Raw genomic sequence first — 137,035 nt, forward strand, 5'->3', positions numbered from 1 at the left:
CTGTAACAGTATGTAAAACTGAATGTTACAAAATCCTGTATAAATAAAGCACATACGTGTTGTAATGATCTTCCAAAATGGATGTTAAATGAACCTTAAATGAATGAAATTGGTTTTTTAATATCTATACTTCCTGATCGCCACTTTTAGGCTTCAACAAGGATTTTAACCTGGATTAACTCAAAGTTCTATTAATCCCAGTGTTTATCAGGATTATCTTTAGTCCATGACTTCAAATAGTGCCTTCATAGTGAAATTCAATCCTGTTGCTCCTTTACTTTCAACTCAGATTTTAACTGTGGTTAGGGATTCATTTTAATCTTGAATCTGGGGTGGTAGAAATATCCAAAATGGTAGTATTTATTCAATGGATGTTTAAAATATTCCTCAAAAGGAAGTTCTTATGCTTGGTTTTATTTAAACGGGAAAAGTGTTCATAAGGATTGATCTCAAAGGAAACATTATTGACTACACCCTAACAAGTGTTATTATGGTTGCTCTACATCTCCTAGATTCTCTACAGTCCATTCCAATGAAAGAGAACATGCCCATGCCAGTCATTTATAGGGTTCCTAACTGAAGTGATGAACAGGACTGAGTTCAAAGGGTCCCGGTGAATGAGCTGTTACGATAACGCTAACGTATTAGTATAAACCTCTGATTTGTAGCTGCGCTATTATCAGAACTGTTCTTTATTGTGGTTTAAGCAACAATAAAACAACGACTTTATAAACGCACATTTGGTACAGTGCATTTCAGATGGCTTTATTTTCGAACCTTGAGAGTCAATGTGAAAGCTGGAGCCTTTATAGGGTGTAATACCTAGTCATGACCACTTTAGAATGAATTGAAGATATTGCCTTCAACTCAGTGCAGTGCATTGTGTAAAGAATGCAAGTAGTGGAAGGATTACAAAATGCAATGACTCGAGTAAAAGTACTGCTACTACAGTAGGGTTGTCATGATACCGTTAACATATCTTCCGATACTATACCAGCTGAAGAATGTTGCCAAGTAGTATCACGATACCACACAATACTGTGTTAATTCATAATTCAGATCGACAAAATGAACCAAATTGACAGAAGCACATAGATATAAATGAAAACAGACAAACCGAACTTTCCTCTGAATATGTTATTAATGAGATTGAATAACTGGCTATGTGAAAAACTCAAGCACAATCATACAATTGGCAAGCAACTAATTCAATGTGCCACATATTTGATCTATTGTTACCAAGAGCAATGAAATCATGCAAATGGAAATTGTCCTCAGAGTACTAAGAATGAACACATCATTAGGAATAAATAACGCTCACTTGCTAGCAAACAAAAACGTTAGTGTTTACACATAGCAGTTAGCATAACCTTAGCTCGCTTCGGCTCATTTTAGTATTTACACACAGCGGTTAGCATAACGTTAGCTCACGTTGGCTAATTTTAGTATTTACCCACAGTGGTTAGCATAACGTTAGCTCACGTTGGCTAATTTTAGTATTTACCCACAGTGGTTAGTATAATATTAGCTAACGTTGGCTAATTTTAGTATTTACACACAGCGGTCATTAGCTTGCTACAGTAGCTAGCTTGCTCATGTTAATTCATACAAGTTTCTAGCAGCATGGTTAGCTATTTTGCGAAGATGCTCATTAAACATTATCCTGAGCATTACGTACAGGCTGTAGCAGCATTTAGATATATTAACTAGGTGCTTATAAAATATCAGAAAATCATTTTCTGACCAGTGGCTTTGTGTTAATTAAAGTTAATTAAAGAATTATTATCTGTGTCTGTAATGGTGATCAAAAATGAATGTATAAGTTACAGTGAGCCATGTACTCAAGTATTGTAACAAGAGTATGTGTAGTTGGTTACTTTCCACCCCTGATTATATTAGAGACAGACTATGGGTGCATTATTTGGATACAAACCCTGAGCAGTGCATTATGGGATTTTAGATGCACACTGGATATTCCTACAGATCCCTAAAAATACTCCCAAATTAAGAAATCAAGATTGTAATCACTATTTTGTTTCAAATTAAAATTAAACTTTAAACTCTGTGGAATCTGAAGTGTTGTCGGTTGAGTCCACACTTAAAAGTTAAACAATCTATGTAGAACTTTCAGGCGATGCTTTATCATGATATCTATGTTGTTCTCTGAGTGGACAATCAGTGTCTGTGACCCTAGCCTTCACAAATCTCCTGCACCTCTCTTTCACCCTGAATAAGTGAAGCAAAATCAATAGGGACTCTCAGGAGCCTCAACCAGCCCAAATATCTGTGGAGCACTGCTCCAGCTCGATAATGATTCAGTCTGTTTCGGAAAGTGGGCCAGCAGACAGTGCACAATGTCAGAGATAAATAACTCTCAGTTTGCAGCGTGGTATGAGGATCTGAGCAGCTGCTGCACTTCAGATCTTGGGTTAAAGGTCTTATTGCAGAGGAAGTGAGTATAATGGAAAAGATGAGTGATGTCTCTCCCTGTCTTCTTTTCTACTTGGCAGTGATGGATGGCCGACTGTTGCTGGAGGGTCTGCCAAGATTTGGCGCCGTGCCTACATACCTGCCGGTGCAGTACCAGGTGCTGAACGCGGAGCTTGCCTTCTTCCTCAAGGAGGCCAACCAAGACATCATGAGGAACTCCAGTCTACAGGGACGCACAGAGCTCTTCTTCATCCAGCAGGCCAGGAGGAACCCTGTGGTCAATGCTAGTTATGGACCCTTCTCTGTGCAGCAGCCCGTACCCATGGAACTCCTTGATCCTGGGATCTTCAACAACCCAACAACATCTTCTTTGTCTTCATCTTCTTCATCTTCCTCTCCACTTTTCACTTTTAACTGGAAGATTCAGACCTTCATCATAAGCGAGCGCATCCACCTCAGCTGGCCCAAGGTTCAGGTCTTGTTCTACATCGTAGGCCGAGACTGGGACGACTACAGCACCATGGACCGTCTCCCTTGCATCCGGATGTTTGCTTTTCATGAGACGCAGGAGGTTCGAGGCATGTGTCATTTGAAAGGGGAACTGGGGCTTTGCGTGGCCGAACTGGAGCCGCTGCCCAGCTGGTTCAGCCCACCTAGCGTGGTGCCTGGGAGACAAAGAGCACCTCAAACTGAAGGCACCCCTGTGGAGCTCTACTACAAGGTACAGTCCACTGAAACTGGTGAATGCGACCCGGAAAGTTCCCGTAAGGCACGTGCCATCCACTCTGAGTCACAGGGGCCGGCTGGGTACTTTTCAGGGCCTACGCCCATGCGGAGGATTGGCAGTGTACGTCTGTTTCAGCCACTCTCCGAGCTTCGCCTGGACAGGAACTTTGTGTTGATGGTGCCTTCCAGGCCTATCAGCCAAAGGGAGACAGTGTCGGTCTTCCTGGCTACTTCTGCTCTTTCATCGGTGGAGATCTTCACCCTCAGGTGAGAGACCTGTTCTGTTGCTTTGCATTAGTTTTTGAGTAGGGCAGGGGTATTCAAATAAAAATTGTAATGGTCCATTTGCATAAAATTACAAGGCCCGGATAAGCAACAGCATGACAGAACCGCAGTTATCTTTTAACGCTTAATATTAACGATTAGTTCATCGCTATAAATAAAACAATTGAAAGTTGTTTTGTGTTGTTTTGCTGTGGTGCGAATTGTGTTGACCTTTTATCTGATGTGACTTAAAAGTAAGGGACTTTTTTTAAGCCCTAATAAGATTTATAAGAGTTTTGTGGAACGACAGCAGACAGCCAACCTTCGTGTAAATAAGTGTATGAGGAATTAATATTCATATCTTGTTGTTCTTCCTCACACCTCCCAATCTAAATCATTACCGGCACTGTTCCCTGAATTCAGCCAATTTGTTGGGCAGTATGAGCATTAGCTTATAGCTTAACTGCTTTTGTCTCAGATGAATGATGATGAACTTCAAGTGATTTTACTCTCAGTAGGTACCCTGATGTTCTCCTTTTAAACATATATCAGCTCTGTGAGTATATGGGGGTTGTTAATGTATCCATTAACTTTTGAATATACAGTGGTGCTTGAAAGTTTGTGAACCCTTTAGAATTTCCTACATTTCTGCTTAAATATGACCTAAAATATCATCAGATTTTCACACAAGTCCTAAAAGTAGGTAAAGAGAACCAAATTAAACAAATGATACAAACATATTATATTTGGTAATTTATTTATTGAGGAAAAAGATCCAATATTACATATCTGTGAGTGACAAAAGTATGTGCACCTTCGCTTTCAGTATCTGGTGTGACCCCCTTTGTGCAGCAGTAAATGCAACTAAACATTTTCGGTAACTGTTGTTCAGTCCTGCACATCAGTTTTGAGGAATACTAGCCCATTCCTCAGTACAGAACAGTTTCAACACTGGGATGTTGGTGGGTTCTATTCAATTCAGGGCATTGACTTGGCTATTCCAAAACATTAACTTTATTCTCCTTTAGCCATTCTTTGGTAGAACGACTTGTGTGCTTAGGTCTTGCTGCATGACCCAGTTTCTTTTGAGATTCAGTTCTCAGACAGATGTCCTGACCTTTTCCTTTAGAATTTGCAGGTATAATTTAGAATTCATTGTTCCATCAATGATGGCAAGATGTCCTGGCCTAGATGCAGCAAAACAGGCCCAAAACCATTCTCCTAACATAACGCTTCTCATTTAAACTGAAAATATCTATTTTGTTCTCATCCATCAACAAAACATTTTCCCAATAGCTTTCTGGCTTGTCCACTTGCTCTTCAGCAAATACATATGGGCAGAAATGTTCCTTTTTGGAGAGCAGTGGCTTTCTCCTTGCAACACTGCCATGCACACCATTATTCAGTGTTCGCCTGATGGTGGACTCATAAACCTTAACATTATCCAATGTGAGAGAGGCCTTTAGTTGCTTAGAAGTTACCCTGAGTTCCTTTGTGACCTCGTGGATTATTACATATCTTGCTCTTAGAGTGATCTTTGTTTGTCGACCACTTCGAGGTAGGGTTAACAATGATCTTGAATTTCATCCATTTGTGCACAGTCTATCTGAATGTGGCGTCCAAACTCAGAGATGGTTTTGTAGCGTTTTCCAGCCTGATGAGCATCAACAACTCTTTTTCTGAGGTCCTCAGAAATCTCCTTTGTTCATGCCATGATACACTTCTACAAAAATGTGTTGTATAGATCACACTTTCATAGATCCCTGTTCTTTAAATAAAACAGGGCGCTCAGTCACACTTGACTGTCATCCCATTGACTGAAAACACGACTCAAATTAATTTCACCTTCAAATGAACGGCTTATTCTGGAGGTTCACATACTTCTGTCAATCACATTTATGTAATATTGGATCATTTTCCTCCCTCAATAAATAAATGACCAAGTATAATACTTTTGTCTCATTTGTTTAACTAGGTTCCCTTTATCTATTTTTATGACTTGTATGAAAATCTGATTCTAAAGGGTTCACAAACTTTCAAGCACCACTGTATATCTCGCTTCAAAGAAACAGAGAAATAAGGGAAATCAGAAAATCTGTAGCAATAAAATTTCAAGACTTAAAAGAAATTGAATTTGATATTTTATTTAAACTAATGATGTTGTTGAGGATTAGTGTATGATTTAAAGAAGCACACATTAAACACCGAACATGTCTTTTCTGATATCCAAATTTTTTTAGCAAAATGTCAAATTGTGTACTTTTCCTGTTTTGTTTTTGCTTAACTTTTACTGTAACATTGAACGTAGCTGCTGTTAGGATTTGGAATCAGATTGAGAATCAGAAATAATGAAGCACAAATTCAGCTTTTTTGTTTTTACCCTATGTTGAATCCACTCAGAGAGAGTTTTAACATGGGTTTGTAATATGGTTAAGTGCAGGCTTTTTAAAAAATTTTTTTTTAGAAATCTGCACCGATGTTGGTCTTCTCTGTAGTTTTTTTCTCCCCTTAGCCGAGCACATGTGTTCACCTTTTCTGATGATTAGATCTTCCAAAAGGGTTCGGTCTCATCTCTGCATTCGTGCAACAGTGACTAAATGTCTTTTGTGAAGTCCTCACAGGAGACAGGAGATAGGAGGTCTTGCTCTGTTCTCATCTCAGGCTGGACTCCAGCTTGTGTATTATTATTTTTTTCAACTAGACAGCTGGGTGCTGATGATATGGAAGTTGTTTTTAAAGTGGTTTTTTTTTTTAATTTAAAATTTTTTTTTTTTTTTTTACATTTTTAATTTATTTTATCCGGCTGTAGATATGTGGAGAAAATGTGCGTGTGTGCGTGTGTATGCGCTCCTACAGCTAGATCTCATCATCAGCCGAGCAGTGATAATCTGGGGCGATCCTCACCATAAGCTTCCCTGAATTGGATCTGCTTCAAGAAAAACCAACATGCATGTCTCCTCTTATAAATCACATTAACACTGTAGGTGTTTTTATTTTAGACTGTAAAGACCCTAACACATGAGCATATTACATTTAGACTAATGTAAGTATGTCATAACTTACAGTAACATGGATATTGTCAGTACTTTTATAACCATGACCATGTCATTACGCACAGTAACACAGAGAGACTGAAAATGAACATATATCATAAGTTTTGGAGGTGGAATTTTAGCAAGAAGCTGCAAGTAATGATAATAAAATTGTTATATAAATTTAAAAATACATACTGAGCAAAAAAAGTAACATCCTTTCACATTCAGCTGCTTTTATTTCCAGCAAATTTCGTAACATGTGTAAATATATGTATTAACATAAAAACACTCAACAACTGAGACATAAACTGAAGAGGTTTCACAGATATTTGACAAACAGAAATGGAATAATGAATCCCTGAAAAGGGGGGGGGGGGGGGTCATCAATATTACAAGTAACAGTCAGTATCTGGTGGTCACCAGCTGCTTTAAGTACTACAGTGCATCTCCTCCTCATGGACTGCAGCAGATTGGTCAGTTCTTGCTGTGAGATATTACTCCACTCTTCCACCAAGGCATCTGCAAATTCTCGATCACGTCTGGGGGGACACACGGTTACATGTAATTTTCCACTGCAAGGACGATCAGCTGTCCTTCCTCTCTCCCTGTAGCACCGTCTTAGGCGTCTTACATTACAGACATTGCAGTTTATTGCTCTGGCCACATCTGCAGTCCTCATGCCTCCTGCAGCAGGTCTATGGCATGTTCACGCAGGTGAGCAGGAACCCTAGGCATGTTTCATCTGGTGTTTTCAGTCAGTAGAAAGGTCTCTTTAGTGTCCTAAGTTATTGTAACTGTGACCTTAATCGCCTAGCGCCTGTAAACTGTTAGTGTTTTAATGACTGTTCCACAGGTGCATGTGCAATAATTGTTTATGGGTCACTGAACAAGCATGAAAAACATCGTTTAAACCCTTTTCCAATAAAAATCTGAAAAGCTTATTTGGATTTTACAAAATTATCTTTGAAATACAGTCTCCTGAAAAAGGGACGTTTCTTTTTTTTTTTTTTTTGCTGAATATATAATAAAAATCCACTCGGCCATGTGAGGCCAATATTTTTGGTCACAGATTTCCATTACTTGCTAGCGACATTAGCCTCTGGGATAAATTAAATAACAGAGTAAACAGAAGACACAAAAAAGATTTTAAATCATTTATAATTATAAACACTGTGTTAAAAAATGTGATTCATTCAATTTTCATTCATTATTCATACATTATACATACAATATTTATGTTGCACTTAATATTACTGCTTTTATACAATGTTTACAAAATGCTGGTTATGTTGCGGGTGAAGGGTTTAAACTGAAACATCTCATCCTGAGACCCGACAGCTCAGGGGGTCTGACCAAGTGTAGAGCCCTAGACGTCTGAGAGGGAGGGGGCAGGTGTATGGGTTTAGAAACCTGAGTGAGTGGATCCAGGAAGATGGCTCTAGAGTGCTAAGGGGTCAGGGTCAGAGAAATGGGTTTAAAACATTGAAGGTGTAGGGTGAAATAAATGGATTTAGAACCTTGAGAAACCTTGAGAAACAAACTGTGGGTGGAATACATCTGGTACATTCATAGAGTTATTCAAACTGTGGGTGGAATACAGCTGGTACATTAAATACATCTGGTCTAGGGGGCAGGGTCAGAGAGATGGGTTTAAAACACTGAAAGCCTGGGGCCATATAGATGTATTTGGATCAGTGAGAGAGCTGGGCGAGGTAGATCTAGGAGGCAGTGTACAGGGATAGGTGGGTGGCTCCAGAGAGCTGAGGGGGTGGGGCCAGTTATATGGCTCTAAAGTTGACAAAACATGGCCAGGTGTGTCTCCAGAGGGCAAAGGCAACGGGCCAGGTATATGATTCTAAAGAATTAACAAACAGGGGCAGGTGGGTGGCTCCAGAGATCTGAGGAGGTGTGGCAGGTAGTATAGCTCCAGAAAACTGAGGGGGTGGAGCCAGGTTAATGGCCTTAGAGATGGGGCCAGGTGGCAGTCTCCAAAGAGCTTAGGGGAGCTCAAGATACTGACTAGGTGTTCAGCTACAGAACTCATATTAGATTCTTATGAATATTTTAGAAATGTTTTGTCAGATTCAGTCATCTAAATCAGTCTTTCCCTCACAGCAGAACATTCTCTGTCCCTAAGCAGCTAAAATTAGATTAATCTAAAATTAATTTTATGCTAAAGGTTTTCCTATATGAAGGCTCAATGTCAAACATTAAAAATATTAAAATCTGGCTTTATGTATATCTGGGTTTGAATATTCATCAAACGCAATTACACCAGTGCCCAGGGCTTTTTAATCAACATAGCCCCAAAAAAGATAGAAAACTCATTTTAATCACGTTGGACATTTCTGGAAAAAGAAGATAATCGGCCGTGAGCTATGTTTAAAGACATGTCCTCATTGTGGCTATCAGTGGAGTCGTGGATGGTTGAAGTTCAGGCCTTGATGCAGAAGGGAATTAAACCATCATCTGCTCTTTCGGATTTTTACAATTATTTAATCTCTTATCACATCCAGTAATCCCAGAACCATCCGATAACACCATACATATAGAACTGTCTGGTCCATCTCCGTCTGAAAAAAAAAGGGAGGGGGGATATTTTTAAGGACTGAAAATTTGTACACTCAGAGCACTTTAGTAGGAACACCTGTATACCTATTCATTCATGCAATTTTCTAATCAGCCAATCATGTGGCAGCAGTGCAATGCATAAAATCATGCTGACACAGGCCAACAGCTTCGAGTAAATGTTCATATCACCCCAAAGAATGGGGGAAAAATGTGATCTCGACAATGGCATGATTGCTGGTACAAGACAGGTTGTTTTGAGTATTTGAATAACTGCTGATCTCCTGGAATTTTCATACACATACACACACACCCACACACACACACACACTCAACAGCCTCTAGAATTTACTCGGAATGTAGCACTATAGAAAAAACACCCAGTGAGTGGCAGTTCTGCAGATGGAATGCCTTGTTGATGAGAGAGGTCAACAGAGAATAACCAGATTGGTTTGAGATGACAGAAAGGCTACGGTAACTCAGATGACCACTCTGTAGAATTGCAGTGATCAGAAAAGCTTCTCAGAATGCACAACACATTGAACCTTGAGGCAGATGGGATACAACAGCAGAAGACCACGTCGGGTTCCACTTCTGTCAGCCAAGAACAGAAAGCTGTGTCACAGGGGAGAGTCCAGGGAGACGAATGCACATGCAGAACTTCTTTATTGAAGACAGACACAGGGAAACAGGCTGAGGAAAACAAACACGAGGAAAGACACTCTAGGAACCAGCATATCTGAAACTCAGGGACTAGAAAATAAACCCTAAGAAAAAGTACTAATTAATCAAAACACATTAAATGAACAAAAGCAAAAAGAGAACCAAACACAAAAGTAACCTGACTTGCATTAATGCTCCAGCAAACAAAGATAGAACACAAGGAACTTAAATAGAGCACTAATCAAGCAGGGAAAATAACAAACAACAGATGAAGATGTTCTACAAGGACAGTCAGGGTGCCCTCTAGTGGCCAAAGGTGGAATTGTCACTGGGGGCCATGACAAGCTGAGGCTACAGTGGGCACAGGCTCACCAAAACTGGACAGCTGAAGACTGGAAAAACATAACCTGGTCAGATCAATCTTGATTTCTGTTGACGCACACAGATGATAGGGTCAGAATTTGGTGCTAACAGCATGAATCCATGTTCCCAACCTGCCTTGTGTCAACAATCCAGGCAGGTGGAGGTTGTGTAATGGTGTGGGGAATGTTTTCTTGGCACACTTTGGGCCTGTTAATACCAATCAATCATCGGTTGATTGTCACAGCCTATTTGAGTATTCTTGCTGACCATGTGCATTCCTTCACTACCACAATTTACTCATCTTCTAATGGCTTCTTCCAGCATGATAACGCACCAAAGTCGTCTCAAACTGGTTCCATGAACATGACAATGAGATCAGTGTTCTTCAGTGGCCTTCTCAGTCACTGGGTCTGAATCCAACAGAACACCTTTGGGATGTGGTAGAAAGGGAGATTCACAGCATGAAAGTGCAGGAATTGCATGATGCAATCATATCTACATGGACCAGAATCTCAAAGATATGTTTCCACCATCTTGTGGAATCCATGCCACAAAGAATTGAGTCTGTTTCGAGAGCAAAAACAGGCCCCACCCAGTATTAGTACAGTGTTCCTAATAAAGTGTTTGGTGAGGGTATTTGTGTATGCACTGTATATATTTTCCTTATTCATCTGGTTTAATGGTTTTCCTGTTATTATTTATTTATAATACACTATGCTGTTATTGTGGATTCTGATTGATCAGAAGGTGTTGAAATTTTTTTTATGACAGCAGCTTTGACAGTAGTGCAGCTGCAAATCACAGGCTTACAGTATATTAATAGACTTATTGTAGTATGTTATGGTTTCTATAATATGGATGACATTCCAAGTAAACAGATAATATATATGATGGTTTGTATGGAGAAGTTTTCTATAAGGAGACATTTATTTAGCATTTAAGGAAGGAGTCTCCAGTGTCAGTGTTTTGTAACAGTCAGTAAAGCTGTAACTTTTAGTTTCATGACAGCTTTTGCTTTGTGGTTTATTGGTAACATGAACGACAGACTGTGTGCTTTTTTTGTCTTAACCTCAAGGGAGAGAGAAAAAAGAGACTGGTGATGAAACAACTCTTTATAGCTGTTATGACATAGGTACAATTTGTTTTACGGACATTCACGACATTAAATGTAACCATAAACAGATAAAAATGTACAACGTGTTGTTCGTTATAAATATGAAAGTTGTGGTATAAGATGAAGAAAACAAGTCATAGGTGGAGAGTAAAGTTCATATCAGACCATGCTACTCTTCATACATGCCTGCGTTATATTTTGAGAAAGCACCACTTCATTCTGAGGCTTTGGCAAAATATTGCAACTGTGATGCAACATGTGTGTTTGTCTCAGTCTGTTGTCTTCTGCACTCGTCCGTGTGATAATCCTGTGGCTCAGTCCCACAGCGGAAACAAAAAGTCCCCACACAATGCTGCACTGAAACACACACTTCCAACCAGGGACATATAGAGCTCTGCTTTAACACACACGCATGCACGCACGGACACACGCGCGCACACACACACACACACACACACGGTGTGCAGGTGCACACTGAAGATTCCTTGTATACTCCATTACTTTGTCCTCATTCTTTCTCTTTTTTCTTTCTGTTTCCCTATTTTTTCTTTATTCCATCTGCTTATATCACAGAAAAAGTGAAAGGAAAATAATAAATAGAATTAAAGACACAGAAATAGAGTTGTAGGGAGAAAGACGGGGACAATTTGAGAAATAGAAGGAGGAAACAAGAGAGAGAAAACGCAAATATAACACAATGTAACCTGGACTGGAGTCTCTAGATATGTTTGTTACTACTATTACTACTACTACTAATAATAATCACAATAATAATCACTCAAAGGGAAATCCGTAAGTTTCAGTAAGTCACAAACATATAGAAAGGTGTATAATGGACACTCAATTTCTAGGACTGTAATAGTACAAGTTATGGCACAGGGAGCTGTGTGACTTTCACAGCAGGGAGTGCCCATGCGTCAGACATGCCCCCCTATGAGTCACACTTGCAAGGATGCCAGGGTTGCATTTTGTCCCCTCCAAATTGGGCTAGTTTTGAAAAAATAAATCAGAAATGAGTTGCACCACAGTGAAGTGGTTTCCAACTCCATTTCCAAGTCCTGATTTATTGTGCTGATCTCAGGTCTTTTTACGCAGTTTCTGAGATGTAGCCGGAGTGGTAATTTTGCTCTGACCTGGCAACTCTGCACACCGGCAACACACACACTTTATTGGTACAGCAGTGTTAAATTCTCGAATGTCGTTAGTCAGAAAGCGTGCATTATGTTGAAGAGCTAAGATGAACCATTTATATGATCAATCCTCTCATTCGAACATGTTATTGTTACTATAGTAACAGCTCACACACGTGCCCGGCTCAGTCGGTAGAGCATGAGTCTCTTAATCTAAAGATCGTCGGATTGAGCCCCATGCTGGGCACCAAAACCCAGTCATTGGGGTTGCACAAGCTAGTGCACTCTGAGTGCCAGTCTCAAGCCCGGATTAAACAGGAGGATTACATCAGGAAGGGCATCCAGCCTAAAACCTGTGCCAACTCGAATATGCGGATCATAAAACCGGATTCCCATAATGAGGACGGATAATTCGCTGGCTGTAATGGGAGCAGCCGAAGGAAGAAGTAACAGCTCTTACACAGGGACTTCTAGGGCAGATACCCCACATAATCTAAGACGAATAATAAACAGATTTTGAAATGCATGTTGTCGTCTAACAAAGAAAAACTTATAATAGTCGACGTGGTCACACTTTGTTAGGGGTCAGTTATTTAAGATGTATGAAAGGAATCGTGTGCGTCAATGCTTTGTAACAGTCATAGTGATTTGCAAAGCTACCCAGCATAGGAAAGGTAAAAGGTCAAAAAGGTAAAATGATGAGCTGTGTTCTTTAAGAGAGAGAGAGGGGGGGGGGGGACAGGGACTATATTGTCTCTCAGACTTCCATAACATTATATCTATCTACAAAGCTTTAATAAATTAAACATATGTAATCATTGGAAATTGCTGTAGTATAAGCAGAATAACACACTCCAAACCTCCACTTCACGTCTATTTTTCTCATGCAACTGCATGATCTGTGTGATATTCAGTGTTATACATTTGTAATTTTGTTATTATTACTTTGATCATGTTGAATGTTTTCAACTCAAACATCAACTCAAAATGGACCTCTAAGATACATTTTCAGGCAATGCTTATTTTTACTGTATCAAAAAATTAAAATCATATCCAGACCACACCATATCGAAATCATATCGAATTTCATATCAACATTTGTGTATTATTACCCCTATCATTACACCGGGGTTCAAGCCCCAGCACTGCCAAGCTGCCACTGTTGGGCCCTTGAGCAAGGCCCTTAACCCTCTCTGCTCCAGGGGCGCTGTATCATGGCTGACCCTGTGCTCTGACCACAGCTTCCTGAGTGTCCCTAAAGCCTCCATGCATTGGGGAAAATTTTCATTCTTAGTTTATATTTTCAAATAGCCTTTAAGAACGCCTTTGACAAAAGAAGAACGTATTGAAATCAGTCTCATGGCTGGATCGGGAAGCTGTCACAAGGTTGCGATGGACTTTAACAGGAAACATGGCGACCATGTCACACACGACACTGTCGCCAAACTTATTAATAAATTAAAAAAGATGAAGTGGACGTCCACGAAGCGACGTGGTGCTGGGAAACACAGTCCCCGCTGTATGGAGACTTTTGGGACACTGTGTAGATTTTGTGACAATAATATTTTTTTCACTCGATGAATGTAAATCGCCATCTTTTCAACAGCAGAGGTGAGGATTTTCTCATGTCTGACATCTTTTGATGTCAATCTTTTAAAAAACTTCATTAAAAAGTTGAAGAAGTTCTAGGCCAGGAAAGCAAACTGTGGAAGTGGAAAAGTGTAAAAAATTTTTAAAAAAAAATTAAATCCTAAAATCTAATTTTCTGATAACAAAAAGGTCTGCAAGTAAATAATAAAAAAATATATCTCTAGATACTTTTTCAAAATCTTGGAAGAGTTGAAAGCAGGAAGAAAAGATGATGTGCTGAAAAAAAGTTTTTTCTCTCTCTCTCTTTTTTCTTCCTCCTTTAAAAAAAGATTATTAAGTAGTCTGAGATTTTTGTACAGTGATCTTGATTGTTAGAAAGGTGAATTATTATTATTACCATTATTATTATTATTATTATTATTATTATTATTATTATTATTAGTAGTAGTAGTAGTAGTAGTACTATTATTATTATTATTATCATCGTCATCATTATCATTATGTATTGTTATTATATTAATTATTACTATTATTATTACTATCATTGTTGTTGCTATTACTATTATTATTGTTATTATTATTATCAGCATCATCATCGTCATCATTATTATTGTTAATATTAATTATTTATTATAACAATAACCACAATAATGCTAATTATTATCCTTATTATTATTATTATTATTATTATTATTATTATTATTATTATCATTATCATCATTATTATTATTATTGTTGTTATTATTACCATTATTAATATTATTATTATTATTATTATCATCATCATCGTTGCTATTATTATTATTATTATTGTTGTTGTTGTTGTTGTTGTTATTATTTATAGTTCATTATCTATCTATCTATCTATCTATCTATCTATCTATCTATCTATCTATCTATCTATTTTTCTTATTTATTTAATTTTTGAGAGAAAAAATATAAAAAATTTGTTGTACATGGAAGGACATTACTCAAACATTTTCATCATCAATCATTGTTTAACACACACACACACACACACACACACACACACACACACACACACACACACACACACACAGAGCTGCCTGTGGCGATGGTGGTCCAGCAATCACCTGCCGAAGCAGTTGTTCAGTGCTGCACATAATGAAGTGCGAATCAGTATAATGTGCTCACTGATGCGCTGGCTTTAAAGATCAAACCCAAATTGATTTATTCCCAGCACCGCTGAGCCATTAGCAAATAATAAAATGGAATGCAGCAAAAATGGGCGCCGGGGGACCACAAAACCTCATTCCACATTGCCGAGAGCAGCCGGTGGAACCGCACCAGCTCCGTTCATCAGAGCTGGAGAACGGTACACCCCTGTGCTCTTCTGTGCAGTTGCTCCGAGGTGTCTCAGAGGTTAGCGCTGAGTTCTGAGGATGTTTACAATGAAGTCAAAACCTCCCACCTGCAGTAATTCAGTTATTCAGTTACTCCTCTGTCTGTCATCTCTGCAAGGACACACCTACAGTAGAGAGCGATTTCGCTCTGCCACTTGTTTCTACGAGGAGGGATGAATAATGCATCTGGGCAACTGGACAACTGTTGCTCGACAAACAATTATGGCTAAACTCCCACAGGAGGCAGAAAATTAATTCCACACAGTTCACACCAAAACACGACAAGAAACAAGACCTGTTTGGAGTCTGCAATTTCTTTCTTAAAGCCGCAGCCGTGCTGGAAAGTTGCAGTTGCGATTCTTTGACTCATTGTGAAATCTGGGCTGGAACGCTTTCTCTGATTACTCAATGAAATTTAGCATTATTAATTAAAATCCTACATATACCAAGGTACTGCTGAATTCTGCAGTCTGATTGGTCAGAAGGTGTTGATTAATATTCTATAACAGCAGCTCTGACAGTAGTGCAGCTGCAAATCATAGTTTGCAGCTCGTTCTAATACATTATTGTTTCCATGGTAACAGCTCAAGAAGAATGTCTACTCGTTAATATGACAAAGTTTTGTACACAGAGACATTTATTTAACACTTATGGAAGGAGTATCCAGGTTCACTGCTTTGCAACAGTAAAACTGTAACTTTAAGGGAAATTCTTTAAGACAGAGGAGTTTACACTGCGTGGTTTTTCGGTAACCGCTCGTCTTATTAACTTTAAGAGAAAGAAAAAAGCGAAGCAAGTGAGAGAATTCTTTAATGAATAAAAATTGTAATGGTAGGCAAATTGTTGTGTTGTGAGAGGAATAAATTACTTGGGAATGTGCTGTTATAGTAAAATAGTAAACTTCAGAATGGTGACAGCGACTTCATCACACCACTCTGTAACTCTGGTCTATTACTTACTTAAAACATTTAATAGTATTTGTGCAGTTTGTAAGAACTACTTGATGCTTTTCATATATTAAAGTTACTTTAATAACAAAAATATGTGGCCGGATTTTCACGTGTTAATCCCACTCATAGCCCTACCCATAACGGCTCCCTGACTCCGCCCCTAAATTTTCATCTTAATTGAGATGTGCAAATTTTCAGCTGTGAGACCGTATTGGAAAAATGTATTGACTTTTATTTTCAGTTTCAGTTGCACTTTGCTATAATTTTGACTTTCACTTTTAATTGAGATTTTGAAAAGATTTTGACTGTAAACCCCCCCGATTTAACCTTTTACTCTTGAGCCAGCCAGCGTGTTATGATTGGAGTTTAATCCAGATTTGTCCTGCATGCTATGTAGGTTTAATTAAAAATCTCTGATTAAATTGTTTACTCATCTCTTTAATCTCATGTGTATGAATGTTCTGTAATTTTTTTATTTATTTATTTATTTTTTAAATATGGGATGATTCACACACGGGGATGATGCACATTTAGTCCACCATGCTAAACTGGAGGCTCAACTGTAAGTTTCTATTATTTGTTGCATTAGCTTTGTAGCTTGAGTGCAATCTAATGAAGGAAAATTTGTTTCTGAACTTTATTTTTGCTTGAAATGTTCCTCTAATTAAGGAAACTTAGATTTCTCATATCCGTGATGTTTATGTTCTCTGGTGAAGGCAGAGGACACACGACGAGATGATGCAGGTTGGCTTCGTGCCCATTTGACAGTCCCAAATGTAATCTTTCTGCAACATGCTGTGATTCCTTCCATACGATAATAGAAAAATCAATTGTTACAAAAGCTGAAGAAAATTATTGCCATTTTTTTCCCCCCTCCGCAGTGACATTTGATTACCTTGCTAGACAGCAAATGCCATTTTGGTAATAGCTTGATTTCATATTTACTCGAACAGATGCTGCCTTGCGTCTCGTTACCATAGTGATGATGCCCCACATCACTGTTCGTATCTCTTGTGCATCTTTCCCATAGGTTCTAATTGTAAGTTTTACAAGAAGATGAAATCTGAGCCAGTGTGAGCCCCCTCAAACCCGGCGACTGGGGTCAAGCGCTCCTGTTTTGAGTAAAGAGCATTATGTGCACGTCACACCTCCCTCTGAGACCAAACCATTCTGCTCTTTTCACCGATTAGCTCATGAATGAGAAAAAACCCCACAGGCCTTTAAGCTGTTAAAGGCAGCTTCCTCGTCAGGAACTTAATTCTTTAACCCTGTGGTTCAGGTGATGGAGTTTGACTATGTTTTTATGCATCAGGAAGTCTTACATCACAACACGTCACAAATGACACTGAAAGGGAAACAAAAACAGAGACTCAGTGTGACTGAGGATAAGGATTAAAGACTAGAGGGATGTAAACCAATGCTAATAATATGAAGATAACCTGATCACTTTATCATAAAATAAAACCAGCAAGGAAATACAACATGCATTCAGAAACAGTGTCATTATCTGCATCTGTATCTGTAACTCTGTCTGTTTAGTGCTGCAAATATCCGTAGCTGTATTCGGATTTAAACCCGCATGCGTGGTCTAAAGTGTCTTTTTGTTGTTGTTCTTGCTGGTGGTGCTTGCTAACCCTAACCCTTCCGGGTCATGGTCCTACAGGCCAACCCGCAGGGGTCTGTGCCCCAGAGAAAAGGAGCAGAAAAAATCTGGATTAATAAATCAGGCACTATACATCCCCAAGGCCTGAATGAGAAGTGAATCCAATTGAGTGGGCGACATTGATGACCTGTGCACACAGGTTAGCGCCCACCCTCATAAAACCCTACCCTAATCCCTAAACCTAACCCCTAACCCTAATCCTTAACCATAACCCCCGATGCCCTAACCCTAAACCTAACCACAACCCTAACCCCTATACCCAACCCCTAATCCCTAACCATAACCCCTAATCCCCAACCCCTAACCCTAAACCTAATACCTAACCCCAATCTTAACCCCTAAACCTAACCCTAATCCCTAAACCTAACCCCAACCCTAATCCCTAACCCCTAATCCCTAACAGCTAACCCTAACCCCAACCCTAACCCTTGCTGGTGGTGTTTTTTAAATGACCCCTACTACTATAAAGCACTGGAAAAACCCTGAAGTAGAAATGGCAGCACTGTCAGCATAGTGAATTCTGGCTCTGACAGTTCCTCATCCTCAGCTACATCACTTCAATTCAACTTTGATTCACTAAGTCTAGAGAACTAGACGTGTGTGTAGGACTGTTTTTCGCACAATTATTATTTTTGCTATAATGCTATATTTTCTGGCAAATTTAGTTCCCATATAGCCATTAGCCTAATTTTAAGCACCCTTACCAGGCAGTTACTATGTATAGATGGATGAATGAATACTGTAAATGGGAGGCACAGTGGCTTAGTTTCTAGCATGGTTGCCTTACACCTCAAGGGTTAGGGGTTGCAATCCCGCCTCCGCCCTGTGTGCACGGCATTCGCATTTTCTTCCCGTGCTTTGGGGATTTCCTCAGGGTATTCCGGTTTCCTCCCCCAGTACAAAGACATGTTATGTATGCTGATTGGAATTTCTAACTAGTGTGTACGATTGTGCCCTGTGATGGGTTGGAACCCCGATCAGGATGTACCCTGCCTTGTGCCCCGAGTACCCTGGGATAGGCTCCAGGCTCCATGCAACCCTATATAGGATAAGCAGTACAGAACATGGATGGATAGATGGATAAATGATTTAAGTGCATCATACAGCCTATATTCATGTTTTTGTCTGTCTTGTGAGCTTCATACAGTATCTGACCACTCATTCACACCCGCATGAGTCCCATATCTGTCATTTTTTTTGTCACATCTCACTTTTTCTCAGTCTCAACACAGACCTGCACTTTCAACCTGTACTCGCATCAAATGTATACGTCCTAAACTTATCTGTATTTGTATCTGTTAGTACTGAGTCATGTAAATGCCACAATACAATTACCCAATTCAGATTAAGACAATATTCTGATTCCCACCCCTGGAATGTGCCTGTTTTAATCAGAAATGTGTTGCATGCAAACACCTTATTCAGAAAACCTACTGAAAGGAGATATATGCGCATGCTCAGTCCGCAAGGAATTGTGGGTGCTAACAGATGCTTAGCTGTAGGCTAGGTATTTAGGAATGGCAACTCAGGTATACTTACAACAACCATGTATACAGGAATATTTCAATGCCTATACGCATATAAACATCGTATACGGAATATGGCTTCAACCTGAATATAGACCTTAATTTGCATGTAAACATAATCAGTATTTGTTCATTCTGTAAAATACCTCTGTATTTGGTTACATCACTAGTACACATGTACAGAAGTATGGTGTTAATAGTTCTCAATAGCTGTGACAAGTGCATGTTGTAAAGAGACTCCCAGAGAAGTCAAACTGAAACTAAAGCTAAAGTATAACAGCAATTAAAGTGATGCATTAAAAAAATAAACAGAATGCAATATGAATGTAAAATAAAAGCATGAGTGTGCATTTTATTAATGAGGTAAATGAAATGAAAACTTTGAATGTAATGAATTTTGCATATGACACCAACTTTACTGCATTAAATGATTAAAGTCATAATTTTGAGAAACATTTCTATTGTTTTTTTACTAACAGGCTAACATTAGCATGCTAGCTAAACGTGAGGTCAAGGTTATTCTCATAACCACTTCTGTAACACTGACCAGACCTTGATAATGGTTTGAGATACGTATGTTTCACATGCTACTGTAGCGGTGTCTGGACCATTTAGGCGTTCTGTTTTACTGTCACAGCCTTTAAGAAGGTCCCAGCACAATACATGTTATGAGATGGTTTTCCACATGTAGCTCACGCTAGCATTTTTCTACGACATTACAAAATTATACATCCTGCAGCTTTAAAAAATTTTTTTCAATCGGAGCTTTAAACGTATCTTCAGAGCAAAGAAAGTAGTTCATTTCATTTCCGTGTCCTTGCTCCGTCCTCAGAACTTTTCATTGTAGAGTGATGAATCATTTTTATTCAGTGAAGCTCATCACTAAAGACTTCCAATCTGCTGTATGTCTACACAGGCGCTCACGAGCTCCACTTTTCTCAGGAAAGCTCTGCACTTTTGTTTGCATTGATTAGACGGAGCTGCGACTCGCTCCATCAGTCTCATTAATGTGCTCCATTAGACCGGCTCCCCAGACGACACAGTGTGAGTTAGTCAGGTGGTAAACACAGATGCGCTCAAAAAGTCAAGTGAGACTTTGTCCTTTCTCTGACAGCAGCCCAGATGCAGGCTCACTTTGTCACTCACTCACTCGCTCATTTGCTTACTGTATGTAAGTATTAAACCCCTGTGTGTTCTTGTTCTAGTAAAATACTTTGTGATGGTGTCGTATGATGAAGTAGAGTTACTATCGCCATTGATTATTTTCCAACAGCATGTCCCCAAGTGTTTTAATCATTTTATACAAGAGCAATTCGCCAACAATTACCATTTTTCTTATTCGCTCTGAAAGAACAACACTTCATACTTTTTACAAGTTTATAGTTACATTTATTGTTCTGGAACATCAATGAAATAACGTCAATGAAATAATGACAGCTATAAACCGTTGTTTTATAGCTTTGCCTCTGACAGTTACAAAACACTTACACTGGAAACTCCTGCTGAAAAGAGCTGAAAGAGACCACTGTCATTAGGGAATACTGTTGCCACGAAGGAGTGTACTTGGTCTGCAGCGATGTTTAGGTAGGTGGTACGTGTCAAAGTAACATCCACATGAATGCCAGGACACAAGGTTTTCCAGCAGAACATTACTCAGAGCATCACACTGCCTCCACTAGCTTGCCTTCTTCCCAGAGTGCATCCTGGTGCCATCTCTTCCCCAGGTAAGCGATACACACGCACCCGGCCATCCACATGGTGTAAAAGAAAATGTGATTCATCAGACCAGGGCACATTCTTTCATTGCTCAATGGCCCAGTTCTGATTCTCACACCAGTAGACGGGTCAGCTCCACATGCAGCAAGCGGTGATGCATTGTGTGTTCTGACACATTTCTATGACAGTCAGCATTAACCTTTTCAGCAATTTGTGCTACAGGAGCTCTTTTGTAGGATCAGACCAGACAGGCTAGCCTTCACTACCCACATGCATCAGTGAGCCTTGGGTGCCCATGACCCTCTCATCCGGTTGTCCTTCCTTGGACCACTTTTGGTAGGTACTAACCACTGCATACCAGGAACACCCCACAAGACCTGCCGTTTTGGAGATGCGCCGACCCAGACATCTAGCCGTCACAATTTGGCCCTTATAAAGTTGCTCAGATCCTTACGCTTGCCCATTTTCCTGCTTCCAACACATAAACTTTGAGAACTGACCATTCACTTTCCCTAGAAAGGTGCCATTGTAATGAGATGTTATTCACGTCACGTGTCAGAGTGGTTTTAATGTTATGGCTGATCAGTATAGAAAACCTGCCCATATCAGAATCAACATCAATATCAATTTTAGTCCGTTTAATCTGGACATGAAACATCTACCATTTAAATCAACGCGAATAAACTGTTACTCTTATTAACTACAAGAACGAGAAAGAGAGGCTGACAAGAGAACAATTGTACCGTATACATCTGCTATAACTTCTGGTCATCTGGTGAACACGTGCTTCCTCTAAGACGTGTAATCCAAACCCATCCTTTTCGAACTGTGTCACAGAGTAGCGTAACACACTTAGAGGAAAGTGCTATGTGCCTGTTTCTACCTACATGAACTCAAATATGCTCATGATTGGCTAGTGATTGACAGGGTAGAGTGAGTACTGTATGCTACCCCTCCCACCCAGAGAGCGTGAGTAGTTTTGCTTTCTAGACTCCAAGCCACGGATGGCTGTGGCATCGCTGGGAGTTTAGGTCATGATCTCCTGTTCTTTTCTCTCACACCACTTGGGAGCCCTGATGCAGTAATTTTTTTAAAATCATAAATCTTAATTGTGTTTTTTCTATTATTTTTGGATAAGGTGTGTGTGTGTGTGTGTGTGTGTGTGTGTGGGTGCGTGTGTGTGTGTGTGAATCAGTGTTTGGCCGGAACTCAGTGTGTCCTGCTATCAGTATCTCACAGAAGTACTGAATCTCATCTCCAGGGTTGGATATTACACTCACCTCCAACCTGACAGGAGCTCAAGCTAATCACCTGCACATTATTTTAGCAGTTAGAGAGACAAGCCAAGAGACGGCAAGAGAGAGAATGTGTGTGTGTGTGTGTGTGTGTCTTTGTTTTCAGTAAGACAGACAGAAACTAAACGCTTCATTAGAGATTAGCTTAGTCTGCCGAGGACTATGACTCCGACAGCGTTAATCTCATTTCCCATTTGCCGTGTTGCCACGGCCCAGTACATTTAACAAGGACGATAATGAAAAGTGAGGCATTGGCCTCATTAATTAAATTAGCTCCCTTATCCTCACATCTCGCCAAGTCCACTCCTTAGAGCTCTGATTGGTTTTACCTACCTGGATTGTGCTCAGGTGAATGCCACACATCAACAAATGGGCTGCTGTTGCGCTACTCTCACTTTCATCACTCTTAAACCCAGATGTCCAGCTTCAATCTGCACTTCAGTGGCATTGTCAAGGTGTGGCTCTTCCCATCATTCCAGATGGCATATTAGTATTGTGCCTCTCATTTGTGTCTCACCAGTGAGAACAATTTTAACATGAACATTATAATTACATGAACATGAATGATGAAAAATGTTCGTCGACAACTTTTTTTTTTTCCATGACTAAGATGGGATGATGAGGAGATAACACCACTGTAATTAAACACTAACTGTCACTATATGAATATGCATTGTTTTTGACGAATACATGACGAGACTAAAATATAGTTTTAAAAATTCAAACTTTACCAAAATCCCTTTATTTTCGTTGACAAAACTGGAAGCGAGTTCCACACGTAAGCGTAGCGGGGATATTCTGTTGTGCAATGTTGACTTTCGTGATTGGCCATTATACCTACAGGCTGCAGCCAATGGGAGCGCTTCTCTATCAGCGCGTGTCCTTACAAGACCGATCAGACCACCTCAGGGAGTCTTAATGGAGCTGAAAATCTTAACAGTAACAGTTGCTTTAACAGATGCGATAGTAGAAACTTTGATAAAGTGTGTGTACGTACCTGAAATGATCCAGGTTTAATCTATTTTTAATGCCCTTATTCATCTCAATTTATTTTTACTATCATAGCTTGCTAAATATTATATACACAGTTATGTGGATATAAGAAGGAGAAAGAGACAGTTGGGCAGGATGGAAAAACTATATTACATTACTTTGGACCAGCCGGTAAAAAAGCTAGGAGTGAGAGGGCAGATGGTCATGAAATGGAAGATAAGGTTTTGTGGCACACATAATTCATGAATGTTCCTCTCTTGAAACTCAAGAAAGCATACTGTTTGGAGGAGACATGAAATAAGTGTAATGTTAGTGTCCCCCCAGTGTGTCTCAGCCATTTCCACCACTGGCTATAGTAGACTTACTGAAATGTTAATCAATAATAATCTTATGGCTAAAAATGTGTACAGTTTTCCAAGACTAAAATGCCACCAGTTTTCACTGACTAAAACTAGAATAAAATACTTTAAAATAAAAAAATAGTTTTCTTTAAAAAAAAAAAAAAAAAAAACCCAAAATGCCCAGACTTTTAGTCAGCTAAAAGCTAAAAAAGTGTAAAGTTGACACAGGACTAAGACTAAAAATAACTGACAAAATTAACACTACATGAACATTAACATGAACTTCAACATAACCTTTAACAAGAACATAAACATGAACATTTACCCAAACATTAATGAAGAACATTAACACAAACATGAACACGAATATTAACATGAATTTTGACATTAGCTAGTGTTAAAGTTCATGCTAAAGTTCATGTTAAAGTTCATGCTAATGTTAATGTTGATGTGAATGTTATGCTACTGTAGTGCTAAAGTTCATGTTAATGTTAATGTTATGCTACTGAAGTGTTAAAGTTCATGTTAAAGTTCATGCTAATGTCAAGGATGATGTTAATGTTAGGCTACTGTAGTGCTAAAGTTCATGTTAATGTTAATGTTGATGTTAATGTTAGGCCACTGTAGTGCTAAAGTTCATGTTAATGTTTATGCAAATGTTAAAGTTTGTGTTAGAGTTCATGTTATTGTTCATGTGTAAATGTCACTAGCATAAACATGAACTTTAACATGAACTTTAATTAGGCTACTAGTTAAAAAAAAGTATATATATTTATTGAAATATAACCAACTAAATTTGACAGAAAATATCATGGTATGATCGGGCAGGATTAAAAAAAAAAGTCCCATGTGCGTCTCTCTCTAGTTGACGCTAATTATGAAAGAAAAATTTCAGTTTGGGCCACACCTCTTTGGGTTTAAATCTGAATATGCAGATATGGATTTGTTATAGATATAGATATACAGATAATCTGATATAAATATATGCTAAGCAGATTGCATTAAACCCCTACTATGGAGCGCCACAATTGTAACCTCCAAGCAGCCAGACATCAACATCCAAGCAGCCAGACATCAACATCCAAGCAGCCAGACAACTGTGATGCTTCAATCCAGAAAGCCGCATCTTTTGAACAGAGTTTTATTAGAGACTATACCTTTTAAAAGTGTAAGGGCCTAACCAGTTGTTTAGGTTTTCAGAGCTCTTTTACCTTTTTAAATTGAACTTTGGTGTTTAATTTCTTTTGGCATATACTTTTAGACATGCTCTTTGGTGCGGTGCTTTTTAGTCTAAAGCTAAGATTCATACTGTAATTTTCCATCTTTTACTTTCGCAGCGTAATAGATTGAGGTCTGTATATTTTAGCTCTACCAGGCTCTGATGCTTGATGTGGGTGTAAAGTTCAGCTTTTTACAGAAGCCGATTCTGCACTTTCTCTCTAAATTCATCGATCTTCACCTCGTCTCTTTCTCTCTCTGCGGCATTCCACTAAAAGAGGTCGGGATTGGAATATTTTATTTCTTTATTTCTTTTAGCCTCTTTATACCTATCATTTTTAAAGCCTTCTCTCGGCTCATCACAGAACCGAGCAAACCTTTCAGAGCACATTAAATGATCTCTGCCATGTATTGATATTTTGGACTAAAGCCCACACGCTTTTACGCAAGCATGAAGAGGGCACTTAACCATGTCAGCAAAGGCAGCATAGAGAAGAAGAATCACAAAAGGCTTGTGGTTTTAAATGCACTGCTCGAAACGTGATTAAACTGCTACTGTTCGCTCAACTATAGCTCATGGAGAATTAAGACTTGAATTTATATCCTGGGATGTCTCAAAACTCTCAAAACTCTGTAACCCTTCATGTAAAAAAGCACCTTTATCTTCTCACTTTTGCTCACAGTCAAATAGGAAAGTAATAGATTTTATCATAACATTATTTAAAAAATTTAAAGGATTCATTTGTTTTATGTGTCTATTTATTTCACCACACAAAGTCTAGAAATCTAATATTCATTAATGCAAATATGAAGGCAAATATGAAGAAAAGCCCACTGCAGCACATTTTGGCATGAACAAATTCGACCTAGATCTACACTATGTGGCCAAAAGTATGTGGACACAGGACCATCACATCCTTATGGGGTTCTTCCCCGAACGGTTGCCACACAGTTGGAAGTGCACAATTGTATAGAATGTCTTCGAATACTGTGGCTTTCCAATTTCCCTTCACTGGAACTAAGAGGAGCCATGACAGAGCCCAACAAAGCGAGCCCCGTAAAGACATTGTTTGCCAAGGCTGGTGTGGAAGAACTCGAGTGTCCTGCACAGAGCCCTAACCTCAACCCCACTGAGCATCTTTGGGATGAACAGGAAAGCTGACTTTGCCCCAGGCCTCATCACCCCAACATCACTGCCTGACCTCACTAATCCTCTTGTGACTGAATGAGCAAATCCTCACAGCCAAGTTCCAAAATATAGTGGAAAGGCATCCCAGAAGAGTGTAGGTTATTATAACAGTAAAGGGGACTAAATCTGGAAATGGTCGTTCAACAAGCACACAAGTGTGATGTTCAGGTGTCCACGTACATTTGGCCATATACTGTAGTGTACAAATACGATGTGTGCTCTAAAACCATATTCTGTTTTCATGACAGATATGAGAAAAGAATTAACGCTCAATGAAAACAGCATCGATGAGGATGCCTCTATTATAATTATAATACTCATAAAATTGACTTCAAACAGGAAGGAAGGTATTGAAGAAAAACTATTTCAGACATTTGACCTTGCTGTGTATCTGTGTTGATAAAAGCCAAATTACTAAGTGTGTTCATGGCACTTTTATTCACACTCACAAAACTTCATACTAAACAAAGCTCGAACAGTCCCTCCAGGATTTCGCAATTTTATGAATCCAGCACAATAAATGAGGTCCTTTATTAATATTAGAAAAAAAATGGGAAGATAAATGAATCATAATGTTCTACCCTTATATTTGCAAAAATGTGATGATAATAAAATTGAATGCCCAGCCGTGGTGTCTTTAAGTGGCTAATTTGATAAATTATCTCCTTCCGTCAGTGAGAACTTTGAAGCATGCTAATTGACTAATTCTGCCTGTTTTCTTCTTCTTCTTTTTCTTCTTCTTCCTTTTTTTAAAAATAGTAATTAACCATGGTTTGGGTGGAGCTGTGCTAATTGTAGCCTCAAGCCTGTGTTCAAAGTCTCCACATTTAGCGTGTGTTTTTGTGATGCATATGTGTGTTGTTCATAAGTTTTTTTTCTCCTGTGGTCTCTGGAAACGGCTGAAGAGCTGCAGGAAAAGTCTTCTGTGGTGTCTTTGCTTATTTTCCTTGATTGAGGTGCAGAAACACAGCAGAGAGCACCTGAACACAAGAACAACAGGAGAGGATGCTAACAGTGCTAACAATCTTCAGATTTTTCCTGCCGTGTGGTGTCCCAGCGTGCAGCTTATTGATTCACCCATCCTACAGAAATCAGCCGAGAAGTCAAACACTACAAAGAAAAGTCACAATAGCGTGTGTGTTCACAATCGCCGGATTTTTCCTCTCAACCTCCGCTGCCTATTTTTACATGTAATCCTGCGGGAAGCGGCTATAAGGTGTTCGGAATACAGACCATTTTTAAAAAGCACTGCCGCTGGCGTTTTATTCATCAGACCACAATGCTTTGAAAAGTACAAAAGTTTGCAAAAAGTTCAACTTATCACAAACGCACTCAGTCATGTTAAGTGCTTTTTTTTAATAACCTGACCAATCAGGTCACAGTTCAGGAGGACTAGAATATATGAAAATTACACTTTTTGAATTAAATTACGGAAAGAAAATGCATTTTTTGAGATGCACCTGTATATACACACGTTTATAATGTTGTCATCATCAATTATTTCTGTATCCATGAGTGACGCTAGTAATTGTGCCTATCCTGATTAACTCGAGTGGTTACCATAGAAACTGTCCAGAATTTGATATTCACGCCTGCTCCTGGCTAAGTGTGAATTTTACGTCTGGTCTTAGAGATAAAATTCACAAATAATCTGTTTAATCTGTAAATATATGCATAAAAATTGGCGCAAAAACTCACTTTACTGTGAGGATGTTAGGGTTTTCTTTACACAAGGATGGATGTTGGTGTTTATTACATGGCCAAGTTAATGGCATTAACTCAGAAGGATACACACACGCACACACACACACACACACACACATACACACACATGCCCCCTACTCTTCATTACAATTTCATAATGAATGAGAAATGAGAATCAGGGGATTTTGTACACATTATTTCACACGGCTGATGCAGGGCCTGTGACGGCCTGTCAACATCCTGACACGTTCTCTCTATCTGTTATTAAAATCCATTTCTCTCTGCCTTTTTCTTTTATCGCCCTCCCTGCCACTTTCCTCTCTTTCATCTCTCTTTTGTCTCTCGCTCCCTCCCTCTCTCTCTTTCTTTCCCTCAGGCTCTGCTGACCCTCTCATCACATTTGTAAATACTAATTTAATTGATACTCATGTTGCTTGGGAATTAATGAGCTGGCGTCCGCGTGCTGCTGCGAGGCGACAAAGCCGCTCGGCTTAAAATTGGTTTTCCGGACCTTATTGCGTTTCAACAGAAATCATATTAGCCAGACCAATTTCATTAAAATCGGCCACTTCCTAATTAACCCCCGATTGCTTGTTTTTGCACTTGGGTATGTGCTGTGTTCACACTTGGCTTTGACTTGGAGCGCTTGTGTTTGGGTTTTATCTCAGTCAGATCATCGCTGTAGATACTGTGTGTTATTCTTCCAGGATTTGTGACCAAGCATGAAGTAGTGGACTCAAGAGATTACTCCACTACTTAGGCCTATTTGTAGCAAAACTGATGTAGAGCTTCAGTTTCTTTCCTGATGTATAATGTATGTTATCCTGCTAGCATAGTAATACTGCAATAAAGGCTCTTTTTTTTATCATGTTCTCATGTATAAAGAATACAGAGCATTATGCAGCTCAGATTTGCTTTTCTGCATATATCGACGTGTGAGCAGGGAAAACTGCTTAAAACAGCTTTCACTGTGAGAAAGTATGCGTATGAGTATGCTATAGCAACCTCTTTGGCCTTCAGCTGTAATAATAGCAGTTAATCAAGCAGTTTCTATTTCAGAAGTACATGTCTATCACACAATCCTTATTATTTCCTTCCTATGCCAACGCTTTTGCATATCCGGCATATCTTACTGATCTCCTTAAACAGTATAACCCATCTCAAGCACTTTGTTCAGCTGAAGCAGGTTTATAAGTAATGACTAGGATCAGTCGCAGTTCAGGCAGTGGTAGATGTGTTTTTAATTGTAACCCCTAACCTCTGGAATGGTCTTCCAGAAGATATCAGGAACGGAGGTTCTGTAAAATACTTACTTGTTCCTGTCATTATACATACCATTTGTGACTAAATATTTCAATTGTTTTTAGTTGATGCCTGTAGACCGTTTTAATAATTAAATGGTAAATGGTCTGCTCTTATATAGTGCTTTTATCCAAAGCGCTTTTCACTGTGTTATTCACCCATTCACACACACACTCACACACCAGTGGTAGCCGAGCTGCCATGCAAGGTGCTAACTTGCCATCAGGAGCAACTTGGGGTTCAGTGTCTTGCCCAAGGACACTTTGGCATGTGGAGTCATGTGGGTGCAATCGAACCACCAACCCTACGATTAGTGGATAACTGCTCTACCACCTGAGCCACAGCTGTCCCATTATAATTAATAATAAATCAACCATAATTATGGGTTGATTTATTAATTGCTGTACTAATGTTTTTTTTTTTTTACTATATATTTTCACTGTGATCATCTGCTTTCCTTAAAAAATAATTAATTCTTTTATTTTTGAGATATGTACGTATATCCTTAGAGATTTTTGAATGATTATGATTTGAGATTCTCTTGAATTTGTTGACTGACTTGGAGATTTTGAATGATGACGACCATTGTATAATAACCGTAGTTCAGTCATGATGTGAATATGGTCATATTTATTCTTTTTTTTGTTTCCAATTACACTTTATTAGAACATTTGACAGTATAAAAGTACAACAATGGAAAGTTAATAATAGCAGAATTGCATAATCTATTCAGACTCATGTAAGCAAGCATGTAAGAAAACAAAAGCTGTGTAAACACTGGCCAAACATAGACTGGTATGCAGGGTGACCTGGTCTCAACAAATACTTCTCAAAAACTTGAAAATCTCCCCCATTTTCTCCTTTTTGTAAGTCTTTGTGCCTTAACCGATTTATGATATGATACGATGCACCATATCCTTTTACCACTACTACACATTCATTACTCTGTCAAAAAATGGAGCTGTGAAGGAAGAATGCATCTGACCCAAATGAATCCAGATGTCCCTGTCTATGGCTGTCAGAAAGCCCAAAGTCAGGATATTACCTCAGCTTAGCACTGTGATATGATCAAAGACATAGAGACATGAGAACGAAGAACCCTTTGAACCGAGCGCAGGATCAGCCAGCATCATCCTCTGTAGCTCTGAGACATTCTTAAGTGCTTCAGCTTCTTTCGTTGCTTTGGACATTTTCTCTTTTATACTTCTGTAGAGTTCTTGTACTCTCTGTTCTACAGGCACATAATCAGAGTGCTTCTCATTCGTGTTGGAATTTAAAGACACTTTGTATGATATAACGGGGACTTATTTGTATCTGAGACTTTTGCAGAAGAAAAAAAGCTCTTTGTTTGTATCTGGGGAATTTCGTGATACAATGATGTGGATAAGGGAGTAATGTGTGTGTGTGTGGGGGGTGGGGGGGGGGTGGGGGGGTGAATAGCCATCCATCTCTGCTCTACTGCAATCCAGGCTACAGAAACGGCACATAATGTTCAATGTGAATGAAAAGACCGTGACTGAAAAGATTAGTGAAATAACCACTCCAGAGCCTTTGAGCCTCTGCAGCCGTAAAATGCAGCACAGGCCCCTGTGGACATTGATTGTATGCACCTGGGGTGAAACAGTACATAAGATATTACACACAATCCAGATTCCATTTATTTGTCTTCACCCTAGCAGGTTTATTAGCTAGATCTACTTTGTGCCTACAGTTGAGGCCAAACGTTTCCATACACCTATGCTAAAAACATTCAAACTAAATTTTGAACTCACAATTATGTTAGCACACTTTTCCTGTGTTAAGTCAATTATCATATCTATTTCCATAAGAGGTCATTTTAAAATACTAGCTAAGAGACAGATTTATTTCAGATTTCCAGTGGTTCAAAAGTTTACATACACATACAAAGGTTACTATTTCTTGGCATTGGCTTTTAATTGCTTAAACTTGAATCTTGAAATACTTGGGATAGCTTTTTCCACACGCTTCTCATAATACTTTCCTGGAATTTTGGTTAATTGCTCCTGACAGAAACTGGTGTAAATCATTCATGTTTGTGCTCAGACACACTTTCTCATTGCACATTGTTTTTCGATGGGATTTAGGTCAGGGTTTGTGATGTCCCCGCCAATTCTTTCATTTTGTTGTCTTTAAGCCATTTTGTTACAACTTTGGAGGTATGCTTAGCATCAGTGTCCTGTTGGAAGACCCAGCTGTGACTAAAATGTAACATTCTGGCTGATCTCTTGAGGTAATGCTTCAGTATTTCTAGATAATCTTCCTCCCTTTTCCAGTAAAACACCCCCTTAACATGATGCTGCCACCACCATGCTTCACACTTCACACATGTTCTTCGGAAAAGCCTGACCCATTTTCCTCCATACATAGCACAGGTCATTATGGGCAAATAATTCAATTTGTCTTTCATGTGCCCAGAAAACAGTTCTTTAACAGACTGGTGATCACCTGCAAACTTCAGTCTGGCTTTTTTATGCTGGTCATGGGGTAGGGGCTACTTCCATGCATGACACCCTATCAGGCTATGTTGATGTAGGACTTTCTTATGGTGGAAGTACATACTTTGGTACTTGATGCCTCCGACTCCTAAACCAGTTCGTTTGTTGTTTTCTTGGGGTTCAGTTGTACCGTTTGCTCCAAAATTCGTTCATCCCTGGGAGTTCATTTGTACCTCTTTCCTGAACGATGCAGTGTCTGAGTGGGCCAAGATTTTTCTATTTAATATTTTTTTTATTATACAATCCAAAATGATGAGTTTGTATTCATCCTAAATTTGGGACTTGTTGAAAATGTCATGCTGTTATTGGAAAAATCCTGTTTAGAGTGATGGAGCAGAATTACAGTTACCATCACAAAGTTGATTATTTTCCTATAGCAGTGCACACCCATGTGTTTTATTCACTGATCGATATACTGTATATAACTGGATAGCTCTTAGAATTATAAACTGCCAGCTGTTGGTGAAGCTGCCGGAAGTGCTCTGGCGGCCATTTTATTTCCTAATTCCCTACCGACAGAGGGCGTCGACCGCCAACGGACGAAAACTGTTGAGACGATCCGATGTGCTGTTTTTAACTGCAAAACAATCAGCTGAGACAATAGTCCCACCAAAATTATGTGAAGATTTATTAATCATGTATTTTTATTATTTTTTTAATATCATAAGTGACTTTGTCATTTAAATGCTGGAAGACTGGTTTTAGTTACACCTTTTCATAATTTTTTCCCACAGCAACTGCACAGTTATACAATAATGAATGCTACTGTTTTACATCGTAATTTTAGCCAAAGTCTGTTTTTTTGCAGTTTTCTCAGTAACATGACAAGCTGTGTTTTTTTTAATCGTGTGAACTTCAAGAGATAAAAATAAAGAGAGGCTGGTAAGGGGAACGGCTGTTTATAGTTGCTATAACGTAAAAGATAAAAGGGGGGGGGAATAGTTTCCCTGACATTCTGCAACATTAATTGCAACTATAATTGAATAGAATTTATGACAGGTCATTTTTTAATAAATAAGAAAAAAACCATTGGAAGACGGTGGTATAAGAGGAATAAAACAGTTCAGTGTATGCAGTTACAGGAAAATATTCACCCCGTCATTCACTATTTTACTAAAACAGGACCACATATAATGGCGTATTCGTTAGTTAGGACCTGTTGGTGCAATAAAACCTCGAATAAAGAGTTCAGACTCTGTATGTGTAGCGTGGTGTGTTTCTTTGCTCGTATTGTGGACTTCGGTGGACTTCAGTCATCAGACTCACACTAGCAGGATGGTAATTGCTACCATATGTTTTGAGGACATTGTCTCAGTGCACATTTCTGTTCAATTATTTAGTTTCAGTCTTATTTGGACGGTTGTGTCAGTGTAGAGAATTATCTGTCATTCATGACTTATTCTTTCTGGATCCTTTGCATTTCTATTCTGTTTTATCTGCTTGTGATAAGCTGCAGGGACGACAGGACACAGCTGCACAAGACAAGACAATTTACAAGCATTCTGTTAGTCTTTGTGAACCTTTTACAGCATACTCATACATCATACAACATTCACCATTCATAAACATTATATTATATTTATAAGTAAATCAGTGTGTGCTGGAAGTGCTGTGTCCAAGAGCACCGCTGTGGCCTCGGATATTATATATGAACTGTAGGAGGGACAAAATGTTGCATAATCTATGCATAAAAATATAAATAAAGCTACACTCCATCGCCGTATGTTTAAGCTCAAAATGTCACTCTTGAGGAAAAAAAAAAAGAAAAATACAAACAGAAAAAAATCTGAGCTGAGGAAAATAAAAAAAATAGTTTCAAAGAAGAAAAATAAATAAAACAGAAGAAATAATTTAAAAATAGAATTTGAAAAAATGGAAAAAAAATCATTAAAAAAGTTTCAAAAATAAATAAATAAACAAGAAATGATAAAAAAAAACCATGAAAAGAGTTTGTTTCTTTATAGTTTTATGTTCTGTTCTTTCCTGTCTGATCTCAATTGGCAATAATAAATTTTTTTACAGTTGCTGGTGAAATTGTCATTATGAAGTCTTTACATTTAAGTGAAGTCCTCATGTTAACTGATTGATGTTGGTATCTTTTCTACTTATTTGAAGAAAATATACACAATGTAACCAGCAGTTTGAGTCTAGTTAGTTAAATGTAAAAGTAAAATGTATTTAGAGAAATAAAATATGACCGATCATTAAGCACTGAGAGCATCACTAATAAAACAGGTTCAATTATATTGAGGTTTCAGATCAGAACCTTTCGGGATCAGATTTATTTCATGCTCTGATTTTGACCATTACACGGATAGCACATGGGAGCAGAGTAAAGATAAACAATCAAACAAACAAACAAACAAACAAACAAACAAACCAACAAATAACATATTTCTCTATAACAGGGTGAAGCTGAAAGATGATGTGGCGTTTTTAGGAGCGAAGGCCACTAATCCAGTGCAGTGGACCGTCAGTCAGGACGTGAGGAGTGAAGGACACCGAGTCGTTACTCTGCACTGTCGGAGAAAAGACATCGGCTATGGCCAGAGGTCAGTAACACTTATATTTCAGCAGAATATTTACTGGGAAAAGCATTAATTACTATCACAGTTGCTGTGGTGGGATAGGGTTGGGAGGGTTATTTAAAAAATGTATTCCCTTATAGTTACAAATTACTTCATAAAAAATATCATCAGTAATGTAATCCAAGTATCACAAAATGAAATTAATATAATCTGATTATTTTTGGATTATTTCAGGGTCACATATGTAAATAAAGTCAAGAGTAAAGCAGTATGATCTAAAATACTTTAAAAAACATGCTTTTGGATTTGTTTTAATAAAATAAATAAATGAAAGATTACTGTCCCTGATGCAGGTAACATTACATCATAAAAGCCAGGGTGAGCATATTCTGTGGGAGGGGGGTGCAGCTAATTTAAGGAGTGCTCTTGTCTGATTAAGGTGCACACTTAATCACGGAAAGGGAAACACACTTTAGATGTTAAATGTTACTCCAGAGTGATGCACTAAAAGTCCGGTGAATATGAGTTAATTTAATTTATACCATGGTCTGTGTGTATACTCGATTCTGATTGGCTGGGAGGTGTGCATTCAAAGCATTGACTCCACAGGTAACTCCAATTTAATCACCATTCTAAATTAATGTGCTGCCTATAAACAGGTGTAACCATAGTAACATACAGTTACAGTTGCATGCAGTTGTTAAACTCAGCTTCATTATCTGAATAGACATGGCTCAGAGACAGATAATTCACATACGCACAATCTCTCTCTCTGTCTCTTTCTCTCTCTCTCTCTCTCTCTCTCTCTCTCTCTCTCTCTCTCTCTCAGAACTAATAATTATAATTCTTTCAAATAAATGTAATCTCATCGCACTACTTTATCTCTGTGTATGATTTAGATTGGTCAGAATTATAGATCTAGTGACACGTATATAAAATAACTAATCAAAATGAACTGTTATTGTTATCCTTTCAGTCAAATTTTACACTGCAAACATCAATGACAGCTTTAACTTGTCCATGCTGACAAGTGACCATGGTATTAGCGGACTAATCCACAGCTAGGTGTTCATTACACGAATTTAATGCACTCCATGGAGGCAATCTCATTCTTTGTCTCCATATTGTGCATTAAAATCATGTAATGCACACCTAGCTGTGGATTATCCCTTACACAGTTTATCCCCGAAGGTGTTGATATTTTCATTAACACACTCATTCTATTATCTTCATCACTATCGTTGCTATAGTAACAGTTCATCCTCTAGGACTTTGTATTGCTGAGGCTCCACATAAACAGATTTGTAATGTGCAAAAAAATGTGTATAATTGTTCATATGATGATGTTTTCTGTAAAGAGCATTTAGCATGTATGGAAGGAGTCTCCAGTGTCAGCCCTTTGTAACAGTTGCTACGTTTACATGCAGTATAAAGAGTAAAGAGTGGGAAAATATTGCTGCACTGATAGATGCTTTCCCAAAAAGATTGAGTGGTGTAATAAACTCAAAAAGTGCGTCAACAAAATATTAGTTTAGGGGTGTCTACACTTATGCAACTAGGTTATGATAAGCTTTTAATTTTTCCTATTTGTCCCTAAAATGGTTCTGATTGTTTTTCACTTAATTTGTAGATGTTGTAATTTCACATTGGGGTGGAAAAAGTTCTGACATCATGGTTAATTATTTTTTTTTACATAACAAAAACCATCCATTTTAACAGGGGTGCATAGATGTTTTATATCCATTGTACAGTATATGAAGATTGTACACAAAGTGACCAATTTAGGATACATATTTATTCAGAATCTGCACTGGGAATGAATTCATTTGGATTGGTGAAGATCTTTGCGTGTAAACATAACCACTCAGAAGTGAAGCTGTAACTTTAAGTTTTATGACACAGGAAAGTCTTCAGGATGGAGAAGTTTATGTGGTTTGGTTTCTCTGTAACAAGACAAGTTTTTTTTTTTAATTGTTTTTTTTATTTTTTTACTTCAAGAATGGGAAAAAAAGATATAAGAGGTCCTTGGCTATTCCAGGGGCAAAGTCCAGGCAGGAAATCGCAACAGAGATGTCAGGGCCAGCAAAAAGAGCTACCTTGTCAGGTCTTCTCTGAAGCTGACTCTTGAGGCTCTAATGGGGTGCCTGACAGAACTTCCAGGACCACAAAGAGGTCCCAGGAAGGTATGCATGGTCTGCAGATGGGCCTCAGCCGTCTGACACCATGCATAAACCTCGATGTTATAGGATGTTGCCCCACAGGCTCCATCAATAGGGGCATGGCTGGCCGAAATGATGGCCATGTAGGGTTATTGCTGACCAGAGAAAACTGAAAACTTGGGATGACAATGACTAGGGGAGCCTTACAGTGATAGTGGGGGCTAACTACCCTAACAACCTCTTGTCCCCGATACCTTCCTTCATGGCCCATCAAGACTGCTTCTTCTTGCCTTTTTGGCACTGATTATCATTTTTAAACCAGGCCTACAAACAGGCTGCACCTGTGGGCGCCCAGTCCCCCTGGCTTTCTGCAGGAGGTGGGCCGCTACACTCGCCTTCTGTGCTTCCCTCACTATTCAGCAGGTCTACCTTTTAGGCCTGCAACACTGTCATTGTATGCAGAGACCTACAGATTGTCAAGAGAGACCCGCTGCCACACAGTCTTTGTCAACCAATACCGACTTACACAGCTTAATACCGTCTTAACACCCCCCTAATATTGCTGCCGTTGATGGAGAGAGGTAGCTTTCAAGCGCCTCCTCCACCTTCAGCATAGCAAAATAACCGTACTGTTTATTCCCCACATTGGCCAAATAATCCGACGTTGTGAGGTTATGAACATGACTTTCCCCAGAAGCGTGATACTTCATGGCGGACTTCCGGGAAAAAGGGGAGTTTTCTGCAGTGTGAGGGAATGCTCTCCTTCTCATTGGCTCCCCCCTCTGGCTCCATGGACTCAGAGAGGGTGGGTTGACTCTCCAGGAAGAAGTCACTTTGCGAGCTCCAAAACTTGGTACCGGAGAGTCGAATCTGCAGGAAAGAGTGAGAGATAGAGCAGTGCACATTTCCGGTTCCTTCTCCAGATACATACGGGACCCCCAGGATCTGAGACGACCAGAGCCCTGACGTGATGTGAGAGAGGTGAGAGTGGAGCTGCTTCATTGTGACTTCTTCTCTTTTTTCACAGTGAATGCAGTCAGACCCTTTAAGGGCTGCGGCAGCATGCCCCACTCCCATAAAATGATGCACTGGCGCCCCCTCTGGCTCCTCGGAGTTAGAACTGGAGAGTCGGATCCAGTGGAAAGCGCAAGAGATAGATCAGAGTTTTCTATCACCATTTTATGGTCACGCGACGTGCGAAATGCCACTTCACCTGACCATGGCAAGCCAATAAATTGGCATGATTTTACACCGACTTCAGATACCGGTTATGCATGGAGTCTTTCCACAGCGTGAAGCTCATGCAATGTTGAATTTCCTTTGAAAGAGAACACTGGACAGTATGCTGTGCTTCAAGAGATAAACCTCAAATACTGAACCTCATTTATCTCTCCTGTAATAAAATTGTGTAAATGTCTTTATAAGCCAAGCTGCACTAAAATTGACAGATTTACAGATTACAATTCCTGATTTTATTGTACTCACATGCATTTATTGATAAATACCAATCAGCTATGTATCACCAAAGTATTTATGGCGCAGCTAATGGCACACAATTCCATCAATTTCAAAGCTTACAGAGAGGTGAAAATGGCAAAAATAAGACTAAACAGTGCTATTACTTTTGTCCTAATTGAACTGCCAGTCTTATTTGTCTTAATTTATGAATGTGTTTATGTTTTGGCTTTCTCATTAATATAGAGCAACTGAATTTCACAAAATATTAATGAAATTTGTGTGTGTAATTGAAATAAACTAGTGATTTAAAGTTAATTGCGGTAACTTATCACCGATTATATGATTTTAAGCCGAACAGTCAAGGTCCATATTAGTGAGTCTCCTTATATGTAAATTTACACAAACTTAGGAAGGAAACTAAGGATACGAACTAACTGGATTTTCATCAATAACAGATGTCTTGTCTAAATGCTCGTGCATGCAGTTTACAAATGAATTCATTCATATATATTGTGATAAATGAGGCCCAATGTTAAGTATAAAACTAGCATTTTAGAAATGAATGACAATGATGCATGATTATTTAAAGGGCAAAGTAATGAAAGTTCTGTATAATTTGATCAGTGATCTTATTACAGGCACTAATAACAGGCTTTCATACCTGTGTAGCCAGTTTTTAACTCTGAAATAAGCTTTGTGATGGAAAAACAACATTAATAAATCTGTGTCATACTTTAAAGCTATTCATTTCTGTACAGTTATTAAACTCTGAGTGCAGCTTCTTGGTACCAGTGATCAAAGGTCAAGATTTTGCTCCACAGTTTTTAAATTCATGAATTCATGTGTTCGGGAATTTTGAAAAAGATCATGGCTTTTCTGAATGTGAGCATTTCTGCTAAATGGATGCTCATCTAGTACACTTCCATCTAATTCCAGCACACTTCGCTCCTCATAAACAGACGTTCAGCTTCTGCCAGCTTGCCGATTCTCTGATTGTCTGATCCCTCACATCATCCTCAAATTCCAGCTTCCAAATTCCTATGCTTAATAGTCCGGAGTAGTTCCATTGCCTCGTTTGACTGACAGCTGTGTGCTGTTTGGTCTTGTGTCTATCTTCTCCAGCGCTTCTTTCCCGCTGGCATTTACATACACAAATGAATCTCATGAATACTCAGATTTCCCAATCTTCGGCTTGATTGAGAGAAAGCAGGAAGAAAAAAAAACATTTCTGATGTTAATTAAGTGCTTTAGGATTTACTTTCCCATCTCAAATAATATTGATTTCTTGACATGTGTCAGTTTATCAAATAGTGGAAGGGAGGATAGGGAGCAGGCAGGATGCACAGAGCTGGAAGTTATCACAAACTAAGTTTCAGCTAAAGGCAAGGGGTAAAAAATGATGAGCATTAACTAAAATGTGCTTCTTTGCCTCCAGCCATTGGTATAAATCATATTCTAATAAAGCACGCTTATTCGGTTACAATATCTCATTGTAATTCGTATTTCACGTCTGTGTACCTGAGCTCATATCACGTGTTTTCGACCCTTATTGAAATTCTTTGCTCCGCTGCAGAGCGGAATGATTACGTTCACATTTCACACGAGTTATTAAAGTTTTAGGATTTTTAAAGGGTTTTTAACAGCACCAGACATGTGAACATCAGTCCTTCCACACATTTCAAATGGCATACTGCACGCCACTTTTTCAGAGCCAAAAAACGTCATAAATATGTGCACCCCATACCTTACAGAAATCCGAAGTAACGAGCCCTAATTTGTATATACGAGAATTAATATGATATGGTAGGGAGATACCATACTAACAAATCAAAGAATAACATTAATATCATGAAAAACATATTGAAAAGCACAATAATCGACTACATAATATACAATCTCTCTGCCTTAATAAAAAAGTACAACTGCCAAAGTAAAGACTATTTGGACACCAATCATTATCTACATACACCGGGAACCAGTACAGTACTTACAGTACAGACAAACCATATAACCAAAGCCATACCACACAGCTCAAGCATAAAACTCACAAACACATGCAACTAAATTACACACACACACATACACAACATTCACAGAAACCAAAGTTGGTGTTAATTTTCTCAACCGACATTCTAAAAATTATTCCGATAAGTATCATGTCCATGTCGCGTCCACTGACTTCTCTTGTCTATTGTTTTGTCTCATCTGCTGTCCTGTCTGTTACATCCTACACCCACCACTCATCTATTCTAACCTTTAAATACAAAGAAGTACACATCTACATATATTGAATAAAGTAAAATAAATAGTCTCAAAAGACAGACTTAAGAAACAGGAAGAAAGACAGACTCAGTTGTGATGTTTCCTTTCTGTCTGTAGGCTACAACAGAACATTTGGTAAAGTGATGAACATTACCTACATTTCATCCTTAATTAATTCATTATTTGTTTATCCTTACTACTTACCTTAGTTCTGCTTCCTCTTGTCCTCTTCGTCTTGTTTTCACTTTCTGTTCTGGCTTGGTGCCCAGAAAGTTCTACTGAATTTTCTATTGATAAAAGTGCGACAATTCAAAATAAACTTTCGCAAGTCCCACATGCTACAGTAGCAAGATGGTGCTCCTGTAGAGGATGTTCCTGGCATAACGTAGTACCCATCTGAGGTGTTGGGGTTGTCCTGCGCGTTAAGATTTGACATTTTCATGGCCTTAGTATTGGCCTTTATGTGGTCCCCTGAAAACTCCAAGCAATTTTAGTTCCAATCAATTGCTTGGCTTCACTGTCCTGTAACTATGCCTACAAACATTACACATGAAGATCGAGGCCAGGGGAAATCTGCTGCTCAAACTTAGGCCTGGAGTGCTGTTACAACTGGCAACCAGCAGATAAATGACCAAAACCCTTAAAACTATACAAATGAAGACAGATGCAAGACATCAAACATCAAACATACAGACTCAAGAAAAAAAAATTACGAAATAAAAGAAAGAAAGAAAATCTCCAGTGAGAAGCAGCAAATATTCTCATAGCATGCTCTCAACCAGAAATGGAAACACGAAACTAATCACATCCTCTATAAAGGAATGTTCTAATGTTTTATTTATAATTATGTGAAAATTACAAGTTTAAAAAATCAATTTAAATATTTTGGCACCTTTAACCTTAGAATGTATAAAGCAGGTCAGATTGACCTGGCAGGATGTGATTTTTGAAATATTCGATCAATAACAACATTTTAAAAATTTTGTTTATTTATTCCATGTAAGCCTTAAGAAACTATTATTATTAAATGTGCTTTTCATATTTCCTGCTCATAGGTTGGGAAAAAGTTAAATTTTCATATCACTACCCCAATTCTTCATAAAGCGGGTCAAGAATGACCCATATACCCTTCCTATGGAATTTTTGTCTTAATGTAGCATTTTAAAAAAAGAATAAATGGTCAATAATAATATTTATATTATATTTCTTTCCCTAAAAGTCCATGGATTACTCAAAAATCTTTTGTGAATTTGCCTCACGCAACAGTTTGCAGAATTTTCAAATCACAACAAGCACAGGCCTGCACCGCACTGCACTTCTCAGGTAAATTTTGACTACATATTCTGTACTTTAACACAGAAATGATATGACAGGTCAGTTTTGAAGCACAGATATTCATATATTATGGATACATTACAGAATTATGGATACACTACAGGGGGAGTGGTGGCTTGGCGGTTAAGGCTCTGGGTTACTGATCAGAAGGTTGGGAGTTAAGCTGCCACTGTTGGGCCCTTGAGCAAGGCCCTTAACCCTCTCTGCTCCAGCGGTACTGCATTAGGGCTGACCCTGTGCTCTGACCCCAACTTCCTAACATGCTGGGGTATGCAAACAAAAGAATTTCACTGTGCTGTAATGTATATGTGATTAATAAAGACTCATTATCATTATCACTAGTTAGTAAATTAGATGGGTTAGATGGCATCTCTCATAATTACCAAGTTATATTAGTAAGTATTGCTGTCATGGCTCATGATGCCAATTATGCTTGCATATACATAGCAGAAATGGCTTTGGAAATGTCTGGAGAGACACCAGCGCTCAAGGCCTCCAAAACTCACCATCTTCACAGCACTGAATTTGGCTTCAGGGCTAACATTAACATGGTCAGCTATGTTCAGAAGAAGGGCAAGGCAGTACTTTCGTTGCGCACAAGTCAGTGGATGACAGCAGTGCAAAGAAGAAACCAGAAGCAGTTTTGTACTATAGCAAAACAAATGGAGGTGTTGATGTCATGGATCAGATGATTGGCAACTACACCTCAAAGAGGAAACAAAGAGATGGCCAGTGGCTCTATTTTACAACCTCCTTGATGTGGCAGCCCTCAATGCTTACAGTACACACTCTTAAAGTCCAATATCCTCAGTAGCAGGAAGGTCTACCCTACATACGAATCCTGAAAGAGCTGGCAAAAGATATTGTCACTCCATAGATCCAGTATCAGCTTCAGGAAAATCCCCACCTTCATTGCCATGTCATTGAGGCAATGAAATAGTGTGGGATGAATAGAGAAAGACCGCAGGAAATGACAGGTGAAGGCCCAATGAAAAAGAAGAGGCACAAACTATGTTTGCAAACCCAATGGAGTTCTGGACAGAAAGGTGCAAACCTTTTGTGTGAGATGTTTGCAAAGATCATTCTTACATTATCTGCAAGACGTGTGAGAAGTAAAATGTCCGACTGCAACAGCGTTACAGTAGCACTAAATTGGTCCAGAGTTAGCTCAGAAAAAGTTCAACTGCATTTGAATAAAATTAAATTGTATCTTCTGTACTGCATATTTATTAGGGAAGTGAACAAATAAGCATGTGTGATAAATGAAAACATTTGCGTATTATCCATTTTTTAAATAATTTAATTAACAGGACACCTATTTTTTTTTTTTTTTTTTCATAAAGAAAACCATTGAATCCAATACGGGTCATTTTGACCACTCTATACATTAGTGTAGGTTTTTTGGTTCATGCATTCTAGGGTTAAAGATGGTAATAAAATATGTGATATATCACAACACCTGTGTAAGGCTGGTTTTAAAAATGACATGGAATTTACTCAGTGATCCACAAAGCCAGGAGATTATTATCAAGTTTCAATTAGGTGTCAAAAGAATGCGTGGTTTACAAGACAGACATCTCAGTAATGAGTTCTGAGCTGCCATACCACTAATGAGATTCACATCAAATGTTTTTCCTCTCAGGTAACACAGTTCAGTTCCAGTAGATCGTGTCAGTGTAGCATTTGTCTTTTTGAAATGATTGGGAAATATGGTGACACCTTGTAAAAGATTCATATATTCATGTGTACTTCTAAAAAGTTTAATTAATGTGAAAAATACCTCATTCCCGTGTTAACACTTAATTCATATTTAATACACACAAAATGTTATGTTATTAAGGAAAACTTATTACAGCTTAAATGAATTTTAATTGTAAGCTATCTTTAAAAAATGCCTTACTTTTTTTTGTAACAACTTCATTGCTATTTGTACAGCAACTAATTTACAACTAAATAAATTAAAATGTAGTTTTTTGTGTTTTGAGGAGTGCACCATTTTAATGTAAAACATCATTTTTGTAAACTTAAACTGACATGACAGCTATTATTATTTTATAATACCTATATATTAAGCAAAGAAGGGTCTGAAAAAATTTGGGGTATAAATATGAGGTAACACACAGGCCAAATTCCCTTAGTCATTCATTACAATGGGTAAGACCAAGGAATATAACTGTGATGTGCGACAAAAGGTTGTTGAGCTTCACAAAATGGGAACTGGATATAAGAAAATAGCACAAGCATTGAAAATGCCCATTTCCACCATCAGGGCAATAATTAAGAAGTTCCAGTTAATTGGAAATGTTATGAATCAATCTGGCCAAAAATCTCCAAGGATTACAGCTGGAGAATTGCAGAAGTTAGTTGCATCTTGGGGTCAGACAGTCTCCGCAACTACAATCCGAAGTCACCACAAGTTGTTGGAAGGGTTTCAAGAAAAAAGCCTCTACTCTCATCCAAAAACAAACTCAAGCGTCTTCAGTTTGTCAGACACTACTGGAACTTCAAATGGGATCGGGTTCTATGGTCAGATGAAACCAAAATAGAGCTTTTTGGCAATAAACACCAGAGGAGGTTTTGGTACACAGAGAGGTAGCCATATGGAAAAGTACCTCATGCCCACGGTTAAATATGGTGGTGGTTCTTTAATGTTTTGGGGCTGTTTTTCTGCCAGAGAACCTGGACATTTTTGTTAGGATACATGGCATCATGGAATCTAACAAATATCAACAGATATTAAATGAAAACCTGACTGCCTCTTAAAAGCTTAAAATGGGCTGTGGTTGGATCTTCCAGCAGAACAATGATCCAAAACATACATCAAAATCGACACAAAAATGATTTACTGACCACAAAATCAAGGTCCTGCCGTGGCCATCCCAGTCCCCTGACTTGAAACCCATAGAAAACCTGTGGGGAGAACTGAAGAGCAGAGTCCACCAGCATGGACCTGATCCCAGAATGGTCTCAGATCCCTTGCCATGTATTCTCCAACCTCATCAGGCATTATAGGAGAAGACTCAGAGCTGTTATCTTAGCAAAGGGAGGTAGCACAAAGTATTGACTAAAATAATTGTTGCACACCTATATTTAACAAAGATTTTTTTTTTTGATAATTGATAATTTGCAATTGTTTGATAGCCATGAGAGCAAAGTATTTTTGTGAATTTTTTTAACAAAAGATCTTATACCAAGTTTGTCAGCATTAGTGGAGGGCACTGTATAATTTAATTATTTAAGTATACTATTTACTACCTTTGTTTTCATGTTGGATGTCAGGCTTCCAGACCTGACTCATTTTCCCTCTCCTTAATTTCCTCTCTGCCTCATTTGACACAGCTGTGGATTTTTTTCACACGGTGTGTGAAATGAGGATCAGTTTCTCCTGGAACAAACAAATGTGTTCTCAATGAAGCTGTCCTATGGCTTTCAGAATGATAATGTACCTGATTCCAAACTAAAATATCGGCAATATAGCCTATCAATAGTAATGGATATATCCTTATCTTACCCGTTCGGCTCACTTTGTATGGAATAAACTACTGATTGTGTGTATATCTGTTGTAATAAAATACCCAGTGAGGGGGTGGTGTAATAAGGCAGAGTTTCTTAATATGTATGGAACGAGTGTCAGTGCTTTATAACAGTCAGGGGCAAAGCTGTACCTTGAAGTTTTTTCTGACATGGGACAGAGAAGAAAGAGGGGCTGATGAGGGAACGACTATTTATAGCTGCGATAATCTAAGTGATAACAGGCAGACGTTGAACAACATTAAATGCAGTGTAAATGTAATGTATGTTATCGCTGGAAAATTGCTGTGTATAAGAGGAATAAAACACTAGGGGACATACTGTCATAGAAAAATAATTAACTTTGAGGTACATATATCTTCAGGGTCCACTTCATCCCACCACTACAGCTTTCTCAGTTTGAGTTCCGTGTGGTTTAGTAGGTGAGGCGTATGTTGTGTGTGTCAGTGTGATGAATTTTATTGATGGAGCTGTAGGGAAGCTGAGTTGCAGCGCTGCGTTAGTAATCCTCTCATGGGGCTCGGCTCAGCCGCTGTGGCTTTAATTCCCTCAACGCACAGGCTGGGGTGATTCCCACATTCAGAATGTATGTGATAGACTTTCATCATTTTATTTATTCTTCCCACTCGGGGATTAGAAGTCGTCTTGCCTTTTTCCTTTGCACTCGTCCGTCCTTCACTCAGGCGCTCTCTAGGTCAGGAACATGGAATCTCCTGTGAACCTTCTCTCTCTTTTGTTATTCTCTTTTTATTTACCACTCAGATTCTCTCTTTGATTGCTCTTCCGATGTTATTTATAGTTATTAAGAGCAGAAAAAAGTGGATGTAGATATAAATACACAGAAATGCCGCAAGGAATTTTCATGTAAAGACAACCTTTTTTTGCGCAATCCAAATGGTCACGTTCAAACTGATTCTGAAGCTGACCTCAGTGACTGATCACTCTCTGACATGTAAGCCTTTTTTTACTCTGCACTTTCTTTATATATATATATATATATATATATATATATATATATATATATATATATATATATATATATATATATTATTATAGCTTTCTTTTCTAGCTTTTACTGTTACAATTGGTTGCACCAACTTTCCATATTTTCTCAATTTCATCACAAATCACAAGACCCTCGATGCATGTTTGAGATACTGTAGGTGCCAAAACTTTTACCTTTGGTAAACACACATTCTAAATACTAATCCAACATTTAAAATGCTGGAAATTAGAGAATGTACCAATATAAATCAAGATTTGTGAAAGCAATATGGTTTGTACAGTATTAGGCCCTAAATTGTTCCCCTTTTTAATACACCCTAGTAAACAATTTACTTAATTGTATATTAAAATAGATCTGACTTTGTCCAAGTATGTTGTAACTATGCAAATTGATTAATAACAATTGTATGTGCTTAATTTAAACATGCTAAAATATATTAATCACAAGTTTAATTTAATAAAAGTAGCTTCATTTAATTAGAATTTTAGTTTAATTGAATGAAATGTGCACACTTTTAAATGCTTAATTTCATGTAATGTATTAAAATAATTATTATTAATATTATTAATATTATTAATACTGTTAATAATCCATTTACTATGCTGTGAAAGGAAATAGTGTGTAGATGTGGACAGCACATGTTTTGTTATGGTGCAATGATACAGGTTTTAAATTCGTGGAAACATAGGACACTTTTTTAATAAGGTTCTGGAGAGCCCACACCACTTCAGCAGAAAATCCAGACTTCCTCTCTGGTGAATTCTAACACGACTCGTTGTTGTTCAGCACCTTTCAGACGTCCGGTGTGGGTGTGTTTGAATACAAGCTGTCGGTGGTGGATCTGAATTCAGAACATGCCCGAGCAAGTCCGTGTCAGGGGCTTCAGCCTGGCTGTGTTTAGATAAGAAATCTCGACCTCAGGGAATACATGATTAGGGAAAGACAGAGAAAACTGCCAGCCACACACACACACACACACACACACACACACATACACACACATATGCAAACAACCATGACAAACATGCACATGAAAAAAATCTGCAAGCGTATTATCATTATATTTTCATTTCCTGCCCAATTCCTGAGGCATCCTCAGAGCATCATCATTGTCTTTCAGCACCAGCTGAATCAAAACACAGCATCATCAAACCACTGTCAATCACACTGAGCTGTGTTACATAAGGCCAGTTCACCCAGAAATTATTTCTGAAGCACTTTTCAATCATCTCTCTCATGATGGGTGTTTAAACAGATTCAGAGTAGCTTGAGAATGGTGGCTAGGGCAATTTGCTTGGCTGCACCCCAAAATATACTACCACACTAAATACTATGTCAAAAGAGTATGCTACAGGTTTTGGCTATGTTTGAAACAGTGCACTACTATTTCTACTAGATTATATTAAACCATACTAAAAAGCAGGATGTAGTACACAGCAGCCATGTTTCCATCCATGTATTTTTAGCCAAATTTTGGCATATTGCATGGATGGAAACACCAGATGCATAGAAAATCTCCAAAATGCCAAGGCGGGTAATTTGATTTATTCATTAAGAAGATATGTGCATTAACTATAATTGAACCACAGAATAAATTCCTCAATGCGCATCAGAAAAGTCATGTGACTTTGCCTCAACAAATCATGTGATTGGATTATTGGCTGATGTGACTGGATATTCAGCCCATGTGGCCAACTTATATGGCGCAACGGCAGTGCGTTTTACTGTGGGAACTGGGCCGCAGTGGGTCACATAACCGGACTAACCAGCGGGCCACTCTCATTGCACAGCATCTCAAATGTTGTTTTTGTCATTCTGAAATGCCTGAGCCAAAGTCTGTCATCGAAATGATTTGGTATACTTACCTTCCAGAAATGTCTCCCATAATTCCATTCCCAAATATCAGGCATCCGCGTCCGATCACAAGATAACATGAAGCTTGTGATAGCGTTTGTGAGCATATATAATCCAATATTATTCACATAGTTCTATATTATACAAAGTTGGTGACTTAAAGATCCATGGAGTGCGGAGGCTGTTGTTGACGCTGACCCTAACTCTGTAAGAACATAGAATCTCAATAACACATATTAATGGAGTCTATATATAGTACACACACACACACACAGTGTGTGTGTGTGTGTGTGTGTGTGTGTGTGTGGAGGTCTCCAAGGTTTCGCTGCTGTTAGTTGCTGCAGGAGGGCTGGGATTAAGTTTCCACCTTTGAATTCATACCCTCAGTCTTATCACATGAGGACAGCATGGTCTCACTGACAAACCCTGTGCACGAGCTTCAGCCTCAGAGCTGCCAGAGCAGGAAGTGAAGCCCAGGTTTGTCCCGCTGATAAACACGAGGGGGAGATACGAGAAAAAAAAAAAAAGACAGAGGTGAAGTCTGGTGAAGTGTATATGGATCATATTTATATGATCCTGTACTGTTAAATTCTGGATTCTGATGGGTCAGAAGGTGTCAGAATTAATTTTCTATAACAGAAGCTCGGATAGTAGTGCATCTGCCAATCACAGGTTTATATTAATGCACTCGGTTTAATACATTATTGATTTTATAATTACAAATCATTTACAGGGACTTGTAGAGCAGTCATACTGTAACTGTAGCCATACATGGATTAAAAATGTGCAATTGTTTATATGGTGAGGTTTTCTGTATGGAGATGTTTATTTAACATTTATGGAAGGAGTCTCCAGTGTCAGTGCTTTGTAATGTTTGGAGGTAAAGCTGTAACTTTAAGTTTACTGACATGAGAAATTCCTCAGGACAGAGGGGTTTATACATTGCAGTTTTTTTCCCCGGTAACATGACAAGCTTCATCTATCTTACTAACTTCATGAGAGAGAAAAAAGAGAGACTGGTGAGGGAAGGACCCATTTTATATCTTCCATAATGTAAGTGCCAACTGGAACTCACTTGTTTTGCAGACATCCCACATCATAAACTCTAAATGGATAAAAAAAAATAATGATGTGCCATTCTTTAATAAATATATAAGAAACACCTAAATTGTGTGTAAATTCATCACACCACCCCGTCACCTCATCACTACACACACAGGGTTTTATTACTTACATATACACCTACCTTGTATCTATACACACCTTTCCATTTCCAGTTCACCTTCCATACGGGTCAATATGCATCTATTATTAAGCTTAGGTTATTGTTGCGCATTCACCATACAAGTCCCTGTTACTATAGAAACAATAATGAATTAGAACGAATACATAAATATAAACCTATTGTCTGAGTTATAGAAAGTTATATATATAATACAGAATATAGAAAACAATTTCTGACAATTCAGGATTCAACAGCGCTGTGGTGTAGCCCAATGTAAATTACACATGCATGGATATATAAAGGGGCAAGTTATAGAATCAAGATTTTCAAAAGGAAACTTCAAAAGGAAGGATATAGTGTATTTTTCTTTGTAGGCAAATGTAATGTGATGTAATATAATAAAACTAGTATTAAATTAATTGTGTCATATTTGTCATATGACAATTTTAACACATAATATTGGCCTTGAATGGCATTCCATCGTTTTTGGAGTAAATTTACATACAAAGCATAAATTTCAGTGTGACATATTTTATTATGTTTACATCGAACTGTCAGAAAGTGGTGCTGGACTTAATACTTCTCCTCTCTCAAACTGATATTGTGGAACAAAAATGCGTTTAAATTCAAGATCATAATCACACGTAACTGAAACATGCCTCTGTTTTAATAAAACTCGACCTTTTGTACATAACTCTCATGTAACCGCTGAATAGTGCTTAAGCCTGTAGTTCTGAATAACATTGTACACAATTTCTGTACCGTATCCTCACTAGACACTCTTAACTCAACTCTGAATACGGCCCTCAGTTGTTAAGAATAAAGTTTCGGCTCAATTTGGGTTACATTCAAAGACTTTGAAGCTAGCGCATTCGTACTTAAATCCCCATCACTGATTGGATGTCGCTGGTGTTGGACTTGGTGTAAATTATTATGAGGCTCTTTTCTCAATTGCAGGAAACATAATCAGCCTCCAGCACTGCACTGCTCTGAATATGTTCATATTGTTCTTTAACAGTGACTCCAAAAGGAAGCTGTTGTGTCCTATTACAGTAATGATGTTTGTGCTGCACTGAAGAAGAACAGGATTTTTTTTTAGTGGCCCCTAAAGTACATACGGCGTTGCGAGTTCCAGCAGAGCCGGCGTGATTTTAGTCTGCACTAACACATGCACGATGTGATATATCAAAATCATGGCTCTGTGTTTTGTAGCTCAAAAAGGAAAACGCAGGATTGTATTCTGCACAAAAACAGTGGCGAAAGAAGCAAATAAATGCCTTGAGCATGTCCTAGTATTAGAATTAGCATAAACATTCAGGACCAAACAATCCATCACTCTGGGTTAAATCGCACATGTCACTCTGGTCCTATGTACACACGCATAATGAGCTTGCAAATGCTGCAGAGATCACCAAATGACATTGGACTGCATTAGTCAGAGTCTGAGTGTGTGAGTCTGAGATCAAAATACAAGGGATCAAAATACAAAATACCTTCCTTTTCTCAGAAAGAACAGAAGCATAAGTTACACTGAGAATTGATCATTTAACATTTGAAGCCTAGAAACATAAACATTGGTATTTTAACCACCCACAGCTCCAGACGTGGCAAGCAAGACGGCGTGAAAGAGATGATTGGTGTGGTTAAAGTGAAGTGAGAATAGATCTGCTGGACTGTCTCTAAAAACACTGTCTAAATGTGAGAGTGAGGAGAAAACAAAGGCCTAAATAACAGATCCAGCATAAAGTGTGAAACAACTGTAAATACCAGATTTACTTAGCACTAACACACCTATTACACTGCAACATATATATATATATATATATATATATATATATATATATATATATATATATATATATATATATATATATAATTCAATTACAAAGATATAGTCAAATTTGTTTAATATATTGTAAAAAATAAACCAAATACTTTTACAATAACAAAAAGTATTATAATTATTATATACTGTAATTGACCATGGGCACGGTGGCTTAGTGCTTAGCACGTTTGCCTTGCACTTCCGGCATTGGGGATTCAAATCCCGCCTGGGCCCTGTGTTTGAGAGCTTGCATGTACTCTCTGTGCTTTTGAGGTTTCCTCCTGGTACTCCAGTTTCCTCCCCCAGTCCAAAGACAAGTGCTGTAGGCTGACTGGCATTTCCAAATTGTCTTGAGTGTGTGAGATTGTATCCTTCAATGGGTTGCTTTGTGCCCTGAGTCCCCTTGGATAGACTCTAGTTTTCCTCACGACCCTATGTAGGAAAAGTAGTATGGATGGATTTAAATGCTAATTACCTCTTTTGATTGACCACCGATTTTTTTTTTTAAATGTTGCTATTTGACAGATATAAATCGATGTTCCAGTGATTTCGTCACCCTTCTAGATGTTGCATATTCATGGGCCTTATTTAGCTCCATACAGTTATTATTGCACATAGCACTCAAAGATGGCTGCCCCATGCACATCACACTGCCCCCTACACAATACAGGGTCGCTCTTTTTTTTACGCAAATTGAGCTAGTCTAGAAATACTCAGAGGCCATAAAGATCTTATGTTCTAACAAATAATAATCTAATACAATCTAATACATTTCTGCAAATAAAGGCAAAATGGAAGACCTAAAAAAGCAAGATAGCACAGTACTGGTACAAAAATGGTTTATAAACCTTTAATGACTTGTATGAAGTGGGTGCATTTAGGCCCTTCAAACAGTTACACTGAAAATAATTCCTCCCAGCTATGCTTTTATTAAATTTTGGGTGGCAGTGTGGCTGAGTACTGCCTCTCCTTTCTCTTCCTCTGGACAATATGAGACAACTTGTCTCATATATGTATGGCTACAATTGTTATTCACGTCAATGTTAAATTAAAGTGGGAAAACATCTCGGAGTGGGAAACAATTTGTGAAACAGTACAGACAATTTCTTTCAATAGTCATCATCAGGTAATACTCATCATACTCCTGTTTAGTACCATACATCAGGTATTACACTCCTGAAAGTCTCAATGTACTAGATGTTCTACATGTGAAGTGGGAATTGGAGCTCTGCTACACATGCTTTGGTCTTCCCCTGTGTTGGAAAGCTACAGAAAGGCAATTTTAGATGTCATTACGGAGGATACCAGGACCTCATTAGGTGATTAATCTGTTTTTCCAGATAAAAAATGGAAAAATTACAGATTTATACTTACAGCAAAGAAATTCATTACTGCTATATGGAAATCACCAGAACCTCCTAAACTGGCAATGGCATCCTTTATTACTCCAGAGAAAATGTTTAATTTAAAGAAGAAACAAAGAGAAAAAATACTGGGGATATTTCTCACAGTTTCTCACATACTTAAAATCCAGGACAGAAAACCCACGAGTCATTTGACATTCTAGACTACATATTTTGACTTTATTACCATACATATTTTGTTTGCCTGTTTGCCAAACTTTTTAACCAAACTGTTTGTTACTGTCCTATTACTGTGTATAAGCACTGTTTGGCCATGGTAGTAAGGGTGGGGAAAGTGGGTTGGTGGATTGTCATTCTGTAGCTACTTCCTTAATAAACATATTGATTAAAATGTGTGTACACCACAGTGAGAATGAGAAAAAGAAAATGTTTACATTTTTCCAGTGTCCAAATATTTTTGGGCTAGTTTAATGTCTTTTGTGAGGTTTTTGTGTCATGGTGTAGCTGGACATTTTGCTCAGACCAAGCAGACCTGGTGAATGATACAGTATTAGTTATGTTCCCTTCTCCCCTCTATGACTGTGATTGTTTATGATGGTTTATATGTATGGTGTTGTTGTGTTTATGTTTTACTATGCACCAATGGTGGAAACAAATTTCCTCTTTGAGGACAAATAAATTATCTATCTATCTATCTATCTATCTGTCTATCTGTCTGTCTGTCTGTCTGTCTAGCTAGTGTTTGCCTCACAATGCAACAGAAAATACACTTCCTGTATTGAACACACTTAAACAATGGTATGTCTAAAACCACAGAAAATAAGCTGCTAGACTTTATGCTGGATGACTGCATGTTGTTGACTGTCAACTGCCATAAGTTGCAGGGCTGCTCTAAAAATTCACTAAATAGCAGCCTATAGCATAAGTTAACTGTGATAGAATCTCGGCTTATCGTGCTTATCTCAATGCCGTTATTTATGTCGTCCCACCAAAATGTCTGGTTAAGAGTTGCTGCTGTTTAATAAAACCTTTATATGAATCTTTAATAATCTTTTGGGCTGGAAATACATAAAAAAAACTATGTAATGCTGTATAAGGCCAATATTAAATACATAAATAGAAATATGATACTTTATTCATTAATAGAATTGCCACTTTTATGTGAAAAAACCCAAAAAACAATCTCTCACTGCATCTTAATCAAATACGATGCTTATCCTGAGGACAAATTTCACATAGATTAATTTACATATAAACCCATATCAGATTATTTCAGTGTATTTGAATGCTAATCATCTTTTCAATCATATATCATTATAATAGTCTTTTTTTGTTTTTCATTTAAATTGGTCTGTGTTACATTGTATTACATTTGACAGCAATAATAAATAAATAAATAAATGCTCATTCTTTATTCAGTCCACATTTTCTATCCCTGATGTTTTTTCTAGCTAAAAGGAAGGTGCTTAATCCAAATCTGCATTTTTACAACTTTTCCTGCATAAGTATTGATGGAATATTTGGGCTTAATTCACCAACTCGGAATATAGCCTTATAGAAAAATTCTGGGTTTACAGGCACACATTTAGGTGACTGATGTCCTTTACTTGTTAGCCTCATAAATCTGAAAGCCAGCATGTGTTGGCTGAGTAAGGAGGAAATATGGTGGAAATGTGATTTTTTCCGCCCGCTGAGCTACTCCTGTAACGATGAAGGGTGGAAGACCAAGATGAGAAGCACAACATCAGCTTCAGAGTTCACTGAGCTTCTCAGTCAATAACAATCAGACCTCAGGTCACTGACCTCACGCTGCTAACGGTGATGGGAAGTTTGTCATCCAGAGAGTTTATCTACAAACTACAAAACATTATTTGTGTCAATGATAACATTTCTTTTGTTTGGATGTTGTTTTTTGGGCTGTGGGGGGTGGTTGGGGCGTACAGACATCCAATGCATTTTGATGCAATTTTATACATTATGTAAAATACAAAATTGTGCATTCTGTCTGTAATGTGATTAGCAGTGACGCGGTTAGCCTTCAGGAACCACACAGCACATGAAGGGTCAGTGAATTATATCGTCTCTTTGCTTTCTAAGCATTTCTAAGCATTCTAGCTCTTATAATTTTATCATCACTGTTCATGAACTGTTGATGATTAAGGTATAAAAATATGGATTGAAGTTTATGGTATGAAAATATGACACACAAACGACACTGAAACTAATCCCATTAAGACCAATGAGCACTACAGGAAGTAGGAGTGATTAGCATGGACTGCCGGCTGTCCCGTGAGGACGCACTCCCGTGTTTAATTACTGTGTCACTGTGGAAGATTTGGACAGCATGAAGACGAAGCACGAATCATAATGACTCTGATGCATGCTGTGATCGCTTCCTGCATGGGAACACTGCAGGGATGTGATATGTTTTTGGTAAAGCATCGATTGAGTGCCTTCTGCAGTTTATGGCAGTCACCTGATGTTCTGTGGTTTTTATCAGCTGTGAAATGTGGGAAAACAAGCAAACAAATAAATACAGACAAATAAAGAAATAAACTGACAAATAAAGAAATAAATAAAATTTGCCCATATGCCAAATAAATATATTTTAATATGAACGGTAAAGGAAGTAACAGTTGTCTCCAATTTTTGCCATGGCTGAAGCATAAATATAATCTAAACCTCATGGAAATACATAATTTTTCATGATGGATTAAAATATCATTTTAAAAGTAGCATGTATTTATTTTGAAAAAAAAAATAATAATAATCACATCATAGAAAAAATAAGATGCATAAAAAATAGATGGTATTGGACTGGTAGACTGGTATTGTTTCTTACTGTACTATAACCATGAAAGGTTTGATCATTAATTCATGCCCAGTGGTTTGCAGAACAATGTATTAATTGATTTTATCTTTAAATATGGGACACAGATTCCGTGGTGGGCTAGAGGCTAAGGAGCCTGTGTTTTTACTGCTGTGGCCCGGGTTTGATTGCTGGGCAGGGAACCCCAACCACTGGGGGTTGCACTCAGTACCCGGATAAAATGGGAGGATGTGTCAGGAAGGGCATCTGGCATAAAAACTGTGCCAAATCAAATATGTGGATCAGTGATCCGCTATGTCAACCCCTAACAGGCGCATCCGAAAGAAGAAGAACAATTAGTGACATCTAAAATTCTACCTCAGAATACTAAAGTATTAGTGACTTATTTACTTTTTTAAAGACAATGGGGAATTCAACGAGAATGGACTACTTGCATTTAGAGCTACTGTAAGACACATTTCTGTTTTAAAATACTCTTACACTTACAGTAGCACTGTTTAGTATAGTAAGCAACTTATCCTTCATAACCCACATCAAAATGAATGTCTGCTGTAAGGTATCTAAGAGTGAACATTTTCAAAAACTAATGAAGAAATATACTAAGCAAATAGTTTTTTTTGTGCACAGCATTTTCAAAATGTAATAGCTTCCACTGTTTCCCAGCTCACAGTGATCACAGGAGACAATGACCATTTTACTCCCTTACACAATACAAAGGTTCTGCAGCAGACATTTCATATCAGCTCAGTGACTGAGAAGATTAAAAAAAAAAACTCAGTGGCAATGCTCTTTGAATGGAACAGCTACAGTATTTATAACATAGCATACATTTTGAAGCATTCCTCCAATATGCTAGTATTCTTATATATGCAACGAGTGTAAATGAAATTAGCAAGAATTAAACAGGCAGCAGCAGTCTAAGCAGAGATGCCCAGACCTCCCTCTCCCTAGCCACCTCCTCCAGCTCCAACACAGGGTTACCCTGGTGCTGCCAGGCCAGACGAGAGGCATAATCTCTCCGTCTAGTCATTGGTATGCCAGGGTCTTCTCCCCATTGGACATGCTGAAACCTCCCCAGGGCAGCAAGTATTTTGAGCTCTTTGCAAATGACTGAGCTCCTCACCCTATCTCTAAGGCTGAGCCTAGCCATCCTGTGAAGGGAGCTAATTTCTGCCGCGTATATCTGCAACCTCATTCTTTCGGTCACTTCCCAAAGGTGACCATAGGTGAGGGTTGGGACATAGATTGACTAGTAAATCAGCAGCTTCACTTTTTGGATCAGCTCTCTCTTCACCATGATGGACCAGAACAACATCCGCATAACAGCGAATGCTGCACTGATCTGTCTATCAATCTCTTGCTCCACTTTACCCCCACTCGTGAACAAGACCCTGAAATACTTAAACTCTTCTGCTTGAAGCAGTATCTCATTTCCAATGGGAACAGCCCACACTTTTCCAGCTTAGAAACATGGCTTCACACTTAGCTACAATCTGCCCCAGAGCACGTGGGAGGTCACTGCTTGATGAAGCCAACAGGACGACGTTGTCTGCAAATAACAAAGATGTGATCCTGAGGTCATCAAACCGGCCCCCCTCCACCCCTTGAATGTGCCTAAAATTCTGTCCATGAAAACCATGATCAGAATCAGTGACAAAAGGCAGCCCTGGCGGAGCCCTACATGCAGTGGCAACAAGTCTGACTTGACATTGGTAATACGTCCAGACTCTTGCACCAGTTGTACAGAGACCTAGTGGCCTGTAATAACAGGTCCGGTACCACATACTCCCTAAGCACCTACCACAGGATTCCATGAGGGACACGGTCATGCCTTTTCCAATCCGTACAGACTGGATGGGCAACTCCCATGAACCCTCCATTATCCTTTTAAGGGTGAAGAGCTAGTCCATTGTTCCACGATCAGGACTGAATCCGCATTGATCCTCCAAGATTCAACTAATGTCCGAACTCTCTTCTCCAGTACCCTGGCATAAACTTTCCCAGGGAGGCTGATGATCCCCCTAAAGTTGGTTCCAACTTTAGGGGGATCACACTCATCAGTCTCCCTGAGAAACTCTCTCTGGTCATGCTTTTTAAAAATAGGGATTACCACCTCAGCCTGCCAATCCAGAGGTATTGTCCCCATCATCCATGCAATGCTGAAAATGTGTGTCAGCCAAGACATCCCAACAACATCAAGAGCCTTCAGAAACTCAGGCTGAATCCCATATACCCCAGAAGCCTTGCCACTAAGGAGTTGCTTAACTGCCTCAGCGACCTCAGCCCCAGTGATGGGCAAGTCCTCCTCTGAGTCTTTCAGCTCTACTCCCTCAATGAAAGGCATGTCAGTAGTATTCAGGAGGTCCTCAAAGTACTCCTTCTACCATCTGACTATTTCCCCAGTTGAGGTCAACAGTTCTCCATCCCTGCTGTAAATAGAATGGGCATGGCCCTGCTTCGCCCCCCTGAGTCGAACAACGTAATTTTCTATGGCCTCACCGAACTCGTCCCATACCCAAGTTTTTGCTTCCGCCACTGTTCTTGCTGCACTCCACTTGGCCCACTGGTATCTGTCAGCTGCTTCTGGAGTCCCACAAACTAACCAAGCTCGAAAGGCCTCCTTCAGCCTGACGGCTCCCTTTAACCCCCAGTGTCCACCAATGGGTTTGTGGATTACTGGGTAAAGGTTGCATTTTCAGTTGAATGGGGAAACCACTTGAAGCATTCGTTGTGTTGAACAATTGAATTGCTTTTGTTTGATTTGTTCATTGCAAACAGCTGAAAGTCTGCAAATTTTGACAATAAACCTGATTTCAATGGGGGTTGAATAATTTTGATTGCAACTGTAATTAATATGCATAGCAAGGACTATTGTGTTTTCCTTTATAATGTTGATCCCAGATGTATCTCCAAGTAGGCAAAGTGAAGGGGAAAGTGGGATGGTGCTATAGTATTAGAAAACAAGATATTTCCTCGGTAATTTGTTTCCAGAAGGGCTTAACTGGTGTGCAGTCCCATATGGCATGTATGTATTCATCTAGTTTGTTTTGTGCATGCAGATGTCTGATTCCCCCGAAGCCCATTCTAAACATCCTATGACCTGAGTAATGAGTTCTATGGATTATTTTGTATTGTATCAGGTGCAGACTAATGTTGTTAGCTATCACGGACATGTTCTGTAAAATCTGTCACCAAAAGTCTTCTTTAGGTGTGATTGCTAAGTTGTCTTCCAATTTTTTACAAGGTATGGTAATTGAGGAGTTGGATTTGGATATGATTTTATATATTTTGGATAAGACTTTAGTTGGTGGCGATATATTTAGTAGTTCTGATACTAATGGGGGGAGGTCTAATGTGTTGTCTTTTTAGGTTGATTTTAACGCATATATTGGATTTAAGTTGAAGAAATTCAAGGAAATGTTTATTTTCTAATTCATGCTTTTTGGCTAGATATGGAAATTATGAAAAATTGTTTTGTGTTTAAGGTGCGTAATGCATTTTTCTACCCATGTGGAGATGTTTGTTATCTTCACTGTATTTGTGAAGTGTGGGTTATGCCATATAGAGGTGTTCGGCTAGTAGGAGTGGTGAATTAATAATTGTATAAAATTTACACCAATTAACCAATAATGACCAACAGCGTTAATATTTTTTCCATTCTTTGTGATGCTTAGAAATAAGAGACAGTATACTATTATGGTCAAGTGTTTGGTTTAATAAATAATGGCAACTTTATAATAAATTTGCTACATTCCAATTGAGCCTCTGTTGTGCTATACCACAGCTGGCAAAACCTTCTGAAGTGGTTGATGTATGTGTTGCAAGCGGCTGTCGTCATGCGATCGCGCCAGAAAGTCACAATGGCCTGAAGATCTTGTCTTTATTGCTGGGCTTGGCTTCATGTCTGTTGAACTCCTTCAGTGCGTGCCAAACCAGCTCGTTTGGACAGAGCTCTGGTGATCTGCAGGCACACAGTGAACAAGCTAGATGAATTAGTCATATGCACACTTCATAAACGAATTGATCTAAAAGATTTACCCAGGATAGACAGATAAGAAACATACTGGGCTGGTGTTTTCACCCAGTTTATCCCCTCCTCAGCAATACACTGTCTCGCTGCTGTATGTTTTGGGTCATTGTCTATAAATGCATAGTTACGTTAGAAAATACTTAATCAATTTGACTAGAACTCAGAAAAGATCGCAAACTACTGCGATCAGCCATGTAGTTTGTTAACTTTTACCTTGGAAGAAGTGATGAGGTCCTTCAAAGTGTTATCTTATGTGGCACCAAATTAGATTTTTCCGATGTTCTCTTGGTAAACTGCTGGTCCATAATTCCTGAGAATTTTTATGTATCAAATGTGTTCTTTTCAGTCTAGCTCGGGGATGACTTCGACACATTTGTTAAACACACGTAATGGCACTGGAGAGGGAGGGGTCAGCTTATATGGGGAATAAGTGGAGGGGCTCCTCGTTTGGGGGTATTTCTAGGGATTCCAGTGTTACCCATGCACATTTACTTAACATTTTTATTATTTTATTTTATATTATTATTATTATTATTTGAAAAAACACTCATCCAAACTTTATTTCATGCACCAATTTGACAAACTGCTCACTCGACGATCCAAACAGCCTGTGACATGTAACTTGGGAGCTGTTTTTTGTGACGCAGCAGCGAGGGTGTTATGTCGGACAGACTTCAGGTATAGGGCGAGGGGAGCAGTGCTTCTAATGTTTGCCACAAAGCCATTAACCCAGCAGCTGGGAAAAACAAAAAACTGAACTTTTTGTAATCCAAATTAATAGCATCTGCTAAATAAAATGTTCTCATTTGTCGATGCTTCCCCAAATTGATATATATTATATAACAATTATCTAATATCCAAATCTCTTTGTAAACAATGTGTCCAAACAGCACAAACATGATGCACATCCCCTGACTTGATAACTGAATAGATCTTTAATAAAATGCACATAAGAATTACATGGTGTTAAAATTAAACACAATTCAAAGTCTACCCTTTATTGATTTGTGTTTATTTCATATTTATTCATTTATAGCTACACTGTGAAATCTTGTGCTTGCAGCTTGCTATCCTTATGGATAGCCAAGCGGTTAGAATAGGGGACATGAGCTCTTTGGTTCACACCCTGCTGCCAGCAGCATTATTTGAGCTTGTGTTTCAGCCAGTATGAGCTCCAGACCTGCAATTTGGTTCTTTTATTTTCCATCTATTATCCATTTACCTATTAGTGGGCCCAGCTTGGTACCTTTTCCACCTTTGTACCGAGAATTTGCCATAACAGTTGGATTAGCATGTTTTGTGTTCTTTGGCTTGAACTAACATGACTACATTTTGAAAGACATGGGGAAAAAAATAAAAATGAATAAGTGAAATGAACCTTTTAAATAACATAAATATGCATTGTTGGGGAGCAATGGAGTACAACCAAAAACGTAATTTTTTCAAGAACATTGTTCTAATAGGCTTTGAAAATAAAAACAACATGAAATCAGTCACGGCGATTTTTTTATTTGAGAAAGTAATAAAAATAATGTAATAATGTTAAATTTTTATTACTATTAACGCCCTTCATTCCTTTATTTGATCTCCACGTGACACTTCCAGTCGTTTTGTAAACCGTCCCTTTGCGCCACCTGGTGGTAATTTCACAAATGACTTTCACATGTGATTGGTTTGAATTTACCCCCCTAGCCTTGTGGCAGCGGTACAAGCGGCAGTAATAGACATTCTGGTTGACTACTTAAAGTAAGTTAATTTCCCTGTTTCTAACTTTATCCCATACAGTTCACTGCAGCAAAAATAATTGGCACATGAGGTCTCAGGAGTGCATTTGTGTAATTCTTGCTAATTTTCTGACCAATGGTTTGTTTTTTAAGACCATTAAAAGCTTAATATTTTGCCATTTTGGACCTGGCCCATTTACTTTTTTTTGCCCAGGAGTGTACATAGTCATAACTAAATTTAAAAATGTCTAATTTGAGCTTTATTTAACAAATAAGGCAGTCTCAATTAATCCCTTATATGAGTTTCTTAAAATAAACTGTTACTGATAACGGGATCAAACTAGTTTCAAGTTACTTTTTCATGTTACTTTAAACAGCTAAAAAGTCATTAAAGCCATTACAATTTGTAATCATTGAGAAACTGCTGTGGTATAAGAGGAATAAAACACTATTATGAGAAAATAACCAACATTGGTGTGTTAACAGTAACTCAATTGACACCATCATGCTTTTAAAATTAAAAAAATATTTTTTTGAATTGCACTCAAGACTCCAGAAAGGGGCCTGAAGTGGAAGCAAGGTGACTGTTAATCATTATTAGAGGTTCAGTAAGAACATCACGGCTCTGTAAATGGGAATTTTCCAGTTTCGATCAGATCACATGCACTCAGCTCTCAGCAAGGGTTTGTCATGCTCACTTCTGTCTGGCTCGTATATCAGAACTAATGTCCTCCCACAGTTCTCCTACACACTCGGCTTTGAGGTGTTGTGTTTGTGTGAAGTTGTTCGTCTCTTATGCTGCTTCATGAGGCGCCTTTATGTGCTCGTTCTCTGTCTCATACTGTGCGTTTGAAAGCTCAATCCTTGTAACTGTGATAACACTTCTAAACGGAACCAAAGAGATGATCATGACCGGATAATGGCCCTAAATTGCTGGTAATTTCAGGATCTACTTCTTGGTTGGGGTGTGAGGGTTGGAGGGGTGTGTGTTTGTGTGTGTGGGGGGCGGGGTTAACCTTGCACCATGCAGCTTCATATTCATCTTCAATCTATTAGGTATGAAGAGAGCTAAGCAAATCAGCCGCAAAACGCAGCATGAATATTGCATCAGCGCCTCAAGGTCCACTGGATGATGGGTTGCCGACAGTTTGAGGAGATGGTTTGCTATAGGTTTTTCACCCTGCTGTGGAATTTGCATCGAAGACTGCCTCTGTACCCATCCATAAATTCAGCAGTCCTTGGAGATGGGGGTACTGCTGCTTGTATAAATGATAGGTGGCACTTACAGGCCTAAGAGGGACAACGTAACTCAGTCTCAAGCTGTCCTGACACGACCTGAATATTCATCCGGCACATCATTTCTCAAATATCTATCGGGTCGGTTCAGACCCTTAGAAGATCTTATAAAATCCATCTACACTGATCATTTTACTAGTTTTACATGTCACTCTTTTCATGTAAAACTTTTTCTTAACAAAAAAACAGTATAATCATTAATGTGGTGACATTTTCTGTAAGGAGATTTATTAACCTTTATGGGAAGGAGTCTCCAGTGTAAGTGCTTTGTAACTTTAAGAGAGAGAGAAAAAACCAGAGGCTCTTGAGGGAATGGCTACTTATAGCTGCTATAACATAAGTGATAACAGTTTTATCAACATTTTTCATAACATGAAATGTTACTATAAATGGGTAACGAGAAGGACACGTCATTGTTTGATAAGTATAAAATTGTAATCTTTGGCAAAATTGCTGCTGTAAAGTGGAATATAACACTTGGGGATGTGTTATTATAGGAAATCAAATATGGGGTGGTACCATTTACTCTGCTTCATTCATCATGTCAATGCTCATAGTGATTTATTACTTGAAATGTACATAAACTATTATGTACATTTGACTGATAGTAACAATTTATTTTCATATAGCTTACTAATGATGATATCTGGCTGCTGATGATCCAGTTTGGAAATAATTTTAAAGTTCTGTTTTGGAATGAAATCTGCTGTAGATCATCTCAGAATCATACTGGATTTCTTTAGGTGGTGATAAAAAAAAATTTCCAGGCAGATTAGTCATTGATATCAGTGGGGAAATGACTGACACTAAACAAGCTATTGGTTTATTTCTCCACTGTGAATGCAGGTTTAATGTATACACATTGCAGAAATTGGAGAGAAATGCATGGGCTCTCTGCCCTGAGCAGATCTCTAGCTGAGGATTGCATAATGAGCATCTGAAGATGAATGATTGCCGCTTGATATTGCCAACTGTGCACTTTCAGAGTCGTCAAACAGCAGTGTAATTTACTCTGCAGGAAGAAAAAACAAGTCAACTCCATACTACTGCATGTTTACCATCAGCATATATACTCAGCAAAAAAAAAGAGCACCATCTCCTTTTCAGGAGACTGTATTTTAAAGATAATTTTGTAAAATCCAAATAAGCTTTACAGATCTTTATTGGAAAGGGTTTAAACGATGTTTTTCATGCTTGTTCAATGAACCATAAACAATTATTGCACATACACCTGTGGAACAGTCCTTAAAACACTAATAGATTACAGGTGCTAGGTGATTAAGGTCACAGTTACTATAAGTTAGGACACTGAAGAGACCTTTCTACTGACTCTGAAAAACACCAGAAGAAAGATGCCTAGGGTTCCTGCTCACCTGCGTGAACATGCCATAGACCTGCTGCAGGAGGCATGAGGACTGCAGATGTGTCCAGAGCAATAAACTGCAATGTCTGTAATGTAAGACGCCTAAGACGGTGCTACAGGGAGAGAGGAAGGACAGCTGATCGTTCTTGCAGTGGGAAATTACATGTAACCATGTGTTCCTCCAGACGTGATCAAGAACTTGCAGACACCTTGGTGGAAGAGTGGAGTAATATCTCACAGCAAGAACTGACCAATCTGGTGCAGTCCATGAGGATGAGGTGCACTGTAGTATTAAAGCAGATACTGTTCCTTTTAATATTGACACCCCCCCCCCCAAACCCCCCAAACACACACACACACACACTTGTTCAGGGACTCATTATTCCATTTCCGTTCGTCAAAAAAGCTCCTTCCATAAGTGTTAAATAAACATCTTACAGAAAGCGTCATCATATGGATGATTACACAGGTTTCTCTGTTAAATAACAGCACATTTGAATTAGTTTTATTATTTGACTAAGATTATGCTGATCATTTGCTATTACTGTAGAAACGATTATATATTAGAACAAGCGCATTAATATAAACCTGTAATTTGCAGCTACACCACTGTCAGAACTGCTGTTATAGAAAATTGTAGAGATTGAATATTGTTTTTGATCAGTTTTAAACAATATACTTTTATTCACTTTCATTGTAAAGTTTTATTATTTATTGAGTATCACTTATTCACTCACTCACCAATAATCCTTCATATTGCTCCTGAGTGGTGCAACAGAAAAGCGTGTGCCCTATCACCTTCAGATTGCAGGCTTGCATCCCAACAACGCCACAGCTACTGGTGACCTACAGAGCAAAACTGACCATGCTCTCTGGGTGGGAGAGACATTATACTCTCTCTTCCCTGTCAATCATTAGCCAATCGTAGGCTCTCTGGGTGGGAGAGACGTTATACTCTCTCTTCCCTGTCAATCACAGTGTCACTAGTCAATCGTAGGCATCTGTGAGCTTGTGTATGAGGAAGAAGGTAGATTACCTCAGAATGTCTTACACTGCCCCGTGATGCAGCATGACCAGCAGTTTGAAAAGATGCAGTTGGCTGGCCTCACATGTCTTGGATGAAGCATGTGTTAGCCTCCATCCACCCTGATTGATAGGTGTTGTGTGATAGGGGAGAGCTGGCTGGTGGTTAATGGGAATTGGCGGATGACCAAAATTGGGGAAAAAATCCTTCATATTTCAGAAACTGCATAAACTGGGTAAATTCCAAGACTTAACGTTAATTGACGCAATATGCAATCAAATATTTACCACATATATATGAAATGTCTTTATTAAAATCTAATTACATAATCACAAGAGCACAGAGAGTAGCATTGCTACCTCACAGCTCCAGGGTCTCCTGGTTCATACCAGTAGGCAGATTGCTATGCTAAATTGCCCCTCGGTATGAGTGATTGTGTGAATGTGTGTGCATTGTGTCCTGCAGTGAACTGGTGTCATATGTAGAGTGTATTCCCGCTTCACACCCACTGTTATCAGGATAGGCTGGATGTATTTGAATCGATCTTACTTTGACTATTCTTACCCTTTAACCTCCTTTCTGCAGCATGATACAAATATATACAGCGCTGTGAGAAAGTATCAGCCCCATTCAGATTTTTTCTGTTTTTGTGTACATGTCATACTAAATGGTTTTAGATCTTCAAATGAAATACAACATACATACGTAAAACACAGGCAAGCTGAGTAAACACACAATACAATTTTTATATATTTTATATATTATATATTTTGTTTTATTGATGCAAAAAACCCTGACCCAGACCCTGAAGCAATAAAGCATCCCCACACCATCACACTTCCACCACCATGCTTGACTATAGGTATGAAGTTCTTTTTGTGGAATTCTGTATTTGGTTTATATCAGATGTAACGGGACCCGTCTTCCATAAAGTTCCACTTTTGTCTCCGCAGTCCACAGAAAATTTTCTCAAAAGATTTGAGGATCATCAAGGTCATAGATAACATTATCATTTAAAAGCTGTATTTTGTGTTTACTCGGGTTGCCTTTGCCATTATAATTTTTTTTTTAACAATTTAGTATAAATTATACACAAAACCAGAAGAAATGAAATACTTTTTCACAGCACTGTATGCGAGTTTTGTCTTTGAGTCATCCATGAGCATGATCTGGGCTCATGCAAAAAACAAGCTCAGATAAATGCAAACAATTGATAAGTTTATGTTTATATTTTGTTTATGATTTGTCATTGCCACAAGGTGTTTGTAGCTGCCCTGTGAGTTTCACATGGCCCTATGCTGTCCTCCTATTGGTGGGTTTTAGATGAGTGTCATAGCCATGGTCACATACAACCAGTACTTTTTGTCAGCTGTCTTTGTCTCAGTACCACTAAATTGGCCATCAGTGAACACATGACATTATGAGTTCTAAGACCGCCGATCTCAACTCACAACCAATCATTTTTTACACAGTGTGAGATTTTGTTTACGACAGCAAAATCTAAGCTATTGTACAGTGTAAAGCTCTGTAAGTTTTAGAGAGCAGGTTGTGGGTCAGAACCCCATGCAGACTCAGTGATTGAGTTTCATGCTCTGCTGGTTGGAAGCCGTGAGTCCTCACCTCTGAGAGACAGAGAGAGAGAGATAGAGACAAAAAGAGAGAGAGATGCATAGAGATAGAGAGAGACACAGAGAGACAGAGAGATACGGACTCAAACATTAATCAAAGAGAAAAAACTGGGACAGCAACCCTTCTGTAAAATTCACCCAACAATGCCTATAAAACAGTTCAAATATAAAAGAGAGCAACACAATTCTGGTGTCATCTGAACCACTTCAACCCCAAACTCTGTAAAGTACAAAGCACTTCTTACAAACCAACTGTCCAAAGAACCCTCACCCACACATATACTCATCCACACGCCCACCCACATGCCCATGCACACACCCACCCACATGTTCAAACACATGCCCACCCACACACACACAATTACCCACATGTCCACCCACACGCCCCAGCACACTCCCATCCACACAGTCGACCATATGAATTTAATTTAATTGAAATCAGAGAGGAATGAGAGGCAGATAGAAAAATAGCGAAACAGAGAGAGAGAGAGAGAGAGAGAGGGTGAGAGAGGTAGAGTGAGAGAAGGAGACAGCTGTAGAGAGACACAGAGAGGCAAAGAGAGAAAAAGAGAGAGGCAGAGGGACAGAAAATCAGAGGGACACAGAGAGCGAGAGACAAAGAGAAAAATGGGGGACAGATGTGCAGCGGGACAGAGAGAGAGGGGGGGACAGAGAGAGAGAAGTGGCAGGACAGAGGGACAGAGAGGGACAGAGAATGAGGCGGGGAGATAAAGGGGGCAGAGAGAGAGAGGTGGCAACACAGAGAGTCAGAGGCCAGAGGGACAGAGAGAGAGGTGGCAAGACAGAGAGAGAGAGAGAGAGATGGCGAGTCAGAGGATGGACAGAGAGAGAGAGAGAGGTGGTGAGTTAGAGGGACAGAGAGGCAGAGACAGAGGTTGCAAGACAGAGAGTCAGAAGGACAGAGAGAGATGGCGAGTCAGAGGGACAGAGAGAGAGAGGTAGTGAGACAGAGAGTCAGAGGAACAAAGAGAGCGGTAGAGAGACAGAGAGTCAGAGAGACAGAGAGAGGTGGCGAGTCAGAGGGACAGAGAGAGAGGTAGCAAGACAGAGAGTCAGAGGGACAGAGACAGAGAGAGGTGGTGAGACAGAGAGTCAGCAGGACAGAGAGAGAGGTAGTGAGACGGAGAGTCAGAGGGACAGAGAGAGCGGTAGCAAGACAGAGAGTCAGAGGGACAAAGACAGAGAGAGGTGGTGAGTCAGATGTACAGAGAGAGAGGTAGTGGGACAGAGAGTCAGAGGGAAAGAGACAGAGAAGTGGCGAGTCAGAGGGACAGAGAGAGTGGTAGCGAGACAGAGAGTCAGAGGGACAGAGACAGAGAGAGGTGGCGAGTCAGAGGGACAGAGAGAGAGGTAGTGGGACGAGAGTCAGAGAAACAGAGACAGAGAGAGGTGGTGAGTCAGAGGGACAGAGAGAGGTAGCGAGGCAGAGAGTCAGAGGGACAGAGACAGAGAGAGGTGGTGAGACAGAGAGTCAGAGCGAGATGGTGAGTCAGAGGGACAGAGAGAGAGAGGTAGTGAGACAGAGAGTCATAGGGACAAAGAGAGAGGTAGAGAGACAGAGAGAGAGAGAGGTGGTGAGTCAGAGGGACAGAGAGAGAGGTAGCAAGACAGAGAGTCAGAGGGACAGAGACAGAGAGAGGTGGTGAGACAGAGAGTCAGCGGGACAGAGAGAGAGGTAGTGAGACAGAGAGTTAGAGGGACAGAGAGAGAGGTAGTGGGACAGAGCGTCAGAGGGACAAAGACAGAGAGAGGTAGCGAGGCAGAGAGTCAGAGGAACAGAGACAGAGGGAGGTGGCCAGTCAGGGGGACAGAAAGAGGTAGCGAGACAGAGAGTCAGAGGGACAGAGAGAGAGGTAGTGGGACAGAGAGTCAGAGGGACAGAGAGAGAGGTAGTGGGACAGAGAGTCAGAGGGAAAGAGACAGAGAAGTGGCGAGTCAGAGGGACAGAGAGAGAGGTAGCGAGACAGAGAGTCAGAGGGACAGAGACAGAGAGAGGTGGCGAGTCAGAGGGACAGAGAGAGAGGTAGTGGGACAGAGAGTCAGAGGAACAGAGACAGAGAGAGGTGGTGAGTCAGAGGGACAGAGAGAGGTAGCGAGGCAGAGAGTCAGAGGGACAGAGACAGAGAGAGGTGGTGAGTCAGAGGGATAGAGAGAGGTAGCGAGACAGAGAGTCAGAGGGACAGAGAAATGAGGACTTGACTTCCCCTCTGACAGTAAAATGAAATTCCTGCACAGCTCAGTGTTTTAGCTGAGACTCGGCGGTTGTTACTCGTTTTCGTGCTGCTCCGTGTTTGATCTCTCTGAGTGGAGCGTTCCAACCCGCAGCATCTTTATAATCAAATTGATGCCATTCTTTTCTTGCGTCATTGTTGTCACAGCTAAAGCAGCGCAAAATCAGAATATCCACCCCAGAGCGTCCACACATTCTACACCCTTTTGTTCCTTTCCCTCTCTTTTTCTTTCTCTTTCAATTTTCACACCATTTCTGATTGAATGAGGGGGAAAAAGTGTGGAAATAGCACAGCGTCTGTGTTTCTGATTCCTCAGTGAGCTACGTTTGTTAAAATATTGGAGCTTTGCTTTAAATATTAATGCCCCTCCCTCTTCCCTCCCATCGCTGGATTCCTTTATCGTCTGAGTTTTGTGTTTCAGCCCGGCAGTGCGCTCGGTGAATAAAGCTCTTTTAGTTTTTCTTCTCCACATATTTCAGTGTCACACAGACATATTCATCCCACAGATAAAGGCTTGAGTAGCAGCTTTGACTCAAGAACCGAATCATTTCATCGACGCGTTCTTGAAGAGAAAAAACCAAAAAATTTTCAGCATGCTGCAGTTTTCCATCACTGCCTCCTCTTGCACTTTTCAAAAGCTTTATGTCACTAATCTGATGCCTGGCATTGCATTACTGCAGAGAGGAAGCCTTCTCAGGAAAAGCCTGCAGTTTTTTCAGTTTATAGTCTTGTTGTATTTAAACTACAATTCATAAAGTTTTGATTAGAAATTTTCTAAAATCTTAAATTGCCAAAAGCAACGTAACTGCATCCATAATGAGGTTCAGCTGGACTAAACACAACCACGCCTGATTACTGCAAACCCTGTTCAATCAAATCAACACTTAATAGAGCTTTTTCAACAGTATGAAGTTGTTTAAAAGATCTTGCCCAGTAACACACTGTGCCACAATTAAAAGAAATTCCAGAAATGATGAGGAAGAAGGTGATTGAAATACATCAGTCTGGGAAGGGTTGCAAAACTATTTCTAAGGCTCTGGGACTCCAAAGAACCACAGTGAGAGCCATTATCTCCAACTGGAAAAACTCAGCACAGTATTGAACCTTCCCAGAAGTGGCCGCCCTTCCAAAATTCCTCCAAAAGCACAGAACTACTCATCCAGCAAGTCACAAAAGAACCAAGGACAACATCAAAAGACCTACAGGCCTCTCTTGCATCATTAAAGGTCACTGTTCATGACTCCACTATTAGAAAGACACTGGACAAAAACAGCATCCATGGAAGAGTGGCGAGGTGAAAACCCCTGCTAACCCAGAAGAACATTAAAGCTCGTCTGAATTTTGCCAAAACACACCGTGATGATCCTGAAACCTTTTGGGAGAATGCTCTGTGGACTGATGAGTTGAAAGTGGAATTGTTTGGAAGACAGGAGTCCTGTTATGTCTGGCGTAAACCAAACACAGAATTCCACAAAAAAAATATCAAGCATGGTGGTGGTAGTGTGATGGTGTGGGGATGCTTTGCTGCTTCAGGGCCTGGGCAACTTGTAGTAATTGAGGGAAACATGAATTGTCCTTGCCCTGTGATGGATTGGCACCCTGTCCAGGGCGTACCCCGCCTTGTGCCAGATGCTCCCAGGGATTGGCTAGAGGTTCCCCCGCGACCCTGAAGAAGGAGTAAGTGGTAGAAGACGGATGGATGGATGGATGAATTCTCCTCTCTACCACAAAATCCTAAAGGAGAATGTCCGGTCTTCAGTCAGTAAGATGAAAATCAAGAGCAACTGGATTATGCAGCAAGACAATGATCCAAAGCATAGGAGTAAGTCCTAGTCCTAGAAGTAAGTGAAAGACTGATCCAGTTATCAGAAAAGTTTGGTTGCAGTTATTGCTGACATAAGTGGCATAACCAGATTTTAAATTTAAGGGGGAAATTATTTTTTTTACATTGGTTATAGGTGTTGATAACTTTTTTTCTTCAATAAAAAACCCTGATAAAAACTGTACTGTGTGTTTACTCAGGTTGTCTTGGTTTTATGTTGTATTTCCTTTGAGGATCTAAAACTATTTAGTATGAGATATACACAAAAACAGAAAAAATCAGGAAATACTTTTTCACAGCACTGTAAAGATGCTATAACATACGTAATAACAGGAACTAACTTGTCTCATTCTAAAACGCCTGACATGGCGTTCATTAATTAATTAATAAAATGAAATGTAATCACTGGCAAATTGCTGTGGTATAAGAGGAACGATGAAGAGGAAAAATCGAATGTACGAGTTGAATGCACATGAATGCCACTACAAAATTGTAATTACGGGTGGGATTTTCTTTGAGTGAGTCGGGGGCGTGGATGCAACATGGTGGATGCAACATCAATGGATGCGTCATCTGTAGTTGACGGTATATTTGTTGAAACTGAATGTTTACTCGGCTCAGAAACTGATTTTGCTCAGTTATTGCTATATGCAGCAAGATAGTGAAATATAACTTGCACAAAATACGATAGCATTGTACAATTATAATTTAACATGAAATGATAAAGTTTACAGTGACTTCATGAATTGAAATAAAATAAAACACACCTGAAGCGCATTATTTGTTCTTCATTTTCTATAAGTAGGGTTAAAAAACCTTGCTGTATTTTTTCGGAGTTAATTAAGAGACGGTACACCGCCATCTTGCTCAGACCAAAGTGACTTGAACGTAACTGATGTCGTAATTACAGTGTGTGTGTGTGTGTGTGTGTGCCCTACAGACAGGATTGTAGAGGTCTGATTAAACCTCAGCGATGCATAAAAAGAACCCTTTTTGTGTGCTAGCAGGTGTGAATTGCAATTGAAATATTACACGTTTGCCCTTTGTTATTTCTGAATGCTCCAAATGTGGATTTGTTTTAACTGAGCTGTGGAAGATAAATAAATAAAATAAAAAGCACCGGGGCTGAGCAAACCTCAGTTCTAGCCAGTGGAATGAGTTTGCTTTTATTCATTGTCTTTGCTGCTTTGTTTGCATTGCAATCAGTGAAGAAAACGTTATGCTTGGCTTCGGAAATCTTTTTTGCGAGAAAAGCACGGAGGTGCTAGAACAAAAGTAATTTCCTTTTTCCTTTTTTCTTCCTTTTTTTTTTTTTACTGCTGCTACTTCAGTGTGTTTTTGTATGCAGCTAGAATAATGGTAGTGAATATTGGTTTTGACCTAAACAGAACACACACACACACTTCCTATAAAGCAATTTTCTTCAATGATGATGATCAGATTGCTTAAAATAAAAAGAAAAATTAGATGTATTTTTTTCATTATTTCAAGAGGTTTATTACTGTTTATTACTGTTTACACTCACTCTTTCAGTGTGTGTAATCAGTTTCTGAAAATCGCTTTATCTGCAAATAACGGGAGAGAATAAAATTGAAATTGGTTATATGTGTGTGGGGTTTATTGAGACCCATCAGGATTTATGTTTTTATTTACATTCATCGTGTGCTTACAGAAGAGAAATAGTTTTGTCCTGGAGCTGTGAAATACAGGACGCTTATGACTACCAGTTCAGCATTATGCACAATTGCACACCACTATGTGCACCATGCTCAACTGGAGCTGATACGCCGCCATTACTTGATAGCTGCATATGCTTCTGTGGAGATTCTTACGCCAAACATTTATGGAAAATCAACATTTTTTTTTGTCTATTGCTTTAAAATGAAACCACTTAACTCAGCCTACTTCCTGTTTGGTTCTGTGTCAGGATGGAGGCGGGGCTTCAGAAGGTTCTGCAGGTGGATTTGGAGGTGAACGGCTTGGTGGATCCTCTGGGCACTCGTTCAGTCACATGGCAGGTGGAATACCCCATGAGTCGTACCTTCTCCGAGGAGATCCCGACCCTCATCCGACTCGCACCTCACGACCTGGGGGGCATCGTCCCGCTTGCCATGGTGAGTTTGACTTCGTTCCTAGCCAAAGATTGCAGACTGGTGAGTCTAGTCTAGTCTAGTACAACATTAGATATCCTGTCAGCCGACACATACTTGGATTTAAGACATGCTCGCATTACTACTGTATATAAACACACGCCCTCTCAGACACTTTAACCTTGAAGATTGGAAATATTCACAAGTATGAATGTGAAAACAAATGGAAGTCAGTGGCCTCTTTTAAAACCCAGCTAGGTAGCTAATGATAATTCCTCACTGGACTAGTACATTCCCTCCAAAATAATATCTCATTGGGACCACTCTTAATTGCCTGCTCCATCCTGGTGAAGGAAATAGCAAGATTTAAAAAAGAAAAAATACAATCATTCTTTGTTTATTGGTGCACTTGTGCTGTGATGTCATCACATTGAGCAGACTTTAACTAAGATACCTGAAAACATGGATACTTGGAAAAGTGAAATGCCAGTAATTAAAATAATAAATACACAAAGCTCCAACATAAACTAACTAATTAATTACTTTGATTTTTAGAAACGGATGTATTAAATTTATTCTTATGCATAACTTATTAACCCAAATGTGAATAAATAATATCTACAATCAAATCAAATCTGTATATAAATGCTATTTACAATACTGTTTTACATTGAATATAAGGTGTCTATTTTAAATGAAAGAATATGTATATTAAAACAATGTCTATGTGCAAATCCATGAAAAAAATTAATTAAGAAGATGAATAAATGCTTAATAATTATAATTAAATAATAAAATTATTTAAAAATACAAAATAGTTATATTGGTTTCAGGTTTCATTTGAAATTCAGTTTATTTGAGTTTTAACAGTGTTGTGTTTTTTTGTATAATTTAATTTAATACATGAATTAATATTCGTCATGTTTATGATATCTTTTAGTTTTAATAATGTTTTAATTTGATGACATTTCATTTTGGTAATGTTTTGTTTCATTTATTCATTATTAATCTTAATTTAATGATGTTTTGTTCCGGTTAATGTGTTGTGTGGTTTTAGTAATGTGACTTCTGAGAATAAATTGAAAGTTGCGAGGGTTTTTATGTGTCTGATCCGTCTAAATGAAGGATGAATTTTCTTAGTTTTCTTCAGAGATTTCCTTTAATTGAGGGACTTCATATAGTTTTTAGTGCCTCCATTTCAGTGCATTAAAGGCTAAAACATGCGTATGAGGTGAAACCACAGCCGTGCTCTTCAGAGTACATTTTGATTAGCTCTAATTTGGCTAATTGAGCAGAACGTCCTCTTCATGATTGAGAAGCTAACTGACCTGACGCCAAGAGTAATTTTATTAAAATGGGCAGACTTTCGAAAGCTAAATGTAATGAGATAATGATTATCTCATTCATGGCTTCTCTTTATAAGATATACAGTGATCAGCCATGTCATTAAAACCACTGAAAGGGGAAGCAAATAACATTGATTATCTCATTACAATGGCACCTGTCAAGGGGTGGGATATGTGAACAGTCAATTCTTGAAGTTGATGTCTTGGAAGCAGGAAAAATGGGGAAGCGAACAGATTTGAGAGATGTTGACAAGGGCCAAATTGTGCTGGCTAGACAACTGGGTCAGAATTGTCTAGCCATCACAAAATGGCAGGTCTTGTGGGGTGTTCCCGTTATCTCCATGATGGTAGGTCTTGAGGGGTGTTCCCGGTATCTCCAAAATGGCAGGTCTTGAGGGTTGTTCCCAGTATCTCCAAAATGGCAGGTCTTGTGGGGTGTTCCTGATATCTCCAAAACGGCAGGTCTTCTGGGGGTGTTACCGGTATCTCAAAAATGGCAGGTCTTGTGGGGTGTTCACGGTATGCAGTGATTAGTATCTACAAAATGAGGTCCAAGGAAGGACAACTGGTGAACCAGTGTCAGGGTCATGGGCCCCATCACTGATGCATCTGGGGAGCGAAGGCTAGCCTGTCTGGTCTAATCCCACAGAAGAGCTACAAAAAATTACTGAGAACAACTTGAGTGAAAATTAAAATTGCTGAAATATTTGCAAGAATTTAAGAATTTATTCGTATTTAGTACGTCCCCCTTTTGCTTTAACCCTTTCTAGCAGTACACTGGCTGAGTTATCAGACATTTTCAATCAATAGAAACGAATGAATAATTTTCTCAGCACAACTCTGGTATAAGATTAGTCAGGACACTGTTGGGTTTCTGTGTGTAGAGTATCAGAGGGGTGTGAGCTCCTTGATGGGCAAACAATTCACTCCTCTCCACAATAACATTGGTACAGATATAAAACAAACAGCACAGTTGAAGTTCATTTGCTAGTAAAACCCCATATACAATTGCCACAATAAATTAATTATTATAATATTTAAACCTAGTATGCTAGGTACAAAAAAATAAATACTTATGAAAAACTGCAAATTCTTAAAGTTCTGAGTGTCCACTTCAATATGAGCCATTAACCACTAACTATGGGGCGTGACATTACAAATAAATTCAATGCTGAACACGGGCACCCCAAAACAAGCGTTGACTCAATTTTTTTGGCCTCTGGTAAAAAGAGCTAATAACAGTGTGCAGTCGAGTTGGAATGGACGCCACAGTGCCATCAGGCACGAAGAAAATCTGACCTTTAGTACAAAGCAATTAACATGGTAGAAGATATTGAACATTTACTTTCTTCGTTTCAAATATTTCAGCATTAAACCTTAAACCTTCTGTTTATTTCCAATTTTAATTGAAAAAAAAAAAATCCCATATTTTCAAAATGGTCTCAGACATTTGTTAGTGAAAATATATTTTAAAGAAGATTTGTACTTCACAAATAATACAAATCTGGCTAATGATATAATAGTTACTGTTTGAATGGTTGAAATTTAATTGCTGCTTATGGTGAGGTGAAACCTGGAGAAAAAGCTGAACGCCCTGCCTCTGTGTCTCATTTATTAATGAGTCCACTGACAGGCTCACCATGTCTCTCCGTGATGAACAGCATCTGTTTCAGAGAGCCAGACGAGCTGTGGGACAAGTGCAGACGGAGACAAACGGAATCACATCAGTCCTCCTAGTACCAATAAATGAGATGTGCTAATCGGATTTATAACACAGTATTGCTGGATTCTGATTGCTCAGAAAATTCTGAATTAGTTTTCTATAACAGCAGCTCTGACAGTAGTGCAGTTGCAAATCACAGGTTCTAATATGTAACAGTTTCTATAGTAACTCATTCACAGAGACTTGTATGGTGGTGTTGCACATTGATCGCGGATATGGGGTGCATCTCAATCAGCTCACTAGTTCAGTAGTCAGGGCACTGATCAGGGAGTCTGTCATTTTAATGGCTGTTTTAATCGGACACTGGAACAGTTGCTCCCTAAAAATCCCACAATGCACCTCAAAACCCAGGGAGCATCGATGCTCATTATATTTGATATTTGAAATGCCGTCATGTTTTCTGAAGCCTCGAAATAAAGTGGTAATATCAGAACAAGTGAAATAGAGCCATTGTTTCACAGGGATGCAGCGACAGAATTAGGTGTATATAGGTACGCAGTAATGAATGTGAAATTGTGTACAGGTGCAGACAGTCATGTGACGTGGTCAGGTGAAGTGCAGTGGCTGATGAGAAATGTGGTCTCTAGTCCCTTTTCCGGTATTTCCATTACAGAACCTCCCCCTCCCCCTTTAATGTGCAGCACCCAAAGCATGTAATAAGTTTAGGAGGTGGTTCTGGACACCCAACCCAGATGTTCCTAAGGATTTTCTAGTTCACTCGATTGTTTTCCCTCGCGGGGCCAGGAAGAGGACGCTTGACCTGTTCTCTGGGGTACAGATGTGGGGTGGTCTCTTCCATAGCACAGAGAAATGACACGATATCCCCGGTCTGGCTTGGGCATGGAGCAACGTCTACTGCGCAGTCAATGGGGGAAAGAAGCTCAAGGCGGAGCCCGAGGGGGGAGTTATGTTAATCCTGGAGCTAGAGGGGGAAGCGACGCTCTCCGCAAGGTCAGAGGGGGGAGCGAAGTTCACCGCGAGGACAGAGGGAGTAGCGTTGCTGTCCGCGAAGCATATTGGGGGAGTGATGTCCTCCATGGAGCGAGATGGGGTAGTGGCATGCGGTGCGAAACAGAGAAATGGGGTGACGTCTTCAGCAGAACCATGTCCTCAGCGGCACAAGATGGCAGAGCGATATCCTCAGCCAAGCAGGAAGGCAGAGCAACGTCCTCAGTGGAGTAGGAAAGCAGAGCGACGTCCGAAGAGAACCTGGCATAGGTACATCAAAGGTGGAGCAGGGTGACAAAGCAGAGCTCTTGGCCGCAACAGGAGGCAGAGAAATGTCCTCAGCTGAACAGGGAAACTGAGCGGCATCCTCAGCTGAACTGGGATGCTGAGCGGCATCCTCAGTCAAGCAGGGAGGCTGAGCGACGTTCTCCGTTGACTTGGCAGGCTGAAAGAGATCCACATTAGGGGACGGAGGGTGGGGAAAGATCTTACGCATGGCTTGGGAGGCTCATCTGCCTGTCCCATCTGCCTCAGACAGGAACTTGGCATGAGAGGGCATCTTGCTGACCTCTGGCTGGAGCTTGGCAGGGGAGACCACCTTATGGGTCTCAGGCTGGAGCTCCGGAGATGAGGTCTCCACGTTAACCTCTGGCTGGAGCTCTGCAGGTGAGACCACCTCTTGGGTCTCATGCTGAAGCTCTGGAGCTGAGGAGGCCTCCCTTTTGCCTTGGGACTGGAGCTGGGCTGTTGAAGCCACCCCATCAGCTTGCTCATAATAGGTGGGGAATGGCAGAACAGGCTCGCTCATCATACTGGTCCCCACCAAAAGCTCATCCACATTATAGGTGTACTCTAGACTCTCAAGCTCCTTTATAAATAGTCACAAACTGAGTTACTTTGTTCAGTCCACTGGATCCTGTACAGGACAGTACAGAACCAGGACAAAATGAACCCTAGCTACTGCTTCTTGTTGGGCTCGGGGTTCGCCAGGCTAGAAAAAATGTACTTGGCAGTCGAAAAGACAATATTTGGGCTAACCAAAAACCCCCATCATACGGGTGCGGGAGATCTACGACAGTCTACTGGGGAAACTGGATTGAGTCAAAAGTTGGCAGCGTTTACTTAGTTACCCTGGCATGACGTTACCTTCGCTTTCCTGCTGCATCCACAGTGTAGGCGAAGTAATCTGTCACGTTCTGTCACAACGGAGAGAAGGAGATGGATGTAAATGCAGTTGGAGCAGTTTTATTTAAGAAGGTCCAGCAAAAAAATCCAAGACGTAAGGCAGATTCAGGGTCAAGGCAGGCAAAAAGGGTCAAGCAATCAGCAAACAGGATATCGTAGCGAAACCAAAATAACCAGGGAAAAACAAAAGCAACCCCCCCCCCAAAAAAACAAAAAAACAAAAACAAAAACAGCAAGAACAGCAATACTGGAAAAAAGGCTTGGTAATGACAGAACACAAGTGAAACTGAGCAATTACTTTGCAGGGATGCAGTGACAGAATGAGGCTTACATAGGTGCACAGTAATGAATGTGATATTGTGAACAGGTACAGACAGTCATGTGACCGGTATTTCCATGACAACCAGTTATTGACTCTCTGGTCATTACTGCTACTTTATTTACTCAACTGGTATACGAGAGAAATAAATGGAGATGCAGAGCAGTGAATAAATTCTGTAGTGCTTTGTAATTTGCTAGCATGAACACAAGGTTGGTCTTGTTTTTAAATAGAATTGTATTAACTGCCTTATGAATTAATTTGAATGATTCATGTAGCTTTGCTTAAATATCATGCTACAGTAATTTTAGTCATCAGATTATTCAGAGTCCTGTTCATATTTAGAGTCAGCAACTTAAGTCTAAAAGATATTTCATTATTAACAATGGTTAACAAAGTTAAATATCTTTGGAATGGTGTTCAGTGTTGGGTAAGTTACTCAAAAAAAGTAACCCACTACAGATTACTAATTACTACTTTTTACTGATTACTGCATGTAAAAAGTAATCAGATTACTAATTACTTTACTTTCAAGTTACTTTCAAAACCTATCAAACCTACAAAAATACACTACAAAGTGAAATTCATAGTTCTTTCAGTAATTTTAGCGTGCAATATTTAATATTTTCGTGAATAAAGTCATTTTATCATGTATAATTTTCATGGCTAAAACCAATATTATCAAGTAATATTATGATAGGCAAATGTGGCACCTTCTGCGCTTCCCCTTGTAAATTCAGCGTCCGGCTCATATTTGGGATCTGGATCATTCGATACTTTATTCTCAATAGGCTACTATCGTGTTCATAATCATCAAAATCAATATTTCGCTGTCAGCTTAATCATCAGATCATACAATGCTAATATTTGATTAGAAACTTGTTTTGCAAGTTGCTGAGCCATGTCAGATTTTATGATGTTTCTTTTATCTCTGAGGTAATTAAAATTGACACTTTACGTCATCATTGTTTACCAAACATTCCCCCCTTGAGGAATAAAAGTGAATTGTATTTTTATTTGTTATATTATTGATAATAAATAGATTGAGGAATACTACGAAGGTGGACGTCGAATGTGAAAAAATTAACGAGGGGAAGGGTAGTGGATGACGTCCCGGGTCGCTAACGACCCGAGGTATGTGTTTAAGGGTTAAATAATGACTATAATTCAACATGTTTCTGAGTTATATTCTGCAGCATGGTTCCTCTCACCATCATTCATTGGATGGGAAAAAGCCCCGAATGTTATTGTGTAATTCTTATACTGATGGTGAGAGAGAAATATATATAGAGAGAGATTTCACTGCGGAGAAGAAGAAATATGTACTAGTGCAGATTCTGAGAGATTAAGATGCAGACAGGAGAAGGTTATTGTATGTTGTGGCCTAGCATTCTCCACTCTGCCATAGAGCTCCAGTGATCGATTGGCTTTTCCACATGCTCCCTCATTACCTCCAGCATCTCACATCTCCCTGTCTCACTCCTTATGCCCCCTCTGCCTGACTCTATCTCTTCCCCTGGGTGTTGGAGCTCCAGCATATCACTCTAACACTCATGTAAAATAGCGTGTGTATTCATTATCCCTCACCGGGAGGCGCCACTTCAACAGTGTGGCATTTCATCAGGGGAGTTCATGAGAGCCTCTCACACAATGTGGGAAATGTGTGTGGAAAATAGGAAAGTTCTAGACATGTGCCCAGCCTTCGGCAAATAACAATCGACTTTCACCTGCAAGAACTGCCATGGACTTGGTGTATTCCTGTCTCAAGTCCAGTGGAGTAGAATGGGATAGATACCAGATCCATCAGATCCACCAGGATGAAATTCTTAGTGAAGATGAATGAATGAATGACATGCGACAAATTCAGAATAATAAATCATTATGGTTTTCTAGAAATAGTTTTGGAACATACACCATATGCAGTAGACTTGCCATGGTATTTGGTCATACCGGTTATACCGGTTATGAGGGACAATTCCGGTATGAAATTTTACATCAGTTTAAAGGGGGAAACATGTTAATGAAACTTACTTAAAAATAACAGCTATATCAATATTCTAACGAATACAACAACCTTAAATAATGTATAGTTGCCTAATGAAGAGTTTGTGATAAATGAAATGAAATGAACGCACTGAAAGTTATTTACTGACGCATCAAAACTACGCTGGCAGCATAGCACATGCACTGACAGAAGACTTTAGACATGCTTAACTGACAGGAACAACTGGGTGAGGTCAGAGGGGCAGCACAAACATGTGTAAAATATTAAACAGAACTCCGGAGCTATCTATCTAGCCGGAGACCAGTATTGAAATGACCAAATACTTGATTCATAACTAGGTGTGTAAAGTTCCAAGTTACATAAACATGATACGAGCAGAGCATAAGGATATCTTTGGATGTACTTTGCATGGCAGTGTAGCAGCTAAAACAAAATAATTGTGTCTCCTCTTGTCTAGCGACACCAAACTAGCCTAGTCTCATGTAAGATTGGCAAAAAGTTTTATATTTTATCCGATTGGTAGTCCTGCAAATAGTGATAACACCCGAGGCAAGTTTTTTGATAAATCCAACTTTTTGTCCAATTTTTACATTATTTAAGCAATTAGCCCTCACATGCAAGAAAATAATGCATGGAAACAGTCTATTTAGAAGTACATTTCTAAATGTTTTTTGATGGAGGAGAATCTGAGCTCAGCCCCGGATGATTAACAGTGCAACTAACGCCCCTTCCCTTTAACATTGCTGAAAAGCCATCTTTCAAAAATAATGCTACACGCTCTTGACACATTTGATTACACTTTTTCAGTTTCATTTTCATATTTAGTTTTTTTTTTTTTTTAAATCAAAAAGTGAAATCAAGATGCACCAAAAATTAGCCCATAGCACCATTTAGCATCCAACCAGAGCTAATACCGGTATTACTGGTTTGAACTAGGGATACCGTACCGGTGTGAAAATTAGGAATTCGTGGCAAGTCGAATGTGCAGATGACTTCTTAACTGTCTGAAGAAGCACTAGGCTTGTTCTCTATGCCTAATAAAGTTCTCACGTGCAGTAATCACAAATCCTGCCTACCTGCCACATATCGGCAATTTTTTTGCTAACTCTGCCATGGTACCAGGCACTTTAGCCCTGTTCACACCTGGCATTACGAATGCATCTTCAGTGACCAGTTTGTGATCTGATTTCATACATAATTTCTGCTGCAGAAAGGCTGTCATGCACGTTTATAATGTCAGTCTTCCACCGCATTTATATAGCTTTTATACATTTATACTGTTTTGCGTTTTAATCTTGTGGTCTGCTAACGAAACTTATAAATGAATGAGAGAAGAGACGACAAATGAAGCTATGAAAAGCAGCTGCTTTTGTCTTTGCTGTTATAGCATTGTCTTTATCCATAAGCCTAGCAGCAGAGAGCTCTCCCTCTCAGCATGATTTTCAATGATTGCATTTTTTCCAACAAGGGCAATGACGCAGCGGATTAAGCAGGCCTAATTAGGTGGGATGCATATGACGAATGCATTTTGATGCATCCCAGACCACCACCGAATGTGGTTCGAATCATAGATCACGATGTCTCTTCGAGACACACTTGACCAAATTTATGCCTGTACTTAGCGCTGACCACTTGTGATCCGATTACCCAGGACGCATGTTAATGCCAGGTATGAATGGGGAATTTGACAGGTAAACGTAAATGGCTGTATATTTAATACATAATAAAGGTATAAAGTACTTTTATACTGAGGTATAAGGAAACTTTTGAGAAGTTTCTTTTCATGTAGTGCCTTAAACCAGCTGAAGTTTTATTGGGTATATTGGGTACAGTTACAGTGGCAGTTGTACACAACAATAATTTCATGCCCTGGTCACGCAAAGATAAATTCCAGTCAGAATGAATATGGCAATGAGAGAAGCGATAAAACCCATAAAAATCTGAAATTACACACGTTCAATAGGATGGCATTGAAAGAGCCTCATAAATGAGTTAACAGAATTATCCTTCCGGCACATATGTTCTTGAATGTTTATTAAAGACGTTATATTCGCTTCCCTCATCTGGAGAAATGCAGTTTGCTTTAAAGATGTCTTTAAGTATTTAGTGCACAATAAAAGGAAAGTGTGTAATTATTTTTCTCACTTCCTACAGTGTACAGTAATTGCTAGAAAGAAGTGCATGGGAAAGGGGGAGCGTAAATATTCTAAGGGCCATACATTTCCAGTATCTTATATTCACAGGCTCTATATTCCCAAAATCTGTATTTCATTCTTACATTCACATGCCCAATACTGTTCTGTCAATATTCTCAGGACCCTATATTTCAGGACCCTATATTCCCTGGGCCCTATATCTTCAGACTCCATATTCCCAGGGCATTTCTAATAATCTAAGAACCCTAATCATCTTCAGGGCCTAATATTTCCAGCAATGTATATTTCCAGGATCTATATTCCCAGGTTTTATATTACCAGGCCACTATATTTTCATGGACCCTATATTTTCATGCTCCATATACCCAGAGCCCTATATTTTTGGGTTCTGTATTCCCAGGAAGCTATATTTCTAGAACCCTACATCTTCAGGGCCTAATATTTCCAGAGGTGTGTTTCCAGAACCCGATGTACATGAAGCACCATAGTCCCCAAGGCACTATATTTCCTGGGTCCTATTCCCATGACTGTGTTTCCCCAGGACCCAGTGTCCTATATTTCCAGGACACTATATTGCTAAGGTTCTGTGTCCTAGCCCCCTACTTTCTGGGACCCGTATTGCCACAGCCTTGTTTCAAGTGGCATATATACACAGAGCTTATTTTTTCATGGTACTATAATCCCGCACCACATCCCAAGACCCTATGTTGATTGAGCCCTATTCACCCAGGGCCCAATATCCCAGAGATCACAGTTTCCCTATATTCTTAGGGACCTATATTCCCACAGCCTTATGTTCTAACGGCCTATGTTCCCAGAGTGTAATTTTACCAGGGCCCTATATCCCCAGGGTCCTATATTGACAGAACCCTATTTTCGCACAGCCTGATATTCCCTGAGGTTTGTTTCCAGAACCAAAGTTCACGAAGCACTATATGACCATATATATTCAATAGGTCCTGTTTACAGAACACTTTATTGTGAGAGGTTTTTTTCTCAGGCTCCCATATTCCCACAGCCTTTGCTTCATGGGCCATATATTTATTTACAGACCCGTATATTTACAGAGTCATTGTCTCAGGATTTGTGTTCCCAGTTTTGTTTTTTACTTGATTTGTAGAGAAATTTCCTGTGTCAATTAATGCCAACTATGGAGATAAATGTAAATAATAGTGCATTATAACTACACCCTTTAACCCCTCATGATTTAAGACCATTTTGGAGATTTAACCAAGACATAGGGAGGAAAAGTCTCAGATCACCACCCAATGCAGGAGATGTTGCACAGCACCATTATTATCCCCGTGGCCACTGAAAAGAATTCAGGTGAGCCACTGCTTGTGATGGGCTCAACCACAGTTAAACGTCCCTTTCGATTTCTCCGTGCTATTAGAGAAATAAGTGATCAAATTCTTCCCTGCTTGCCCATTGTTATCAGTTTCTCAGCGAGGCAAATGGCTGCAGTTGTTGCTGTGCGGGACCCAGCAAGAAAGAGATCAATGGTTCAGTAATAGTGCTGCTGAGGATGGACCACCATGATCCCTGCAGGGGGCCGGTGCATTTTGCTTGAACGGTAGACCCGGTGTGAGCCTGTATTCGCTTTCGTTGAAACGATCGCTTGTCTTTAGCTTAGCCTGAAGGTGGAATGGTCTTTTATTGATTCTTCGCTCTTGGGCTAAGCTCATGTGGAGCTATTTGAGGATACTGCAAAGCCAGTGCCCATGGCAAAACAGTGGCAAACCTCAACACTAAAGAAAACAGATATGAGACACGATAATCAGCTAGCTGCAGGGGTTCTCCTACCACCAAGCTACATTCACAATTAGAATGCAGGAATAACGCAGAAAATTCAGACCCAGCATCCTCCATTCACGTACAGAAGGAGACAGTGGTGGACAGATGGATAGACTGATGGATGGCTGTTTGGATGTGCTGATTGTTTTGTTTTGCTAGATCCCACTGATACAGGAAATCTCACTTAATTTCTGGTCCCGGAGACCAGACAGTCAGCGCCACTGCTGCTGTACACTGCATGCTAATTCACCCCTATAGCATTAGCATGCACATTCATGCCACTCTGAGATGCTTATCAGCTTTTGCCCCAGACTTACAGTGGGTTGATTAGTATAGAAAAGCGTTAGGAAATAATTGATGTTAGGAAGCTTAGAGATGCTCCCAAATAGTAGGAGATGGTGAGTTCAAATCCCAACAGTGCCACATCCGTGGTTGAGGTAATCCAAGAAAGCCTTATTGTACTCTCTGGGTGCTAATGATGACCTTGCTTCCCCTCTCTCTTTGGGCTGTGATCTTTCATGAGGACATGCAGGAATACATAATCTATGTAATCATTTGTATAGTAACAGCTTATTCACAGGTAATTTAATGGGGGACACGGCACATAAACAGATTATAAACAACAGAAATTTAATCATTGGCAAATCCATGTGGTATAAGAGGAATTATTATGGGATGCGCCATTGTATGGAAATAATCAACTTTGCATTGATAGTAACTACTCTTCAACACACCAGCTTGTCACTCAGTATTTCTCTATAACAGCACCACACATAGTGCTTTATTACTTACTTTAATTAAATCCCACCTTTGGGGAACAGAAGCACTGCGTTACCATTCTTTAAGTAACAGAGACCCAGATTATACCTGTTGAAATTAGAGATATCAACCTAACTATTAAAGCCAAGTTTGAGTGTAAACAGTTTTCTGATGTCATTAAACACCCGTGTCAAATCTTATCAAATCTTTTGGATCTTGTTTGTTTTATCGACTTTGATTGGAACAAATCAAAGCGTCTTTTTTATACTGATAAGAAGAATTCCATATGGGATATGTAAAAGCAGTTTTTTTAAAAAAAACATTGGATGCTAACAAAGATATTGGAAAGCTCATGATGGCTCAATAAAAGCTGACAGCTTTCTAAAGATAAACATAAATGATTTAATTTAATTACAGTAATTGACAGAAGCCAATAATCATGTTCACAATTAAAACAGAATTCTTGGGCATGAGCAGGCTAGAATTTCGAAGACTCTCCATGCAGCTTTTACTAGCTGCTCAGTGGTCACAGTTCAGTTATGAAAAGTGGTATGGAATTATTTGAGTTCATTTGAAGGGAAGAGAATCAGGGTTGGAGTGCTAAAGTAGAAGAAAAATTGGTTAAATAGCAGCATTTCTTTGATGGTGACATCCCAGTGTCATTTTCCAGGTCCCCATAAATTCGTGTTTTGACAGCAAATCAAGCGCAAAGCGATAACTCCTTGTCAAAATGCCTATGGCTGAACACAGAGCTCTGAGTGCTGAGAGGCGCCACCGCTGCTATTTCCATAAATTGGGATTCAAAGGAAATTATATATTCAAATTCCCCTTGGAAATTAAGACACATTATATAGATAGGATACAATGAAGAACTCAACCGCCTGTCACCAGAAGAAAGCAGCAGTCTCTTCTTTGTGGTGCACTGAAGTGAAAATGACTGAAATAAAAAATAAAAATCAGGTCATTGGAAGAACTCAAATCTATTAACAGGCTTGAAATGTCCACAATTTTAGGATTACATAATGGTGTCTCTTTGTCCAAAGAAGAACAGTATTGGTAAGCTATGTAAAGCAAAATATAAAATAAAAGAGGACTCTAAATACACTGGAATATGTAAGTAATAAATTACTGTGTGGAGTACTCTTCTAGTAAAGTACTGAGTAACAGGGTGGTGTGATGAAGCGGAGTTACTGTTATCATCCAAAACTTAATTATTTTCCTATAGCAGCACATCCCCAAGTGTTTTATTCCTTGAGGATGTGGTGTTATACGTAGGAAAATAATTAAGTTTTGATGTCCAAATGATTAAAAAAAATTTATTTACTAAAGAATGGCACCTCATACATTTTACGCATTTATAGTTATATTTAGTGGGCGCACAGTGGATTAGCTTAGTGGGTAGCACATTTGCCTCACACCTGCCTCTGCCCTGTGTGCCCAGAGCTTGCATGTTCTCCCCAGGCTTCGAGGGGTTTCCTCTGACTACTTTGGTTTCAGTGCAAAGACATGTGTTGTTGGCTGACTAGCATTTCCAAATTGTCTGTAGTGTGTAAATGGGTGTGTGATTGTGCCCTGTGATGGGTTGGCACTCCTTCCAGGGTGCTTCCCACCTTCTGCCGCGAGTTCCCTGGGATAGGCCCCAGGCTCCCCATGACCGTGTGTAGGATAAGTGGTAGGGAAAATGGATGGATGGATGGATAGTTATATTTTATATTGTGGAATATCAGCAAAAAAATGGTTCAGTTCTGTCATGTATTTCCTCTTTAGAGTGTGCTGTACCTTCTCGTGCGCAGCATGGATTCCAGCGCGAACACCCTTCCGTGACTTTTGCATTGATTTGATCACCATCCATGTGTATTTTGATTCTAGTCATGTTTCTGTCCCTGTCTTGTCATTGGTTTATTGCCCTAGTGTGTCATTATTGTTTTCACCTACTTCGTTTACTTTCTGATTAATTTGTTTGTTAAAATCTGTCTGTTACTTTTTCTCATTGTGAAGTCTTATCATGCAAGTCCAAGCCTTATTTTCTTGCTTCCAAGTCCCATGTTTGCAAGTTTTCATCCTCCACAGCATGCAGACAACCCATTAAACCAGATGACTAAATTAAAAAAAGTATGTGGTGTAAACAAACATCAGAGTCAATTAAGCTTAAGTAACGTAGCCAAAATCCTAATCACAATTACGTTTCAGAACCATCAAAAGCATCAACATTTTCTTCAGACATGTTTATAGTCATTGATAACATAACAATGGTTTATATATGTTAGCAAATTTACCAGTTCTAATTTAAATGTTTAACTAAAATAGTTCACTAAACATTGCCTAGCTTCCAAGCAAGCACAGCTACTGGTTTCAAGTACAACATAATATCTAGCAAAATATTCGGTCTAGCTAGCAAACTAGGTTACTAATGAAATTACACAATCTTATTAGCATTAGCATTAACTAGGCTGGAGAGGTAACTTGAATAACCTAGATTATTAAGCTAGTCAGTGCTAACATGGTGCTGCATTAAGATAATTGGCTAGTTTAGCTAATGTTGGTAAACTCCTGAAATAAAATCAATAGTTTATGCTAAGCCGAAGAAATTCTTGTGACATCGCATCAAGTTTGTAATTGGCTGATCAGAGTGAATTTCTGAGGTGTCCTTTGGTATTTAAGGTGAGAGTGGCTGTATTGATGTATAATGCTATTTTATTGTGTGGCTAATGCTATTTTAATGGGTGTCTAATGCAAATAGACACTATTATTTTTGAATAGGTTTAGAGGATGTAGTAATAATAAATGGCAGAACTGACATAAAGCTTCAGAAAGGCTCCGTGTGAGGCTCTGTGAGGAACTTATCATATCACTGTTACGCTTTATTTTCCTGTCAAATCTGTTTGAATGTCTTTATGACATTTATTATTTTTTTTTCTTTTACAGCTAAATAGTGATAAATCTGAAATAATCATTTTTGGTCCACCAGTCTCAAGTGCTGCTATTTTCAATCAGTTATGTTCTCTGTCTACCAATGTGCATGATTATGTCAAAAAAAAAAAAAACTTGGTGTAGATCCTACATTGTGTTTTGATAAGCAGATCAGTACTGTTTTTCTGATCAGCTTTTTTTCAGCTGAGATCTATTGCTAAAATCATGGAAATGGTCTCTAATTAATACCTGGAAACAGTTATTCATGCTTTTATAACATCAATGTTAGACTACTATAATTCCCTTTATTTTGGATAAACTGCTCTAGACTGCAAATGGTACAAAATGCGGCAGTTAGATTATTGACAGGCGCCAGAAAACGTGAGCATATTACTCCTGTCCTCGCCTCTTTTCACCAGTTGCCAGTCAATTTGCGCAATTGATTTTAAAATTTTGCTGTTGGTTTTAAATCTTTACATGGACTTGCTTCCCAGTACATATGTAATGTCCTTGCTCCTACTCCTTTCAGTCCCTCATGCATATTAGATCTTCTCCCTCTATTGCTATGTTCAAATCTTCTCTGAAGACCCACTTTTATTTGTTATCTTTTAATTTGGTCTGAGGGTGTAGAATTTTTATTTGTCCATTGGTATTTGATGTATTTTATGGCGTAGTATAAAACATGAACATATCTTGAGCTTGTGTTAAAAACAGACCTTAACCAAACAGCATTTAACCAAAAACCCATTCAAAAACCCCATTGACTTCGGGAGGATGAATGTCGAGTACCCAGAAAAATGAAGTCAAGATCATCGAGCGCTAGCGCTGGAGCTGGCAGAATGATGAATAGTCCTGAATAATGAAGAATGAGTTATCCTGTGATTGTTCTGATGTCTGTACACAGGAGACGGAGATCCTGAACACGGCCGTGCTCACCGGCAGGACTGTCGCCATGCCTATCAAAGTGGTCACCGTGGCAACGGATGGGGCTGTAACTGATGTGACCGAGTCCGTGGAGTGTCAATCGATGGATGATGACGTTGTTAAGGTGAGTGTAAATGCCATACTACATCATTAATGCTCTTGTGGCTGAATGAGCACAAATCCCCATGGCCACGCTCCAAAATCTAGTGGAAAGCCTTCCTAGAAGAGTGGCGGTTATTATAAAAGAAAAGGAGGATTAAATATGGAATGGGATGTTCAACAAGCACATATGAGTGTCAAGGTCAGGTGTCCACATACTTTTGGCCATATAATGAACTTCTGTGTGCTTTGACTTCTTGCAGGGAGTAAATCTAAAATACACAAAATGAAATCATAATATATGTTTGATATACATCTTACAAGAACAGTAGGCTTAAGATCAAGGTCGTTGTTTTAGACTCAATTTCTGCTCAAGTTCTGTATTAAATACGTAACTGTGAATATGGAAACTGTACAAGATTACAGTAAATGAAACACATTAATGAATTATATATCAATCTATATAAATATTATAAACCGTGTGTATAAACTATGACTGTGACTAGGCCATGTTAAACATTTGACATTTTAATCTGAATTTAATTTATTATTAAATCAGTGTTATTGCGTGCTGCTCATTTATAGTCGTCTGCAGTTTGCCTAAAACACACAGCAGATAAACAGAAGCAGGAAGATGCTCACAGTGGAGACAAATGGGGAGAAATAAACCTTCTCTTCTGTAAATGATTTGAATTTCGCGTTCCTCCTCTTGGCCCTGTGATTCTGTCAACTGAACAAAAGTCTGTCAGGTTCTACAGCCAGAGGCGAAAAGCTGAGAATATGAATTTTTTCCTGATACATTGTTCTTGCATTTGGGAAATAGAGTGTTACAGTAGTGTATGTGTGTGTGTGTGTGTGTGTGTGTGTGTGTGTGTGTGTGTGTGTGTGTCAGAGTGTGCGTTTGTTCCCTCTGGCTTTAATTAATATAGGGAACACCTGCAACTCTGACCTCTGACACACACACACACACACACACACACACACACACACACACACACACACACACACACACACACACACACACACACACACACACACACACACGCACGCATTCAGATGTCTTTTTCCCAGCTTACACTGGTTACAAACAGCCTATTTTACTCAGTCCTCCTCCTCCTCCTCCTCCTCCTCCTCTTCATCATCATCATCAGTCTGTGGTATAAGAGGAATAAAACACTTCAGGATGTACTGTTATGTAAAAATGATCAACTTCAAGGTGTTAACCGTAACCACGTTTGCACACATCACCCAATCACTCAGTATTGTACTATAACAGCAGCACACACTGTGGTTTATTATTTGCTTAAGAAGCTAGCAACAAGCTGGAGTACACAAAGATGTGTCAGTTGTTAACCGGGACTGACGTTTTGGGCTCAAACTTGCAGTGTTCTCTCCTTTATATTTAAAAAAATATATATTTTTTCAAATGGGGCAGTGGTGGCTCAGTGATTTAAGGCTTTGGGTTACTGATCAGAAGGTCAGGAGTTCAAGCCCCAGCATGGCCAATCCACCACTGTTGGGCCCTTGGGCAAGGCCCTTAACCCTTAACCCTCAGTTGCATAAATGAGATAAATGTAAGTCGCTCTGGATAAGGACGTCTGCCAAATGCCATAAATGTAATGTCCTGACATCATCCCTGATCTATCAATCACCAATGTTTAGCGAAATAGGGAGAGAGTACATTCACAGAAAGACCAATTACATCCATGGACATAATGCATAAACTTGAGATATCAGTCTAAAAGTGAAGTAATGATGTTAATAATTGTGCTTTATCGAAGTCTGGAAAATACAAAAAAGCAAAAAAGATATGAAACACCATTGGGTGCTTGGACTTAATTAAAAAAATGTCAACAAAACACAATGGAAATATAAAAGCTGTTTGTTTCTTTTTTATGATGGATGAAAGTGATATTATGTTCTAAAAGTACTGGAAAGAAATGAAAAATGATATCCTGGCACACTGAATTGAAATCGAACCAAATTAAATTGCAGGGTGTCGAGAGATTACATCTGAGAAATTGCTCTACACAAATCAGCACGCGCAAATGACAAGTTTTATTCCAGTTCCTTCCATATGGAGTGTAACTTTGCAGATGTTTGGAGGATAATGCAGAACAAGTTACATGCATGCGGATTGCATCTCATTCTTGTTAGTCAATACTGAGGGTTTGATTTTCTCTGTACAGGTGTCTGAGAGGTGCGACTATGTGTATGTGAACGGGAAAGAGACAAGAGGGAGGGTGAGGATGATGTTGAACTTCACTTACAATTACCTGAGCGCCCAGCTGGAGGTGAGTGTATGGATGCCCCGCCTCCCACTGCAGATTGACATGGCCGACCCCGAGCTCAACCAAATCAAGGGATGGAGGGTCCCCGTCTCTGGGAGCAACCAGAGGTGAGGCTTATCAGAAACACTGTTCCTATCGATTGGTTCCTGAATGATGCATCGTTAGTCATACGTCTGCATTTCTCCAAAAGTTCCTGTCTAATATATCTACATTCTTGACAAGCTCAAGGTCAGGATGATTATTTCAGTCCTGTCCAATTTAGTCCATCTCTGTGATTTTAGAAACAGATGTTGTGTCTTCTTTTTTTTTTTTTTTTTCTTTTTTCCAGCTTCTACATGCGACGTTTAGTCTTCAACGTGCACTCATTTAAACAATTTTTAAACATTTCCAGCAATGGTGAACAGTTTGAAAGAGTCCAGAACGTGAACGTCACATCACTGAGTAAGTCAGTTGGCTAAAAAAATGAAATAAAATCAATCTGAGAGATTGAATGGCAAGTTGCACACATTGGTATATAGACCTCAGACGTCATCACGGACTTAAGCACTATTCGGAAGTTACATGATAGAGGCATGTCTCAGTTATGTGCACTTCTGGCTTCAGACTTAAGTGCGTTGTTCTTGGGTGATATGGCTTGAGAGAGAAGCAGTATTAAGTCCAGTGCCAATGTGTGACAGTTTGACATAGCTACAATATTTAGCAAATAGAAATAGCAGATTAGTAGCATCCAAAAATCCCTTATATCCCATGTAAACCTTACAGTTTAATGATCTCAATTTAGTATCTCATGGCTTCTTTAAGTTGTGTGCACAATTAACTGTCGGAGCACGATATAAAAAATTTAAATGCAAAATAATAGGATTTGCTGGATCAAGCGCTATTTTATAAGCTGCTGAAAATGAGCCATAATGTTCAATTAAATTAGATTTGCAGTTATTAATGTGATAATTACAACTAGTACTGTTCATGCAGCAATGTACTAGAATACACTATTTCCAGCTTCAGTCCACACTAACCATACCGCTTTTTTTTTTTTTTTTTGGCAAGTCCTAGTGATTAAAGGTAGTGGTCTAGATACTATGGAAAAATGCAAGTAGGACATAATGTAGTGCCCAAATGGTCAGAAACTATCCTGGATTTATTTACATCTGTAAATGACGCCTACCGAGGAGAGCGTCAGTTTGGCTCTCGACGTTTGCTGAAACTTTTATGAAAATCTGGTGCTGTGAACCGATCAGAAAATAATCTCCAGTGAGAAGCACACACACAGTGCTGCTCCTCAGAAGTGAAGGGGCTCAGACAGGCAGCAGCACTCATTTAACATGAGACTTTATTCAAATATTATGCAAGTCATTAGAATCAGATGCCATGATGCATAAATGCTTAACAATCTAAGAGACTGAGGTAGATAAAAGGTCATTACTCACCCTGATGGCGAGGAGCACGGTTTATGGATGAGTATTGATTGAGAACAGCAAGGACTGACCCCAGGTCAGCACTTCCTACTCTGAGAATCTTCATGAAACATGGTCCTGAGGTCTCTGCTGGCTCTGTAACTGTCCTGATGTGTTTTGGAGTCGGCATGACGGAGGAGCGGACAGGATGTTGAAGCTGACTTTTACTGATCTGAGGTTGCCTCGGACAGGTCAATACCGACACATGCTCATCCATTGGATGTTTTTTAAATGGTGCTCATCTGGAAGTGTAATTTAAATGTAAAGGTATAAAGCATCACGTTATATTCTTATGAGCTACGATATCATATATCTTACACTGTTCTATAATTCTGAAATTGCATACATTAGTATCTAGACCTCAGATGTTAGTACAGACTTAAGCACTGTTCGGAAGTTACTGTTCGGACATAAGTGCATTTTTCTTGAACGATATCATCCTCATGCAAGGAGCAGTATTACATGCAGTGCCAATGTGGGACAGTTTGATACAGCTACAATATTCGCCCAATCATAATGGTGGATTAATAGCATCATACAATAGCCTATATTACTAATACACATTATGGCTTCTTTAAGTTGTGTGCACAATTAACTGTCGAAGCACAATATAAGAAATTAAAATGCAAAACTGCAGGGTGTGCTGGATCAAGTGCTATTTTATAAGCTGCTGGAAATGAGTCATATTATTAAATTGAACCAAATTTGTAGGTATTAATCTAATAATTACATCTAGTACTATTCATGAAGCAATATGCTGGCAATTCAATAGACTCGTACTAGATGTTTATGTCAATGTTTGTCACCTCATTCATCTATCATCGTCAGTGTTGGGTAAGTTACTCAAAAAAAAAAAAGTGATCCACTACACATTACTAATTACTACTTTAAAGTTGTAATCTGATTACATTACTGATTACTGCATGTAAAAAGTAATCAGATGACAAATTACTTTACTTTCACGTTACTTTTGATCAAACCTACAAAAATCGTATAACTTTTGTTAGCAAGAAAACATTTTGTGTTTCCTTCTTCAGTCTACATTTTCCATCCATAAATTTTCTGAGGCTTAAAGGCAAGTCCGAGTGTTTAAAGGCAGTGGTCTTGATACTACTGAAAAATGCAAGTAGGACGTCATACAGGGCTCAAAATTGTTCAGAAACTGTCCTGCGTCTCATATAGAGCGACAGTTTGGATGGCCATATTTGCTGCAACTGTCATGAAAATCTCGTGCTATGAACCGGATCATGAAATTATCTCTAGTGAGAAGGACACATACAATGCTGCTGCTCATAAATTAAGGAGCTCAGACAGGCGGCAGCACTCATCTAATATGAAACTTTATTAAAATATCATGCATTAGAATCAGATGCCATGATGCATAAATGCTTAACAATCTAAGAGACTGAGGTAGATTAAAAAAATCACTACCCACCATCACAGCAATGCTGTTTAGGGATGAGTATTGACTGAGAACTGTAGGGACCGACCCCAGGTCAGCACTTTCTCCTCTAAGAATCTTCATTAAAACTGGTCCTGAGGTCTCTGCTGGCTCTGTAACTGTCCTGATGCGTTGGAGTTGGCATGACAGAGGAGCAGACAGGATGCCAGCGATGGTTTTTAATGATCTGGAGTCACCTCTGACAGGTTTATACTGACACATGTCATGGTCATCTACGGGACGATTTTTAAATTACACTCGTCTGGAATTATAGTGGTCCTGAAGCTGGCCACATGCATGATATATAAATGAGTGAATTGGCATAAGGAGAGGTGAGAGGAGTGAGGGCAAACGTCAAAACACAGACATGAACATGCGAGATGACAGGCTCTGTTAAAAATATGCTGGTCAGGAGCTGGGCTGTGTTGTATAGGGGTTGCGGTTCAGCTTTAATGGAGGATGATGACGTGGTTGAGTAATCACAGAGCACCAATCATATTACACTCCTCCACTGACGGGCACTCTGTTGTTTCTTTTAATTTTGCCATTATAAGTAAAAGAAAAATCCCTGTATGCCGCTGTATGACTGAACCGCTCGTGTTTCTAAATGCATTAGCAGCAAATTAAGCTGTGGATTTCCTAATCCAGATTTATCAGTGTCCTCCCACTTCCTGAAACCCTGTAGGTGGAATTCCCTTGGCAGGCAACATTTTTGGAGATCATTTGCTAAAGATGAAGTCTGTCTGCTTCGGAAGGCAGCCACACAAGATGCTCACTATAATTTTGTTCAAATATGAGGGCAGGATTATTGTTTACACTCATTTATCTCATAATTCTCGACAATCAAGATCGTGTTGTGGCTAATAGTGGTGTTTGTGCTTGTGGATTTCCAGTAGTATGTGTTTAAAATGAACTTCTAACATAACACAGTCTCACTACTTAACGTTTCTGCTCGAGTTATATTAACCGTTATGTTTATAAAGAGAAATTTATTTTCCATTACACTGTCACAAAATCTAGAACCCAAAAAGGCTCTCTGTAGAATCCTACAACACAAAACCGTGATATTTTTAAAGATCTCTTCCAGAATTAAACACAACTAGTATGCTATTTTCGCATGTCTGCACCCTAAATTGGACAATAAGCAAGCAAACGAACAAACCAACACATGAATGAATGAATGAATGAATGAATGAGTAGATGGACATTTCCAGCGTTGCTTTCCTACTCTCTCTTTCTCTCTCTCTCTTTCTCTCACTCTTTCTCTCTCTCTCTGAATGGAGTCGATACACTCTTCAAATAACGTCCTCCATTAGTTTGATAGACTTTTAAAATGGTTCAGCAGTACAGATATGGTTTATGGTTTTATTTTATTAATCCATAAATTGAGCAATTCAATTTATTTTATTATATCTACAAAAAAGGTTGTTAATTAAATTGCATGTTGAGTAATTAATTAATGCCATATAACACTTGCACATGGTGCATACAATAAATTTAGTTAAGCATAGCCACCAGTACATCACACTCGACAAAATGTGTGTGTATATATATATATATATATATATATATATATATATATATATATATATATAAGAAATACTAATGTACTAAACATACAAATTTTCCACCCATATGTTTTCCTGACTAACTTTAATTTTGTTTTTTGTCTGTGTATCTCACACATGTAATGAGTCATTTGCTATTAAACTCTGTCCTCTCATTTCAAACCACTTGACTTTTTAAAACAGATTTGTCTTCATTATCCGTAAGCGTGCAATAGTTTGGTTCATGTCTGACACACCTTCTCATTTAGGAAGGTTCCATAGACTGTCATGTGGTTTATTTGATACATTTCACCAGTTCCAGCCGACTAAACTTTGAATTATCCAATTTGTTTTCTCCTAGGAAGTAGGCTGTTTTAAGAAGAGCTCAAATCTCCTCCTCACCCTGTAACTGCACAACTTCCAAAGTGTTAATCACATCATTCTGTGTCGTTTCTGTCTCTCGATCTTTCACTTTTAACTGCTGCTGTGTGTGAAGCGTGCAGCAGCAGTTAAAAGAGAGAGAGAGAGAGAGAGAGAGAGAGAGAGAGAGAGAGAGATTAGTATTTGTGGACACATTGCAGCCTGTTAACAAATTTTAACAAATGTGAACAAGCTAGCTAGAATTCCATAGATGGATTTCTTCTGTGTTAAAATTCCATGGGCTGAAATACGGAAATAAAAGACATTTCTAAAAGCCTGTCTCCTGTGTTCAGGTCTACAGATGATGATGAAGATGAATTGAGCAGGCGGGACCGAGGTTGTGGTCCACAGTACCAGAGCACCACTGTGCGCGTCCTCACACACTTTGAGGCAGAGCCAGGGGAGGGGCGGGGCCAGCCGGACTTCCTGCTAGGCAGTGATTGGCAGGTGGATGTGACAGAGTTGGTGAAGGATTTATTGAATGTGGAGGACTCACGAGTGGCCAAAATCACAGACGGAGCAACGCTGACAGGGCTGAACATTGGAACCACCAAAGTCCAGGTGAGTCTCCACAACTCACTGTTTACATGCATATAGGCAAAAAATAAAAGTGGAATATTTAAGCTCTGAGGTTCTAGTTTGAGTTTTAGTGCCAGACCCAACGCTATCAAACCTCATTTCCTAAACTTGTTCACGAAAGTGACTTGTGAAGCCTGATACAGGAAAAGGGCTCTGAATAAATGCATATCATTTAGTTATTTCTTACCATATTTATTTATTTTTTAAAATATGTATGATATGTAAGTAGTAAATGTCCAACAGGCTCTTATTGGACTCACTCTTTTTTCTTTTTTATGTGGTTGAATTGCCATTTTACAAGACATTCAGTGCACTACATATACATTGTTATACCCTACATTTTTTGTAGTGAGCATCTTGATTGAATAGGAATCCATTTGAAGAGGATTTTACCTCGCTGGTTTGTGTACATATGGCTTTTAAAAAAATATCCCTGCATGAAGATGACTTTACTCAGATTACAGGTCAGAATCATTGTGACTAAATACATCAAATCTGAAACAGAAAATATTGGATGATAAAACACCATGATATACATACTCTTACATTTCATTTAATAACTAACTCTCAGAACCTGTATGCTGTAAATTATGCAAAATTCAATTCAAAATCAACTGAAAATTTTCACGAACCTAAGACCTATAGATGAATCACAAGAATTGTTCATCCTTCTCTGACCAATCAAAAGTCTTATTATTATGTTATTTTATATTATAGACTTTTTATCTATTGTATACTGATATATGATTTGTAAACAGCAGATAAACTGATTAAATTTCGGAAGTGATCTAAACAGGGTCACAGCAAAGTCATATATCTGAAATAGTCTTTCTTCAGTTGCTTCCATCCTGTTTGAAGTATATTTTAAGGGTGTTTGAGGCATATTAACTAGTAACAAGAAGGACTAGACTTGTTGCTTGCAGAGGCTTCAACATTCTACATGTGTACTCAATTTGGTGATAAGCTTTCATTTGAATGTTTATTTATTATTATTATTTTTTCCCCAGATTTGAACCTTGGGGATCCCAACTTCCTTGGGGATCAAATTTAGAATCTAGTATAGGATGTTCAAAAAGCACAAAAAGGGTGTCAGGTGTCCACAAACATTTGACCATATGGTGTTTTCACTTTTATTTTCAAAACAGATTTTTTCAAAACTTTATCTTAGAAAGAAAACAGCTTTATGAACCCTGAAATGAGTCATGATGGTATTAAATTGCAAAAGTACATTTTGTGCTGAAAAACAAGATGGGGGAATGCATTAATTATAAATTCACAACAAATAAAAATGTGTCTGAATGCAATGACATTGAAAAATGTTTGACACCATGCATTCGAATGCTAAATCTTTGAAGTAATTACGTTTCGGACGTGAGCATGACATGCCATCATTTCTTCAAACTCAGTTCTTCAGATGAAACAGCAAGCAGAAATAAAACCTGGCTTTTAGGTACCTCTCCTATCAATAGAGAGCGTTTGTCTCCAGTGTGGACAGATAAATATGGCCTCCTGGCTTCGAAAACAAACTCCATTTGTCATTTTCCTGGCACAGCAGCTGCAGGATGCGCCGTGGTGTGCAGACGGCAGACGGATGAGTTGCAGTTATCCTAGCACTTACTCTCGTTCAAAACGAAAGCATGTCAGTGACGTCTCAGTAACACTTAGCTGTGACAAGTGTGTATGTGTGTGTGTGTGTGTGTGTGTGTGTGTGTGTGTGTGTGTGTGTGTGTGTGCTGTCACACTGGAACAAGGAGGCGGAGCATCATTGAGCCACCTTCCAATTACTTCCTGAATGGTGTATGTCTGCAGAATATAGCACTCTTTTTTACTTTGGCTCTGAATTGCCAGGGCAAAGGAGTCCTTTGTTCCTTCAAGAGCAACATCAGCAAAAAGATGGTGACAGAAGTGCTGTTTCTGTCACTGATTTAGAATCAGAGCTGAAAATCTTCGTCAACATCAACTGAAAGTAATTCAACATCAGCTAGCTCAGGCCTTGTGAGTAGGAATGAATAAACTGTGGAACCAAAAAACACAGCTAATGTAAAGATAAACACAGAATCTTAGTCCATTTCTCATGAGCAATGGCCTCCAGTTCAGTAATATTCTTGGGTTTGTGTGCTGCAACCGCCTTCTTCAAATCCCACCAGAGATTTTCTATGGGGTTCAAGTCAGGTGACTGTGATGGCCCTGTAGAATCTTCCAGGATGACTTCTGCAACCAAGTCTTAGTGGAATTTGAGGTATGCTTGGGATCATTGTACTGTTGGAAGGTCCAATGACGCCCAAGCTTCAGCTTCCTCATAGACGGCATGACATTTTCTCCTAGGATTTCCTGATACTTCAATGAATCCATCTTGCCTTCCACATGCTGCAGGTTTCCAGTGCCAGAGGATGCAAAGCAGCCCCAGAGCATCACCGAGCCACCACCATGCTTGACTGTGGACCGAGAGTTCTTTCTTCATTCTTCTTTCTCCAGACATACCGCAGATCCATCTTGCCGAAAAGTTCCAAAACTTTCCAAAAAAAAGTTTGTTTCATCACTCCACAGAACAGAATCCCCAAACTTCTGTGGCTTATTTATATGATTTTTAGCCGACTTTTCTTGTGCTTTTGGGTCAATGGTGGTGTACGTGTTGGAGTTCTGGCATGGAAACCTTCTGCATTTAGAAGAACCTTCTGCATATGTGCATTACTGTGCTCACTGAAACCTCAGTGCCTGTTGCCATCAAGTCTTGCTGCAGGTCTTTTGCAGTCACTCAAGGGTTTTTCACAACCTGCCTTCTCAGAAATCTGCTTGCAGCCGTTGATAGCTTCCTTTTTCTGCCCCGTCCGGATAGTGTACACTAAGCAAACCCCTAGACAGTTCAGCTATTTCATGTATTCCAGCTCAAGCACACCTATTGCATCTAATGAAGCCCTTGATTAGTTGCATCAGGTGTGCTTGAGACAACACTTGTTTTGCATAATTGTGCTGTTGTGAGGGATTCTATTCAGGGTGTTGAATGATTTTGAGACTGGAGAAGTCATTATAAGTTGCATTTTCATTTGAATTTGGGGAAACCACTTGAATCATTCATTATGTTTAATTATTTCAATTGCTTTTGTTATTTGTTTGATTTGTTCGTCGCAAACAGCTGAAAGTCTGTAAATTTTACAATAAACTTGATTTGCAATGGGGGTCGAATAATTTTGATTGCAACTGAATATATAGATCTCATTGTCTCCCCCCCTCCACTAATTATATTACACATTCTCCAAATCATACATGTACTGCAGCCTGAAAGGAATATTGACAATACTGTTAGTTCATTCTCATGCTTTATTTGATAGCAAAATTGCCTCTCTCGCTCCCTCACACTCTGTCTCGCTTGGTCTGAGGCTCTGTCTTCAAACTGCAATGGGTGAAAATTAAAATCAGATAAAAAGCCCAGATGCAGGAGCTGGAGCTGGAGGTCTGTGTGGACGTAAATCACAAGCATCATTGATGCTTCCTAATAGCTGAGTCCTCGAGCTGAGCACTTAGCCATGCCCAGTGCCTCTGACCAGCCGCACTATTAACCTTCACAAATGTCCACTGCTGCCTTCACTTCATTACAGACAGTGACTAATTACATTAAACAATGCAGAGTGAATTGCAATGAGCAGTGAGGAAATTGTGCATAAAATGATCTTCTTTTGTAGCTAGCACATTTTTAAAATCTTGGTTTCAGGGTTATATATAGTATTGCCAAAAGAGTGTAACATCCATCAAAGTTTGAATGATAAGACAGAAATGTGATAAAACACTCACACAGCAGCAGGAATCACTGACCTGAGAGCGTTCTATTGGGCATGGCCTAATATTCTAATGAGCATGATTGATTAACAATTAAAATAGGTTGAAATATCACAACAAAATGCTGGTAAATTTGTGTATTGTTATTAGGGGGCCAAGCACAAAGTTTCGTAGGCACCCTATTATTATTCTACCCTTTCTTCTTCTTCTTCTTCTTCTTCTTCTTCTTCTTCTTCTTCTTCTTCTTCTGGCTGTGGTGTCAATCGCAGCCCATTTTACCATCTGGTAAAAAGTTGTGAAATTTAACGCACTCTGATCAAATTTGGGCCAAATGCTGCCCATGTTCTAGTGCCACCATTGGGTCAAATTTGGGCCTCATTTGGAAGCACATTATGGTCATAATTTTTGAACCATGTGTCCAAAGACTGTTTTGTTTTTTGCTACTCCTCCTATCATCACCAAATTTGGCTCCCATCATCTTTAGAGTAAGCTGCACAAACGTTATCAAAAGAGTTTTGAATACTCCAAATGTTTTGCCCATAATGGGCCAACAAATCTGACAACATAGCTGCCAAAGACGATATCTCAGCAACAACTTTGCACACTGACACAAAACTTGGTAGGCACCTTCAGGACCATGACCTGAGGTTGTGCGACAAAATTTGTCAAAAGTTACAATAACATGCTAAAATGCTTAAATATAGCTGACATTTTTGCTACTCCTCCTCCAAATTTTGTCCAATCTTCACCAAATTTGGCTCACATCATCTGGAGACCTGTCTAAACAACTGTCTACTGCCATTCTAGCCATTCAGTGTGCATTCACTGTACAACACATGGCTGGCAGGTTGTAATATCAAATAGCATTTTTATTGAGCAATTTTCAATTTAAAAAATGAACACAATATAAGACAGCTATAAGTTTGGTGCAGATACTTGCATAAAGTGGGGAAAAAGGACTGATGAGAAAAATCAAATACCTTAGATTTTTTAAATTGCAACAAGAAAAAAAAAATTCAGGTCAGAGCAATAGAAATCACGACCACAGGTCAGAGTAGCAACAGACAACATCATAGGTCACAGCAGTAGCTGCAATAATTCATTTATTTATTTGTTTACAGTGACACTTCATTTATTTCACGCATAGTGGTAACTACAGTGGACAGCTATTCAAAAGCCATTTTCTGGCTATTGCAAGGATTTCAATAGAATAACTGCATAAGAGCCACTAAGGAGGACACTAATTCTTCAGTTGAACGCATGCAGTCCACTAAAGTGGAAACTTCAATAACTTTTAGAAAAATATATGTACTGTAAAGGTGAAATGAAAGTAAAATGATTTTTTTTTATGCCTAAAGAAGAGTAAAAACACACGGAGAAAAAAAAATCCTTGATCAGGAATTCATAATTCATGTATGAAAAGGTCAACATTTCTGTATTATAAATTCTTTATTCTAATATTTTGAGATGCTGGATTTTTGATCTCCATGAGCTGTAAGCAGTAATCATAAAAACAAAAAAAAGTCTTGAAATATTTCACTTTATGTGTAATGTATGTATGTATATCAACATGTCTGTTTGTCTGCTGTCCATCGGTCCATATAATGTGTATTTTATCTGTATTTTCGGTTTAAATTTCTTTCATTGTAAGAATTGATTGATTTATTTGTTCTGTCATTGTATACATGGAAACTTTATGTTAAGGCTTTTGTCAGCGTGCTTGATAAGTTGGTTCTGTTTCTATGACTGAATACATTCTGGGGGACAGTATGCCGAAGCAGTATGGTAAAGAAGTTGCACGTCAAGTTGTGTTTTTTTTTTTTTATTTACAGTCATGCTGCTGGAGTTAAATGTAGATTTGCCGAGTAGTGGAGCTGAAGCTTGCAGACGTTGGAGTGTTGGGGGAAGTGGGAGGCAGTGTGAGCTGTGCTTGGCTCTGACAGAGATGAGGGACACTCATTATGACAGAGGAACATGTGAAAGTATGGAGGCAGCTGGTGTTGCCTTAACTGATGTGGATGGAAAGGCTGCACATCACTTTGCATATCACAGCTGGTTCTGTGCTTCAAAATAGGGTGTTGGTTTGGGGGCACGAAGGAACTGTCATTCGCTCGCAGAACCCCAAGCTGCCTCCATACTTTCACAATGTTATTTTTATCACAGTGTTCCTGCCCCATGTCTTATGTCAAAATGTGAAGCCATATTCAGACTGTATTCGTTTTACATAGGGAGGTGATTAATGTAATTATGACAGGAGTGTCTCTGGGATTTTAGTCCCATCTGAATCCATTGTGTAAGTACTACATACACAATGTTTATATGTTTAAATAGATTTTTGATGGAGTGCACATGCACAGAACTGGAGAGATGTTGACGCTGTATTTTCTGTGCTTTAAATGAGCAGTAGATATAACTCTTGATAATATGCATCTGTCTGAACTGACACGTTGGAAAAGATTCCATTATATCCTGTGGGAAAAGAGGTTTTGCGTTTCAGGATAAACACACTCTATCAACATGTATAGGAAACGCTCGCTTGGTCTTTTCTGTCATGTACCATCAAAACCAATCAAATCTGAGTGCTGTGGCCAATTTTCAAAATCATAACAATTCAATACAGAAAGCATTTCAAAAGGACGTGTCAGAGTAGTGATGCTTTCTGATGTTTTGGATACTGTATTGAGCTCCCAGCATAGATACATACTCATACACAACTTGCAATGGCCATTCCCACTACAACAAATGCTTATACCTGTAACAGAGCTCAGACTCCCATCCTGTGATTTATACAAAGATCAGTTAGTTATTAAATGGGAATCAATCACAATTACTACAGATGTCCTCTGACAATACTTAATCGACATATGTCTGGAAATCTAATCCCATCTCAATAGTACGTAAGAGAAACACCTGGGCCTGTGTGGTTTAGGCTGTCTGCTCTCTCGCTTCTCCCAGGTGATGTCCCCCTTATCGGATTCAGTCCTGGCAGAGAGGACGGTGAGAATTCTGGATGATAAAGTGAGCATTACGGACCTCGGTGTGCAGCTGGTGTCAGGCCTCTCGCTGTCCCTGCAGCTCAGTCCAGGCAGCAACAGGGCCATTGCAGCCACAGCCACCACCCAGGACACCATGCATAACCCCAAACAGGTACACATCATTTGTTGTTCAGTAAACAAGCAGAAATTCTGAGAATTTTTAAATCTCTTGAAACACACAGATAACTACACTGAATCGCTTTGAATCGTTTGATCGTTTTTCGGCTCAAAATAATTGACTTGCTGTGTTCTTTTGGCCATCATTGTTAGAATCACAGTCGCATCAGGTACAAGTCATTGCACAGAGGATACACTGATGAGCAACTGTGGTTTTGTTATCACCTCAGCCATGGAACTGCAATTCATACCTCTTGCTCGTTACTGTTAGTCGTGTTGAAATGACCCTGATTAGCCTGACTCAGCCAGTCCCTTGTATCAGCAGGAGCTTTCTTTCTCCTCCAGTTTGATAGATATTACATAAGCCAGGAGACATGAGTTCTTGCTGATCAGAGTGTTATGCAGCCAAAACACTCAACATTACCAAAGGCTAGTTTGAAGCGTTGCCATCTACTAAATTGTCGGTGAATTTGAAAGATGCAGTTTGGATTGTTTGTGTTTCTAGATCTGAAATAAGCACTAAAGAAAAACATGATTGGCTTTATTTGTATTTGCAGTGGATCATGCTGGGGTTTTTTTTCTTGTCATATTTTTTTTTTTTTTTAAATCAAGCATTTTGTTTACATCTTGTACTCTGGCTGGGAAATTAGCTCCATCCGTAGCTGCAAGAGCTGTGGAGACCTTTCAAAATGCATAGTTTTAACAGGGGTCGATTTTCAGGGAAGTAGTGGCCTGTTGAGGTTTGCCTTCCAGTCTCAATTCACCTCACAAACAACTGAGTGCACTAGTGAAACTGCTTCTTTACAAAAGATTTTAATCTTGTCTCTTTTTGCAGGAGTCCCTTGTCAGCGCTTGGCTGCACTTCAGTGATGGCTCTGTGACGCCTCTTGAACTTTATGACCCTGCACATTACATGCTGACAGCCATGTCCTTGGATGAGCGGGTGGTCTCTGTTCAGAGGGCCATGTGGTGGAGGTCGCCAGTGGTGGTGGTGAAAGGTGAAGGTCAGGGCACACTGCTGCGCGTTGAGATGTCTGGAGCCGATTCGTGCCAGAAAAGCAAGCGCCGTAACGTTCTGGCTTCAGTTAGCGCCAATGTTCGCGTCAAATTTAGCCGTAATGATGATGGTGACAGCAGGAGGCACAGACCCAATTCCCCGAACAATGGTGACTCCATTTCAGAGGCAGGGATGGTCAACAGAGGAGCCACGACAATTAAAACAGGTGCTCCTTTTGGAGATAAGCGCCCAATCGAAGACATTCCTGCAGATTTCTCAAACTTTCCAGCACAGGCAGAACTTCCGCATGGACGCACCACAGAGGAGGAGTTGTTACAAGCCCGGCGTGGCCTGACAGACCTTGAGATTGGCATGTATGCCCTACTGGGAGTCTTCTGCCTGGCCATCTTGGTGTTTCTCATCAATTGTGTCTCCTATGCCCTTCAGTATCAAAACAAACAGCTCCCCCTGGAGGGCCAGGAGAGCATGGCGCATGCTCATGACTGGGTGTGGTTAGGGCATGAAGGTGAGCTAATGGAGAACCATGCCGGCTTGTGCCTACAGCAGGATGAGCTCAGTGCCACCATGGACTCCAGCCTGGGTTTAGAGGAGGCCAGCCAGCTCCTCAACGGTCTCCTGGGTCAGAAAAGTACTCAAGGTCAGGGAGGACGGGATCACAAGAGCGAGACGGGAAACTCGCCCACCACCAAGAGGAAACGGGTCAAATTCACCACTTTCAGCCACTCCAAGCCGAGCAATGACTGCCTGGGTAACAGCCCACTAGGTCTTGGGAAAAACGATATTCAGTGGGTTTGCCCAGACATCGAGCTTGGGGACTCCATAGAGCTCCGGAACTACATGGAAAGGCTGAACGAGAATGCCACGAAGAATGTCGCATAGCACTTCATGATTCTGGCACTCAATTATGTGTTTTGGAGCAGAGTGTAGCTTCACCCATATGCCTTCAGGGTAAAGGAGTGGGGCGCCGACCGGCTCACATCTCACCATAAAAAGACAGGTCATTCATCAGGTCTTGTTTCCATGGCAACTGTCACAAGGTGTTCATCATTAGGATTGAAGGCCAACAGGGATGGTTGTGAAACTGCAGAGAACTATATATGTATACATACATACACACATACATGCATTCATTTGTACAAACTCGCTATAAGAAATGCATTTTTTCCTGTATTAAAGATACATTTTTTGTCATTCTATATTTCTTTGACATATTGTTTTTTCATATTCTGTGAATATTGGAAAGAATTAATGTGCACACATTTCAAGGACTGACTCTGAGACGAATCCATAAATCAACAGACTTGTATATAAAGTGAACATTTGCCGGTTGGATGAGGTAAGAACTTTTTTAAGTAAGGTTTTACATATTTTTATACATCCCTGTTCCTGTACATGTTGTAGCCTGTCAATGTTTTGTCCAAAGACTCTCATACATTGGTTTAAAGCTGCTCTAAGCAACTTTTTTCTTTTAAAGATAGCTGTCAATAATAGATGCTCTAAGAAAAAAAAAAAAGTTCTAAAAATGAGACAACCCAGTGCAGTCATTCTGAAAGCTTCCCTGAGGAGGCAGTCTTCACTGCTTTTTTTTTCTTCTTTCTTTTCTCTTTTGCACATGGCACATGGTCTGAGTGGCCCATATGAAGGTTGGTGATTAAGAAGGAAACTCTATGAAGTGCTAGCTTGATGAGGTAAGAGAACAGAAAGGGAAATACGATTGCAGTGAAGTTGATGTAATCCATGGAAACGATGGTACAATCAGTTTCGACGTTCCACTCTCACTATTGTTTTACACTTCAAAAAGAAAAAGGAAACAACACAGGCACTTAGTTTTGTGCTGATATGGTGGGTGTGGCAAATGTTCTGACATCATCTATACAAAATAACATTTATGGAACAATGTCTAAGCTATGGCATGGAGCTAACTAGCTAGGTATCCATGCCTCTTGGTGTAACTATGATTTAATTAAAACTTTATTTTTATTTAGCACTTTATTCTAATACACAGCTAGCTGGCCTGTTTATGTTTAGACAATCCAATTTAATGCTAGGTATATTTAACACCTTATCTTATTGACCTGGTAGACCACCACCCATACAGTATCACACTGGTGTTTACCTTGAATTTTTGTTCCAACCAGAAAGTATAGCTGTTGCGAAAACTTTCAAACTTCTGGCATGGATTAAATGCGTTGCTGCTCTTCTTATTCATATTTTCTTACCGTCACACAGTCCATATATACTATAGAGGGTAGGATTTCGGAAAAAGGACATGTAAGTGGACTCAGTGGCTGAATTTGATTAGCACGATTTGGAAGCATCTCTTACCATGGCTTTAATGTCTTTAATTTGGGTCCTTTGTTACCAACAAGAAGAATATGTACATAAACCAGGGGACTGCTGAGAGATTGGGACTGTTGGCAATCTGTAACAACAGCAATGACGATACAGGTTGACCAGGAGGCAAATGCTCAAATAGTAACTGTCGTTGATTGTGTTCTCTTTATTTTAATCTTTTTTTTTCCATGCTGAAAAAAGCAAAAAGTGCATAATGAGGATGATTACAGGTCTCTAAACACACAAGAAATCTCAAACAAATCCATTATTATTGTAGTTCTAATTATCTGCAGGTAACTGGGTCTTAAAGAGTGTTTTGGAATGTAATCCTCAGGTAACGCTGGCCCCGAGAGGTGCAAACACAGACGCAAAAATGATCAAAATGCTTATAAATAATTGAACATTCGAATAGTTTTGAATCAGAGTAGAATCAGAATTGATTCTGAATGACACTATGTTTGGCCTGGTTTTATTTTTGGCTCTTGTCTCTCTAATGAATGTGCAGATTAAACATCGTTCTGTCACATAAACTCCTGTTTGATTTCATTCTTGTTTCTCTTCTATTCTTAGAGCATTTTCACATGTGAAAATATCTGATATCTGATATATCGTCCCGTCAGTGTGATTCGAATCAACCTGAGTGCAGGAAGTGAACCTAACGTGCCATGTGTTTTGGGTTGCAGCCATTTTTTATAGGTCTGAGACAGAGTTGTAGTGCTGCACAAATGCCATGAGTTCTGGAGATTTGGACTGACAAACAAAAAGAGGAAAGAATTGCTGGATGTCATACGCAATTGTTTTACTAGTTATTTATGTAATTCTCTAATCAATTAGTTAGAACTGACTCCATGTGATTTCTACATGCACTCGGTAAAGGTTTTTGTGCCTTTTACTGTCCTCGTGTTTCTGACCAATGAAAGCAATAGTTTTCAGCCAAACTGTGAAACCACACGAAATAGCAAACAAATGAAAAGAATCAATTACACTCTGATTCAGACTCTGCGAACCGTGTCTTCTGTAATCTGAGTCATGAGCATAAAACAAAATGGAAGTACAATGAATCAGAAGAATTGACTCAGTAAGATTGGAATTTTTCAGCTCTTGCCATTTTTTCATAGCCAGTCTATTGATTATGTACGACTATGTAAATAAAAGCAATGTAAAGCAATTTTGCTTTAAGATCACCATTTCACTATATTGTGTGTGTGTGTGTGTATGTATATATATATATTATATATATGTATATATATATATATATATATATATATATATATATATATATATATATATATGTGTGTGTGTGTGTGTGTGTGTGTGTGTGTGTGTGTGTGTGTGTGTGTGTGTATGTCTATATATGTATGTGATTTGTAGGTGTTTTTAAAGGATTTTGATTAAAGAATTATGATTAATATCAGAAAGAACATCTCAGAATTTATTTGTCAACTTGTAAAAATTACTTTAAAAGTTTTAAAACCAATGTTCACTGAGAGAAATGGTTCATGGACTCATTACTGAACAGTGAAAGAATGACTTACAGATGTTCCCTAAAAGTTCTGCTGTAATCCCATAATATTGAATTTGGTTAATATTAGTTAGGTAGCCAATATCGTCTCATTCACCTAAGCCAATTGACAAAATGAATTATGATCTCATGAGACCAAGGTAGAACTTTTGGGTTATAAAAGGATACTGTGTTTTGGCACATAAACAAGACTGCTTATCATTCAAAGTACACTATACCCACAGTCAAGCATGGTGGTGGTAGCATCATGCTATAGAATTGCTTCTCTTCCGCTGGATCTCTAGTAAAGTTAGAGGGTATCATGGATAAATTCGAATACCAATCTGTTTTGTCACAAAACTTGCAGGCCTCTGTTAGACATATGAAGATGAAGAAAATTTCACCTTCCACACGGTAACAACCCAAAGCACAAATCCAACTTAACAAAGCAATGGCTTCAGAAATAGCTCAACAATTTGGAATGGCCCAGTCAGAGCCCAGATTTAAATCATATTGAAAAACTGTGGAATGTCTTGAGGAGGGCTGTGCAAAGGAGATCCACTTGCAATTTGATAGATCTGGACCATTTTTGAACAGAAGAGTGGATTAAAATTGCCAAAACTATACGTGCTAAGTTGGTAGACTCGTACCCAAAAAGGCGGAGTATTGTATAATAATAATAATAATAATAATAATAATAATAATAATAATAATAATAATTCATTAGATTTATTTAGTACTTATCTAGGCACTCAAAGCACTGGGAGAAATCTCTTCAACCACAACCAGTGTGTACCATCCACCTGGATGTTGTGACGGTAACCATAGTGCACCAGAATGCCCACCACACCAGCTATTGGTCGAGAGGAGAGGAGATTGATGTAGCCAAAACAGGAATGGAGATTATTAGGGGCCATGATAGGAAGGGCCAAGGTTTTTTTTTAAATGACTACAGAGTGTCAGTACCTCGGTTTAATGTCTCATCCTAAATACAGTGTCCCCATCACTATACTGAGACATTAGGACCAACACAGCACCCCCTGCTGGCCTCACTAATACCACTTCTAATAGCAACATTAATGTTCCTGAGGAGTACCTCCCATCCAGGTACTGGCCAGACTCAACCCTGCTTAACTTGTGAGAACCCAGGCAAGAGCTGCAGGGTGATATGACTCTGGAATAAAAAGCAAACGATGTTTTAACAACATATAAGTTAAAAGGTGTTCTGATTATTGTAATTTTTAAAATTTTTAAATGTTTTTTGTTTTCATTTAAGTTTTTCACTTGAATTCTGTTCAAGTTAAAGGTGACAAAAGCTGTGATTTAGCTTAGTTAAAAAATTTTTAACATCATGAAAAAAACCCTCTAATTTAACATGGATGTTCAGACATTTTAAATTCACTGTATATATATCTAATATACATTGATAGATTTTATCTGCATATTTCAAGCAGGAAAATCAATTTCAGACAAGATCACTGGGAAAAAAAAAGCATTATTAATGTGAGCTGGGAAGAAGGGGGCGGAGATTCTAGGGGTCAGTTAATATCGGAAGGTTCAAAAACACATACATAACTGTCAATTATTCATACATTGACAAACCTGGAAGAACACAAGAAGGCAGAACTGCCCTTTTAAAAAAAAAACAAAAAACAAAAAAAAAAAAACAAGGCTGCTCTTTTGGTATATATCTGAGTGATAACTCGTATTAGCGTATTCTGATGTTAAAAATATAGAATGTCTACACGACATGCTTGAAAGTTGGCAGGTCTAATATGCAGTCATGTCCTTTTCTTTTTTTTTTAAGCTGTATTTTGTGAGTAGCAAGAGATATAAAATATAAAGCAAGTACACATGAAAAGTGTTCTTCATGAATCATGATCTCTTCCCAGAAGCTGTAGTACTAAATCACAGCCTGAGAAAGTGCCCCATGCTGTGAACCATGCAGAAAAAAATGGTTCAGATCATTAGTCCAGAGCTGGAGATAATTCATAATGCAGGTGGATTAGGCTGGGCGAAGAGCGATGGGCCTTGTCTCAGTGCTGAACATTAAAGCCTTGTTAATATCGGTCGGTTCCTGTGCTTGGACGCCATGCATGTTCTCCTCAGAGAGACAGAGAGAGAGTGAGAGCTAATTAACTATAACTGCCGTGGACTCTTTACTTCATGTTAATGTGACATTTCCGAGGAACCTTTCAAGATAAACGGCGGCATCCATTTTACCGCACAGACACCAATGTTGTACTAATTAACACAACCACCATCACTTGCTCGGCCGATCACCAAAAATGTTTGCGCATTTTTTAAACATCCTGCAATTGAATTTTTTTAATGGGTTTTTTTAATGCTGCATTCAGTGTTTATGAGATGACTCGAGTCAAAATCTTTACAACGGCTCACAAGTCATGGTGCCGAGTTTTTTCCTTATTAATGAACCAACACATCTGAGGGAAATGTTGATGTTCCTGATGATTACATCTTTTTTCAGATGTCACTGTTCAAACACTAAACAGCTACCAGGTAGCTAGCTAAACCGTTAGCCTCACTTATTATTGCTATTGATACTGTTGCAGTTTCAATGAAAGAAGGTCATGTTTTCAATAAAAAAGTAAGACAGATAGTTATACTGGTTTAAGGAGATCACACTAACATGAGTTTTTTTTTTTTTGTCTTGTCGTAACTTAAAGATTAAAATTAGAATTAAAGGTGACGTTTTATAACCCATTTTGCAGATGTTTCACAATAAATGTAACTATAAACAGGTAAAAGGTATGCTATGTCACTCTTTATTAAATAAAATATTTTAATTGTTGGCAAATTGCTGTGGTATAAGAGGGAAAAAGCACTTTGGGATATGTTGTTTTTATTTTAATTGTATTTTACTTTTATTTTTTCTTTTTATTACATATTTTTAAAAAAATTTACAATATGTTATGATTTTCTTCTTTCTGTCACTGTTATTATTTTTTCATTATTATAATTTGCCTCTTTATTTGACTATTTTATTTTGATTTAATGTTGTTTTTTGGTTTATTTCTGCTTCCTACTTCACCTTTTAAAGCACTTTACATTTTAAATGTTTAAAAGGGGCTATATACATGTTTTATTATTATTATTATTATTATTATTATTATTATTATTATTATAGTTGTTGTTGTTGTTGTTGTTAGCATCATAAATTCAGGGCATTATCATCATATGAATGCATTATAACAGAGGTTCTCAACTTTTTGTAACTAAAGCCCCCCCAAGCCTCCCCTATCATGTGGCACCCCGAAACACCTAACCTAATCTATTCTATATAAAAATCTATCTATATATAACCTAACATATTATGAATGTATTCATAGGTAATTAGGTATTGAATTAGTTATTGATAGGTCAAGGTCATTATACTTACATAAGTGTTGCTGCAATGTTATATAACCTTAAGTGTAAAATGCACTAAAATATTCTACCATTTGATAAAGAAAAATGAACTCAGTTTTGGGTGTTGGACTGTAAAGATCAGGGCGAGAGAGAGAGAGAGAGAGAGAGAGAGAGAGAGAGAGAGAGAGAGAGAGAGAGATGGAGTGCATTTATCTAAATTTGCATTTATCCATTAATAATGCAAACTGATAGACAGTCAAGTTTTTTCCCCACGCACTCGCATCACAAAGCAAGACCGAGACAATATAAGTTCATTAACGAAAATAAAACATGACTCTTTTACTCAGTTCCCAGGGGGCTCAGCCTTTTTCACATCCAAATACTGAGACTGCTAACTTTCACCCTCACAGGGGCTCCTCTAAAAGTGGCTTAGTTTTCTCCTTTTATCTCACTTGGTATTTTTTTATCTGGTTTCCTGTCTGGGGTGGGGGTGAGGGGGGGTCTTGGGGTGTCCAAGGGGAATCACACAAGCCCTCTCACTATGTCGGATTGTGTGGATGACATTTACACTTGTCTGTCAGTATGGATGGGTTTTTTTTTTCAGTATTCCAGGTCTCTGAGGAGTCAGCATTTCCCTCTCCAGGACATTTTTACCATTTCAGAGTGCAGACACGAAAGTCCTCACTCTGTGCTTGCAGGAAAATAATAGGAAAACGTTCATGAGGAATCCCTCATGACAAACTCGAAAAGACACAAGAATGTAGAATGCTCCTGTAAATTGTTTTTAGCTGTAGCACTAGCAGTTTCTGGTTAATTAGCTAAGAAGTTTGGCTACCTGGTGTGGTAAATAAATCAAAATTTAGAACCCTTAAGGGTTGTTTGGTTGTTCCTCTGAGGGAACCCTTAAACAGTCTATGTAGAGTCTTACATCAAAGTGTTGAAATCCTTTTTGGAAGCTAAGAACCCTTAATTTTCAAATGAATCCTTAAGGAACCCTTTCTTCTAAGAGTGTACACTGCATTTTTTTAAATAGGAAAAAATGACTTTTATTACAGCAGAAAACAGCAGAGACCTCAGACGAAAGTAGGGACTTCAGCTATTCAGACATTATGCAACAATTATGCATGCAGGGTGGAGTTTGTGTAAAACAAAGGCGTGTCTTAATTGCATGCCGGTCTGTCCGGTAAGCACATTTTGCACACTTGCACAATATTGGCTCAAGCGAGAAGCAGCACTGTCTGACAGTTTCATGGAACTCCAATATGTCATGCAGAAATGTATGTTTTAGTCTGTAAATACGCACAAAAAGCTATGGAGTGGCATTTGAGACCATTAGTAACTACATCATGGGATATCAGATGTGTCAAAGACGCATTTAACTCTTTTTAAACAGGAGGGAATTAAAAGGAATTTTTCTGTCTGTTTTGGAGGTGCCTGTGTTCAGCATTGAATTTATTTTTGATGTTATGAATCTCTGGAGGGGACTATGGACTCCATTTCCGAGCAGCCACTGTACCTCTGCATCACCATTGCATGACCACCCGCACCTGACTCTTATTCTGGTTAACGAGCACCCTTGTGTATATAGTCCCTATTTGCACCTCACTCTTGGTCTGGCTTTGTTTTGTCTAATGTTGTTACATGATGCTCTCTCTTCTCCTTGGTCATGGTTTATGTTTGTTTCCCTTTTCATGTATGCTTAGTGTCTTTTGTGTTTTGTTTGTACTCTTATTAAACCATGAATCTGCACATGCATCTGCCTCCATCTCCTCATTTGTGACAGAAAGCCAGACCACTAAATGGATGCAGCAGAATTTTTTGTGACCAAAGAGGCAATCCTGAAGTCCCTGAGGATGAATCCACAGGGGAAGGAGGATTGGATCAGGGCCACAGAGAAATACATGGAGGTCACCCTACTGAGGATCTCGCTCAGCCTCCCGAGTCAACGGAGAACATCGCTTAGCCTCCCTGCTCGACTGAGGACGTCGCTCAGCCTCCACATTCAGCTGAGGATGTCGCCTGGCCTCCCTGTTCAGCTGAGGACATTGCTCCACCCCCCGGTTTGGCCGAGAGCTCCGCTTTACCTTCCTGCTCCGGCTCGGACGTCATTACACCAGGCTCCTCTTCAGACATCGGACTGCTTCCATACTCCATGGAGGACATCGCTCCACCACCCTGCTCGGATGAGGATGTCACTCTGCCTTCTGCTCGACTGAGGACGCTGCTCAGCCTGCATGTACACCTGAAGTAATCACGCCTTTGCTCTGCTTCATGTTGCGTGTCGCTCCCCTTTCCTGCTCCATGGAGGACATCACTCCCCCCTCATGCTTCACAGAGAGCGTCACTCCCCCCTCCGACCTTTCGGAAAACTTTGCTCCTCCCTCTGACCTCGCAGAGAGCGTTGCTTCCCCCTCTAGCTCCATGGTTCACATCACTCACCCCTTCGTTCCCCCCATTGGCTGTACATTGGCAATCGCTCTGCGCCCAAGCCAGGCCAGGGTGATCGCGTCATCTCTCTGCGGTACAGAAACTGTACCCGAGGAAACAAGGCAAGCGTCCTCGTTATGGCCCTGGAAGAGAAGACACTCAGGGGAACCTTATGACATTTAAGGACCTCTAGTCTGGGTATCCAGGACCCCCTCACAAACTTTTTATGTTCTTCGGGAGCATTCCATTCTGCCAGCAGAATGAAATGCCAGTGTACTGTGAGAAAGGGTTCATTAGAGACATCGAGTGAATTTTCTTATTGATAAAGTTTTAAATGACATTTATTATTTATGTAAACTATATAGAAGATGTAGCAGAGGAAATTGCACAGACAGAATGCTTCACAGTCTATTGCTTTTATGTTACATCATAATACTATTGAAGAACCCTGTCTCAGACACTTCTACTCAAGACACATCTGGCATGAACTAGACACAGGTGGTTTTAATCATCTAAATGAGGAGCTCACAGCTGTGTAACCCAGCTCTGAATATACATAACTTTCGCCATGTAAATAGTGATTAACTTTTAGACTTAATTCGCCAACTCTGAATACAGCCCAAACAGTGTAGGTATTAACTGGGTAAGTGTGAGGTACCAACTCCAAATTTTTGGTGATAATATTCTTCCTAAAACCTAGAACATGTTAGGTGTTTAATATTTTGCTCTTGTTGCTTGGTTCACTGTTCATCTTCTTTTTCAAATAAGGGTTCTTCAAAGATTCTTTAAGGATATGTTGGATAATTTGTTTTGTTTGCTGAAATTATGTTCATTATATTTAATGTTTTTTTAATGTATTTTTTTTGTTACATTTTCCCCCTGACTCATGTGGATAGTGTTAAATATGCAAATTACCACATATTTCGTAAAGTATAGCCTCATTTGCATATTCAAATACATTTTAGTAGAACATTTTATTGAACAGTGAACAGGTTTGTTTGTCTTCTGACATCATGGTAATATTAAACATTAGTGTTTTTAAGGCCATTCTGCTCTAATGGATAATTTCATAATTTAATTGAATTCATTTGACAGAATGAATCCATTCTGAGTTTGTGTATGTGACATTTTGTTTGTTGTGGAGTTGTTATTTAAAAAAAATCTGAAATCAAGCTGTGAAAAGGTGCTTTAATGAAACTGATCTTGGTAACAGTTCGTGTTTCTTAGCAAGCAAAAATACTGAAAAAGTATTACTTAAGAACAATTAAAGGAGCATGTCTAGGAACTACAGTAAATTATAGCACAATACAATGTGTGATGATATGTTTTTATAGGTTTTAATGTTTTATCATCTTATAATGGATGTCTGTATAAATTTATAGTGTACCATAAGTCTTTGGTACTGTGAAAGCGCAAAAGAAAACCGTCTCTTTTTTTTTTTTTTTTTTTTGACAGTCGTAAATCATACATTGAATGTGCAGGACTGTTTCCTGTGCAGCAGTAATCTTTCTATTCTCATGATGAGATAAATTGCTAAATCTCCTGGCTGAGACCGGTTACAGGAAATGATGGCTTGTCATTTAATGGAGCGTATAAAAAGACGAGATTATCTGTGTCACTGCACCTCCGTCTCTGGCCAGTGAATCACATTACAGTGTTCTTGTGACAAAGATGAAAAATAGTGCTCAGAGAAAAAACAAAAAACAAAAAAAAAGAGCCACTGAATGCAAACAGAAACTTGTGATTTTGTGTTCTTGCTGTAGTGCTGAGGAACTCATTAGGTGTTGAGAGAACATAGGGAGAATGTGTGGCAGCTCCATTACTCTGCCCCTGTGAGACTGTCAGCTCACTCTTTGTGCACGCATTTGTATGAAAACACTTATTTGCTGCCATGTCACTTGTAGCGCTGCTCGTCTGGTCAGCATTTGGACAGATAAACACTCGTGAGACAGGCATCAGCCATGACCCTGCTACTTCTTTTTAGCATACAGAAGACCAGAGAGGAATTTCATTTTCATCGCAACACGATGAAACGCATTCAATTTCATCATACCCTCGCTGTAAAGTGTGCTCATCTTCACAACCTCCATAACAGGTTTTAAAAAGAGATTCAACAGAATCATTTAAAATGCTACAGTGAGAATACAGATTTATTCCTGATCATGTTATAGAATAGAATATTTATTTGGTGATTGTGTTGCTAATCCTAGTGTTTACAGTGTCTTTGGACTCTGAGACTAATTTAGGGGTTAAGGATTAAGAGCCCAATAGCAGTTAGGGGTTGACCATGAAACATTTAAGGATTAGAATTTAACAACGCTGGAACAGTTATGAGTTTAAGGAGTCTAGAGCAGATAACGCTTAGGATTTAAGGACTCTGGAGCAGTCTAATATTTTGAAACGTTACTCACATTAAGACAAGCCACACTTAAATGAACTGGGTACATTATATTTCTTCTTTTCACACGAAATGCAACACGAGCAGAAACTAGCATTGTGACATGCAACACTAGCGTAGTTCAACAATAAAAATGAACACCTTTTTAATTTAGATATTTCTTTCAAATATCTACAGTCATGTGAAAAAATAAGTACACCCCATGGAAATTGTTGGCTTTTTTTTTGTCCATATTTGGACAAGCAAACATTCGATCCTCTTTGCAACAGTGCCTATTAATAAAGTTGATACACTACATCAAATGACAGACCAAATTGACATTTTGTAGCCATTTTCACAATTTAAATGAACAAAAAATCAGATCAGTCACATGGAAAAAAAGTAAGTACACCCCTACGTTTATCGCACCTTCAAATCCATAAAATTAGAATCAGGTGTTCAAGATTGGGAGCCAGTGATTAGGACCTGCTTAGGGAGTGCAGGTGGAACCGGTCTTATTTATACCCCTCTCATATCTAGTGTCTGGTGTTCCCTTTGTTATTGAGGTGTGTGGTATCATCGTGCCAAGATCTAAAGAGTTCTGTAAGACCTTCAGAAAAGAGGCTGTGGGTGCCTATTAGTCTGGCAAGTGATTTATAGAGATCTCCAAATTATTTGAAATACATCATTCCACTGTACGGAAAATAATCTACAAATGGCACAGATTTCAAATGACTGCCAATTTGTCCAGGACTGGCTTTCTCAGCAAATTGATGCAAAACGAAGTCTCCAAGAACCGCAAAATTTAATCACAGGATCTTTTAGTAAGTCTTACAACTGTTGGTGTCAAAGTGCATGCTTCTACAATCAGAAAGAGATTGCACAAATTTGACCTGCATGGGAGGCATGCCAGGAAAAAGCCTTTGCAAGATTATAGTTTGCCAATGAGCATATAGGCAAAGAGCAGGCCTTCTGGAATAATGTGCTCTGGACAGACGAATCAAAGATAGAGTCGTTAGTCCACAGTAACAGCAGACATGTTTGGTGCAGACCAAAGACAACTTTTCAGGAGAAGCACCTCATACCAACTGTGAAGCATGGTGATGGAAATGTTATAGTTTGGGGTTGCTTCGCTGCCTTAGGGACTGGACAGCTTGCATTTATTAATTCAACTATGAATTCTACATCATATCAAGGAGTGCTTGAAGATAATGAGAGGCCATCTGTCCGAAAGTTGAATTTGAACTGAAAGCTGACCTTTGAACAGGATAATGATCCTAAGCACACTAGCAAATCCACCAAGGAATGGCTCAAAAAGAAGAAATGGAGGGTTATGGAATGGCCTAGTCAAAGCCCGGATTTGAATCCCATTGAAATGTTGTGGGGGGGTGTGAAACGGGCAGAACATGCAAGAAAACCCTCAAACATCTTGCAACTGAAAGAATATTGCATGGAAGAGTGGTCAAAAATTCCAACAAGCCTGGAGGACAATTATGCTAATTGCCTACAAGACGTTATTTCTGATAAAGGGGGCAATACTAGCTTCTGAGGCCAAGTACTTACTTTTTCCACAGAAGAATTTCACATCCGCTGATATTTCTGTTAAATGAATGATTGAAAAAGCTAATTTTCCTTGTATTTTTGTCATCAACTATATCAACTTTATTAATATAGCAAGCCCGGGTTACCCCACTGCTTAAAAAACCATCACTCAACCCTGCTATAGTTGACAACTACAGACCTGTTTCCCTACTCCCTTTTCTTTCGGAAACTCTTGAAAGAGCCGTTTTTAATCAACTCTCAAATTTTCTCACACAGAACAACCTCCTGGACACCAAGCAGTCTGGCTTCAAGAGCAACCACTCCACGGAGACTGCTCTGCTTTCCGTCACTGAAGCCTTACGACTAGCAAGAGCAACCCCTAGATCATCTGTCCTCATCCTACTTGACCTCTCTGCTGCTTTCGACACTGTGAACCATCAGATCCTCCTGTAAACTCTCTCCAGCCTGGGCATCACTGGAACGGTTCTGCGCTGGGTGGAATCCTATCTCTCTGACAGATCCTTCAAGGTATCATGGAGGGGAGGTATTTCTGAAACTCAGCAACTCACTGGCGTTCCACAGGGGTCAGTTCTGGGTCCACTCCTCTTTTCTATCTACACCACATCTCTAGGGCAGGTAATTGAGTCTCATGGCCTCTCATATCATTGCTATGCTGATGACACCCAGCTCCATTTGTCCTTCCAGCCTGACGATCCATCCGTCTCTGCACGCATCTCTGCTTGCCTTTCGGACATCTCAGTCTGGATGAAGGAAAACCATCTTAAACTTAACCTGGCAAAATCTGAGCTTCTCGTCATCCCAGCCTGTCCCTCAATCAACCACAACCTCACTGTACAGCTCGGCTCACTCACACTCATGCCAACCAGGACGGCCAGGAACCTTGGGGTGATTCTTGATGATGGCTTGACCTTTGCAGACCATATCTCAGCAACTGCAATGTCCTGTAGGTTCATCCTTTACAACATCAAGAAAATCCGACCCTACATCACCAAAGGTCCCTTTCCAAAACCTTCACACTAACTGTTCCTCAGTGGTGGAATGCACTTCCAATCTCATTCCGGACTGCAGAATCTCTCACCATCTTCAAAAAACAACTAAAGACCCACCTCTTCAATGAACACCTAACAAACTCATAATAAAAAAAATAAAATAAAAAAATAAATAAAAAAAAGCACTTACACCTCCACTCTGCACTTTGCTTCTTCTGGAATTCAATTAATAGATCTCGTATGGTAGCACTTCTTGTATTGTTCTCTGCTTGATATATCGCTTTGCTTGTATCTTTCTCATTTGCAAGTCGCTTTGGATAAAAGCGTCTGCTAAGTGAATAAATGTAAATGTAAATGTAATATGCACTGTTTCAAAGAGGACCAAATGTTTGCTTGGCCAACAATTTCCATGCAGTGTACTTATTTTTTCACATGACTATTCCTCTGCTAAACAAACTAGCATGGTGTCTCAAATCGCATACTTACTGTATGTACTGTTGTAGACCATTGAGTACTAATGCTAACTGGTTTCCTCATTGTGTTCTTCTCTCCTATTATGTAATACTGGATAGCAGTGTGAGCTACAAACTGAGGGACATTTATAAAGGAAAATAACCAGGTAATGAGCAACAAGTGTAATTAGTAAATGAAAGGGGGTGTGGCTGAGAGAGGGCATGGGGAATTCTGGTAGCTCTTGACCTAGGCCTTTTTCATTAAACATTAAACAGTTAATACACTCTCAAAAATATAAATATAAATTCACCTACATATAACTGATAATTAAATGCTGGAGCTGCTGTTGCTTTTTCTGCCAATGGCACATATGTAAATGCAGGGTTTAGGGATGTTGAGCAATTAGAGGGTTATGTTGTAAGGGTTCATTTACAGCACATGGGGCTCTCTGAATATTCATGTCCTATGATTACTTAAGCACCCTGTAATCATAAGACACTGATCATTTTGAAACTTGAGAATATAGCCTACTGGCAATACAGTACCTGGTTAAAATAAGGCCCTGAAAAAATTGAATTCTGAAAACACTGGGAACCTGAAACATAGGGCGCTAGAAATTTTGTAACCTAACAGTACAGAGCACTGAGAATATTGTTCCTTGGGAATATAGGTCCTTGAGAACAGAGAGCGCTGGGAATTTACAACCCTGGTTATATAGGGCACTGGGAATACAGTGCCTTGGAAACACCGGGAACATAAATGTCCTTGGAACACTAGGGCTCTTGGGAATATAAGGGCGCTGGATATATAATGCCTTGTTGAAATAGGGTTCTGGGAGCATAGGACCCTGTGGGACTTAAGGCCTTACGAGGATAGGACTTTAGTGACATGAAGCCTTTTGAGCAGATTTGTTCATTGGTGTCGCTGCTGTGTTGTAATGACAGTAATATTCTTTCCTCGTATTGTTGCTCAAACCAACACACTGTTTGTAAATGTAGTGCCACTTCAGTTGTCACTATTTTAAATGAGCTGATAGCATTTTTTTTTATGATGACACTTGAAATACTTGTTCATAATGTGAGTGTTTTTATCTTTTTTGAGGAAGTAAAATGCCTTCAGGGTGAGTCAGCATATCTTCATATAAAACTAGAGTTTTTACAATGCAGGCCAAACAATCATCCTCACATGGTGTGTTAAAAAGAAAAGAGAAACAGCCTGAGGGATTGAGTGTACACCCACATCCACATCCACTTCCATGGTAAACCTTATTTTAGGTGTAGTGAAGTGCCCATTTGGGAACCGTGCTCAAAAATAAACACACCAGTATTGGGGTCTATATTCAGAGTCATTAACCAGAGTTAAAAAGTTATGTAAAGTTCCCAGTATTCAGCGTCGGGTTACATGCATGCTTACGTTGACACTGGGAGATTCCAGTGTTACAGCAGCAGACAAGAGAATATAGTACAAAAGAAATATACTGTAGCAGCAGAAGAGTATTTAAATAAGGTTAAAATAAACAACTATGCAAATATATAAAAACGGTAGAGAATATATGCACAAAAAAGAAAAGAATAATAGATGATGCACAAAATGGACAGGATATAACCAGATACACTCGTATGCAGGTTGTAAGAGTGTACCAAAATGTCATCATGCAGCACTGGACTGAGCAAAGTTCTTAACGTATGAGGTTTATCCTCCGAGATGTAGTAAAGAAAAATGTATGTTTCTTCTCAGGTGGAGAAGTTATGTGTGGAGTTGACGTCTGCAGGTAGAAAGGACCCACTAAAGCATAAAGAAAGGTAGCTTCTATTTCTGTACAGTAGTTGGGGTGTTGTGTGTTGTTTATTATTTTGGCTTTGGCTGGCCTGATGAAATTGGTGGACTCACTATATATCCTCTTCTACAATATACTGTATATTATAAACAAGAAAGTATTGCCAGCATCCTTTATTCATTCCGCATCTTCCCATCACATGTTCTCTGTTATTGTCCCCAACCCTAGACTGAGACATAACAAATTATCTGTATGACTTCCTTGCAAACAAGAGAGACCTGATCTTGTGGAGTTTTTGGGTGATGACAAATGGCTTTTTTCACTGAGACAAATAAGCTCAACAAGGCTATGGACGGGTCAAGCACGGACACCGTTATCCAGCATGAACGAGTCGAGGCTTTCAAAAGAAAACTATAATTGGTGGAAAAACTGAAGCCTTTGGGATCAGGGGCATGTTTGAGCAAACACATGTATTCATGGCAGAAAGAAAGCTTGATTTCAGCACAATTAAACATCAAATAACTGTGCCTCTCTGTAAAATGTTGGATGAACTGACAGATATTTCCCTGCACTTACAGAGGATCAAACGGCTTCTTATATGTGGATTAAATATACCTTTACCGAGAAATCCCATTGGACAAATTCTGACTTGAGACTGCTAGAAAGTATAGAGTATGTCACAATGCTGCCATGAAAATGTTGATACCTTTCAGCACAACTTGTGTGTGAGGATGGGTTTTCAGCCATGACTGCCTTCAAAATTAAATACAGGCCCAGAATGACTGTGTGAGCAAACGTTTGGCGGAATTGAGAGCTGTCAGCCAATAAGACATGAGTATTTCCACATATTTTCCTGTAAACCTTGTCTGATTGGTCTCGCCTCCATTCATTGAGGATATACAATTACAACACCGCAGTCTTCTTTTACTGACATTCAGTTACATAGTGACAAAACGCTCCAAGTGCAGAATTAATCGGGGCTAAAGAAAAAAATCTTCGCGGCTACAGTCCCCAATACCCAGGCTGGGTTACGCCCCTGGCAGCCGTGCAAAACGTGATTCATTTTAAAAATGCATTTTACTTAAAATTGTTTTCTCAACAATACACTTGTACTACTTTGTAACGTGTTATACCCAACTCTGTTCATCACACCACCCCATCACTCAGTACTTTGCTATAACAGCACCACACACAGTAGTTTTTACTACTTATTTATTTCCCTAGACATTGTGAAAACACCATGCTAAACACAACCGGCAGCATAAAAGAATGTGATGATGTCTTGAAGACTGTCCCATATGCTCTATTTAGCATGCAGCCAAACCATTCAGCACTTGCGCATTACAATATTCAGACCTTAGATATAAGTACAGACTTGAGTGCTATTCAGAAGTTATGTGGGAGTTACACATGTAAGGTGAAGTTTGTCTGAATCAAAGGCATGGATCAGTTACACATGATTCAGCAATGTATTTAAACTCATATTTCCTGCATATCAGCTTAAGCAAGGATCAGTATTTCATTCAGTGCCTAAGTCTGGAGGACTGCAAAGCTTAGGTTACTATTCACGAGAGGGTCTTCCTGTCCTCTGCTATTTTTATTCAAACAGAATACACAGAGAGGAGATGGTGCAGACATGGAGAGAGGGAACCTAGGCTTGTGTGGGTTCTCAAGCCAGTGCTGATGATCTCAGTGATGGTTGAAGGTGAGAGTGTGCCCAATTACCGTGAAGGCACCAACATGCTCTCATGTTTATCAGTTTTAAGCATGAGGGACTCCACCATCATCATCCTCATCATAATCATCATCATAATCATCATGCAAAACTATTCAGACCAAGGCAGTGGAGGCGGGATGGAATGGCAGCAGTGTAGGTACAGAAATAAACAGCATGCAATTACCAGTGGAGTCAGACAAGGTGAAAATGGCAGATGGTCCCTTAACCGAGACCAAGCACTGCTGCGTGAGTGGATTTTCAACGCAGGCCTGTGGGAGAAAATAAACGTGCTGCTTTTGTTTCATTGCTTTCCCACTGCGCTCAGCTGGGTTGCCATCATTTTCTTTTAGACTCCCTGAATGCATTTTTTTTTTGGCTTCTCTTGTTTGCATCTGAGGATGCTTTGCCATTTCAGCTCTGGTTTAAAGTTCTGCACTGGAGCCACATGTCTTACAGAGTACAATTTAACCCATCTGAAGCCTTCCAGGACAAGATTTCCCGGCACTGATTAAAAACAATCTTGGGCAAAATTACACAGTCAGTGAAGATTCCACACAGAAAAACTATTTAAATCCAGGATACTGGTCAATCACTGTCTGGAAGGCTAGTTGTACAGTAAATAAAATATAAGATGGGTTTACTCATGAGACAATTATCAAACATGCTAATATTTTCCAGTCTTACGATCACTGTTAACTGAAGGGAAAATACACCAAAGAGTTTCATTACAAAATACATTTTGTAAATGTTAATTTTGAGACATAAATCGTCCAGAGTAAATTTTTTTACCCCCTTTAGCAGTCAGTTGTTCCACATGGTTTGTCTCTAGCATTCACCAACCTGTTTGTGTTCGCAAATTACTTTAACATTGTCACAATATTAACGTAATGGAGGTTAGGATGGATGCAAGTGCAGATAAGAGCTTTTAATAAAGAGAGACAGGCAGATAAATCGAAATCATGAGACAATGGCATGGTCAAAATCGAGCAATGTTTCAGGCGATCAGCAAACTGGCATAAACGAGGTAAGGCAAGAATCAAAGAACATGAAATAAAATGAGGAACAGGGTACAAACGTTTGGTACAGTGATAACACTTAATACTTCACAAAATCATTGTGTTCAAACAGTCTCTTTATACTGTGGTTGTGAGTGCTGTGAATTTGATGCAGGTGTGCGTGATTAGAATGAATGTGAGTGTTTCTGGGAATTGCAGTCCATGGCGGCCATGTTTATAGGCCGCAGTGCAGGATGGGACAGGTAGTCACTGGTTTGCAGTGATATGACAAACATTCCTAATGCTTGAAAACTAACAATAACCAAGAATCTTGGAAAGCTCAAATCTAAATACACTACTGTATATGGACAAAACTTTGTACACACCTGACCATATGTGGGTCTTCCCCAAACTGTTGCCACGAAATTGGATGCTCACAAATGTAACGGATGTATTCTGTATTATTACAATTTCACTTCATAGGGGTCAAGCTCAAACATGTTTCAGCATGACAGTGCCCCTGTGCACAAAGCAAGCTCCATGAAGACATGGTTTGCCAACGTTGGTGTGGAAGAAATCGATTGGCCAGCACAAAGTCCTCACGTCAACCACACTGAACACCTTTGGGATTAACTGGAATGCATATTGTGCTCCACAAATGTTTATCCATAGTCTGTGGGTTATCATTCTGTGTTTGGGAGTTGTTAAATACAAGTAGTGAGTGCAAATTAACAAAAACATTTAGTACCAGTACTAAGATATTTTCTAACTGTTTTTGGTTTTATTTAATATTCTAAATCTAGCTTTTCCAGTATCAAGATACTTTTCAAAAAGTAGCAGTGTATCCTTTGTTCTTGTTCTTGATTAGCTAGCTGCTTAATTTACGAGGGTGATCAAGAGTGGTAGCATTAGTGTCAGATCCATGAAGTCAGTTTCCCAGAACACACCACGGCAGACATGACAATGGCCATACAGACATGACCAACATACAGACATGGCCACCTTGGACTATGCTTCCCAGAAACCGTCACTCAATACTTTCTCGATCACCAAACTCCACCTGTTAGCTAGTTAGATATTTCCAGAAAGAAACTGAAACCAAAGTAGTGAGTGAGTGAGACTGTATCTGTATCATACAGTTATAAGTAATGTTAACTGCTTCTTACTCAGTGGGGTTTTCAAATAGAAAAGTAAAATTAAAGTAGAATCTGTTAAAGCATGTCCTGTACATTTTTATTTAGTGCAATAAATTAACTGTAGAATAAAAGGAAAGTGTCACAGTTTTTTTCTTTAATTTGACGAAGTAGCTTCTGTGTAGTTAACTCCGTTTTCTTAATAATTTCTACTTAGGAGCTAAAAATTTTATCATAACTATTTAAAATCATGATTTGCTTGATGAGTTTAAGTGTAATTTAGCTTCCCCGACACCATCATTATCAATACTATTATATCTTCTTTTTGTGCTCATGAATGTTTCTTTTATTCTCCCATTCTCCTCACATGACGAAGTCTCTATTTGATAAAACCTGAAACCTTTACAAGGATGGATGGAAGGAAGGACAGCTTGATATCGTCCTATCAGAAGGTGTAGAAGCAGATATCTGACAGCTCGTAAGTCTCTATCAAACAGAACAGGAGGCAGCGGGGGACTCTCTGTTCGTCTGTCCCCTGCTGAGACTTTGGAAACAAAAAGCCCCTTTGCTCTTTCAAATCTGTGTGATGGCAGTGCGGCAGGCCAGAGAACGATCCCATACAGAGAATGTTAATGTGTGGCGAAACAGACATCCCACTGGACCGTGGAGCACCGAGCTGCTCCAGAAGGTCATCTCCACAGAGGATGGACGCTAAACACTCCAACACACACTCCATAACAGGCTGCCCTGTTGTTGTGTTACATTTTAATGCTTTCTCTCTTTTTTCATGAAAATACTGCATGACATTTATTTGCTTTGAGCCCAAAGCAATGCCCTGAAATGAGTTTTCTAATTGTCATATTTTTATTGCCGCATTCTTAGAAAAAGTATTTTATGGGGCTACACTTTGTGTCTATTTGCTCGTAGAGTTGAGATCATAGCACACGGTAGAAGGCCAGAGTTATGAGTTCATCCATGCAAATCAAAGTGGCTCTGAATGGGCGTGCATCAAAGGCCGTAGATGGGAATGTGGGTGTGACTTTGAATCCATATATGGAACAAAGCTTATATGTGTGTATCACATATTCTGCCCTTTTGTTTTAACAACATGAAGTATGCATTGACTGATACTACCCACGTGATCAACCAGCAGAGTTTAAAAGACAAAATGGAGTAAAGTCTTTTCAATCCTGTGGCTATATCTTGCTCCGAAAAGCTCAATATGTTGTAGTTTCAACACTCGCTCTCAACCTTTGACAGCACTGTCTATTTTGATTGCACTCGTCAAGTGTAACATCCTCTCTAAATATCATCAGTTTAACTTGACTACGATCTATTTACTGGACCACCATGACTTCAAATGTTCAAATGACTTCGTCTGAACCATAAGAGAGCTTTCACAATTCTGTGCCCTGTCTTCATGCCCATGTCAGTAATACATTTTTGACATATGTCCAAAATGATTTTAAAAAAAAAATCTCACATTGGGACAGCAATAAAATTACAACAGGAGACGTTTTTTCTTTTTCATATTTTCTATGAATCCGGATGTCACGCGGTCGTATGATCATGCTCCATTCACAAAACCGAGTCCAGGTGGTCGAAGAAGTATTGGAATGGAGAAGAGACACTGGCTCTTATTTCACTTTAGGCTTAACTAAACTTCCAGCAAAAATACAATAAAATAATAATCATAAGGTACAGTATACAAGAAGCATCCATTTTTTGTTTCGCAACTCTGGAAGTGTTTAATATCTGGTGTGAGGGTCACTGATACACACTCTACGAGATTAAATATGGCAAGTAGCAGAAGTCAAACTTCTTTTTTTCCAATGCGAGGTGACATCTGCATAGAAAACCATGGACATATGCATATGGATGATCAGAAGACCACAGAGTTGAGGTGAAAAACAGGTAATTCAGCCTGTTATTTTCTCAGAGGAGGCTAAAAACATTGACATGGCTGATCTGTACAGTAATAAAGTTATAGTGGAGCATCTGTAAAATTGGAAATTACCACAGGACCTCATGTAAATTGAATCCCATCCAGATAGGACTTATGACTTCTTAAAACACCGTGTGGTGCTGTTATATTAAATACTGAGCGGTGTGATGAAGTGGAGTTACTTTTACTACAGCATGTCCCACAGTGTTTTATTCCTCTTATACCACAGCAATTTGCCGAGAACCACATCACTGTAACCGACAAAGCTTTGATCTATTTTTAGTTGCATTTACTTTACACAAAACAAGTTGTTTTGTTCCTGTTATCACCTATGCTATAGCAGCTATAAACAGTCATTCCCTCCCCAACGTCGCTATTTTCTCTATTGTCATGTTACCAAAAAAAAGCAAAGTATAACCTCCTTTATCCTGAAGGTTTTCCCATGTTGGAAAACTTCAAGTTATAGCTGTACCTCTGTCTGTTACAATGGCTAGACACTGGAGAGTCCTTCCATAAATGCTGAATAAACTCCTCCTCCTCGTTAATTAGCTGATACTATAGAAACAATGACATGCAGTAATTACAACAAGTGCATTAATATAAATGCATGATTTGCAGCCATTACTACATCATCGCTGTGCAGTGATAGAAAATATTGACCAACCAGAATTCCTGTAAGAATTGAACAGCTCTGTTGGATAAATTCCTACATAGGTGCCAGAAATACAGAATGCATTAAAGTCTCTGACATCATGCAGACAATTCACTTAAAAATCAATTCGTAGCATTATCGTTCTTTAGTACACAGAGCTTCCTCAGATGCTACTCGGTTCTCCTGTGTATTTCAGTGTGTATTCAATTCGCCCTCAAATTGTAGTTTATTTATAAGCACACTTCTGCGATATGACAACCTGTAAATTTGTTACTGCATGTTTAGGCTTGTTTGTTTGTATGCTACCTGTCAGCCACTCACTGCTTGATGGGAAAATTATTGCCAATGGCATTTTGATATGATAAGCAGCTGCTTCTGGTGAGGTGTGTGTGTGTGTGTGTGTGTGTGTGTGTGTGTGTGTGTGTGTGTGTGTGTGTGTGTGTGTGTGTGTGTGTGTGTGTGTCTCTGTGTGTATGTGTGTGTGCAGATTGTTATTGGTAGGTGGGAATAGAGAAGGGGCAGATTCAGGCTTTGACTCCCGAGGATAATCATTACTAAGCCCCTCCTGGAGGCTGGAGCAATGCCACATGGCATGGCTGGATCATAACAGGCTGGTTCATGTGGGCATTTTGGCATTAGAAAGTGTAATGATGTGTATTGCTGGTTTCTTGCAAGTGTCATTTATGTAGGCGTTATCACAAAGTGCATCATATACCCAAGAACAATCAAAGTACGGATTATTTTTTATTCATTTTTCTAACCTTTAACATCCTATAGTGCTAAATGTTAGCAAGACAATTTTAGCATTATGTTATAGCTAGCTATAGCTAATCAGTGTCAATGACTAATGCCCTGCCCCAGACCATCCCCATTGGAAGATGCATGGTTATGACATACTTTTTATTAGTGCATTGTTCACACTGAAATCAAGATTTTTTTCGGACAAATACCAAAATACCCTAAGAGACTTTCATTTAAAAAAAAATATCATGTTGGTGACCAATTGCCATCAGTTCCTCCCAAAGCATCTCTAAATTCTGTCAAAATGTTCAAACACTGCACAAATTTAACAGGACTGACGTTAATTAGAATGCTACCTTGCTAATCCGCCATCTCCAACATCTAATCACAATCCACCATCTCCAACAACCAATCACCATCCACCAGCTCTACTACTCAGTCATAATCAGCCATATGTATTATCAGCCTCACCACTAGCAAATCAGAATCCACCATCTCTAACCACAACTAACCACAATCCACCATATTATCACCTTCTCCACCAACCAATCATAATTCACCAGCTCCACTAACCAATCATAATGGAACGTATTATCACTACCTCCACTATCCAATCATTATCTACTTTAATAATAATAATATGTATGGGGGAAATCTCCTCAACCACCTCCAGTGTGTAGGATCCACCTGGATGATCTAACGGCAGCCATAGTGCACCAGAACGCCCACCACACACCAGCCATTGGTGGAGAGGAGAGGAAAATGATGTAGCCAATTCAGGGATTTTAATGACCACGGAGACCTCGGTTTAACGTGTCACCTGAAAGTCTGTGCTGTTTTTACAGTGTAGTGTCCCCGTCACTATACTGGTGCATTAGGCCCCACTCAGACCACAGGGTGAGCACCCCCTGCTGGCCTTATTAATACAACTTCAAGCAGCAACCTTAGTTTTCCCCAGGACGTCTACCACCTAGGTACTGGCACACTCAACCTTGCTTAGCTTCAGTGGGAAACCAGGAGAGAGCTGCAGGGTGATTTGGCTCTGGCAACTCCAGGGAGTAATCATTAAACAGTCATGTGAAAAAATAAGTACACCCCATGGAAATTGTTGGCTTTTTTGACATATTTGGACAAGCAAGCATTTGATCCTCTTTGAAACAGTGGCTATTAACAAAGTGGCTACACTCTATCAAATGACACATAAAATTGACATTTTATAGTGTTTTTTAACATTATATATTAAAATCCATAAAATAGCCAACAATTTCCATGGGGTGTACTTATTTTTTCATATGACTGTATACCTTTATATCATCATCTCCACTAACCATTCACAATTCACCATCTCCACTAACCAATCATAATCCACCATCTCCACTAGCCAATCACAATCCACCATCTCCACTAACCAATCATAATCCACCATCTCCACTAACCAATCATAATCCACATCTCCACTATCCAATCATAATCCACCATCTCCACTAACCAATCATAATCCACATCTCCACTAACCAATCATAAGCCACATCTCCACTAACCAATCATAATCCACCATCTCCACTAACCAATCACAATCCACCATCTCCACTAACCAATCATAATCCACCATCTCCACTAATCAATCATAATCCACATCTCCACTAACAATTCACAATCCACCATCTCCACTAACCATTCCCAATCCACCATCTCCACTAACCAATCATAATCCACCATCTCCACTAACCAATCATAATCCACCATCTCCACTAAACAATCATAATCCACCATCTCCACTAAACAATCATAATCCACCATCTCCATTAACCAGTCATACTCCACCATCTCCACTAAACAATCATAATCCACCATCTCCATTAACCAGTCATACTCCACCATCTCCACTAACCAATCATAATCCACCATCTCAACAACCTCCACCAAATAAATCGGTTATATTTTAATTATCATCAACATTTCCCCATCTGATCCATGTCTGAGTGCTTCTCTGCATGGTTCAATTTGCCACGCTGCCTCCTTAGATGGAGTAATTGTCTAGCTGACTGGTCAACTGCTGCCATGCTGGTTTTCCCATTCAGTCCATTGTGCTAACAATGCTAACTGATTAGTGTGGTGCAGACTGAGGGAATATAAGATGCATGGCTGAAAACTACTTCATAGCAAATCACTGTGCTGGGCGAGTTTAGAGTGGCAGAAACATGAGATAGAAAATGAAACAAAAAAAACAGCAAAGCTCTATATACAGTATGACGGAGAGAGATTCTGGGGCATGCAAAAAGATAAAGAATTATTCATGTGCAGAAAAAAGGATTGGATGCATTCATAAGTGCTGCATGAGGAAAGTATTTTACAGTTGTCAAGGCTTACTATCTGAATTGTAAAGAAGTGCACTGATGTTATCTGATCACACTCACACATACACACACACTCCATACATAAATATACAATTATAAAACACTCGCACATACACACAAACTCCATACATACATTTGCACTTATAAAAAAAACTCACACATACACACACACTCCATACATACATATACACTTATAAAACACTCACACATACACACCCTCTCCATACATACATATACACTTATAAAACACTCACACATACACACACTCTCCATACATACATATACACTCATATTTTTATAGCCAGCATGTACATTTCAGCATGACATATCAGGCTGTCAGACATTGGCACTGAATTCCTTGCTTGAGCCAATATCATGCACGATTAAACTTGGATTAAGACAAAGATCAGAACTGTGCATAGTTCAGCTTTGTTTTAGGCAAACTCTGCCCTGCATGCAAAACGTCTTAATTCTGGGGTTGTGTCTGATGTCTGAATACTTATGTGAGCAATTTCAGTATTAAGACCTGAGAATCTCTAGTGGGCCCTGTCTGTAACACAAAGCAGAAACCACACAGATCTTCTAGGCCATCTGTTGAGAATCAACCACCACCCAAATCATATCTGCTCTGTGGTGCGCCCGTGTTGGTCTACTTCCATTGATGGACAGGATAGCGAGGTGCCAATGAACAGTGCTGTGCAACAGCAGTAAGAACACACTTTTATTTGACTTGAACAACTTTCATCAAGTCGAGCCTCCTAGTGCCAAGTGTCTTTGGCACAGTAGGAGTGGAGCCACATACACACACACTCCCTGGTGATGCTTCATGTAGCAGTTAGACAGCTGTCATTACTTTACTTGCTTCCATTTGCAGGACCCCCCGCTGTACCCTCTCCCTCAGCCTCGCTTCCGATCAGCAAACACATCTTGCCACAATTCCCGTCCCGCACCGGTGTGATGTGAGCCGCGGATGTGTGCTTTACGTTCGCCATCTGAGTTCATCATCATTCTCCCTGCCACCGTGTTGCTGCCACGCTGTTGCTGTCTTCAAGCTCACTACATACTCGTGCACATCATCTAATCGATAACGTGTGTCTGAGTAGCACCGCAAACCCACACACTATCCATGAAGCGTGCTTAACATGGTGCTTTATTGGAGATTTCATTTCAAAAGGCTGTCCTGCTTACTGTATATTGGACGATTGTCTTGTCAGCTCAAATGGCATGATTCCTGCTGTGCTGAAGTGATCAAGCATGCACGTCTAACATCATTCTCTGGTGCCTCGTGGTACTCTTCAACACATTTTCCTCAATCTGCAGAGTAAAATGTCAATAACCATATCTGAAAGAAAGTATAAGAGAGTGGTGAAAAAAGAGTTCATAGGAAGAAGTTAATGCCGCAAAGAAATCTAACCCCTGGGGTTAGACTCATGTTTCGCTGGGATTTTGTCGGCATCGATCGGCTCTGAGGGTCTCCCCGGTTTAAGGCGCCATAGCGGAACAAATAGGCTCTTGGTCACTAAGGAAATCGCAGCGCTGATGGCTTAGAGATGACCAGTGATAGACTGCAGCCCTCAAGGGCCAAAACAGACTGGTTTGATAGGTCAGTACACAGAGGAAGAGCCGTCCATCGATTCCTGAACCTGCCAACCCTGAAGAGAAGTAATGCATAGTCCTTCTGGAGATGGTGGGGTAGTAAAAATGCATTAAACAGTAGAACCACAGTAGGAACCGTTTCAATATCATTTCAATGTAGTCCTTTTTTCATATTGTCTCTCATGGAATCTTATGAAATGCTGTGAATTGGCTGACATTTTCATTGGTTGTCAGCTTGTCATGTAATAGCGGGGATGACGGATGAAACTGCAGCTAAAGTTTAATGAGTTTTAAGGCAGGCGGACAAATCCAAATTGCAGTGCAGAATCAAAAACCGGCACAGAGTCAGGCGATGAACAAACAGGTTAAATTAGGCTAGGCTTACACTGAAGCACGGTAAACAATTGTTTAAATATACAAATTAAAGTGTAACACGGAATAGCTGAGACTATGATGACACATAAGGGAAACAACCAATCACAATACGGGGAGGAGACAGGACAGAAACCATAACGAAAGCACATGTGGAAACATAAACAAAACATGACAACCCAAAAGCGCTCGCTGTCACGCTTCAAGCAGTTCACGTGTTCTCAAAGCTCTGGGATTCAGTGCAAGGGGAAACCCGTGACACTCCTGTTCACACTGTTTGTAGCTTTGACACTTTATTGTAGACTCAGTGAATCTTTCTCAAAATGTCCATATTGACCATTCTGCCCAAAAACTTTCTATGACTGAAATTTCAGTGCATTCTACAGTATAGTATGTTCTGATTGGTCAGAAAGTGTTGATTAATTTTCATCTGACAATAGTGAAGCTGGAAACCACAGGATTACTGTATATCAATACACTCATTCCAATATGTTATTGTTTCTATAGGAAAAACTCATTTACAGGGACTTGTATGACGGACGCTCTATATAAACAGAGTAAAAAATGTGTTATTATTGATATGGTGATGTTTACGGGAAGGACATGCTTATTTAACATTTATATAAGGAGTCTCCAATGTCAGCACAGTCAAAGGTAAAGCTATAACATTGGATATAGGAAAGATTTGACATTTTGCAGTTTTGCTGTAACATGACAAGATGCATGTTTTTTTTGTTTGTTTTGTTTTTTTGTTTGTTTTTACTTCACAGAAGAGAAAAATGAGAAGCTGGTGAGGGAACAATTTTTTATAGCTGCTATAATATTAAGTGATAACAGGATCTAACTGTTTTTTGTTGTTTGTTTGTCTGTTTTACAGATGTTAAATGTATATGAAATGTAACTATAAACAGTTGAAATGTCTATAAAATCTTGATATGTCATTGATTAATAAATGACAAATTGTTATTGTTGACATGTCGTATAAAAGGAATAAAACACTTTGGGTGGTACCAGTAATGCTACATGACTACATATCAGCACATCTTTCAGGTAGGAAAATCAGTTTAAGAAAAGAGGACCAGACAAAAGATTACCAGTGTACTGGATATTACAATGATATTAAAATGCCAACCTCCTATGCAAAATGCCAAGCACTTGGCCCTCAGCATCATTACTGACGAGAAGCTAAAGATCCACGGAATCATATTTCTTTGGTTGAGGAAACAGCTGTAATAGGACTATCAGTGAACGGATGTGTCTTAGAGACGGGCGATAAATCACCAGCTCCTTTTAACAGATAATAGCCTCCAGAGAGAATGGAGGATGAACGAATGTCCCTGAGTTTTTCCCCAGTGAATGGAGTCATAGCCCATCATTTAAATACCTCAATAAATGCATCAATAACTTTTCAGTAACTGGAGAAATCAGATGTAATTTATGGTGTAATCTAACTTGAGTGATAAATTGGCTGTCACCATGTTGTTACCCCCGTTTCCCGTTCACAAAAAACCGAATTCTTTATGAGTGCTTGTGTCAACATGGCGAATACCGTCGTCTTCGCAGCCCCACCCCTGCAGGCTTCCCACCATCACAAACATCCTCAAGCAGCACCAGATCCCATTTTATGTGACAGCTCTTTAATACGGCGCATGATCTGCACAGTCACATCATCACTTCTCCTTCCTGAACGCTCCCGAGAGCACACTCGTGCAGGGAGAAGAATGACTCTCATTCACGCTCTTCAATTAAAAGTGTAAAAGCGAAGTAGCCTTTAGTCCGATTATGGCAGATTTGCTGGAGGAGGATAAATGTCACAAGGTTTCTGAAAGGACAAAAGTTTTCAATAGAGGATTTGTACATACTTATCTGCTAAAGTCTTGCTTTCTCTCGTTTATATTTCTTTCTTCCATTTCTTACTCCTTTTCAATCTTTTCACATATTTAGTCCCCAGAATGGCTTCTTCCTTCCTTTATTCAGTCTCTTTTTTCTCAGCCTTTTCCTTTCTTCTTTCCTTCCTTCACACTCATTCTCTTGGATTCTCACTTTTCTTTCTTTATTTTTTTTGTTGCTCAAATTGTTTCTTACTTCTTTCAAAATAGTGCACCTTCCTTCCTTCCTTCCTTCCTTCCTATTTCTTTATTATCAGACTGCTCCTTCCTTCTTTCCATTAGCTTCTTTGTTCTTCCTTCCTTCATACCCTATCCAATTATTATCTTTTTCTTCCTTATTTCTCTCCTATTCTTTCATCTTAGTGTTTAGTTTCTTTTTTTGTTTTCCTGAATTGGCCCTCCCTTTAATATTTCTCATTTCCCCCCATTATTTACATGGGTTTCTTCCATTATTTATTTCCTCTGTCATCTTGCCTTTCTTTATTCATTCTTCATTTCACCCCCCCCCCCCTTTTCTTGCGTTCTCTATTTATGTTGATCCAATCATTATTCTTGGTTGTCTTCCTCAGATATTTTTCTTCATTCTTTCCTTTAGTTTTTTCCTTCAGTTACTGACTGTAACTTTGATATTCATACACTGCACTGTATTGTAGTTTTTAGTGAGGAAAAAAAGAGACATGCACATAGAAGGAACTGCACTCCTCTGTGAATAGTGTGCACCTTTTCAAAATGGATCCCCCCCCTTCCTTCCTGACTTTCTCTCCACGCCCCTACTGCCACTTTGCCCTACAATTTTTGGGCTTTAGGTTACATTAAAATGTGACAAAGAAACATCAGAGTGACAGGTGATACATATTTTGCAGATTTTCCATGTGTGTTGATTATACGTTGTGTGTTTTAAAGCACAGTTCCTGAATGACTCAGACAGATGTGTATTTGTAGTTGCATGTTGAGGGCATCAGTCAGCGTGACAGGAGCAATAGAGAGCGGAAAGAAATAACAGGCTGTCAAAGTGCAAAGGAACAAAGAACACAATCTGCACTTGCCACTTGAAATAGGAGATGGGCTCCAAATAAATTGACTAGACCAAAGGAGAAGATTTGTCCAAATATTGTTGTTGTTCTTGTTGTTTGTTTTTTTTTTTACAGAGAAGTTCCAGTGCTCTATTCCAGTCCTTTACACATCTGTTTGTTCATTTTGTTCTGCTGTTTCTGACAGACAGCTGAAATCTCCTGTGCTAATCCCTTAACCATCCAGTTTTCATCTGATGTGATTAAAAGAGAAGGAGATTCTGCTCTAAATCTGTTTCAGACATTTTAATCACATTAAATGCATTCTGCTGTGTGTGGCTCAAAATGATAAAATGATAGAAAAATACAGTGTATACAATTTCTCCTTTTTAACCTTGTTACTATCATGCTACTTCCTGATTTAACCTGTTTACTATAATGCTAGTTTATGAGTTATTTTAATGCTAGCTCTTGATTTAGCTTGTTTATTATAATGCTAGGTCAGGTGTTAGCTTGTTTACTATGCTAGTTCATGAGCTAGCCTGTGTAATACAATGCGATTTCATATGTTAGCCTGCTTCCTATACTGCTAGTCTGAGTTAGTTATTTTATATAAGCCAGATGTCTTATTTCACTTAAGGGGAAATATGCTACTCCTCAGTCTTATAATTTCTGGAGTGCTGAAGTGGCACGTTTTCTCTATTTGAAGGATTGTATTGTATTGTGTCATTATATGGATCCTCATATAAAGATATGTTTCTTCACCATTTTTTTTCTAAGGTCACTGTGTGATCTTAAATGCATTCTGCTCTATGTGGTTCAAAATGATAGAAAAATACAGTGTATACAATTTCTCCCTTTTAGTCTGTATACTATCATGCTACTTCCTGATTTAACCTGTTTACTTTAATGCTAGTTTATGAGTTATTTTAATGCTAGCTCTTGATTTAGCTTGTTTATTATAATGCTAGGTCAGGTGTTAGTTTGTTTACTATGCTAGTTCATGAGCTAGCCTGTGTAATACAATGCGATTTCATATGTTAGCCTGCTTCCTATATCTTCTAGTTTAAGTTAGTTAGTTTACTATAACATGAGTTCATGTGTTAGCCTGTGCATAAGGAAAGAAACAAGGTGCCATACATAGTTTGAATAAAATGTGTTTCATCCAGACAGAACTAAAAATAAATAAATAAACAACAGGGACTTTTTGAGATTAGTGTATGAGCTCCAAGATGCTTTATCTTTGTCCTGTCAAGAAAGCTGTTACAAGCTAGTAGTATACACATGGCAAAAACTGTGGATAAAATACAGACTAGATTAGATACAGACTGGAAGCTTCTGGAATATTGATTTTTCTCTACTCAATATTCCTGGTGTGCCATTAGTGGGTAATAAATGATAGTGGTAGTGAAGTAAAAATGGAGAGAGGTCATATTTTCCTCACGGTGTCTCTGCAATTGGTTGAATATTTCTGACTAGTGTAGTTGAAAAGGATTAAATAGATTAATCCGCTAAAGTGGCCAAGTCAAACAAAGAACATCCTCAGAACAGCCCAGTATAAAAGCAGATTGGTTTCAGGCTGATGTAAAAGTATTCAAATGCTACATCGATTTTAAACATGGTTGCATGAAAGTGTTGAAACCCAATTGACAACACCAATTAATCGATAGCTTAGAGCAGTACGTCCAAAATGTGGACCAAAATAAAAATTTTATAGCCCGTAGTAAG

General features: G+C 39.1%; 1 protein-coding gene across 1 annotated transcript; it reads left to right on the plus strand.

The window, feature by feature from the left end:
* The first annotated feature begins 2,512 nt into the window (after positions 1 to 2,512).
* si:dkey-112m2.1 (transmembrane protein 132D) lies at positions 2,513 to 107,120 on the plus strand. The gene is made up of 8 exons (XM_017491974.3): positions 2,513 to 3,423; positions 34,069 to 34,212; positions 72,104 to 72,290; positions 88,316 to 88,459; positions 90,624 to 90,832; positions 95,881 to 96,148; positions 102,896 to 103,087; positions 103,928 to 107,120. Exons 1-8 carry the CDS (start codon positions 2,513 to 2,515, stop codon positions 104,987 to 104,989), a joined length of 3,117 nt encoding a protein of 1,038 aa, XP_017347463.2. The 3' UTR covers positions 104,990 to 107,120.
* Positions 107,121 to 137,035: the final 29,915 nt, after the last annotated feature.

The sequence above is a fragment of the Ictalurus punctatus genome, chromosome 18, assembly GCF_001660625.3.
Source record: "Ictalurus punctatus breed USDA103 chromosome 18, Coco_2.0, whole genome shotgun sequence".
In the NCBI taxonomy this organism is placed as follows: domain Eukaryota; kingdom Metazoa; phylum Chordata; class Actinopteri; order Siluriformes; family Ictaluridae; genus Ictalurus; species Ictalurus punctatus.

Excerpts from the sequence above, each read along its gene's own strand:
- si:dkey-112m2.1 (XM_017491974.3), top strand. The coding sequence starts at position 2,513 with ATGGATGGCCGACTGTTGCTGGAGGGTCTGCCAAGATTTGGCGCCGTG. Across the intron at positions 3,424-34,068 it reads GTGGAGATCTTCACCCTCAG|GGTGAAGCTGAAAGATGATG; the intron begins GTGAGAGACCTG and ends TCTCTATAACAG. Across the intron at positions 72,291-88,315 it reads GCATCGTCCCGCTTGCCATG|GAGACGGAGATCCTGAACAC; the intron begins GTGAGTTTGACT and ends GTCTGTACACAG.